Source organism: Plecotus auritus (assembly GCF_963455305.1).
Source record: "Plecotus auritus genome assembly, chromosome: 6".
In the NCBI taxonomy this organism is placed as follows: domain Eukaryota; kingdom Metazoa; phylum Chordata; class Mammalia; order Chiroptera; family Vespertilionidae; genus Plecotus; species Plecotus auritus.
In genome coordinates this window covers 171,358,640-171,480,535 of record NC_137773.1, presented here as the reverse complement: position 1 = coordinate 171,480,535, position 121,896 = coordinate 171,358,640, and the positions used below count along the sequence as shown (strand labels likewise).

The 121,896-nt window shown below is 48.3% G+C and overlaps 2 protein-coding genes across 13 annotated transcripts; both read left to right on the top strand.

The window, feature by feature from the left end:
* Positions 1–211: 211 nt before the first annotated feature.
* LOC308252256 (ectonucleoside triphosphate diphosphohydrolase 3-like) lies at positions 212–46,139 on the top strand. 8 transcript variants are annotated; one of them, XM_080676601.1, is made up of 15 exons: positions 222–314; positions 1,099–1,150; positions 4,185–4,312; positions 11,309–11,426; positions 20,922–21,072; positions 23,396–23,555; positions 24,467–24,700; positions 28,020–28,292; positions 28,470–28,580; positions 29,590–29,727; positions 43,493–43,594; positions 44,118–44,212; positions 45,344–45,443; positions 45,529–45,582; positions 45,791–46,139. In XM_080676601.1, the coding sequence occupies exons 2-15, from the start codon at positions 1,111–1,113 to the stop codon at positions 46,088–46,090; spliced, it is 2,004 nt and encodes a 667-aa protein (XP_080532727.1). In that variant the 5' UTR covers positions 222–314; positions 1,099–1,110; the 3' UTR covers positions 46,091–46,139. The 8 variants fall into 8 exon arrangements, 7 of the variants coding, with proteins under 7 accessions (XP_080532729.1, XP_080532727.1, XP_080532731.1 ...); XM_080676602.1 differs by lacking the exon at positions 222–314 and adding an exon at positions 874–896; XR_013961011.1 differs by lacking the exon at positions 44,118–44,212 and having other exon boundaries at positions 213–314.
* Positions 46,140–47,528: 1,389 nt separating this feature from the next.
* On the top strand, positions 47,529–69,482 carry ZNF621 (zinc finger protein 621). Of its 5 annotated transcripts, none has more exons than XM_080672719.1 (7): positions 47,529–47,617; positions 47,720–47,769; positions 58,912–58,997; positions 61,235–61,303; positions 62,921–63,047; positions 63,620–63,727; positions 65,341–69,482. In XM_080672719.1, the coding sequence occupies exons 4-7, from the start codon at positions 61,301–61,303 to the stop codon at positions 66,417–66,419; spliced, it is 1,317 nt and encodes a 438-aa protein (XP_080528845.1). In that variant the 5' UTR covers positions 47,529–47,617; positions 47,720–47,769; positions 58,912–58,997; positions 61,235–61,300; the 3' UTR covers positions 66,420–69,482. The 5 variants fall into 5 exon arrangements, with proteins under 5 accessions (XP_080528845.1, XP_080528846.1, XP_080528847.1 ...); XM_080672721.1 differs by lacking the exons at positions 47,529–47,617; positions 47,720–47,769 and adding exons at positions 49,665–49,740; positions 50,902–51,054; XM_080672720.1 differs by having other exon boundaries at positions 47,551–47,769.
* Positions 69,483–121,896: the final 52,414 nt, after the last annotated feature.

Sequence of the window (121,896 nt, the reverse complement as noted above, 5' to 3'; positions counted from 1 at the left end):
TTCCCAGTGTAGGCCCCGGGGCGATCAGGGTGCTCCCCCTCCCTTCCCCCCCCACCCTCACTCCCACTCCCCCCACCCCCACCCCCACCCCCAAGGCCTCGCCAGCCCCACTCCTTTCTACTTTGGTTCTGGTGATGGAGTGAGCTACAAGACCAAGGTGAAGCGGTGCTCAGCCTGGACCCGGCCAAGGGGGCGGTCCCGGCCGCGGCTGCCCCGCCCCGCCCCGCCTCCCGGCGCCTCCGCAGAATCCCGCACGCTGGCCGCCGGCTGCCACTGCGGCAGCTCCCGTCGCCTCCTCGGGTCGTCCCGCACAGGTGAGCACCGGGAACCCCGCGTCTGACCCGTGGAGGGAGGAGCGGGAAGCCTCGTAAGGTGAGAGCCGGGAGGGAAGGAGGCGTAATCGGATTGCGCAGAGGGCCGGAGCGGGGAGCGGAGGGACGCGAACGCCAACTCCTCGGCGGGCGGCTGCGGGGTGGTCCCTGCCCAGCCGGAGCGGTGGGCTCGCCTTTACCGAGCCGAGCGCCTCTGCGCGTCCGGAGATGCGCGGGGCGCTTAGATGCCTGTGACTGCGTGGGGATTGGGGCCTCCCCCCGGATCCTGGGGCGCTGGCTCCGCGGGGGGCCCCACATCCCCTCGCAACTGTTCCCAGCCCGGAGCTATCGATACCCCCTCTGGGTCTTGAAAGGACGACCCCAGGCTCGCGGGCCGCGACCACACAGAGAAACCGTGCTTGTGGCGTGTTTTGGAGAGATTTGTTCTGCCCTGGTGCTGCGGACAGGTGGAGAATTCTGCAGGAAAAGACAGACTTAGTTCTGATTTTTTTTTTTTTTCAATGTGAAAATTCAGCAAGCCCGTTTTAATCCTTTTCCTTGCATCTGGGGAGGTGACGCTGGAATGTAAGCCCCAGCTTTGGGTCTATCTCTGAAGTTGTAGGTTCACCGCCCGCCCCTCCCCACCCCCACCTTCACCCCGACCCCCTCCCCCGCCGTGAGGTTTTGACTGGGAGGATGTGGGTCTGTGTTTTAACAGTGTGCGAGGGTTTTGAACTTAAGCCAGGGGCCATGGAAACGTGACCATCCTGTGTTCTCTCGCCTGCAGCTGGGAGGAAATATGTTCACTGTGCTGACCCGCCAACCTTGCGAGCAAGCAGGTTAGTATCTCGGCGTGATTTTCTCAAATCGCATGAGAACCCCAGCATCCGCTCAGGTTTCTCATCCCCGTCCCCTGCACATGGCTGTGCATGCTCTTTAGCTTGATGCGCACAGTTGCTCACCGGCTCTCACCACAGGCATTCCTCACAGAAAAGTAATGCTTTTCATCCAAGCGACACAAAACAAGGGCTAACATGCATGTTCCGATGAAATGGTTTTTCCGGTTTGCATAATCCATTCATTTGGCCCTTGCGGTTTCCCTTACCCAACGGTGGGTAAGGCTTGCTTTAGAATAATGTCGATTTCGTGATGAACTTCAAAGTGCTTGGAGCTTTCCTCTAGTCCCATTCACGCGTTGTTGCTGGCACAGCGCCTACAGCATCCTCCAGCCCCCACCATGGTCAGCATTGTTCCTGTTGATGTTCCTGCAGGCACATGTGTGGAATTCACACACACACACACACACACACACACACACACACACACACTCACACACACTTCCAAGTCTGCCCCACCTGCCTGCCTCTGGAGCACTCTTTGCCCTTGCTCATATGAAAGCCCAGAAGCCTCTGGCCTCTCCTCTCCCAGGTCGGCACTTGATAATTACAGTGTGTGTCCCGCCCTCATGATAGCACAGCCCTAGGCCCTGTTCCCTACATGAATGAAACCTGGTCTAGTCCGTTTTGCTTCGTGATAGATTTTTTCTGCTGGGGCAAGTGTTTGCTTAAGGTAATCATAGCCTTTTACCCCAAATCTGCTGAAGTGCAGAGGACCGGGGAGGCTAGCGTGTGGCTGTGGTCAGGAGACTGCTTACCTATTACCCCGCCTCCCTCCTGTGGCCAGATGTTCTTCAGTTGTGCTCCACCTTTGGGTATTCTGGTCTTCCAAAAGGATATGATTGTAGGAGAGTGGGGCCAATGTATACCATTTTTTTAAAAAGGGAAATTGTATCTTAAGGAGCTGATTTACTTTGATCTCCAGGTTTTTCCCTTCACACTTTGAAAGGTTAACACAAATCCGGTAACATCACACCTACAGACTAACTTGTTACATACCTCCCACAGGACAAGTTTAACCTGGCAGATTAAACCTCCACCATGTCTTGTTAGGGGGGAAATCCCTTAAAATGACGCTGACAGGTGGTTTCTTTAAAAGTTGATACCAGAGTTTGCCTCTGTGGATAAACTGGTTCCTGGCGGTCTCCAGCATCAGAAAAGTGACCTAGGAGCTGAAGGTCATCCATGGTGGTTGGCCCCCTTCAGTTGCTGCTACAGAGGAGTCAGCAAAGAGTAACTGTGTGTCATTTTACACACACGGCACTCCTTCTGTGGAATAAATTCCCACGGGTGGGATTGCAAGTCAGATGGTATACCTACTTGCAATTATTGTCAGTAAATACTGACACTTTGCCTTCCATCGATGCTGTGTTAGTTTTCACTCCCAGTGACAAGGTAGAAGAATGAGGCTGTTAAGTGACCACCTTTGACGTTGGGAAATGTCTGCGGCAGCGTCTACACAGCAGGGGGATCAGATGGGGCAGAAATAAACTTTCATGAACCCACACTAGTTTGTTAAGACCTAATCTACTTGTAATCATTCAGTTAAGCAATATTAGTTTAAATTTAATAGACATAGTTCATTATGATACATTATGTATTATTATACAAGTAGAGGCCCGGTGCACAAAATTCATGCATGGGGGTGGGGGTCCCTCAGCCCAGCCTGCACCCTCTCACAATCCGGGACATCCCTCGCAATCCAGCACTGCTGGCTCCTAACTGCTCGCCTGCCTGCCTGCCTGCCTGCCTGATCACCCCTAACCGTTCGCCTGCCTGCCTGATCACCCCTAACCGCCTCTGCTTCAGCCCCTGCCAGAGTGGCTTTGTCCGGAAGGACGTCCGGAAAGACGTCCAGAAGGTCGTTCTGCTGTCCAGACTATTTAGCATATTACTCGTTTATTATTATAGATATGTATATACATTATATATTCTATAATACATGCAGTTATATAATGATCTTTACTTAGTGTCTATATATTTAAGAGTATTCATGTGCTTATTTATTTTTTGCTTTTAAATGGGTAGATTTTACATGTTATGATTAAAATACAAATCCCAGCAATTACATGATCCCTTTTGGACGAGACATGCGGATTGGGGTCTAGTTTGTCTTTGTTTGTGAAGATGTAGGGAGACCTAGTGCCTTCACTGTGGACACAGCAAGCATAAATGAGTTTGAGATCTTATTGGGAACCCAAATGCTTTAGAAATTTAGACGTGTTATCATTTGCTCTACAATAAGTCACCATGTAGTGAATCATTAATTATATCTGAAGTACCATATTAATTTCTTCTTATTTATCTGAGATTAATTTTAAATGAAATATTACCTGCTTTAATGGAAAACCCATATTTTTCTAATCTGCACTGAAACAAATGTTATTGTAAATCTTGTCAGGGACAACCAGTAATATGCATAACATACTTTGAGAAATACCAGAAAAGTAAACTATGTGTACCAAAAACTAATATAATACTGTATACAACATATATATGTATATATATATAATGTAAAATATATAAATATAATATATGTATAAGTATATTAAAAATGTATATATATAACTAATATGATGCTACATAAAACTAAATACCAGAAAACTAAACTATGCATACCGAAAACTAATATAATACTGTATACAACATATATATGTATATATATAATGTAAAATATATAAATATAATATATGTATAAGTATATTAAAAACATATATATATATATATAACTAATATGATGCTACCTAAAACTAAATACCAGAAAACTGAAACGATGCAAACACGGTTTAAGTCCACTCTTTGGAGGAAAGGTAAGTGGGTATTAGAGCCCAATTGCTTCTCCACCTTGAGCGTGTGGGTCTAAAGCCGGAAGTGACTTGTGCCCACGACTGTGCACCCAGCTCCTGGGTTCTGCAGAGAAGGCGAGTGTCCTGTTCCTGCTTTCCCCTCGTAAGTCTGCTGCGTCTTCCCGTTTCAGGCTTCAAGGCCCTCTCCCGCACTCCAGTCGTCATCGCCTTGGTGGTCTTGATTGTGAGTGTTGTGGTACTTGTGGCCATCACCCTCATCCAGATTCACCAGAAAGAGGTCCTCCTTCCAGGACTGAAGGTAAGCGTGAAGGGATTGGCATGGAAGGGAAGCAATGGGCTATGGTGTCACTTATTCTAGAGCCATGAGTTAGGAGAGAAGAAAAGCATTCTCCCCGCCTCCAGCTGGAGTCTGGGAAGACAGTGTGAGACCCAAGGGAGAAGGTGTGGACATGCTGGGTTTGTGATGTTTGAGGCTCCAGTTTGATCGTGGTGACATCTTTTCCAAGGACTGTGTGGTTTTGCTTTGGCCCCTGACTATTGGAATCAAAGCTAGACTTTGTGGCCAATAATAAATGGCTACCAAAGACTTACCAACTTGTCCGTTTCCCCAGAGCACACATCTCTCCCTGATCATGAGTGGAGACCAGGAGACCCAGGCTCCTCCTCTGGCCTGGCCTGGATGAACAAAAATTCAAGGACTTGAGAAGATCTCCTGGAACTGTATTTGGGCCTAGAAATGTGCCATGATCCCTCTAACTCTCCCCCCACCCCCGAAAAATTTCTCAGGACCTTACGCTCTGTTCCAGAGACCTCTCTCAGCCCTTGATAAATAAGTACATCTCAGATGGCCTCCTGGGTGACTTCTGGCAGGCTGAGAATCATGAATATCGCCCCAGCCTTGGTGTAAGGATGATGGGAGGTGATCCCACAAGGGACTGTCAAATGAAAGGCAGACAGAGTCATTGGGCCCTTCTGCCACGTGGGTAGAGGTCAGCAAACTTTCTGTAAAGGGCTAAATAGTACATATTTTAGGGTTTGAGGGCCATTTATAATCTCCGTTACACATACTCTCTTTTGTTTTTGTCCTCTTAACTCTTTAAACATGTCAAAACCACCTGGCCGGTGTGGCTCAGTGGTTGAACGTTAACCCATGAATCAAGAGGTCCCCGGTTCAATCCCTGCTCAGGGCACATGCCTGGGTTGCAGGCTCAGTCCCCGTTAGGGGGCATGCAGGAGGCTGCCAATCCATGTCTCTCTCTTATCAATGTTTCTATTCCTCTCCCTTCTTCTCTCTCTAAAATCAATAAAAACACACTTTAAAGAAAAAGAGTTAAAAATGTAAAAGCCCTTCTTAGCTGGAGAGACATAGGGGCCAAGTTCAACTGTGTTATTTGAATTTATGCATTCATTGGTTGCTTCTTGTATGTGCCCTGACCAGGGATCAAACCTTGGTGTATTGTGATGATGCTCAGACCAACTGAACTACCTGGCCAGGGCTATTTGAATCTCCTTTAGCATTTGCACTTGGCCTCACAAGTCCTTCTGCATCTTCCTACTGTTAGTGACTGCTCAACGGCTATATTTGAAGTAGAAGTTTTTAAAGATAAGAAACTACTATTGCCTTGGCTCGGGGTCTGCAGGAAGTGTAGTCAGAGCATGGACGTGGGGTCTGAACTGTCCCACCGCCTACAGTCAGCATACAGATGCATAAGGCTCTCTAACTGATGGAATTGCCCGGGGTGGGAAAAGGACAGGTGGATGGGGTGGGCAGGGCAAAAGCCTTCATCTGTAAAAGCGCCCCTCAGGCCCACAAAAGTGAGGCGTGGGCTGGTTAAGGCGGTTGCCAGCTGCTGGCTTCCACTCATTCTGTGAGGTCAGAGGTAAGTCTTCTGTTCAGCCTGAGGGACTTGAGGCGTTAGAAGACTGGAAGAGTGAACTGAAAAGTAGAGCCTGAGGCATACAGAGGCCACCACTGAAGGAGAGGGCCACCCATGTTAAATGTTACTGTCTCGGGTGGATCCCCCTAACCTAAGATCTGAGTGCAAGCAGGTCATCTGAGATGGCCCAGGAAGCACAGGGAGGGGATGGGGAAGTGAGACAGGAGGAAGGCAGCCACTGGAGGGCCTGTGACCCAGCAGGTTACCTTTTGGGCACCTGGGGCTCAGTCCTGCTGGGGATGCCTGGAAGTCAGTGCAGAACCCACTGCAGGGCTGTCCTCTACGGAGGGGGAGGGGCATATGGAACCCCTGCCTCCCAGCTATCCCTCTCTTGGGCGTATTTACACACCAACACCCATCACTCATCATCGGTTGAGAGTCTGCTCCCTGGGGAACATTAACTCTAGTGTTTCTGGCACATTATGCGCTCGGGTCGGCTCAGGCCACTAGAGCGAGTGTCTGCAGGCAGGTGGAAAGCGCGTGGTTGGCCATCACGGTGGTAAGGTCCGAGGAACCGTGGGCTGGAACCTCCGTGACTGTCCCATGTAGATACAATTATTATTACCCCCCTTTGCAGGGGAGGAAATAGAAGGACAGAAAGGGGAAATGGCGTCCCACAGTACACAAATGGAACGTAGCAGGACTGGTATAGAAGGAAGAAAAGAGTAGAGCATTGGCCTCAAGCAAGGATTTGGGAAGATGGGAAGACATACCCCCACTGATTAGCACGCAGTTCAAAGAGGGGCTTTTTAAAAAAAAACATGTTTTTTTAATTTGTTGATTTGGGAGACAGAGAGAGAAACATCAGTTCATTGTCCCACTTATTTATGCATTCGTTGGTTGATTCTTGTATGTGCCCTGACTGGGCTTTGGACCCAAAACCTTGGTGTATCAGGAAGATGCTCTCACCACCGGAGCCACCCAGCCAGGGCTCAGAGAGGGGCTTTTTAATCTCTGCAGAGTCTTGCTTCGGCCCCAGGCACAGTTGTCAGAAACAGGAAGTTGTGTAACTTTGGGATATTGGCTCAGAAGGGCCCTTCTGCCTCACCGGGCCCATTAACGTGAGAAAAGACACACGTTCTGGGCCAGCTGAGCCAGGAGGAGGAGGACAGGCTCGGAAGAGAACGTCCACATGCAGCTTTTCTCAGGGCGCCAGAGATCTTTCGTCTCCGCTGGGTGTGCTGGGGTGGGGGGATCGGGGGGGCAGGGTTGTTTATCTGGGTGTGCTGGGGTAGGGGAATGGGGGGGCAGGGTTGACTGAATATGAGGGCTTTTTCATTGTCAGGTTTATGTTGTCATACCTGGAGCCCTCTTTTCCTTTGTGCGTACCTGACAGTTGGTTAGGAGGGGCCAACTCCACCGTGGCCTGTTGGGGGCCGGAGGGGGGGGCAGGGAGGGGGAAGCTGGGATGCTCCTCACGACCCTGGTGAAAGGTCATGGTGTCTGGCAATTCAATCCCACCAGGGCTTTCCTAACCTTGGTTTACCTGAGTTTAAGAGCGGAACTAGTAAAACTTAGTTAAGGGTCAAAATGTCCCTAGTCCCCTTTTCACTGTTACTGGTCTGACCTGCTCTACCAGCTCAAAGTGTAAACATGGTGACATCACTGTTCCTTTCACTCAGCCCCCACTGGCTTTCGTATCAAATCCCAGATCTTCCTTCTGAGCCTTCATATCTCCACCTCCAATCAGCAACTGTCCCGAAGCCCTGGAGTTGCTCAGCCCCGTGTGATTGTGTGATCGATACCCCATGCCTCGCCCATGCAGCTGCATGATGTCACTGTTGAAGAGGGAGGGGCCTGCACAGTCTCAGGGTTTCCAGGGCGCGGCTTTTCTGCTGTGACACGTTGGGCCACTCTCCCTTGCTTGGCCATAACTCTCCGAAGCACAGCCCCTGGGCCCCTCTGCATCGAAACCATTCCTTCTAACCCCCATCAAGCTGGGGCCCGCAGCCTGGATCTCTCGTGCCTGTGGCCCACCTGCTCTGCCCCATGGAGAGTGAGAGCTGGATCATCGGTTTCTTCCTTTCCAGAAAGCCTGGGCTCCTTGTCCAACTTGGACCACCTCCTCTCCAGCCAGACCTGCATCCCACTTAACCAGGAGTTTGCTTTCGGGGACTTTTTGTCTGAACAGTCGGTCTGCCAGGCCGTCTCAGGCACCGATTGACTAAACAGGCCCCTGCTAGACTCAGTTTGCTGGGAACTCGATGGAAGCGTGGGGATTAGGAGTACAGGATTGAGAGTCTATGAGACCCGGGCTTGATCCCAGCTCCGTGACCTTCGGCAGTTACCCTGTGAGCCTGGGTTTCCCCATCTGTTTAATGGGAAAGATGGAAACACCTGCATTATAAACGCAGAGATACGAAAGCACTCGGTGCAGTGCCTGGCATGTAATAAGTACTAAATAAATATTTACTACTACTATTATTCTCTTACTAGAGGCCCAGTGCACGAAATTCATGCACGGGGCAGGGGGGGCGTTGGGGGGGAGTCCCTCAGCCCAGCCTGCACCTTCTCCAATCTGGGACCCCTTGAGGGATATCCGACCGCCCGTTTAGGCCCGATCCCACCAGGATCGGGCCTAAACGGGTGGTCGGACATCCCTCTCACAATCCAAGACTGCTGGCTCCCAACCGCTCGCCTGCCTCTGCCTGATTGCCCCTAACCACTTCTGCCTGCCAGCCTGATCACCTCCTAACCACTCCCTGCCAGCCTGATTGATGCCAAACTGCTCCCTGGCCAGCCCGATTGCCCCTAACTGCCCTCACCTGCCAGTCTGGTCACCCCCAACTGCCCACAACTGACCTACCCTGCAGGCCATCTTTGACCACATGGGGGCAGCCATCTTGTGTCTTGGAGTGATGGTCAATTTGCATATTACTCTTTTATATATAGGATAGTAACAGAATGGTGATGAGGATAGTAATACCGCTGCTACTACCGACAGTAAAGAAATCTGAGAAAGCTGAACTCACGACCTTCGCTTTTGCTCTTGCCAGAAGCTCACACAGTCCTTACGTTTTGGACCATGGGGTCCATGAGGAAGACTGTTCACCGTGGCTTAACCCACATCCCAGCCCTGTTTCTCTCTGAAGCTACGTTAGACAGAGGGCTCCTTACTCTTTCTCATCCCAACATCACCCACCTGGCTGAACTGAACGAAATTCATTCCCTCTCCCCTCCTCCATGGAACCACATTGAGGTCCACTGATCGAGGCAAATGAGCTCTGAAAACTGGTCAAAGACCCATTTTTCCACTTTTGAAAATGTCCGTGAACGGTGATGGGGGAGGTTCAGTGATACTAGAAGTAGCGCTGGGCCTCAAGGCTGACTGACCCCCGTCCCCACATCAGCAGGTGCCCTGGGGGTTGCCATCTCTCCGGGCTCACCAAGCTGAGTCTCTAGCTCCCCACCCCCTCCCCCACGCCCACCCCTACCCCGTAAGAACGGGATTCCAGCTGGATTCCACATGAGAATGGATGTGCTTCCTTCTCGCTGACCTAGGCCCAGCAGTCCTGGGCGCTATACACAGGCGAACGTGTGCTTTGTGAAGGGTTGGAACAGAGATTTGGGGAAAGGCAAGTACCCCCTAGAGGGAGTCACTGTTCCTTTATTCTCTCTCTCCATTTCACGGCGGGGGGGGGGGGGGCGGGGGGGGGGCACCAGGCATGGAAGGGCCCGTACAGGGGTGCTGATCAGCTCCACAGTGGGAGGGAGGAGAGAAAGCAAACACAATGTGGAGCTCAGACCTCCCGAGTGCCTGCTTTCCCTCTTGCCTTCGGGTTTCGACCAGCACGTTAATCTCTCCACGAGCCTCTGCCCATCTGCCTGGGACGGATGGTGAACAATGCCTCCCTTATTCGCCGCGGAAGGTGTCAGGTCAGGATCCTGATCAACATTCATCAGACTGAAGGGCTGAGATTAAGAGGCGGTCCAAGTTCAAATACCAGTGAACACAGGATGTTCTAACTCACGTCACGGAGAAGCTGGGATTTAGGAGCCAGAGCAGCCGTTTTTATTATTTGGTCCCATTTCAAATGAAGCAAAAATTCGCGTAGTAGGAAGTTGGAAACCTCCTACATGTCTGGAATCAGGGAATCGGTTCAATAAATTATTGTAAATCTCACAGCGGATGTGCGGAGGGTACTGAAAATGGCCATGTTGGCAGGGAGACATATTCATAATATCATTTTAAGTGAGAAAAAAGCATTGGAAAAGTCTATGTACAATATGTTCCTGGGTTGTTTTAAAGACATGTGTCTCGCCCTGGCCAGTGTGTCTCAGTAGGTTGGGTGTCATCCCAGGCACCAAAAGGTTGCTGGTTCGGTTCCCGGTCAGGGCGCATGTCCAGGTTGCAGGCTCGGTTCCCAGTAGGGGGCGTGCAAGAAGCAGCCGATGGGTGTTGTGCTTTCACATCGATGTTTCTCTTTCTCCTTTCTTCTCTCTCTAACAATCAATAGAAGTATCTTTTTAAAAAGAAAAAATATGGCCGAAACCGGTTTGGCTCAGTGGATAGAGCGTCGGCCTGCGGACTAAAGGGTCCCGGGTTCGATTTCGGTCAAGGGCATGTACCTTGGTTGCGGGCACATCCCCAGTAGGAGGTGTGCAGGAGGCAGCTGATTGATGTTTCTCTCTCATCGATGTTTCTAGCTCTCTATCCCTCTCCCTTCCTCTCTGTAAAATATCAATAAAAAATATATATTAAAAAAAATAAAAAATATGAATACTTTAATTGTGAGGGCTGATTCGGATATTCACGTGTCTCCCTTGTGCGAGCATCCACCTCTAGTTTCCTTTTGGTTGTTTATTCCAGGATGATAGGCCCGGAAGTGTGGAGCATAGAGGGCAGGAGGTGACTGACCGTTCATTTCCCTCTTGAGCCCCAGGTGGCTCTGTCCCCGACCTCAGAGGTCTGCATGAAGGGGACTCACGGGCCTGTCTTTGTAGCCAAGGTCCCTGAACACTACGTTTCAGCCTTGGCTGCGTAAGGAAGCAGTCACCAAGGGAGCTTTAACTGCTGATGCCCGGATCCACTCCCAGAGGTTCCGATTGAGTGGGTGTGGAGCACGGCCTTGGCATTGGGAGCTTCCAAAGCTCCCCAAGTGATTCTAATGTGTGGCCACGGCTGAGAACCGTGCCCTAGAACATCGGCCCTACCGCCCTCTGTCCCCTCCTCCCTCCACAGTCCAAGGGGACAGCATTGGTTTGGAGCAAATAGTTTTTTCTTCTCGGTCAGCCCTTACCTACGGGAAGCAGTGTGGGTTAAGCTCTTGAGGGTTTTCGGGGGCCCACTGGGGAAAGGAGTTTTCAGAGAAGCCCAGCCCATTTCTGACCCCTTTCCCCCACCCCCTGTTATTCAGTATGGAATCGTGCTCGATGCCGGGTCTTCCAGAACCACAGTCTACGTGTACCAGTGGCCAGCGGAGAAGGAGAACAATACCGGAGTGGTCAGCCAAACCTGCAAATGCAGTGTGAAAGGTAAGGCCCAGCGTGGGTCTGGGAGGCCCAGAGGGAAGCAAAGGGGGAGGCCTGTGTCCTTGAAGGCCGGGAGGGGTCCCCAGAAGCTGCCTGGACCGGGGGCCAGGAACCGATGAGATCTTATGCTAGTGCTGCTACTCATCCGTAACAGGGACCCTGAGTCAGTCACTGCCCTTCTCTGGGCCACCGTAGAGGCTTGCCCTGGCCGGTTTGGCTCAGTGGGTAGAGCGTCAGCCTATGGACTGAAGGGTCCCGGGTTCGATTCCAGCCAAGGGCACGTGTCTGGGTTGCAGGCTCGATCCCCAGTAGGGAGCGTGCAGTAGGCAGCCAATCAATGATTCTCTCTCATCATTGATGTTTCTATCTCTCTCTCCCTCTCCCTTCCTCTCTAAAATCAATAAAATATATTTTAAAAAAAAACAACATAGAGGCTTGCAAAGACCTTGTATGCATATATGCAGAACCCATGGACTCAGACAATAGGGTGGCAAACGCAGGGAGTGGGTGGGAGTGGGCTGGAGGGGACCAATGGGGGGGTGGGGAAGAGGACATGTGTAAAACTTTCAACAATAAAGAATTGTGAAAATAAATAAATAAGTGGAACAACAACAACAAAACCCACAGAGGCTGGGGGCAGGTGAAGAACTGTGAAGGGTCGGAGGCGTTACCTGCCGCTCTTTCATGGATGCTGGTGGGAGACGCAAGGTTCCTGGGTCACCAGTAAAGGGCAGTTTGTTATTGACAGCAATAGCAGTAGCCAGAGTATCAGCTCGTTTTCACATGCTGGTTCTCTGAGGATGATGCAAAGCGGGCCAGGCAGTATCTGCTCACACAGTGGGTTGTATTGCAGCAGAGAAACCTGAGATTAGGGAATCTGAAACATTTATAAAGGGCACGGAGCGTGCCTGCCTTTTGCTCTGGGGTGCAGCCTTTCTCTGTCTTCCGAGCCTGTTCGCTATGTAAACATCCTTGAAAAATAATCCAGAACAAAGGCAATCAGTGTTGTGCTCATAAAACATGCAGGAACAGGAGAGACAAGTTGTCTCCCAGCAGGGGTATGTGGGGGGGGGGGGGACGGGGAGGAGGGAGATGGGCAATACAGAACCAAGTGGGCCTGGCTCTGATCCAGTAAAGCTTTATGCATGCACCACGAGATTTTTTTTTAATATATTTTATTGATTTTTTTTTACAGAGAGGAAGGGAGAGGGACAGAGAGTTAGAAACATCGATGAGAGAGAAACATCGATCAGCTGCCTCCTGCACACTCCCCACAGGGTATGTGCCCGCAACCAAGGTACATGCCCTTGACCAGAATCAAACCTGGGACCCGTCAGTCCGCAGGCCGACGCTCTATCCACTGAGCCAAACCGGTTAGGGCCACCCTGAGATTTTGAATTTCATATTATTTTCACGAGTCACAAGGTACTCTTTATGCTTCTTTTAACTCCTCTGCCCACCATTTTAAAATGTAAAAGCTGCCCTGACCCGTGTGGCTCAGTTTGGGTGTTGTTCTGTGCACCGCGAGGTTTCTGGTTCAATTCCGGGTCAGGGCACATGCCCAGGTTGCGGGCTCCATCCCCAGTCGGGGGCGTGTGGGAGGCAGCCGATGGATGTTGTGCTCTCACATCGATGTTTCTCTCTTCTCCCTTCCTCTCTCTCTCAAAAATCAATAAACTATTTTAAAAAAAAAAAAGTTAAGCACTATTTTATCTTACAGGCTGCACACACACAAAAAAAGATGATGGACTTGATTTGGCCCATGAGCTGCCACATTATCAGCATCTTTAATGACCCTCCACACAACTCCCTGCCTCCCCGACATATCCTGAACTTTATAGTAACTGTTTCCTTGTTCTTCTATATACTTTTGTCCTAATGTATTTGGTTTTTCCTGGTTTTGAAAAATGGAATCGAACGCATATTTAGTTAAATAGAATCAAACATTTATTCCTCTGTAATTGGCTTTGTTCACTGACACTGGGTTTTAAGGTTCATCTATGTTGATATGAGTAGCAGTATTCAATCATTTTCCCCATTGATGGACATTTGTATTTCTCTGGTTATTGATAAGGTTGAGAATCTTTTTATGTATTTCTGACCACTTCTGTTTTCTGTGAAATGCCTGTTCATGTCTTTTGCTCATTTAAAAAAAATATATATTTTTATTGATTTCAGAGAGGAAGGGAGAGGGAGAGAGAGATAGAAATATCAATGATGAGAAGGAATCATTGATTGGCTGCCTCCTGCACGTTGGACCGAGCCAGCAACTCGGGCATGTGCCCTTGACCAGAATCGAACCTGGGGCCCTTCAGTCCGCAGGCTGACGCTCTATCCACTGAGCCAAACCGGCTAGGGCTTTTGCTCATTTTTCATATCCTGAATATGAATGCTTTTCTGCTGTTATTATGTTGTTGCAAATATCATCTCACAGGTTATGGTTTGTCGTTTTAGTTTCTTCATGATGTCTTTCGATGAATGGAAATTCTTCATTTTTATGGAGGTGCATTTATCAGTCTTCTCCTTTATGGGTTTCTCTTTGGGATTTTTTAAGACATTCTCCCCTATCCTGTAGTCCTAAAGATATTCTTCTATCAGACATTTTATAATTTTGCCTTCAGCAATGAAATCTTTAGTCTACACAGTCAAGCCCAGGTTGTGGGTGTGCATCTGTGTGAGCCTCTTTAAAAACCGGTCACTCTGACCTTTGAGGTGGCCTGGAGCTTCCCAATCAGTGTGTCCTGTCTGGGTTACAGATATACTCATAGGTTAGAGACTCCAGATCAGTCCTCCTGGCCCTAAGTATCTCCTTTAGTTCTCTCAATGAGCTGCTCAAGTATTAGAATGTCTTGGGGCATTGAACAAGTTGAGGGCAGCCGGGCCAGCATGGCTCAGTGGTTGAGCATCGACCTACAAACCAGGGCACATGCCCAGGTTGCGGGCTCCATCTCCATTGTAGGGTATGCAGGAGGCAGCCGATCAATGACTCTCTCTTATCATTGATGTTTCTATCTCTTTCTCCCTCTCCCTTCCTCTCTGAAATCAATAAAAAAAATTTTTTTTAAAAGAAAAAGTGGAGAGGCAGAATTAGCCTTTCTTAACAGTCTCTTCTTTTGAAGACCAGGGAGAATTCTGTTCACCTGCCCTGCCGTGGAGAGCATCCTGGCCTCGTCTACCCTGATGCATAGGTGTTCCAGTTAGGTTTCAGGTAGGGATACCAGGTAGTTCCTAGAGATCCATGCCTGTTGAAGGAGGGGGTAAGAAGAAGGATTAGACAGAAGAGCGATAAAGTGCAACGCAGGCCTGGCAAAGCTTCAGCCAATCAGAGTTTTCTTTGGACTGAAATGGCCTGGCGTGGCCGGGTAGCCATATCCTGTCACCTCCAGTCTTCGCATGTTGCCACCTTGGAAAGAACAAAGCGTTGAGCAAGGCAGCTCTCTATGGCTGAGGCAAACCCTGACGTTGCTGGCGGCGGGGACAATATGTCTTTATTGGAAGGGCGTCTGCGTGGCACCGCTCTGGGCTCATCACAATAAGAAAGTTGGATGTTTTCTGGGTGCTGCTTGTCCGCATGGCACAGGCAGCTGTATCCTTGCTCTGACCTGAGCCAGAAATCCCATCTCTGTTCTCCCAATCTCTGAGCTGCTCTTCCCCCCCTGGGCATGAAAGAGAGCACCAGGATGCTTGTTTAGAAAAGAGACACCACCCATTTCAAGAAGAGAGGAGAGTGGAGAATAGTGATTAAGACTTCCCCTCATCCCTGCTGTGTGAGCTCTGGAAAGGTATCGAACCTCTCTGCATCTTGACCCCCTCATCTCTCAGATACAAAGCATAACAATGGCAAAGCCTCCCCCGTAGGAAAGATTTGAAGATTAAGTGACATCATACATGTAAAGCAGGTAGCAAACGCCTGGCATACACTAAGCACTCAATACGTGTTAGCTGTTATTCACGGGGCATCACACTTTAGGTCTTCTGTGCCAGAGTTATAAGGTCTGTTCGACCCAGGAAAGCAATGTAGCCCAGTCAGCCCTGATGTCCCTCTGACATCACGTGTAGGGAGACGTGAGACTGTCATGGGAAGGAACACGGGCAGCCTCTTGGGTGGAGACCTTGGCCCACCCAGGGTGGGATTTAGGGGAGGAGCGGGGTCATGGAGCCACACCACCTCCATAAATGGATCGTCCCTCCTTTGATCACAGTAGCCTCAGTGACCCACATTTACCCTGAACGACCAAAGGACCACAAACGAAAGCTTAATTACAGAGCTGACTTTGGTTAAGTGTCACCCCCTCGAGGACATGTGGCTTCACGAGGATAATTTGGGTTTCTGGTTTCTCAATTGCAAATTTCCCCTGGGGCTCCCCCGTTTTAGGCAATCCGAGTGGATGTTGAATGCTTGCTTGCCCAGCTGTGTTGTTTCCCGAATGCTGGGCCCTCAGAAATTTATTTCTCAGGGGCTCCCTGGTGTGTGTCAGTCTAGGTTGCTGCTCTTTTCCGGGAGTTCACTGGGTGCTGGTCCCCGTGCTGGTGTGGAGCCCTTATTGGGGGGACTGGCTCCTTGACACCCCTCCTCTGTTTTGCTGTGGGCAGCGCTCATGCCTGCTGCTGCCTTCTCCCACAGGGACACTCATGTGTTTTCCCTTTACACCGGTGCTTCAAACCTCCTTAATCCCCACTGGAGCCTTCTCCTCTATGGAAACCCCTTCAAGAACTGGCCCAGTGACCAGCCACTACCGTGTTGACAGCACCCTTTGCTCAGACACGTGTGTCTTGTGCTGCTGTCCCACCTGGAGTAAGTTTTGTGTTGTCTGCCTGCCCCTCTGTCCCCAGATTGGAATACAGTTTTAACTCTGTTCTTGGGGTTGAGAATCCCAGTATCCCATGAGCCTATGAGCCCAATCTTGTTTCCCTCCAAGAGTCTTAAGGGACCTTATGTAAACAGGTGACATGTCCAAGTGTGAACATTCTAGCAAGGCTGCTAACCAGTCCCCATCCAGAGGCCAGCTCTAGCAGAATATAGTCTGTTTGCTGCAGCTGGGAGCAAACGAATCCCTTCCTGTAGAGTTGCATGCTGGTTTGAAAATCTCATTGATTGATTGATTCATTAGTTCATTCTTTTATTTAATAAACTAGAGGCCCGGTGCATGAAATTCATGCACGGGGGAGGGGTGCTCCCTCAGCCCGTCCTGCACCCTCTCCAATCTGGGACTCCTTGGGGGACATCCCTCTCCCAATCTGGGACCACTGGCTCCTAACCATTTGCCTGCCTGCTTGCCTGATCGCCCCTAACTGCCTCTGCCTGCTGACCTGATCACCCCCTAACTGCCCTCCCCTGCCAGTCTGATCACCCAACTGCCCTCCCCTGCTGGCCTGATTGCCCCCTAACTGCTCCCCGCTGCCGGCCTGATTGCCCCTAACCGCCTCTGCCTCGGCCCCTGCCACCGTGGCTTTGTCCGGAAGGACGTCCAGAAGATGTTCGGTCTAATTAGCATATTACCCTTTTATTAGTATAGGTGTTTACTGGGTACCTGCCATTTGCCAGTAACATTTCTTGAGACTGGGAATTCTAAAACAAACAAAATATACAGTCTCTGCTGTTACAGAACATACATTCTAATGAAGGAGATAGATAATAAACAGATATGTGATATGTCAGGGAGAAGTTGTGCGAAGAGAAATCAAGCCAGGCAGGTGGATAGAGAGTGATCATGCTATTGTAGACATGGTCTTCGGGGAAGAACAAAAACGGTGACCGTTAAGCAGAGACAAAAGTGGGACAAGAGAGTGAGCCATGCAAGTTTCTGCGGGAAGAACACGCTGAGCAAGCCAAGGGTAGGAGCTGCTCGGCATTTTCCAGGAAAAGCAAAGGGGCCAGGGTGGCTGGAGCAGAAGAGGAAGAGGAAGGGAGAGAGGAGACCAAAGCTGTAGCCAGGCCAGCCGTGGAGGCTTGAGATCCAGTAGGGCTCTGACTTCTACTCCAATGCAATTTCTGCGAAGTATATTGGAAAGCCACTAGGAGGGTCTGATCAGGGAACTAACATGCTATGACTTGTCATTTTAACGGATCCCTCTGTTGATACAGAACACGTAGTGACAGGCTAAGATTAGAAGCAGGGGAGAACAGTGTGGCTGACAGGTGGTGCTATGATGGTCTGGCGGACAGGTGCTTCTCAGCATGTGGGGATTTTCCCCCTCCCCCTGTTCCATCCACCCCCAGGGAACATTTGGTAATGTCTGGGGACATTTTTGATGGTCCCAGCTGGGGTTGGGGATGGTGCTGGCACCTAGTGGTAGGGGACAGAGATGCAGCCACACATCGCACAAGGCACATGACCGCCTCCACAAAGGAGTTATCTGGCCCAATGTGAGCAGTGCTGAGGTCAAGAAACTCTGGTCTGGAATGGCTCTGGGGGACGGGGTGAGGTGGGCTCAGATTGGAGAGCTGTTTGGACAGGAGAGCCAACAAGAATTAAGAATGGATTCAATGTGAGGCATCCGGGTTGATGGTGCCTGAGCATCAGTTCTGAGCTGGTAACTGCAGGTGACGGTACCATTTCCCTGGACTGCAGTCAGCTGGCGACGTGCAGGGATTGAGGAATTTGGTTTTGGTCACAAGAAGGTGGGTGGAGGGGCCTAAGTCAAGCTGGCAAACGTTTTCTGTGAAGAGTTAGGTGGTAAATACTCTCTACTTGTTGGCCACATTGTTTCTGACGTAACTATGTAACTACCACGTGAGCATGAAGCAGCCACAGCCAATAGGCAGACAAAAAATAAAGTATTTCAAGAAAGCTTTATTTCTGGACCCTGTACATGCCTAGTGGGATATTCCCCAAGGACAGAAAGAACTGTAAAAAAATCTTAGACTATTTTCAATAACGATACAGCTGGTGGTGGTGCGGTGTTGTCTACTGAGACTGTGTGTGGACTGTGAAATGAAGCAAATGAGTTGTTAAGGTGGAGTGCGAGCAAACAGGATTTGTGGCATAGAAAAAAGAAGATGGGGATAGAAAAATCAAAGCATTTCAGTAAAAACTTACAGTTTTGAATTAGAAGCACCAATAAGAATTCATGATGTATTTTTCTCTTGAAATAAAGTTTTCCCTAGGGCTGTCCTCTGAGAAAACTTACCGTGAGCACCGTAGCTTCCAAACTTTGGGTGCTAAATACCATTACTCAATAAAAGCAACCAGGGCTCCTTGGCCAAATGGCTGAGTCCAGATCTGGGGCAGGAAGTGTATAAGGTCATTAACACATCTTATCATGTCGGAAAGCAGAGAAAATCTCAGAGGACTCAGGGCCAACTGAAGAAGGCTCAGTCAGAATAGCTGCAATGAATTGAAACCCATCAAATAGGCCTTTATATGTTCCTAAGACACAAAATAAACAAACAAAATCCCTCTTTGACTAAGCGAGAAAGATATTGGAGATGCAGTCTGTATCTTTAAGCTGGTAAATAAAGGAACAGAATCAAGCACTTATCCTGTCTTCTCTGGACAGACGGTACTGTAGGGTAACCAAGTAGTGAATGATGGTGTAGCTCTTCTCCAATTACAGCATTTTAGGGAGAAAAATATCACCATTTTCAGGCCTTACTGGACTGATGGGTCTCAGCAGTGATCATTGGTGCCTGCACCTGAAAAGAAACAGCCAGACACTGGCGCCTCTTATTGGAAGTACGCCCGCATCCCTATGAATTCCTGTTTCTGATATAGTTCAAAACTGAATCCGAGAAAGCCTCGGCATTCAGTCACCAATTCCTAGGAAAAAAGGGGACCAAATAGCATGTTTTTTTTTTAATTTATTTTTTTAATTGTTTGAAGTATTACAAATAGTAGTACATATGTCTCATTTTTTTTCCCCCATTGACCTCCCCCCGGCCTCCCCTTCCCTCCAGTACATGCCTTTACCTGCCCCCCCCCCAGTGTCTTTTATCCATTGGTTATGCTTATATGCATGCATACAAGTCCTTCGGTTGATCTCTTACAGCACACTCCCCACACCCCGCAACCTCCTCTGCCTAATAGCATGTTAAATGAACCATGGGGATTCCATCAGCAACTTCTAGGCTGTGGGGAACTCAAGCCAAATTAAATTGAGAGGGGAAAAATTTTTGAATTACCAAGAAAAAATAGAGAAGCACAGCCTCTAGATTAAAAGAGACCTAAGGGCCCTAACCGGTTTGGCTCAGTGGATAGAGCATCGGCCTGTGGACTGAAAGGTCCCAGGTTCGATTCTGGTCAAGGGCATGTACCTTGGTTGCAGGCACATCCCCAGTAGGGGGTGTGTAGGAGGCAGCTGATCGATGTTTCTCTCTCATCGATGTTTCTAACTCTCTATCCCTCTCCCTTCTTCTCTGTAAAAAAATCAATAAAATACATAAATAAAAAATAAAAGAGACCTAAGAGATCTACCACCCAATGGCAATGGGTGGGATTTATTTGGACTCTAATTCAAATAAACTAGAAAGAGAGGGGTGGGGGCGAGGAAAAATATGACCAAAGAGGACATGTGAACCGTAACTGGATATTTGATGATGTTAAAGGACGATTTTAAGTTCTTACAGGTATGCTAGTGGGGTGGTGGTTATGCTTCTTTAAAAGAACTCTTGTCTTTAGTGATGTGTGCTGAAATATTTACAGGATGAAAAGATACCATCCATATCTGCGTTTGCTTCTGAGGAGAGAATGGGGGCGGGGGTGCAGGTGATCATGGTTGAAGCTGGGAGGTGGTGCACGGATTCACTGCATTATACTCCCTACTTTTATTTATGTTTGAAATTTCCAAAATGAGAACGTTTTTGGTAAAAATACATTTACTAAGGCAGCATACTATTGGCATAAGGGTAGACTGAGGCTCTCTAGAAGGTGAGGTCTGGGTGTATTTTTTAAAGTGAATTCATTGAGGTAGCATTGATTAATAACATTATGTAAATTTCAGATGTACACACATAATTTGATATCTGTGGACTCTTTGGGTCACCACCCAAAGTCATTTCCTTCCATTACCATATATTCGACCCCTTTACCAATTCAACAACTTTTTTTTTTTTAATATATTTTATTGATTTTTTTACAGAGAGGAAGAGAGAGGGATAGAGTTAGAAACATCAATGAGAGAGAAACATCAATCAGCTGCCTCCTGCACGCCCCCTACTGGGGATGGGCCCGCAACCAAGGTACATGCCCTTGACCGGAATCAAACCTGAGACCCTTCAGTCCGCAGGCTGACGCTCTATCCACTGAGCCAAACCGGTTAGGGCCAATTCAACAACTTTTGTAAGCAGGTTAACTCCCCCCCTGGCTCAGTTTTTCCACCTTTGTAATTCCCTCCTCCTATTCTGGGAGTTGACTCATCCCGGCACCTAGCACATCCACCTGTTTCCATCCCCCTGCTAAGACCTATTCATTTCCAAAGCTGACTGGTTTTTATTTGAAAGTTGTGCTGCTCTTGTTGGTTCCTGGGGATGCTAAGAAGTGCTGGCTGCTTGCTCTTTAGGCTCTGGGATCTCCAGCTATGGGAAAAACCCCCAAGATGCCCCCAAAGCCTTCGAGGATTGCATGCAAAAAGTCAAGGAGCAGATTCCGGCCCCCCTCCACGGATCCACGCACATTTACCTGGGCGCCACGGCGGGGATGCGCCTGCTGAGGTAAGGGCAGGAAGGGCACGAAGCAGCCCGTGTGACCCAAAATAGCCAGGAATGTGTTGGGCCTTGCCAAGAACGTAACTATTTCTGGGAGCAAATCCCAAAGGCAGAAGCCCATATTCTGCCATAAATATAGGCTTTAAAAGTTGGGAAACTTTTCGTCTTTATTTTAATACCCAGAAAGAAGCAGTTCTGAAATCGATGCCCTTGCCCTTGGCAATTCTAATGAGAACTCTGAGAAAGAGGACGGTGACCTGAAATCTGTGCATGGGGTTGACTCTAGTTTTTAGAAAAGTAGAAACTTTTTTGTTGTTGCTTTTTTAAAAAATATTTTTTTATTGATTTCAGAGAGGCAGGGAGAGGGAAAGATAGAAACATCAGTGATGAGAGAGAGAATCATTGATCAGCTGCCTCCGTACTGGGGATAGAGCCCGCAACCCAGGCATGTGCCCTGACCAGGAATCGAACCCTGACCTCCTGGTTCATAGGTCAGCGCTCAACCACTGAGCCACACCAGCTGGGCAAAAAGTAGAAACTGTTTTTGACAGCTGGTATGTTGACACCTGTGCACAACCAGCTCCACTAAGGGCCACCCATCGCTATGAGGCTTGTACCCATGTACAAAATGTCACGGAGATCTACTTCAAAATCATGAAATCTCTGCACCTCATCCCACCCCGTCAAAGCCTTTGGCGTTAGTATGGAACAAACACCTCATTTCATCCAACTAAGCAGTCCCTTCTAGATTTGCAGCCATGACTTAGCCCAGTTGCATTGTTTCTGAATGCCATTTATCTCTGTTTCTTCATTCTAGTATTTCATTGGCCTTGAAATAAAAGAAAAAAAATCGTTTTAAAACACAACAACATCAAACTCAAATCTATCTAGGGTAGAAGCTGCTCCACACTTTGAAAATAAGACTTCATCCCCAAACGATGACACTCATTCTCCTCCCAGCCCCCCTTGGCTGTGATCCCACTAAGGTCAGATCACATGGAGGCATGACGGAAACACAAAGGAACGAACAATCAGAGCCTCTTTAACATCACCATCAAAAAAGATCTTACTTGGATTGGGCCTTTTTCTTGCAGTTTTCCGGCCCCTGTTCCTGTTCCTGTGTCCTGGTTGACCAAGAGGAACATGGAATCTCCTGGAATTTGCCATGTTTTAAAACCACTGAGTTTACCTGAAATAGAAATGACACAGCAATTCCTTCCTTTCGCCTTTTCTTTCACATGCGAACAAAGAACCCAACGTTTACTTTGTTGCCTTTTCCCCCTCCCAGTCCTCTGAGTAAGAAATAACTACAAGGCTCTGTGATTTATAGCCCGTGACCAACACCATGGGCTAGAAAGGTCAAGGCCTGGGAGAAAAAGTGAATGAATGTTCCATTTGAATAAATTAAATATGAAACTTTCTGATGGCGATCCATTTCTCCTGAGCAACTAGCTGACGTTTTAGTTGCTAGAGAAGTCGAATATTTTTTTAAAATGAATGAGAATCGTCCTGGATGAGAACAGATGAAACCAGGGAAACGCTGACTTATTTTCCAAGCATCCATCGCTTGCTACTGCTTGTCGCGTTGTTTCTTCTTCTTGAGCCGAGAGTGAGCCCGTGGCCCTGGCTTTCTTAACGCGGGGATGAAAGGGAAAACAATGCCCCAGTCAGCTTCCTTCCAAAGCGTGAAATGGCAGCAGATGAATAGTATGATCACACCATGTCCTGGGTGACATCAAACTACTATGTTGCCACCCCTCCGAGGGCAGCACACTAATGGATTTCCATCCAGTGACGCCCCGAGGGTCATCATATCCCCCCTGGTGAAGCACTCCCAAAGAGCAAAGCAGGGACAGCTGGAAAGTCAACCCTCTTCCTCTCCCCGCCCCCTCCCAGGCTCCCCTTCCTTCTGGCTTGATGAGGGCTCCTTTTGACGGTGCCCCCAAGAGATGACTTATACCACTTCTGTGCCTTCACCCATCTCCTTTCCTCTGCTGGTCTGAGACAGAGCAGCGGTGATTAAACACAGGCTCTTTGGACGAGCTGGTGGCTGGAGGGTGGGACAGGAACAGGTAGGGAGGAGAGAACAAGGCTGCTTTTACCGGAATCTGTTTTCCTGCGTGGCAGGCTGACAGGTAACAAGTGCTCGCTGCGTCACTGTTACCCAGGAAGCCTCCGCTTGCAGAAGGGGTTGCCATGAGTTGCACACATCTGGGAAATGGTCCCTGTCAGCAGCGGGCGGGGCGGTTCCACCTGTTCCCCGGAGTGAGGTTATGTGAAGGCTCTGTTGTCTGGGCACTCAGCCTTGTGTGTTCTGTGCCTTGCATAGGTTGCAAAATGAAACAGCAGCTAATGAAGTCCTTGCAAGCATCCAAAACTACTTCGAGTCCCAGCCCTTTGATTTTAGGGGTGCTCAAATCATTTCTGGGCAAGAGGAAGGGATATATGGATGGATTACAGCCAACTATTTAATGGGAAATTTCCTGGAGGTGTGTGAAAACAAATGCATGGTTTCTAATCTTGCTATTTGATCCCTTCCCCTGTGGGTGGTAGCTTAAGCAGAGGTGCATGCCAACAGGGGCATCTGTCCTGTGTCATTCCTATTGTGCGATGCATTAGGGGAACACATGGGTCAATAGGTAAGAACAGACTCGATAGCTGGTGTAAAGCCTTGGATCATAAGCAGGACCAAATGCATGGGGGAGCGGGAATATCATCCCTTTACTAGCAAATAAAACGTTGGGGGAGGAGGTGAGAATCTAACCCTGGGCTATGGGTAATATGAAGGGCAGCTGGAGAATGACTCTCCTAAGCTGGTCCATAGCCATCTGGAATTTACAGAGCCTTCCGGCGGCCCGCTCCCCAGGTCCCTGTGTCCCCAGGTCTCCGTTACACGCCAGTCCCCACACGCCCTTCTTCTTTGGTGCAGAGGAAGGCTGATTCCAAGAGCCAATCACCATGTTACAGAGACCATACCCAGCCCAAGACCTATTCTGTTCCTCCTCAAATAGATTTTTACATTTTCAGTTCACTGCCAACAGTTAATATTGTGAAAATTTTGCATAAAAATTCATAGCTTCTCCTGACCCCACCCCCCAAGTGCTGGACTCACATTCCTGTGTGGTTACAACCAACTGGAACAGAGGGCAACCCCCCAGATTGCTGGAGTCCCCACCATTCCCTGTTGTCGACACCTAACCTCCTTTGCCCATTTCTGTTGCCTGCCCAGCTCCTGGAAGCATTTGAGTTCACCACCCCTGACATAAAGGAGAGGCTTGGCCCGGAACGCTTCCATACGTCCTCGTTCTTAGCAGTCAGAGAAGGGTCTTGGGTGGAGAACCCTGGGCAAACAGAAAGGGCGCCTTCGGCCTGTTTTCATGCTCTCTTCTCCCATGCGCAGAAGGACCTATGGCACATGTGGGTGCATCCAAATGGAGTGGAGACCACAGGTGCCCTGGATTTAGGCGGTGCCTCCACCCAAATATCCTTCGCGGTGGGAGAGAAGGTGGAGCTGAACACCAGTGACATCATAAAGGTGTCCCTGTACGGCTACGTGTACACACTCTACACACGCAGCTTCCAGTGCTACGGGCGAAACGAGGCTGAGAAGAGGTTTCTGGCCATCCTCCTTCAGGTACCTACCTGAGTGGGGGCGGCGGGGACCCCCCTTCCCTGGGGGTCTTAACTGAGGGAAGGGCGCCTTGCCTTCCGGGGTCCGTCCTTTCAACTCCAGTTTGAAGGTGGATGAAATCAACAGCATTTTCCGGTTTACTTGTGGGGGTCCAAGCACTCTCTCTCTTTCTCTTTCTCTCTCTCTCTCTCTCTCTCTCTCTCTCTCTCTCTCTCTCTCTCTCTTTCTCTCTATCTCTTTCTCTCTCTCTCTCCCCCTCCCTTGTTTACTTGTGGGGGTCCAAGCGCTCGCTCTCTCTCTTTCTCTCTCTCTCTCCCCCCCCCCCCGTTTACTTGTGGGGGTCCAAGCGCTCTCTCTCTCTCTCTCTCTCTCTCTCTCTCTCTCCCTCTCCCTCCCCCCTCCCTCCCTCTCCCCGGTTTACTTGTGGGGGTCCAAGCGCACGCTCTCTCTCTTTCTCTCTGTTGTGTTGGCCACTTCCAGTGTATTTGAGTCAGAATTCCAAGGAAATTCCAGAGCTCCAGACATTTTATAAATGATTCGAGTCCCGGGATCCCTTTATGGCTGGGGTGGGGATCGTCCGGCCCACAGGGCTATATAAGGCCTTGGAAATCATTTGGTCTGGCCCTGCCAAGGCATTAAGTCTCAGCCAACACGCCTCTTTCCAGGAGAAAAGCCCTGGAAAATCCTCCTTTCTCAACCTCCTGTTATTTCAGGCAAAGCTTAATGCTCCTTCCTCCAGCTCTGGCCCTGGCAGGGGGAGGGGGAGGGCGGGGGCGCCTGGGAACTCTGACAGAAGCGGGCAGGTGAAACCATCCTCCCAGGGTGAGTAGGGGTCAGGGAGTCTAACCTTTTAAAGTCAGCTGGCCCTGAGTATGCACCTGTCTGAGGTCTCATTTGCATATGAAAACACAAGTTTCCAGGTGTGAGTCCAGGACTGGGGGCAGCGGGGTGAGAGCCCAGCCTCTGCCTGTGGACAGTCATCTCACAGGGACCAGCCATCTCTCCAACTTGCCTGGTTACCTCAGGATGCTGAGAGGGTGGCTCTGCCCTGAGCCGTCTGACTCAGGTGAGGGAAAGCATCCAGGTGTGATGAGGATCACCCCAAATGCGTGCCCGGACCTGCCTGACCGGCACTTTCATGCGCCAAGTACATGCTAGCAAGCCCGACTGAGAAGGTTCACGCAGATTATGACATCATGCTCACGGGCTGAGTCTGCGTCTCATTTCCTCTTCTGTACTATAAGGGCCTGCACAGTGTGGTAAGAAGGACACCTGGGTAGATACTTGGCAATTATCCTCTTATTAACCAGTCCCCAGCCACCCCTAGCTCAGGTCTCACTCTGATAACCTGTTAGACATTAGGGACTCTTCCTTCCTTCCTTAGTCCCTTCCTTCGTTCCTTCCTTCCTTCCTCCCTCCCTCCTTCCCTTTCTCCCTTCCTTCCTTCCTTCCTCCTTCCTCCCTCCTTCCTTCCCTCCCTTCCTCCCTCCCTTCCTTCCTTCCTTCCTTCCTTCCTTCCTTCCTTCCTCCCTCCCTCCCTCCCTCCTTCCCTTTCTCCCTTCCTTCCTTCCTCCTTCCTCCCTCCCTCCTTCCCTCCCTTCCTCCCTTCCTTCCTTCCTTCCTTCCTTCCTTCCTTCCTCCCTCCCTCCTCCCTTTCTCCCTTCCTTCCTTCCTTCCTCCTTCCTCCCTCCCTCCTTCCCTCCCTTCCTCCCTCCCTTCCTTCCTTCCTTCTTTCCTTCCTTCCTTCCTTCCAGATCTTTTTCTTCTGTTTTTTAAGTAACACATGTTCAGTGTTTTACTTCAGTCAAGATTTTAGTGTAGGGAAAATAAGATGCTTTAGTGGCTTTGAAAGCAGAGTTCAAATCCTGCTCCTTTGAAAAGAGAACTCATAAACAGAACCAATTTAGGAATCCTATATAATAAAAGGCTAATATGCAAATCAACTGAACAGTGGAACGACCAGTTGCTATGATGCGCACCGACCACCAGGGGGCAGACACTCAATGCAGGAGCTGTCTCCTGGTGGTCAGTGTGCTCCCACAGGGGAGCGCTGCTCAGCCAGAAACCGGGCTCATGGCTGGAGAGTGCAGCGGCGGTGGGGGAGCCTTTCCTACCTCCATGGCAGCGCTAAGGATGTCCAACTGCGAGAGGGCACAGGCCGGGCTGAGGGGACCCCCCCGCAACCCCGAGTGCATGTATTTCGTGCACCGGGCCTCTAGTTTAGCGTAAGATAAAGGGAACATTGTTTCACCAGGACATTAAAGATTTGATAGTCATCTGGAAAAGATATAAAGTCAGCTTCCTACTACAATCTTTATCCAAATAAATTACAAATGGATCAAAGATCTATATGTAACAAGGATGTTTATTGTGGTGCCGTTTATAATGGCAAAATGACTGGAAAACACCTAAATTTTCATCTTGAGAGGATTTCTTAAATAAATTATAGTTTATTTGTACAGTGAAGTTCTATGCAGCTACTAAAAAGAAGAGGCTGGTGAGGCTCAGTTGGTTGAGCGTTGTCCCACGCACCAGGAGGTCACTGGTTGTATTCCCCGTCAGGACATATGCCGGGGTTGTGGGCTCCATCCCCTGGAGGGGCGTGCAGGAGGCAGCCGATCAATGTTTCTATCTCTCCCTCTTCCTTCCTCTCTTTGAAATCAATAAAAAAACAGTTGTTGTTTTTTTTAAAGAGGCTGCTCTACATGTACAATATATCAAAGACGGATTTTTAAGCAAGAAGCCCAATAGTGTGTAGAGTACTACCATTTATGATTTTAGTAAAAGGAAGAGGGAAGAAAAGAAAATGTATTCACATATGCACACAAGAAGTACAGACAAAATCTCTGGTAGAATACACCAAAACTGGCCATAGGGTCACTTCTAGGGAGGGGGTCAGGTGGGTGGCAATGAGGGGGACGGCAGCTAAATTTTCATAATTCATGTATTTGTCCCTTTGGAATTATTTTATTAGGTGGATAGATAATACTCCAGTCAAAATGGTTGATTAACCTCAGCCTGTCTTGTTTTCTCATCAAAATGGAGTTCATAAATCCTGCCTCACAGGCTTGCCGTGAGGGCTGGTTCTGGTCATGTGCGCGAGAGCCTAGCATTGCACCTGGTACAGGTAACTGTCCCCCAACTGCCACTTGAGTTATCTAGACAACCTGGGAGTTGCCTTCAAATACCCACTGACACAGAATGGCATTTTTTCCATTTCCCTCTTGGCATTAGCGTGTAGCAATAATAAGAGTTGGCAAAAGGGAAGTACTTGGTCCTCCACAAAAGAGTGATTTCTAATAGCTCACTCTTGTGCCTGCAGAATTCCACCACCAACACCAATGTCACCAACCCCTGTTACCCTCGGAATTACGTCACCACCTTCACCGCAGGCCATCTCTTCGACAGCCTGTGCACGGAGGATCTGAGGCCTGGAGGTTATGACCCCGATGACACCATCACTTTTGAAGGAACCGGGGACCCATTACTATGTCGGTTGAAGGTGGCTTCCCTCTTTGCCTTCAGAACTTGCCAGGACCAAGAAATCTGCTGCTTTGACGGGGTTTATCAGCCCCAAGTTAAAGGATCTTTTGTGGTAAGAGCAAAAACCACGGAAAGATTCCTGGGTTGTTTTTTTTTACCCATTGCATATTTATTTCTCACCTTTGTTTCTCTTCTGCTGACCTGTCTCCTGCTTTTATTACCTGCCCTAAACCCTCCATGGTCTGTCCCATTCTGAGTCATGATGCCCTTCCGTTCCGCTTCCTCCCAGGCCTTTGCGGGATTCTTCTACACGGCCAACGCGTTAAACCTCTCGGGCAGCTTTTCCCTGAGCGCCTTCAACTCAAGCACCTGGGATTTCTGCTCGCAGGACTGGAGTCAGGTCAGTGTGTGAAGAGAAAGGAGCCATAGCGGCACCAGCAGCAGAGCGGAGTCTATCCCATGGTGCGCATGAGTGTAGATGTTCTGATTTTCGCCCTATGCTGCTCTGCTTTTAACCCCCAAAATGGGGCTATCGGGGAGCCATACCTGCATCATGAACTAATGTTCTGACCACAGGCACAGTGGTTAGAACCGTGTTGGGCACATGATAAGCACCCTGTACACTTAGAGATTGTTCTTACATGATGTTGTTCTAGGGATATATTTTTAGTATTATATCATTCTATTCCTTAATGCAGGAGGCAGCCGATTGATGGTTCTTTCTCATTGATGTTTCTCTCTCTCCCTTTCTCTCTCTCTCTTTCTGTCAAATCAATTCTTAAAAAACATTAAAATTAAATTTTTTTTTTTTTTTTTTTAGCCCTAACCGGTTTGGCTCAGTGGATAGAGCGTCGGCCTGTGGACTGAAGGGTCCCGGGTTCGTTTCCGGTCAAGGGCATGTACCTTGGTTGCAGGTACATCCCCAGTAGGGGGTGTGTAGGAGGCAGCTGATCGATGTTTCTCTCTCATCGATGTTTCTAATTCTCTATCCCTCTCCCTTCCTCTCTGTAAAAAAATCAATAAAATATATTTTAAAGCCCTAACCGGTTTGGCTCAGTGGATAGAGCGTCGGCCTGCGGACTGAAGGGTCCCAGGTTCGATTCCAGTCAAGGGCATGTGCCTTGGTTGCGGGCACATCCCCAGTGGGGGGTGTGCAGGAGGCAGCTGATCGGTGTTTCTCTCTCATCAATGTTTCTAGCTCTCTATCCCTCTCCCTTCCTCTCTGCAAAAAATCAATAAAATATATTTAAAAAAATATATATATATATATTTTAAAAAAATTTTTTAAGTAAATATGAAATGCTGGGTGATACAATTTTTTCAGATAGTCCTATGGTCTTAAGGTGTTCCAAAATGTGCATTTAAAAACCTGCCTGCCCACCTTCCCTTCCCTGCTTTGACCTTCTCAGCTCCCGCTGCTGCTGCCCCGGTTTGATGAGGTGTATGCCCGCTCGTACTGCTTCTCGGCCCACTATATCTACCACTTGCTCGTGAGTGGGTACAAATTCACCGAGGACACCTGGCCCCGAATACATTTTAAAAAAGAGGTAAGCCAGAGCACAAATCTTTTCCTCCTCTTCCTCTCAAAATAGGTTTGCGGGTATGTGTGTGAAAGAAGAGCCTTTGATCCCCAGTGACCTCCCAGAAGGGATGATGAAGAATTGGGAAGGGGCCCTAACCGGTTTGGCTCAGTGGATAGAGCATCGGCCTGCGGACTGAAGGGTCCCAGGTTCAATTTCGGTCAAGGGCATGTAGCTGGGTTGCGGGCACATCCCCAGTAGGGGGCGTGCAGGAGGCAGCTGATTGATGTCTCTCTCTCATCGATGTTTCTAACTCTCTATCCCTCTCTCTTCCTCTTTGTAAAAAATCAATAAAATATATTTAAAAAAAAAAGAATTGGGAAGGGGAGTTTACCGCAGACCCTCCCCCTTGAACAAAGGATTGGAAGCCGAGGACCCGTGGGCTCTGAGTTCCTCCAGGGCAGGCCTTGTTTATCATCCTCAGATTCCTAGCATCCAGCACGTGGGCGAGAACCTGGAAGATGCTTAGTAAATGTTTGTTGAGTGAATGAGTAAATATGTTAAGGATTTCATCCTAACATATTTTCATTCTAAAAAGAAGCTTCCAATATAACAGTTTGTTTGTTTTAAAAAAAGAGGATGGTAACTTCCCTGGCTCATGTTACTTAGTTGGTTGAGTGTCATCCCCTGTACTGAGAGGTCACTGGTTCTATTCCTGGTCAGGGCACAAGCCCTGGTTATGGGCTCAGTCCCCAATAGGGGTCATGCAAGAGGCAGCCAAGGGATGGTTCTCTCATCAGTGTTTCTCTCTCCCTCTCCCTTCCTCTCTCTCTTTAAAATCAATTTACAAATTTTTTTAAAAAGAGGGTAGTAACTAATTGCTCTCCATTTATGCAGATGTCAGAGTAAGATACAGGCTTTAGAGCTTGAGGGATTAAATAGAATTTTCTCTTGGAATGAGCCTGAGGCACTGTGTTTACTGTCCGGAATGGGCCAAAGCTGAAACCTCAGCTGTTCCCAGGTGACTGAGCGGTGACGGGGCCTCGGACCTTGCTTTTGGGCAGAGGCAGCCTTGCTGACATGCCCATCCAGCACTACGTTCCCGGGTTCTGGGAGGCTTGTCTGGTTTCAGGAAGAGCCGGTGTAAAGCCTGAAGTATATCTGGAGTCAGTCTGTTCGGTCTTAGCTTTGGCTAATCAGATTAAACCAATCAACATCTGACATTAGGCCTGTGACTGTCTATTTTTACATAAATGAAATTGAATCATCTACAAGAAATGAGGATGTCTGGAAACATATGAGGATTGTTGTGGGCATGTCCTCTGCCGGCTTGATCTCATTATCAGGAAAGTCCATTATGAGAATGGAGAATCACTTCCCACTGAGTACCAGCTTGGATGCACACAGAGACCTAGGTGTCAAGTTCCTTTCCTTTATTCATAAAGAATTTTATATCCAGCCAAATTAGTATCCGAATGTGAGGGCCTAAAACAGACTGCAGGAGATCAGCCACACAAAGACTGCACATCAAAACTATATTTGGAGGAAGTAATGAAATAAGACTAGAAATAAATCCAGATGTTATAAAAACATATGACGTGAGAATAAATAATGTGGCTTCAAATGTATATTGAAAAGAAAAAGAAAACTAACACCAAATAAAAGAGTAAAAGAGAAGAATTCATCCATACACCAGAACAACCCAGAATTCAAGTATAGCTAATATTCAATGTGATGGGGATAGGATCAGGGGGTCATAGGATACAGGAACATAGGAGTGGCCTAAAATGCTAATTTTTTAAAGGGAACATGCACACACTCAATTTATAAGGCAAGAAAGGAAAAAAATAAATATAGGAAAACTAGAGGCCCGGTGCACGAGATTTGTGAACTTGGCGGGGCGGGGGGCGGTCCCTCAGCCTGGCCTGTCCCCTCTCACAGTCCGGGAGCCTTCAGGGGCAGTCAGACATCCTTAGTGCTGCTAGGAGGCGGGAGAGGCTCCCGCCACCACCGCTGTGCTCGCCAGCCATGAGCCCGGCTCAGGGCTTCTGGCTGAGTGGCACTCCCCCTGTGGGAGTGCACTGACCACCAGGGGACAGCTCCTGCATTGAGCGTCTGGTGGTCAGTGTGTGTCATAGCGACCGGTTGTTCCACCATTTGGTTGATTTGCATATTAGCCTTTTATTTATAGGAGAGCACCAATTAAAAATTTAAAAGTAAGATATTAGGAGTCCAAATATATCAACCATTACAATAATCATAAATGGACCAAACCTACCAGTTAAAAGACAGACATTGTCACACCTGATTTTTAAAAATCAAATATATGTAATTCATCAGAGAAACACTTTAAAGAAACACTTGGGCTTCACCCATCAGGATCTGGAAAAATTGAAAGTGAAAAAAAAAAGATGTTTTTTTTAAACTGTCAGGCAAACATCACCCAAAAGAAAACTGCTGTAGCTATTTAATATCTGAAAACAATAGTCTTTAAGATAAAGAACATCATTCAAGATAGAGAGGATTACAACATAATGACAAAAAGTTCAATTCATCATGAAGATTGCAAATTCAAAATACTTATCCATCTAATAAAACAACCTAAAATTGTGCAAACCAAAAATTGATTGAATTACCAGAAGAAATTGACAAAGCCTGTTTCTTAGAAACTGGCCCTTGGTTTAGCGAACACACATTACCTTCTTTCTTTAGCCGCAGACACTCTGTACAGCCGGCAACAATGTTTCACTGTTATCAGCTCTGCCCTCTTCCCACTTGGCCGTGACGAGGTTGTGTGGACTAGTTCTGGCTTTTCTCTGCAATGCTGGAGTTAGGGCGCTCGAGCCTTTGGGGGTCCCAGTGACTTAGATTCTAGCCCAGCCTCTGCAGTGTCTGAACTTGGGCAAGTCCTTTGACCTCCTTTCCGGTGGGTGTTCCGTGCCGGTGACAGTGGTGTGCCCCGGGTATGGCATTCCCACCTCAACCCCTGCCCTGAGAACTGAGCCATCTCCTCTACTTCACAGGTGGAAAATAGCAGCATAGCCTGGTCTCTTGGCTACATGCTCACCCTGACCAACCAGATCCCAGCCGAAATCCCCCTGATCCGCCTGCCCATGAAGCTACCTACCTTTATGAGCATCCTTGCCTTCTTCACGGGAGTGGCCTTGCTGTGCCTGGCATTCCTGGTGTACCTGTATGCGTTGTCTAGGAGCCAGAGGCGCTCCCAGCATGCCTTGGACCATGCAGTGGATTCCGAGTGAGCCGAGTGAGCAGCTGCAGGACCTCGAGGGCTGCCCAGGTCCAGCCTGGGTGGCACCAGACGATGCCAGTGAAATGCCCGTCTGCGGGAAACACCACCACAGTCAAATACTTAGGTCGTGCGCCTCTCAGATACTGATGTATGCCAAAGCACCTCTTGGGGAGTCCCTCAACTGTTCTGTACACACTGCTCCTCAGAGACCCCACCACCCAATGCTGCCGCCCTGGGGAACAGGAGAGACAGGCCCTCAAGGCCGGCTCTTTATTCCAGGGCCCCCGAGGAAGAGGAAGCAGAGATTATGACAGTTCAATGTTGAAGAATGGACCCCAGGGCACATTTTGCATCCTGTCCTCCCTTAGAAATGCCGTGTTCCTCCTGGCAGTCCCGCTAAGCATCTGACCCAATCAGATGTCTCATTGTATGGCTTCCGCCCACTGGTCCTTAACGGAGACTTTCCTTTAGCAATCCCATAAACATTGAGCTCCCTCAGGTTGGTAGAATATATGGGGCAGAAGACTGCTTTACACCCAAGAACAGTGGCCATAGCCAGCTTCTGTCATGCAGGCAGAACGCACAGCAAGTCTCCCAGAAAACAGCTGGCCATTCCCCAAGTGGGATTCCCTCCCGCTCAGGGCTCTGGTCCAGGGGTCCTCAAACTACGGCCTGCGGGCCACATGCGGCCCGCCGAGGACGTTTATCCGGCCCGCCGGGTGCCGCTGCCTGTCCTGCTTAGCAGCCGACTCGTCCCGGGCCCGCAGTGCGCATAGGAATTTGTTCAGTTTTTTTTTCAAACTATAGTCCGGCCCTCCAACGGTCTGAGGGACAGTGAACTGGCCCCCTGTTTAAAAAGTTTGAGGACCCCTGCTCTGGTCATTAGACGGCAGCCGGTGTCTGTATCATTATCCTCCCCTCCCCTTCACATTGCTCCTGTCACCCTATGAAACATTTACTCCTAGCGAGGGTATCATGTCCCACATCTTTTTGCCTTTAATAGGCTTTTGCTTTGGGCTCTCTTTCCAGAAATCGTTAGCATGGTGTGTACATTCTGTCCACCATTCCACAGATATGCTTGATGCTGCCACAAGGCATCCTAGTCTATGATTTGCTTACCCGTTACTTTCCTGGGTGGTAGACCTCACGGCATAGCGGCCATAGTTCTTGACTTTGGAGAAAGAAAAGAAAGCTGCAGGGACGTCTAACACCTAAATGGGGTGGGGGAGAGCTCCGGCATGTCCAATGGCTACAGACTGAAAATCAACATGATTTCAGATCGTCCTTTGGTAGCTCAATGTGGAATAAATGACGCGGATTTTATTTTGACTTGCAGCGTGTGTGTTTGTTACCTTGCACATGGTACTCTTTCTCCTAAGGCCCCAAGGTAATATTGATGAGAAGCTTTAAAAACTGAGAACATTTTCTTAAGAAAACTTGCCTAGTGAATTAAGAAAATTGTGCATTATTATCACTTTTATTTCAGGGAGTTCAAAGAGCTCCACTTTGGTAAACCTTTGGCTCCTGGAGATACTAGTAATTGTGTTGAACATTTCTTTACCTTATTTGACAGTCAAAGCTTCTGTGAGGCCACAGCCTGCCATTTAGATATTTTCCTTTCCCCCCCTTACCATTTAGATCTTGATTCCCACCCCGAATGGCTGCTCCCATCCCAAAATGCACCTTTGCTCACAGAGTTCTCCCTACCTAGACTGGGTCATCCTCCAATCCATCCAAATAATGCATATTTCTCGAGGCCCAATTTTAGCTCTACTTCTTTCACAAAGCTTTCCTTACACACACTATGGCCTATCTCCTGGATCACCTTTTAAAAACGAATTACATCATAAATTCTTGTATCATTATTCGTCTTTGTGTGTGCATATGGCTTGTTTCTAAAATAGACAGAAGGTACCCTAGCCAGTTTGGCTCAGTGGATAGAGCATGGGCCCGAGGACTGAAGGGTTTTGAGATTTTGAGATCTTGAATAAGGAAAGGGATTCTTAACACACATACACAAAGGCCTTAACCATAGGAGAATACTTGATATTTATTTTAATGTAATAAATAGTGATTACATTAAAATTAAGAATGTCTATTCATCAAAAACACCATTAAAAGAATGAAAAGACAAACCGCAGAGTGGAAGAAGGTATTTGCAACATATATGACTGATAAAGGACTAGTTTCTAAATTTAACATGAAGAATTCCTACAAATCAGTGGGGAAAAGGCAGATGATCCAATTTTTTCTAAATGGGCAAAAAACTTGAAAAGACACTGTACTAAAGGAGAAATCTAAATGTTCAATAAATATGAAAATGTGTTCAATGCCATTACATAGTTCAGGGCAACACATATCAAGACTTACAATGAGATAATACAATATGCCCATTGGTTTTGCAAAAATTAGAAAATCTGACCATGTAAATTAATGTGATCACTCTGAGAAACTGTGGTACTGTCTAAAAAGTTGAAGATATGCATACCTAATAACCTGGAAATCTAGTCCAAGGTATATACCTTAGAGAATATGTGTTCTAAGATATGTATGCATGTATACACCAGGATGCACACCTAAGAGTATTCTTACTGGCAACCAACATGCCCATCCCATAAAATGAAAGAATAAATAGGGATATATCTGTGCTAGAAAATACCATATGGTGTGAAAACAAAAGAACTACAAATATGTTCAATATGGATGGATCTTACAAACATAGGGTAAAAAGCAAGTATAATTTCATTTATGTAAAGTTCAAAAACTGGCAAAACTAAACACAGAAGATAAACTCTAAAGAAAAGCAAGAAAATTATTGCTCTTAAATTTGGGGGGAACAGAGATTGTGTCTGGAAAGGAATAAACAGATGTCTTAGTCTGCTAGGGCTGCCATAACAAAATATCAGAGACTGGATGGCTTAAACAACAGAAATGTAATTTTGCACAGTTCTGGAAGCTGGGACGTCGAAGATCAAGGTGCCAGCTGATTCAGTTCCTGGCGAGAACTCTCTGGCTTGTAGACAGCTGCCTTCTCCTGGAGTCCTCACAGGACCTTGTCTCTCTGCTTGTGCAGAAAGAGCGGGTGAGCTCTCTGGTATCTCTTTTTATAATGGTACTAATTCCATCATGATAGTGGGCACCCCCTCATGACCTCATCTAACCCTAATTACCTCCCCAAAGTCCCATATCCAAATACCACCACATTGGGGGTTCGGACTTCTAACATATGAATATCGGGGGCACACAAAAATTCATTCCATAATAACAGAACTTTTGGGGTGATGGTGATTGATATTCTATAACTAGGTAGTAATTACAGGCGTTCCCTTTTTTGAACCCTGTATGCACTTTCTGTATGTCCTATATAACATTTAAAAGATAAAATTATAGATCTGGGTTAACTCAAGAATTTGTTATTTGCTACCTCTATGATCGGCATAAAGTCTTTCAATCTCTGGGGCTAATATCTACTAGTACCTCATGTGATTGTTAGGAGAAATGTAGCACTTAGCCAGTGTCTGGCAGGGAGTATAGGCAATGAATAAGAGTTTTAAAAAGTATTTCTTTCATCCATTTACTCATTCATTCATTCATTCATTCATTCATTCATCATACATTCGCCAAAAGTCTACTCTATGCTAACACATGAGACATGAAGGCCCTCTGCTGGAACCATGGAGAAAATCTTTCCCAGGTTGGGTATTTTTTGTTTCAACCTCATTAATGATGCTAAAAATAAATATTAGTTCAAGATTATTTTTAACTAGAGGCCTGGTGCACGAAATTTGTGCACGGGGCGGGGGGGCGGTGTCCCTCAGCCCAGCCTGCATCCTCTCCAATCTGGGACCCCTCGAGGGATGTCCGACTGCCCGTTTGACATCCCTCTCACAATCCAGGACTGCTGGTTCCCAACTGCTCACCTGCCTGCCTTCCTGATTGCCCCTTACCGCTTCTGCCTGCCAGCCTGATCACCCCTAACCACTCCCCTGCCAGCCTGATTGATGCCTAACTGCTCCCCTGCCAGCCTGTTTTCCCCTAACTGCCCTCCCCTGCAGGCCTGGTCCCCCCCAACTGCTGTCCCCTGCAGGCCTGGTCCCCCCCAACTGCTGTCCCCTGCAGGCCTGGGTCCCCCCAACTGCCCTCCCCTGCAGGCCTGGTCACCCCTAAGTGCCCTCCCCTGCAGGCCTGGTCACCCCTAACTGCCCTCCCCTGCAGGCCTGGGTCCCTCCCAACTGCCTTTCCCTGCAGGCCTGGTCGCCCCCAACTTCCCTCCTCTGCCAGCGTGGTCATCCTAACTGCCCTCCCCTGCAGGCTTGATCACCCACAACTGCCCTCCCTTGCAGGCCTGGTCCCTCCCAACTGCCCTCCCCTGCTGGCCTGATCGCCCACAACTGCCCTCCCTTGCAGGCCTGGTTCCTCTCAACTGCCCTCCCCTGCTGGCCTGATTGCCCACAACTGCCCTCCCTTGCAGGCCTGGTTCCTCCCAACTGCCCTCCCCTGCTGGCCATCTTGTGGTGGCCATCTTGTGTCCACATGGAGGCAGGATCTTTGACCAAATGGGGGCAGCCATCTTGTGTGTTGGAGTGATGGTCAATCTGCATATTACTCTTTTATTAGATAGGATAGAGGCCTGGTGCATGGGTGGGGGCCAGCTGGTTTGCCCTGAAGGGTGTCCCGGATCAGGGTGGGGGTTCTCTTGGGGCGTGGGGCGGCCTGGGCAAGGGGCCTGTGGTGGTTTGCAGGCCGGCCACGCCCCCTGGTGACCCAAGTGGAGGCCCTGGTATCTGGGGTTTATTTATCTTCTATAACTGAAACTTTGTAGCCTGGAGCGGAGCCAAGCCTTCTGCTTGCTCCGTGGGGGCAGCCATTTCTATTGGGATTTATGTATCTTCTATAATTGAAACTTTGTAGCCTTAAGTGGAGGCCTGGGCTGGCCAGGGCTGCAGAAGCTTGGCTTCCTCCATTGCTGCGGGCAACCCTAGCCTCCTGCTCTTTCCAGCTCCATGGCTGCTGCCATTTCTGTTTGGATTTATGTATCTTCTATCATTGAAACTTTGTAGCCTTGAGTGGAGGCCTAGGCCAGCAAGGGCAGGCAGAAAGCTTGGCTTCCTCCATTGCCGGGGAAACCCAAGCCTCCCTCCTGCTCTCTGTGGCTGTAGCCATCTTGGTTGGGTTTATTTGCATATTCGCTCCTGATTGGCTAGTGGGCGTGGCTTGTGGGTGTAGCAGAGTGATGGTTAATTCGAATATTACTCTTCTTTAGGTAGGATTATTGGATAGGATATTATAAAATACTGAGACAATCAGAAATCTGAACATTTGCTACAAGCATTCCTGCTAATTTTTGTTCAGGTGAGATAATGGTCTTGTGAATTCCGCCCCCGCTCCCCGCCTCCCCGTAGTCCCCAAGAATCCTTACCATTTACATACTTGCTAAAAACTACTTCCAGATGAAATGATATATCTGGTACAGCCGTCAGGGTTTAACCAGAGAAAGAGAACCAGTAGGAGACAGATGTTAAGAGATTGTTTTTGCCATCAATTTCTTATGCAATTGTAGGGCCTGGCCAGGCAAGTCTGTAATCCCCAGGGCAGGCTGTTCAGAATGGCAGACTGAACTCTGGGCTTGAGCAACAGCTACTGCCCACAGGTGGAATTTGTTCTTTCTTGGGGAGCATTGGTTGGCTCTGCTCCTAAGGTCTTTCAGCTGATTTAGTCAGGCTCACTAAGGTGATAATTTCCCTTACTTAAAAATAACTGATGTGGGCTTTAATCACACCTACAAAATACCTTCCCAGCAACACCTTATAGAAAAATGAGTAACTGAAGATTGTAGCCTAGCCACATTGACACATAAAATTGACCATCACATCTATGAATTGATTCAAAATTATTTGTAAAGGAGGATGTGGATGGGACAAGACTAGCCAATCCTCCCAGTTGGGTGTCTCAGAAGGGGTGTAGCCGGCCTATCAGAGTTCTGCTTATGCTTGGTTTCTGATGTAAGAAGCTGCTAATGATTATCTTGCTCATTTCCCGACACACAGGCTTACTTAGAGTTACCTTGCCATTATCATAGAGCAGTGGTTCTCAACTTTCCTAATGCCGCGACCCTCTAATACAGTTCCTCATGACCCCCAACCATAAAATTATTTTCGTTGCTACTTCCTGTCATTTTGCTACTGTTATGAATCGTAATGTAAATATCTGATATGCAGGATGTCTCAGGCGACCCCTGTGAAAGGGTCGTTCGACCCCCAATGGGGTCGCGACCCACAGGTTGAGAACCGCTGTCATAGAGCTTCAGAGAAATCTGAAAACAGCCTGGGGCTGCCTGGGAAGGGATCTATAGATGCTTCCTCAAGGACGCTGTAGAGTGAGGAGCACGTTCTAGGAAAAGGGAGACCAACTATGTGAAAAGCTGTGAGACCTGTAGCTATTGCCAAATTGTTGTGCAGGGCCTTGAATGCCAGGCTGGGCAGTTTGGACTTGATTCTGTAGAACAGAGGATTAAAATGAACATTTGGAGGACTTTAAATAGGGTTGACTTAATCAGACGATGAACTTTAGAAAAATCATTTTGTAACTGGAGAATCCGAAAGTGTTTGCCAAAGTGTGTTCAGTGAATCACTGGGGAGCTTGTTTTTGTTGTTGTTTGTCTGTTTTTTAAATATATTTTTATTGCTTTCAGAGAAGGGAGGAGAGATTAGAAACATCAGTGAGAGAGAATCATTGATCAGCCGCCTCCTGCACACCCCAGACTGGGAATGCAGCCCACAACCTGGGCATGTGCCCTCACCAGGAATCTAACCATGACCTCCTGGTTCATAGGTCGATGCTCAACCACTGAGCCACACCTGCCAGGTGGGGGAGCTTTATTTTTAAATGATTCTTGCCCCTCCTCAGACCAGCAAATCAGACTCTCTGGTGTTAAAGACAGAAAATTCCATTTTAAACGTTGTTTTTGTGTGTGCGTTTTTAAGCTACCATTTATTTGGGGAAAATAAATGTACCAGCCCTAAAGGTAAAGCTATGAATTTCCACAAGCTGAACATACTCGGGTAACCAACACGCAGAGGAAACTGGCCACCAGCAGCTCAGAAGTCTCTCTTCACCTCCAGCCGCCCCTGCCTACTCCAAGGGTAAACACGTTCATTCACTTCTAACAACCAAAGATTAGTTTGCCTGTTTTGAACTTTACAGAAGTGAAATCACACGGCATACACTCTATGTGTCGGACTTACTTCACTGTTATGTGTGAATGCATCCATGTTCCGCGTAGATGCTGCTGACTCCATTATAAAGACTTCCACGATTTATCCATTCTCTTGTTTATGGGCCTTTGGATAGTTTCCGGTTTGGGGCTCTTACCACAACCAGACTGCTAGCATGTTCTTATTCATGTCTTTTGCTTTGTTAATTATAAAGCAGGATACCAAGGCCTAAAGACTCAATCATTCGCTACCCACTTATTGAGCCCCTTAGGAGGCATTGTGCTAAGAAAAGAAGATGGTCAAGGTCCTGCCCTCATAGAACTTAATTTTTATTTTTTTTAAAATATACTTTATTGATTTTTTACAGAGAGAAAGGGAGAGGGATAGAGAGTTAGAAACATCAATGAGAGAGAAACATCGATCAGCTGCCTCCTGCACACCCCCTACTGGGGATGTGCCTGCAACCAAGGTACATGCCCTTGACTGGAATCGAACCTGGGACCTTTCAGTCCGCAGGCCGATGCTCTATCCACTGAGCCAAACCAGTTAGGGCCATAGAACTTACTTTAGTTGGTGCAAAACTACAGCTAAATGGACAGAAAAAAGGAGTCAAACAATTGTGGTAAGAACTCTGAGGAAAACAAAAAGCTGATCTAGTAAAGGGACAAGGGGACGGACCTTTTTTATGTGGCAATCATGCAATGAGAATGAACAAAAGGAAGAGCATTCTTGGCACGGGAAATACCATGTCCAAGTCATGGAGAAGGGGAGCGCTTGTCCTGTTCAAGAAGACCAGTGTGGCTGAAGCACAGTGAAGGGGAATAAGGGATTTGCGTGTAGGAGCCTATGATGCAGGCCGGAATAAGCAGTTATTCTAAATAGTGTAGAAAGTCATTGAAATGTTTTAAACAGAAAGATGTGATTTTATTTATTGATTTAAATTTTATTGATTTTTGGAGAGGAGAGGGAGAGCAACATCGATGTGAGAGCACAACTTAGATGGGCTGCCTCCTGCACACCCCCTTCCAGGGATCCAAGTGAACTAGCGAATCAAACCAGGGGCAACCCTTCAGTGCCCCGGCCGGCACCCACCCAAATGAGCCACACTTGCCAGGGCATGATTTGTTTTTTAAAAAGATCCCTCTGACTTCTGAGCAGAGAATAGATTAAATGGATCAGTGGAAAAGCAGATCACTTTAGAAGGCTGCTTAGAACAGTCCCAGGAATAGATGCTGGCATAGATCTTAAGAGGAAACGACTGAAATAGATTTGGGAATGGTCAGCAAAATAATCACAATCTTAATCAAGTCATGAATAGTAATACTGCCATAGTAACACTGACAAGAGATATCCTGCATGTGTTCTGATATGCTGCCATCAAGGGCACAGCATTTCTACCAAAAAGGCATAATCTGAGTGTAATCGTGAGGAAAACGATAACAAATCCATATCGAGACATTCTACAAAACAACTAACCTGTATTTAAAAATGCCAAAATGGCCCTAGCCGGCTTGGCTCAGTGGATAGAGCGTCAGCCTGTGGACTGAAGGGTCCCAGGTTCAATTCCAGCCAAGGGCACATGCCTGGTTTCAGGCTCAATCCCCAGTAGGGGGCGTGCAAGAGGCAGCCAATCAATGATTCTCTCTCATCATTGATGTTTCTCTCTCTCTCTCTCTCCTCCCTTTCTCTCTGAAATCAATAAAGAAATATATTTAAAAAAATATAAAAAAATTGTCAAAATGTCAGTATTACAAAAGATAAAAGCTTAGGAACTGTAACAGATTAAAAACAAAACAAAAAAACAAAACTAGACATGTTAACTAAACACAACTTGTTTAGATTGTGGACGAGAAAAAAATTTTTTAAAAAAAATATATTTTATTGATTTTTTACAGAGAGGAAGGGGGAGGGATAGAGAGCTAGAAACATCAATCAGCTGCCTCTTGCACACCTCCTACTGGGGATGTGACCGCAAGCAAGGTACGTGCCCTTGACCGGAATCGAACCTGGGACCTTTCAGTCCGCAGGCCCACGATGCTCTATCCACTGAGCCAAACCGGTTAGGGACAGAAAAAAATTTTTTTTGCATTTACTCTAACAACTGTAAATGGGACAATCGATAACATTTAAATAGGACTGCAAATTAAAGAACAGACTATTCGTATTATTTTCCTGATTTTGATAATCTTATTATGTAAGATATGTCTTTGTTTTTAGAAAATAACACATTTAATAGTGTAGCGATAAAGAATCATCACGTCTGCAATTTTCTCTCAAATCGTTCAGAAAATGCAAACATAAAATGTTAATATTTAGCATTTAGGGGAATTACCTGTATTAGCTTTGCAACTTTTCTGTCAGTCTGAATTACTTTAAAATAAAACGTTAACAAAATTACTGGAGTCACTCAGGGATAGAAAAAAAATACCTAGCACTAAACCATGAGTAACAACGTTTAGACAGAAATCAGAAGAAGGGTGAGTAGTGGAAAGAAAGATGGAAGAATGTTAAAAAAAAGTCAAATGGAATGTAGACAAAGTTACCCTGGAGTCAAAGCTTCTGTACTCTTCACTCTAAACTACTAAGAGAGGACCTTCCCTTCCGCCACACGAGCGCCGGATCACCAAAGGCGAGCTCATTGCAGGCTTTAGTGAAAAATCGCCCAGGCTCAGGCCGGCTCCGCCATGTTTTCCCAGTGAGCATGCGCGCGAGTACGCACGCACGCCCCAGCTGTAACCAATCAGTGCCCACGTAGGCGTTCCGTTCAGCGCAAGGGGCGGGGCGGCTTTCTACACATGCGCACGGTCGGGAAGGCCTTGTTCCTTCTCGCCGAGCGCCGCCAACATGGTGAGTATCAGTGTTGCGGGCTCCGGCGTCTGGCAGCCATGCAGCTGCAACACCGCCTGGGCGGGGGCGCGGAATGGCGCCCAGCGGGCTCTACGTAGCGCATGGTGAGGGTTCCCGGGCGAATGGAGCACGTAGTTTGCGGGCTTCCCGTGCCCGCGGTCGATGAGCGCGTGGAGGGCCCGGCAGGCCCGGCGCGCCTGGGCCACGCGTGCGCGCAGCCGCCGCCAGAGCTGGAGGGCCGGCGGCCTGGCGGGGCTGGGACTGGCGGGCGGGGCCGTGGAAGTCGGCGAGACCCCGGCTTTTGCCGCCGTCCCCGCCTCTGCGAATTTCGCTTATCCAGGTCGATCGGTGGCACTTGGGGGTGTTTCCCTCTACGTTCTTTTTCGCTGTACTGAGCCTCTCTGCCTTTAAACTGCAGGACCTTATAAATGTGGAAAAAATTTTAAATTAGTTTCGCTTTCCTCCCCCCGGCCCATTTTAGGTGTTCAGGCGCTTCGTGGAGGTTGGCCGGGTGGCCTACGTCTCCTTTGGGCCTCATGCCGGGAAGCTGGTCGCGATCGTAGATGTTATCGATCAGAACAGGGTAAGTGTAAGGAAAGTGTCACAACTTGACATGGCAGTGGATGGTATGCTGTAATGATCCCAGCGGCCCCCGGAGGTAGGAGTCTGTGGGTGGGTGATGGCTTTATTTTAGTTTGGGTGTTTGGGGGTTTGAGTATTATCTCTGCCGCGTAAACTAGCCAGAACCTTTAAGTATGAGCAAAACATTGGTGAGGTTTAAATGAGCTACTATATACGTATAAAGCGAGTTTAGAACAAGCCAGGCATGTAGAAAGCCCTCGTTTGCTATTGTCAGTATTGAGAACCACAAACTTAAGGGATTGACCAGAGGCTGTGAATGAACATTTAAAGTTGTTTGTTGGGAAGGTAAGGATTGAAGACTTGAAATTGTCAAGTAAATTATATGTAGTTAGGTAATAGGCTGAACTACTGCTAATAATTTAATCATTTAAAAAGGCATTTAAATAGTAGGGATTGGGTTGTACAGACTATCCTATTGAATGCTGTTAGGTTTTGCACTGAGGTCTTGATCTTATGTATTCTAGGCTTTGGTTGATGGACCTTGCACTCAAGTAAGGAGACAGGCTATGCCTTTCAAATGCATGCAGCTCACTGACTTCATCCTTAAGTTCCCACACAGGTAAAATCCACCTCCCAGCTTTGTTTATGCTAGAGCAGCGGTGGCCACCCTTTCGGACATCACGGACCACCGGTTGGCGACCACTGTGCTAGAGAACATTTTCTTGGTTTAATTTTTAAAAAAAGTTTTTGTTGTTTGACTAGTTTTCCCTTGAGAATATAGTGAACAGTGTTGAAGAATGGAAGCAATTCAGAAGAATTTCCAGTGTAGTAGACAGGCATGGTTTCCCTTTAAATGTGCTGTGATCTGGTAGTCCTCTGGCTTTGCTGTATGCAGATTTGCCATCCTCTTTTGTTTGTACCTCTCAGAATTTACACAACAAAGACCTTTTTTTAGGAATTCAGGTTTCCTGTTCATATTTTAATCACTTTTAGTTCCAAAACAAAAATAACGAATTCTTGTCTCTTCCAGTATTCTAGTTACCCTTAGTTGAATGTTTCCGAAGTATTTAACTGCCCTAGCTAGTTTTGCTCAGTGGTAAGAGTGTTGGCCTGCTGACGGAAGGGTCTTGGGTTCAATTCCCAGTCAAGTGTATGGACCTGAGTTGCATGCTCGATCCCTGGCCCCAGTAGGGGCAAGTACGGGAGGCAACCACATCAATGTTTCTCTACCACCCACCCCTCCCCTCCAGTCTCTCTTTAAAAAAATCAATGGGAAAAATATCCTCGGGTGAGGATTTTTAAAAAATGTAACATGCATCATTTCGTGACAGCTGCTGAAGTGGTTCTATTCCCAGCTACTTACAAGGAATTGAGAAAATCATTAATTCTTGACATGCTTGATGTAGACTATGGACGTTAACTGCTATGTTGCTGTACAGTTATCTCAACTGCATTGACAGGGTGTAGTGGGACACCTACTGTAACTAACAGTTTACTTTAAACTGTGCTGCATTTATTGTGTGTTTGAGATTGTAAGACATCCAGAGATGTGGTGTGCCAGGTGGTATTTGTTCTCTAGAGACAGCTAGAGCCAGAAGTACAACAAATGGAAGGGCACTTCTGGGATTATTTTGCTTATGCTGTTTAACCTGAGGGGGTATCAGTTCTGCTTTTCAGAGGGCGAAAGCTGCCCTTGGGTTTGTGTTGCTTCAAAGCTGGTTTCTTCATCTCTGGTCTTGACTCTCTCTAGTGCCCGCCAGAAGTATGTTCGACAAGCCTGGGAGAAGGCAGATATCAATACAAAATGGGCAGCCACCAGGTGGGCCAAGAAGATTGAAGCCAGAGAAAAGGTAATAACTTACAGGCATTTGAATTCTGACCTTTCTTGGAGGGTTGGAATGTGGTATAAGAGGTTTGTGTTTTGCTTTTTTACAGAAAGCCAAGATGACAGATTTTGATCGTTACAAAGTAATGAAGGCAAAGAAAATGGTAAGTTTTTAAAATTAGTACAGGATTATGTTTTAACCCTAAACTTGTTTATATGGTAATTCTGTTTGCCCAAGCTTAGTAGAGCAAAGTTGATTGATTATATGAGGGTCTAAGACATTAGGGTTTTCTCTTATACATCATACATACATATATGACACTTGTTTTTGTATGCATATGTTGTAAATATACTTACATTGAAATTTTTCAGAGGAACCGAATAATCAAGCTTGAAGTTAGGAAGCTTCAAAAGGCAGCTCTCCTGAAAGCTTCTCCCAAAAAAGCACCTGCTGCTAAAGGTGCGCCTGCAGCTGCAGCAGCAGCAGCAGCAGCTGCTGCAAAGGTTCCAGCAAAAAAAGTGACCACTGCAGGCAAGAAGGCTCCAGCCCAGAAGGTTCCCGCCCAGAAACCTGCAGGCCAGAAGGCAGCGCCTCCAAAAGCTCAAAAGGGTCCGAAAGCCCCAGCCCAGAAAGCACCTGCTGCTCCCAAGGCATCTGGCAAGAAAGCATGAGAACACGAGGGGCTACTATAAACGTATAATAAAGGTTCTTTTTAACACACCGGCTCGTCTGCTTACTGTGGGTGAAAGTGCTGCTCCGCAGGGATTGCGAAGTATATTGTTAGTAGGATGGTTGATGTCATTGTTCGAAAATCAGTTCCTTTGTCTCGTTCCACCTGGTTTCAGATAGTGTAAAGCCATCACACTAAGTGGTAACTAGTTAATGTTCTCATGGGAAATGATAATTAGAACATCAGGTGATTTTTTTTTTCTTGTACAAATATATTTCCCATATAAACACAAAATTCTAGCAGCTTTGGATGCTTGAGGGTTTAGTAAGTAATATATATATAAGTTCTAGTTGCCTATAATTTTTAACCAAAAGCTAATTGCCTGAACCTGATTGGGAAATGGGTAAAATCATTTTGGCTTGGTATTAATAGTCAAGTGATACTAGTGTAATAGCTTCTGTGTTAAAGGAAATGCAGGCAGTTTCGGGTTACCTGTTCTTGTGTGAGGGTTTGGGGGGTGGGAGGGGTGCCACATAATGTAGTCATTTATGTGTGCCATGAGATGAAAAAGGTTGAAAATCGCTGGTCTAAACCAACCAGGTGGTGGTAGTGCCATTTAGTAGGCCTAAGTAAGCGATCTTACTGGTTTCTTGGTTTTACTGCTCTTGGATTCATTTTCTGGTTTTCCCTTACTGCATCCTCTAGTATTTCTTCCAGTTAGGCTTCATGAGTGATAGACTTTCTTACTTGTCTGTATTATTTTGTCCTTATATGAACTATTTCTTATAGCATTTCTCATAGTAAATATGGGTTTTATTCTCCACACCAACCAGTTCAATTCTGACACGTGACTACCAAGATTAACATCAGACCCACAGGTTTAGAGGTCTGTTCCCACTTAAGATGCAATCACAAGTCCCAGGCCTTTTGAGTGACCAGCAATAAGTTGGACTGCCTCCGGAGGCTTGATAATTTACTGGAACAGCTCATCACAGAATTCCTTACTGTTAACAGTTTATTATAAAGGTTAAAACTCTTAACAGCTCTTCTCGCGTCCAAGCCTCCAGCTGCGGGCGGCCGCAGCCACAGAACCCAGGCAGCTCTGGCACACAATGGTCCTCTCGAAGGGTTCCTGGCAGAGCAAACGCCAGAGAACCCTGGGTAAATCACACGATTGTAACTTATGTGACTCGAGCTGGGCGGCCGACATCCCCGGAGGATGGCCCTGTAGGACCCGAGCCTGGGGCCGGCAACTCTGTCCGCGAGTAGGGACAGGTCTCAGCAGCTGGGATAGGGAACCATAGAGACGAGCGGCTTCCCAGGTTTCTAGAGAGGAAACGGTGCACGAACTTCCGGCTGAGCCAGCCGCGCTTCCCTAGAGAGGACCTAGGTCGCGTTCCCACGCTTCCACTGCGCCTGCGCCGCGCGGGTTAGCCCTCAGGTCAAGTCGGGGTTCGCATCCCGGGCTGGCTAACAGCTTTGTTTACCCGGGGCGGAGTGCCGGGTTTTTAAGCTCTTTGCCTTTGGGGTGAGGAGGTGGCGGGAGGAATGGGGCCCGAGGGGAACAGAACACATTCGCAGGGTGCGAGGCAGCATTAATTTTACCTGTGCCTCCTTATTTTCTCCTCAGTCACTTCTCAGAACCTGGAGGGCGGTTTGGTCCAGGCCTCTTGGCACCAGGTGAGCCAGCATCCTCTCAGCCTCTCTTGATCCCCATCCTTTTGATGTGTCGATGTAAGAAGCGTTCAAACCTGTTATGAGTTTATTCAAGCCAAACTGATGACAATTGGCAGGAAGCAGAACCTCAACAGATTGAGAAAATGCCCTGGAAAATGGTAGTTTTGCATCTTATTTTATACATTACAGCCAAAAGAGAAGACGTAAGTGGGCTACTTGAAATCCATTGGTGATAGATTAGTGAGGCAGCAGAAAGCAAAGGGTATGTGTGTGTGTAATTGGATAAAAGGTAAATGATAGACACATACTTCTTTTACGTAGGTGGGTACAAGATAGTTAAGGTGTATGTTTAAAATGATAACTATGAGGGGATTTGCTGTCTCTACTCCGGTGCCTGCACTTTGAGGAGTCCAGAAAAAGAGTAATTACTTTGTTATTGCAAAGGCATGTTTTTCTGGTATGTTATCTTAGATGCAAAAAGACAAGAGACAGCCTTAATTAAGGTGAGGATTGTCCTTTGTTAGGGAAAAATGCCTTAGGCATGACTACCCCATAAACTGCTTTTAGTTAAAAAATTTTAATTTAAAACCATCCCTATGTGGTTACTCTGGGTCAGTGGTCAGCAAACTCATTAGTCAACAGAGCCAAATATCAACAGTACCACGATTGAAATTTCTTTGGAGAGCCAAATTTTTTAAACTTGAACTTCTAACGCCACTTCTTCAAAATAGACTTGCCCAGGCTGTGGTATTTTGTGGAAGAGCCACACTCAAGGGGCCAAAGAGCCGCATGTGGCTCTCGAGCCGCGGTTTGCCGACCACGGCTCTAGGTCTCTGAGTTTGTAAGGCTGCCTTGCAGGCCTCCCCTGAGCTTGTCAGGTTTAGTATTTGGGGGAAAAAAGTGAGTATGGAGGGATTGATTGGGATAGATTTGGTATTGAGGCTGAAAAGTAGAAATTAACTGAAAAGTGGAAATTGCAGCACTGCGTACAGTGAAGACCCCTTTCACCCCATCCACAAGATTGTTATCCTTGGAGAACACAATTTGAATAATTATTTTGTAGATCCCATTGGGTTTTCTACATAGACATGCCATCTGTGAATAAAGAGTTTTATTTTTTTTCTTTCAAGTCTGGGTGCCTTTATTTATTTTTCTTGCCTAATTGCACTGGCTGGAACCTTCTGTTCAGTATTGAGAAGTGGTGAGAGCAGCTGTCATTGTTGCTGCTCTTTCTGCGTTCCGTGTTTTTTCTGTTTCATTTTGAATATATATTTTTTTTTATTGATTTTTTACAGAAAGGAAGGGAGAGGGATAGAGAGCTAGAAACATCGATGAGAGAGAAACATCGATCAGCTGCCTCCTGCACACCTCCCACTGGAGATGTGCCCGCAACCAAGGTACATGCCCTTGACCGGAATCGAACCCGGGACCCTTCAGTCCACAGGCCGACACTCTATCCACTGAGCCAAACCGGTTTCGGCTTTCTGTTTCATTTTGTATTGCTCTGCCTTACATGCACTACTCCCCGCTACCCCCAACCCCTGCAATTTCTGATTTGCCGTTAATCCCATGACGTATATTTTTCATCTCAGACATTGGAGTTTTCATATCTAGAAGTTTGATTTAAAGATCTTTAAAGAAATATATCTTGTATCTGTTTAACTTTTAAACATATGGTATATGTTTATAATTATTTTAATGTCCTCTGTTGTGAATGCCAGACATTGTTCCCTTCAGTCCTTTCAAAGGATCCTTTCTCCGGCTTTGGGTCCTTTACGTACAGCCATGCCTTGATCAGTACTCTGTTAAATTTTCTAGGGGAACTGTCTGCAGGTGAGTTGTATTCTTTCCCTGTTCAGCTCTTTGCTTTTCTGTTCTATAAATTTTAGCTGTCTTGATCCCCTCAGACTCTACATGACCTGGCTCTGTCTCAGTTTCCACTCCTTGCATTATAGCCTGGAAACTTCTGGCGTGGTAAGCTGGGGGAATCGTGGGGCTTACCTCTTTGTTTCCCACGTCTCAGGAATTGTCTTTCATTGCTTGATAACCAATTTCTTAAAAACTGTTGGTTTATGTAATTTTGTCTTATGGAGGTTCAGGCAGGGGGTTAATCAGATCATTGAATCCCTGCAGATGAGAAATGGAAGTTGTCCCTTAGCATTTTGAAAAACATTTCCCTTTACATTTGCCATGTAATGTCTTGCCATCTTGACTCTCCAGTCTTCATGTATGTGTTGTTTTTCCTTCTCCAAAGCCTATAGGATCTTTTTTTAAAAAAATATATTTTGTTGATTTTTTACAGAGAGGAAGGGAGAGGGATAGAGAGCTAGAAACATCGATGAGAGAGAAACATCGATCAGCTGCCTCCTGGACACTCCCTACTGGGTATGTGCCCGCAACCAAGGTACATGCCCCTGACCAGAATCGAACCCAGGACCCTTGAGTCCGCAGGCCGACGCTCCATCCACTGAGCCAAACCAGTTAGGGCCTTTAGGATCTTTTCATGTTCTCATTTTTCTGAGACTTCTCAATGCTGTGCCTTTGTATAGATGTTTTTCATTCATTGTCCTAAATAATTTGTGGGCCCTCCCTCCTCCCTGGTGCTTTTAAACAGAGAGAATATTTTACCAAAATATCCTGAGCTCATCCTTGGTCCTGTGGTGTGAATTGATCTTTTGGTTTACTTCCCCCTCTGCCAGCAGTTAAGATTCAGCTTTCTCTGCTTTTCTAATTTAGGTACCATCCATCCTGTATTTTCTGCCTCTTAACATTTTGTTAATACCTCCTCTTGGGCCATGATGTTACTATCATTTTAGTGGGATCAAGGAGGAAGTGGAGATCAGTACAAAAGTGCTGTGTGTGGGCTGTGTTTATACCGATGCCCCTGTGCATGTGCACACAAGGTCCAGGTAGGGGGAAGGAGCCAGGGGGACCGACAGCTACACAGAGCGGGGCATGGCAGAGTCAGCGCAGAGATCCACAGGGGATGACCACAGAGGGGTGCAGTGATGAGGGCAGTGCTGGCTGAGGGCTGGCCCCTGAGGTGGGGGCGGGTGCTGGCCAGCCGTCCTTGATTATACCACCTGACCCAGTGGGCCTCTGCCCCTGTACTTAGGCTCCACTGCCCTCACACAGGTATGAGCAGGAACCTGTGGTTTCAGGAGCCAGTGACCTTTGAGGACGTGGCCGTGTACTTCACTCAGAATGAATGGGACATCCTGGACCCTGTGCAGAGGGCCCTGTACAGGGAGGTGATGCTGGAGAACTATGCAAATGTGGCTTTCATGGGTAAGACATTTCTTCTCCCTGTTTTGTCTGCCTCTACCCTTTCGGCATCTTGTCCTCTTTCTTCCTTAGACGTTGTGGGTCTCTAAAAACCCTCCTGGGCAGTTGCTCTAAAGGCTGAGCTCCCCAGAAGCTACTGGATGGGGAGAACCCTGGGTTCCCAGGTTTTGAAATCTGCTGTCCCTCCAGCCCTGGGAGGGGCTCTGCCCTAAGCACGGTGGGAAATGAAGGTTTCTTGGGAGCTCAGCAGAGCCCCTGTGTGTCCCTGTCCTCCAAGGTCCCTGAAGAAGATCTGGGACTCCTCACGAGTGAGGGGTTATCCCAGGACTCCTCCCCCTTGTTCTCCAGTCCGGGAGTTCTTCCTCTCACCGAGGGCCTCTGCCCATCACTTCCCTCTGTCTGCCCTTTTAGCCATCCCAGTCACTTGCGGGAAAGCTCTTGGTCTTTTGCTCTAGTGAACAACCTTTTTTTTTTTTTTGGCGCCCGAACAGGGACATGAAAGAACAGTGTTTTCTGTCTCCCCGTCTTCATGCTCTTTATGGGAAGGCTGCCTGGCCTCACCTGCCTCTTCCCCCACGGAGTCTTCCTTTCACTGGGGTGGGGGGGGGGGGTCTGCTCCGTGGTGATCTTTGGTGCCGTTTTCTGCACAGACTGGAAAATATCCACACACTCGGCAATTTAGATCCACCTGCCCCTGTGTCCCCTGCAGCACACGTCTTCTGTTTGCAACATCAGGGGCTGACGGCTGTGTTTTCTTTTTGGGGTGTCAGGCTGTGAGACCAGAACTGAGAAGGAAAAATCCACTCCAAAGGAACACATTGCCAAGGAATCAGAGTCCCAGAGACTGACACTGGCAGGGCTGCCAGGGAATGTTCCCCAGGACCTTGATCTTGGGAGCAGCCCAGGGCAGCAGCACAGCCACTGGGTAGTTACGAAGACAGAGTCAGAGAGGAGAAATTTCATTGATGGGTCATTCCAGTATCACGAGGCCCAGGCTATTGAGAGTGGGGAGAAGTGTGAGAAACTAGGAAAAAACATTAGCGTCAACACACCCCTCACTGCGAATCAGCCAGTGCCTGGTGGTCAGATATCTTATGAATGTAGAAAATGTGACAGATATTTCAGTCGAATGGCTGACTTCCACCGACATCAGAGATGTCACACTGGTGAAACGTCTTTTGAATGCAAAGAATGTGGGAAAGACTCCAGATGTAACTCATATAACTCATTACTTACTCGGCATCAGGTAGTTCACACTGGAAAGAAACGGTTTAAATGTAAAGAGTGTGGGAAAGGTGTAAGTTCAGACACAGCCTTGAGTCAGCACCAGAGAATCCACACTGGAGAGAAGCCCTATGAGGGGAAGGAGAGCAGCAAGGCCTTCAGTAGCAGCTCCACCCTCCTCCAGCACCAGAGGTTCCCCGCTGGGAAAAACTCTATGAGTGTAAAGAGCGTGGGAAGCAATTGAGCTCCAACACAGCCTTGACTCGGCACCAGCGCATTCACACCGGGGAGAAACCTTTTGAATGTAAGGAGTGTGGGAAGGCATTTGTTCAGAAATTCACCCTGGTTCAGCACGAGCGAGTGCACTCTGGTGAGAGACCTTACGAGTGTAAGGTGTGTGGGAAAACCTTTAGCTGGTGCGGAAGGTTCTTTCTACATAAGAAACTACACATGCAGAAGGCATCTGTCCCAGAGGAGGACTAGCCACAGCTGGGCTCACTGCCTCTCCTGGTGTCTCAGTGTCATCACTGTTCTCCCTGGACTGTGCTCTGCCGGGGTTCTTGTCCCAGCATTACAAAGGGTTCAGCAATCTGGAGAAAGGAGTTGCGCGTCGATTCAATAAGGAGTCCAAGGACGAAAGATAATTTTGAAAGGTACTGGGTGGGGGTCAGAGGAGCTTCAGCTAAGGGAGCTAAAGACTACCCCTTGACTCAGGAGTCCGTGCTTTTATTAACACAATTTGTCCTAAGGCAGTGGTCGGCAAACCACGGCTCGTGAGCCACATGCGGCTGCCGCGGTTTACCGCTCTGTTGACTAATGAGTTTGCCGACCACTGTCCTAAGACAAGGTGGAGATAATACACTTCAGGGTAGGGTTTACAGAAGCATTGTCAGGTTAGGGAATAGCCTACAGCTGTTCAGGTGTTTGGCCAACAGGAGGCAATAACATGCAGATTAAGATGCTCTGAGCTGTCTGGCAGTAGACAATCCTATTCAGGTTTGGGGGAGATGCTTTTTAGCCGTCCCAGATGATTCAGCCCTGCTGACATGCTGGAATTGGCTTCCGGCAGTGCTCATTCTTTTTTTTAAATCCTCACCTAAGGATATGTGTATTGATTTTAGAGGGAGAGGGGAAGAGAGAGAGAGAGAGAGAGAGAAACAGCGATGTGAGAGAAACAGTGATCAACTGGGATTTAACCCACAACCTAGTTATGTGCCCTGACTGGGATTGAAGCCATAACCTTTTGGTGTATGGGACCATGTTCCAACCAACTGAGCCACTGGCCAGGGCTGGACTGTACTGCAGTAATTCTTAACTGTATGCCTCTGTTCCTACAGCTCTGCGTAACTGGAATGCCCACTTCTCTCCCTGTCCCAGTAAGATGTTTAATTCAGACTCCCGGCTTCCCCAAATTCTCTGAGCACTTGTTTCCCCAACATGTACTTTCTTTACAGTTAGAAAAGACAAAAGAACCAGCCTCAAAACTTACAAACTTGAAAGGAATGTAAGTTTCTAGACTGGAAGGCTATACTTAGTGTCCAGTAAGACGGATTAGAGTACCAGGTTTGAAGAGGAGATCCTCAAAAGTATCTAGAGAGAGAAAACAAAAGATCAGGGATAAAAAAATGCCATCCCATTTCTCAACAGTAACCTTGAAAGTTAGATGACTATGGTGCATGCCTTCAAAATTTCAAGGGAAAATGATTTCGCCCAGATTTAAAGACATTTCAGACCCTTTAAATCTTAAAACTTTTATTTCCCATGTATCCTTCCTCAGAGGTGCAACGTTAAGGGGTAAACCAGAAAGATGAAGATATATGGATACCTTATTATAATCTGCAATTGGAAGTCTCCCAAACTCACCAACAGAGGGGCCTTGTCCATTGGAGCCATCTGCATCTAGGACATTCTACTAGAGTTCAAACTTTCAGAGACCTCAGGTGCAGCCCCACCCACACTACTTATGACTCTGAATTTACTCTTGACTACTCAATTGCTGTCTGTGCCTTAGCAAAAGTTGGGGTGTATGTACCCTGAATCAGATGCAAGATGCTATCTGTCTTAAATTTATCCATCTCATTGCTGTTCCAAGTGACCTCACAGCAGGGAACATTTTTTAGCAACTTCATCTAGTTTTTTTTTTTTTTTTTTTTTTTTTTCAGTCAGGGTATTAGCTACCACTTTTGCAGGCAGCTTGACAGCCCACTGCAGGAAGCAGAGGGTTAAGTTACAGAAACTCGATGTTAATTTATCTGTAAAATAGGGATGACAATCTACCTCATAATTCTGTGTTGAGGATGAGCTGCATTAATCCATGTAGAGGTGCTTAGCACAGTGACTGGAGTTTAATAAAAATGTTATTTATTAGAATGTGATTGATACGTTTTGACTTAATGTGTACACCAGTGAAACAATCACCACAAGGTAATAAACAGCCAACCCCCCAAAATTTTGCTTATGCTCTTGGCTCCCCACAGGCAAGCACTGATGTGCTTTCTGTCACTTTGCCTTCATTTTTCTCTTCTAGGATTTTATATGAATGTTGTCACACTATGTACTTTGCTCCGGTCCAGTGTCTTTCACTTGGCATGATGATTTTGCGGTTCACCCATGTTGCATACATCAGTGGTCCATTCCTTTTTATTTCTGAGTAGCATTGCACTATGGATACATCACAGTCTGTCCATTCACCTCTTGATGGCCATTTGGGTTGTTTCTAGTTTCTGGCTGTTACATATAAAACTGCCGTGAACATTTGTGTTCAAGTATTTGTAAGTGTATATGCTTTTATTTATCCTGGTAAATGCCAGGAGTGGAATAGCCAGGTCATAGATAGGTGTATATTTAGGTTTTTAAGAATCCTCAGAATTGTTCTACAGAGTTGTGGCATTTACATTCCCACCATTGTGTGAGGGTTCCACTTCTAATACATCTTTGCCTACACTTGATATTTCATTCATTTTAATTTTAACTATTCTGATAAGTATATGACACTATCTTATTGAGGTTTTAATTTGCATTTCCCTGATGACTAATGATATTGAGCATATTGTCATGAGTTTACTTACCTTCCATTATGTCTTCTTTGGTAAAGTGTTTGTATTTTCTGCCCATGTTTTAATTGGGTTTTCTTTTTATTGATATTTAAGCGGTCTTTATATACCAGGGGTCCTCAAACTTTCTAAACAGGGGGCCAGTTCACTGTCCCTCAGACCGTTGGAGGGCCGGACTATAGTTAAAAAAAAAACTATGAACAAATTCCTATGCGCACTGCGGGCCTGGGACGAGTCGGCTGCTAAGCAGGACAGGCAGCGGCACCCGGCGGGCCGGATAAATGTCCTTGGCGGGCCACATGTGGCCTGCGGCTGTAGTTTGAGGACCCCTGTTATATACTATTGACACAAGTCCTCTTTCATAGATGTGATTTCCAAATATTTTCTCCCTGCTTGTGGTTTGTCTTTTCATTCTCTTAACCGTAGCTTTTGAAGAGCAGAAGATTTCAATATGGATTAGGTCCAATTTTTCAGTTCTTTTATGTATTGTGCTTTTAGTATCATATGTAAGAAATATTTGCCTTACCCAAGTTTATAAAGGCTTTTTCCTATTTTTCCTTCCTGTTTTTATAGTTTAAAATTTTACATTTAGATCTATCATCGGTTTTGAATTAAATTTTGTATAGGGTGTGAGATATGGACTTACGTTCTTCCCTCCTTCTCTTTTTAAATGGATCACGTATTGTAGCACCATTTTTTGAAAGCATGGTTCCTTCTGTTCTGAATTGCCTCTGCACCATTGTTACAAATCAGTTGTCCATGTCTGTGTGGGCCCAGCACTAGATTCTGTTTTGTTGCATTGATCTCTTTGTCCATTACGATGCCATTAACACACTGCCCTAATTGAAGCCATGCAGTGTCAGTCATCCTACTGTGGTTTCTGCCCAAGTTGTTTAGGCCATTCTAGGTCCTTTGCGTTTCCATGTGAATTTTAGAATCATTTTGTCTCTTTCTACAAAACACATCCTAGGATTTTGTATTGAATCTATAGATCAACTTTGGAACAACACTCATTGTAGATAGAGTCTTTTGACTCATGAACATTATAAATGTATTCATTTATTTAGACCTTAATTGCTTTTAGCAGTGTTTTATAACTTTACTGTTTAGATCTTTTACATGTTTTCTCAGATTTATGTCTAAATATTTTATATTTTTGATGCTCTAATAAATAGTAAATTACTAATTTTCATTGATGGTATGCAGAAATAGAATTTTTGTATTTTGATCTTTTAGCCTGCAACCTTGCACAACTCAATTAGTTCTAGTAACATTTGTAGATTCCATAGGCTTTTGTAACATTGACAAAGCCTTTTACATCTTTCTTTCCAATTTTGGATGTACTTTCTTTTTCTTGACTTATTGCATGGGCTAGTGCAGGGGTGGGCAAACTTTTTGACTCGAGGGCCACAATGGGTTCTTAAACTGGACCGGAGGGCCGGAACAAAAGCATGGATGGAGTGTTTGTGTGAACTAATATAAATTCAAAGTAAAGGAGTGGAGGGGTGAGCAAGAGAACCCTCCGCTCTTTCGGCTCCGCGGGCCGGATAGAACAGCCAAACGGGCCGGATCTGGCCCGCGGGCCGTAGTTTGCCCACGGCTGGGCTAGTGGCTGGGGTAGTGTGTTTTTAGGGAGAGCCAATCTCTCTGGCATTGGCCAGGTGAGGGACACCCAGCTCCAGACTGTAATTTTGCTGATCCAGGAGTAGATTCCTTGACAGCTGCAAAGACTAAAGTTTCCCGTCTCTCCTGATTCACCGTGCCATGCAGCTGCCTCTAGGTCAGTGCTCCTGGCACTCAGTCCCTCTGGTGAAGCTGTTCTGGGGAAGAGCAGGACTAAGCCATTTAAATATAGGGCATGTCCTGTATACACAGGATGCCTGGCAACCTTAGTCACCATTATTTTGGTTGTTAAATGGATCTGCCCCAAAGGTCCCTCACAGGTGTAGGTCCTAGGAAGGGGGGGTGGTGGGGCGGGCAGGTGGATCCAGAGACATAGAAGCATAGGACAGACTGACGAGTTTCAGAGGGAAGGTGGGTGGGTAGAGATTAAGCAAAGAACTTATATGCATATATGCATAGCCCGTGAACACAGACAATAGTGTGGCGAAGGCCTGGGAGGGGGTGCGGGGGATTAATGGGGGGAAAAAGAGGCACATCTGTAATACTTTCAACAATAAAGGTAAATTAAAAAGTAAAAAGTCAGGTGGAAACCATGGTTTTCCTAAGGGCTGCCCAGCCTAGGACCCAAGCAGGATCCTTGGCTTAGGCACCTAAGAGATGACACAACAGGAGCCATCCTCCCTACACCTGCACAGCCCACGTGACCCACGCAGTAGCGGCGGCCGACAGCCGCTGGGGCAGTCCGTTACCTGTGGCCCCACCTGGGCCTAGAGGCCGAGGTCTGAGCGGAGCGAGGTTGTATCCGTGCGTTGACGCCCCTGTCCCAAGTCTGTAACAAGGGTCCCAGCTGGCAGGGGCCTCACCCCCACCAGCGACGGCGCAGGCAGGGACCCGCCCCCGCTCCCGCCCCCAACCCCAACCCCACCCCCACCCCCACCCCCACCCCCACCCCCACCCCCACCCCTTCCGCAGCCGGCCCAGTCACGTGGGGACGGGCGCGGGGACCACCGAGATGGGCGGCCTCCGGCGGCCTAGAGGGGCGCTGAGCGCACGCGCTCGCTTCCGCATCGGCTTTTAGCCGCCAGCTTTTCGCGGTTCGGAGCGGAAGGGTGTGCGTTCCAGCGAGTTCTCCGTGCCAGGTCCGCCCGGTGCCGGCCTCCTCACTTTCCCTGGCGCCCCGTCCGCGCCCCCGCCCCCACCCCCGAGCTCGGTCCTTTTGGTGGCTGCGCGGCCTCCAGAGCCCGGGTCAGCCCCTGCCCACCGCAGCGTGCTCCTCTTTTCTGCCCCAAAGAACTTGGCCCAACAGCCTCCCGCGCCCGCTGCTGAGTTTCTGTGTTGGGCGTCTCGGCCAGCATTACCCACTAGAACACTTTTATTCTTTTTTAAAAATATATATTTTATTGATTTTTTACAGAGAAGAAGGGAGAGGGATAGAGAGTTAGAAACATGGATGAGAGAGAAACATGGATCAGCTGCCTTCTGCACACTCCCCACTGGGGAAGTGCCCGCAAGCAAGGTACATGCCTTTGACCGGAATTGAACCTGGGACCCTTCAGTCCGCATGCTGACGCTCTATCCACTGAGCCAAACCGGTCAGGGCAACACTTTTATTCTTTTTCCGCAGCCACCCATCCCTGTCCCGCCTTTCCACAGGCACCTTTTTTGGGTCAATGGCATGGTCCCTGTAAGAGCTTTGTTAGGTGTTTAGGTTACTCTAGGGGCCCGGCTCCTCTGGGATCTCAGCCGCCCGGTGTGCATGGCTCAGCAGCCCTGGGACTGAGCGGCAGGTGCGGGACTGCCCTGAGGTCCAGGCGGAGCACTTGGTGAGGAGGTGGGGCGAGCAGCCAGAGGGCGCTGAGCGAGCCTCCCACCAGTGCTGGGCATGAGCCTGGAAGGGCCACAGGCGGCTGTGGGCGATGCAGGACTGAGCTCCCGGCACTCATGGCTCTTCTTCTCTTAGCTTCTAAGGTTCTTGCTTTTCCAAACCCAGAAGACAGTGCCCGAAGCCAGGGGACACCAGCCATGCTCCAAACAACTTGGCCTCAGGTGAGCTGAGCTTCCTTTCAGTCTTTTAAAAAGCACATCAGCGCCGGGCTGGCGTGGGCCTTCTGAACCAGGAGGTCAGGTTCCAGGAGGTCACGGTTGGATTCCCGATTAAGGCCCTGCCCCGGTTGTGGACTGGATCCCTGGTGAGGGACGAGCAGGAGACAGCCGGTCAATGATTCTCTCTCATCATTGATGTTTCTGCCTCTCTGTCCCTCTCCCTTCCTCTCTGAAATCACTACTAATTAATTAATTAATTATTTATTTTTTTTATTTTTTATTAAGGTATTATATGTGTACATATCTTACCATTGCTACAAATTAATTTTTTTAAAAATCACCTTAGCTCTCAGTTGATCAGAAAGGACCAAGAAGGCCTAATGTGGCCAGGCTCTGGTTTTCTCTTTGAGTCTGTCCCCAGGGCGATGGCCGTAAATACCAGGTGGAGGAAAGGAGAGTTTTGTGTCTAGAGAGGGATGAATTTGGATGTGTAGGTTTAAGTGTAAAAGCCTAGAAATTCTCCTTCACTATGGAAGTCTAGAAGATGTTCTACAGAGAAAAGGCACCTGCTGAGATCAGAGAAATTCTTCATCGAAGGGCAATCTCTCCAGACATATCCCAGAGAGACCAGCATTGTTTTTCCCATATGCACTTTCTAAATGCTGGGTGCATAGTACTGAATAATGCAGACAAGTTCCCTTTTCTCATTAGCCAATTAGACAGACTGCAAACAGATACACAAGTTAATACCATAATTACATGTTGCGAAAGCACAATGCTTCTCAAGAGCGTGGTCCACTGGCAGTGTGGGCGTCACTTGGGAGCTCATTAGAATTGCAGAGTCTTGGGTCCCGTCCTAGATTCAATAAAACGGGGGAGGAGGATAGCGGGGCCAGAAATCTGCTGTAAACGCCCTTCAGGTGATTATATAGACCTTCTCAAGTTTGAGACACCTCAAAGAAGCTACCTCTGCAGGGGAGGGAGGCCTCCTAGAGGTAGGACTTCCTGTCAAGGATGCGATAGAAACAGTCTTGGGAACTGCTGAAGAGAGGACTTTTCAGAGACAAGGACAGCAAATGCAAAGCCCCTGAAGTGGGGGGTGGGGGGGGGGTGGGGGAGAGCTGGGTGTACTTTAGAAACGGGGAAGTCAGAGAAAGTTGTTCAGTGTGAGATGGAAGAAGTAGGCACGTGTCCTGTAGGTCGCTATGAAGACGGTTTCTACTCTGGGTTCACTGGGAAAGCACTAAAGAATTTTAAAAAGGGGAGGTGACATGGTTAGATTTATCTATTTAAAAGATTTTCCATAGTGGTGAGTTATTTGTGGAAGGGTATTGGTCAGTTGCATATTGTAGATCAGGTAAGAGATTAAGTATTGTCTTTTTTTGTTTGTAATTAGACTTCATTTTTTAGAGAAGTTTTCGTTTCATAGCAAAATTGAGCAGCAAAAGCAGATCCCATGTCCTTCTGCCTCCAAACATGCATAGCCTTCCCCATTATTTTGTCACCCATCAGAGTGGTACGTTAGTTACAACTGATGAACCTACATTGACACATCATAATCACCCAGAGCCCATAGTTTGCATTCACTTTTTTTTGTTATTTTTTAAAATATATTTTTATTGATTTCAGAAAGGAAGGGAGAGAGAGAGAAAGACAGAAACATCATTGATGAGAGAGAATCATTGATTGGCTGCCTCCTGCAAGCCCCCTACTGGGGATGGAGCCCGTCACCCGGGCATATGCCCTGACCGGGAATCGAACTGTGACCTCCTGGTTCATAGGTTGATATTTAACCATTTGGCCACACCTGCTGAGCAGGTTCATTCTTGGTGTTGTACGTTTTATGGGTTACAAATGTATGTGACATGTATCCACCACTATAGCATCATACAGAGTGTTTTCATAGTCCTAAAAATTCTTTGGGCTCTACTTATTCATCCCTCCCTCCCTCCCTAGAAACCATTGATCTTTTCAACTATTTACCTTGTTTTGCCTTTTTCAGAATGCCGAATTGTTGGAAGTACGTTGTATAGGCTTTTCAGATTGGTGTCGTTCACTTAGTCATGTTCATTTAAGGTTGCTCTGTGACTTTTCATGGGTTGATTTTATTTTACTGTTGAATAATATTCCATCGTCTGGACGCACCACAGTTTGTTTAGACATTTACCTACTAAGGACATCGTGGTGGCTTCCAAGTTTGGGCCATTCTGAGTAAAGCTGCTGTAAACTTGTGTGTGCAGGTTTTTGTGTGGACATAACCCTTCGGCTGGTTTGGGAAGACACCAAGGACGTGATTGCTGGAGCACATGGTAAGAGTATGTTTAGTTTTGTAAGAAACTGCCAGACTGCCTTCATAGCGGCTGTACCATTTTGCATTACCACCAGCGACGAGCGAGAGTTCCTCTTCCCCTCTTCACCAGCATTTGGCTGTCAGAGTTCTGTTCTCGATTTGGCTATTCTGATAGGTGTGTATCTCATTGTTTTAATTTGCATTTCCCGGATGACATATGATTAGTAAACATCTTATCATGTACTTATTTGCCTTCTGTATGTCGTCTTCTTTTTTAAAAAAAATATATTTTATTGATTTTTTCACAGAGAGGAAGGGAGAGGGATAGAGAGTTAGAAACATCGATGAGAAACATCGATCAGCTGCCTCCTGCACACCTCCCACTGGGGATGTGCCCGCAACCAAGGTAAATGCCCTTGACTGGAATCGAACCTGGAACCCTTCAGTCTGCAGGCCAACGCTCTATCCACTGAGCCAAACCGGTTAGGGCTGTGTGTCTTCTTCTTCTTCTTCTTCTTCTTTTTTTTTTTTTTAGTATTTTTATTGATTTAAGAGAGGAAGGGAGAGAGAGATAGAAACATAAATGGATCTGTGCCCAGAGACAGGGCACTGCCAACCTTGTTTGAATACAGGTGGTTCAGAGAAGAGACTGGAGCAGGCAGATTGTGGGTTTTCTTCACCAGAGCTAGCTTTTTGATAAAGTAAGAAGGTATGAAAAGAAATTTGCAAAATTCTGGAAAAACTTTTTTTTAAAAAATATTTTTATTGATTCCAGATAGGAAGGGAGAGGGAGAGAGAGATAGAAACATCAATGATGAGAGAGAATCATTGATCGGCTGCCTCCTGCACACCCCCTACTGGGGATTGAGCCTGCAACCCCAAGCATGTGTCCTTGACCGGAATCGAACCTGGGACCCTTTAGTGCACAGGCCGATGCTCTATCTATCCACTGAGCCAAACCAGCTAGGGCTGGAAAATTTTTTGAGGATTGGCTCCTCTGCAGATGGAGCTGTGCGTGCATACTTTATTTTTATTATTCTTTTTAATGTTAATCTTTTAAAAAATATTTTTATTGATTTCAGAGAGGAAGGGAGAGGGACAGAGATAGAAACAACAATGATGAGAGAGAATCACTAATCGGCTGCCTCCTGTACGCCCCCTTTGGGGGATTGAGCCCACAACCTGAACATATGCCCTTGACCAGAATCGAACCCGGGACCCTTCAGTCCGCAGACTGATGCACTATCCACTGAGCCAAACCATCGAGGGCTGTGCGTGTGTACTTTAGATGGGCGGAGACGGGGTGAGTGGCAGCTACCTGCAGTGGTTAGTGTATAGAAATACCAGATTATGGAGTACTTGAGATAGGAGGTGCCAGAGGGACAGATCCTTAGGGGTTGATGCGGTCACCAGGCAGAGAGCCCCAGATGCCAGGCTATGAGATTAGGATGACTCAGAACAGAGCTGAGCAGATGGGAGCGTGTTGGGGTTCCATGTTTGAAGTGGAACCACTGGCTGAAGGCGATCTTCTTGATAGAGCAGACCTTCCACAGGGCTCAGCGTTGGGGGACCCTGCAGTTCAGGCTGCCTCCTTCTGCCCTTCACTCAGAGCTTGAGCAGGAACCTGTTGTTTCAGGAGTCCGTGACCTTTGAGGACGTGGCTGTGTACTTCACCCAGAATCAATGGGCCAGCCTGGACCCCGTGCAGAGGGCCCTGTACAGGGAGGTGATGCTGGAGAACTATGCGAATGTGGCCGCCCTGGGTAGGTCTCTCTCAGTGGCTCTTCGTGATAGTTTGACATCTTTCTCAGATATTTGGGGGGATTCTAGTAGCCCTTGGGTTGGATGACTCCAGGGGGGAGTTCTGCAGTCCCAGCCTCTGGAGATGCTGGGTGGGGAGATCCCCGGAACCCCTTGGTTTTGAAACTAGACTTCCTTACATCTCAGGGAAGAGCGAGGTTCTGGGCACTGAGTGGAAGGACTTCCCGGTGCCCTCGGTGACCTGTTCCTCCATCCTTCCATTGTCCTGGGGTTGTGGGTCCTCCTCTCTGAGGAGGAGTCTCCCAGGCTCTCAGTGCATATATCCTTCCTGAGGGGTTTTCCTCTCTGATAAGTCAGGGGAAGGTTGAAATTTCCTTGGAGAATGGTTGTCCCCCTGTCATTCCCCTGGACCACTTTAGAGTCCATCCTCAGAACCCTTGGCTGGCTCACGTGGTCTCCTAGGGGGTCCATTTCTCTCCCCTCCCAACTAGCCCGTTAGGAACTGGGCCAAGAGAGATCTCAGGAAGAGGTCCGGACGTCTCCCTCAACTTGTCTGTCTTTTTTCTTACTGAAGTAGCATCTCCAGCCCCCAAGCCGGATCTGATCTCCCAGCTGGAGAGAGGGAGCGCACCCTGGGGCCCCGATCCTTGGGAAGCAGAGGTTTTGCGAGGCATCTGTCCAGGTGAGTAAGAGAATATAGCAGTTTCTGGTTTGGCCTTCCCGGTTTACTGGAAATGTTTCTTCTGCAGCAGAAGACAAAGCTCCCTGTTGTCCATAAGGCAGGTGCACTCTGACCTCCACTGAGTTCCAGCCCCGAGGTCAGAGAGACCAGTCCCCGGAGTGCTTGTGCACACTGTCTGCACACACACGTGGCTGTGCTCCTGCAGAAAACTGTGGCCCAGGAGCTCCTGAACCACTTCCTTTCTCACCAGTGGAAATATTTAATTTCATGCCAGTTTTCATGACAGAGGAGTAGGGTTTCTGCCATATTTTAAGGAAAATTTGATTCTGTGGGTCAAACTGATTTCTTTGTGCCACAGCTATGAATTTTATTTTAATTTGCCTTTTTTGGTGCAGTTTAAAGATTCCTATGCCATAATATTTGGGTTTGCATTGTATTGTCCTATATGGGGTTGCATAGGAGAAGGCAAGGAATATTCCCCCCACCACGGCACCCAGCACATACGCACAGCCTCTCATTTCCCCGAGATGGCTTCCCAGTCCTGGGACCTTTTCATTACTTGGTTTTCTTTCCTTTCGAATGAAGGTTTCAGGCCCCACTTCTCACACCTACTGTGATTTTGTAACTAATGGTTCGTTTAGCAACGATGCCACTGTGGCCTACAGCTCTCCAACTTCTGTTCCAGCTGACTTTTTGGAGGAATCTTTTATCTCAGGATATTACGTGGAACATTTAAAAATGGCATTATTAGGCCATTATTTAGAATTTAGAATTCGGGTGGTTTCCTGGCCTATAGGGGGTGCATTATGATCTGTTGTTTGCTCACTTGTGTTCCCAGCCTGCTCTGCCTCGTCTTTTTTTAATCCTCACCCAAGGATATTTTTCCATTGATTTTTAAAATATTTTTAATGATTTCAGAGAGGAATGGAGAGGGGAGAGACAGATAGAAACATCAATGATGAGAGAGAATCATTGACTGGCTGCCTCCTGCATGCCCTCTAATGGGGATCAAGCCCGCAACTCTGGCATGTGCCCTTGACTGGAATTGAACCTGGGATCCTTTAGTCCATAGGCTGACGCTCTATCCACTGAGCCAGACCAGCAAAGGCCCGTTGATTTTTAGGTAGTGGAAGTAAGAGGGAAAGACAGAGAGAAATGTTGATGTGAGAGAAACACATTGGTTGGTTGCCTCCTCCACGAGCCCCGACTAGGACCCAGGCCAGGGAGGAGCCTGCAGCTCAGGCATGTGCCCTTGACCGGAATCAAACCAGGAATCCTTCGGTCCTCAGGCCGATGCTCTATCCACTGAGCCAAACTGGCTAGGGCTCCCTCCCATTCTTAAAGTTCTCATTCTGCCCATTTTACCTGCCTTTGTGCCCCCAACTCCAGCCTTCCTTACGGGAGGCACTTCCTGTTTCCAATGTCATTACTTTTTCAGTTGTATGTTATTACAGCACTTCCCTTTTTCTCTCTTGTCCTCCTTAATGGATGCTTATAGCCATTTCATGGGTATATTTTTTAAAAATTGCATCCTACAAGAGAGAATTAGGACCACTGGATTCTGCTTTCTGTCCAGCTCAGTAATTTGGAGTGCTCATGGTTGCTTTGGTCAGGTGACGAGTCCTGGATCAAGGATGAAGAGCCTGCTGTAAAGCAGGAAGCCTCCGGAGAAACAGAGCGGCTCAGAGTGCCGGGAGGTGGCCTCAGAAATGTTTCTCAGCACCTTGATTTTAAAAGCAAGGCCACGTGGCCAACTTTCAGCCTGAATCCGAATCTGATACTTCGAGGGGGAATGAAGTTCTATGAGTGCAAAGAATGTGGGAAAATCTTCAGGTACAACTCAAGGCTCATTCGGCATCAGATGAGCCACACCGGGGAGAAGCCCTTCAAATGTAAGGAATGTAGCAAAGCTTTCAAGTCCAGCTATGACTGTATTATACACGAGAAGAATCACATTGGGGCAGGGCCCTATGAATGCAAGGAGTGTGGCAAAGGTTTGAGTTCCAACACCGCCTTGACTCAGCATCAGAGGATCCACACGGGGGAGAAGCCCTACAAATGCAAGGAGTGCGGCAAGGCCTTCCGCAGGAATGCAGCCTGCCTTCAGCATCAGCGATTACACACGGGGGAGAAACTCTATGAGTGCAAGGAATGCTGGAAGGCCTTTGGTTGTAGGTCAGTTTTCATTGTCCACCAGAGAATTCATACTGGGGAGAAGCCCTACCAGTGTAAGGAGTGTGGCAAGGCGTTCACGCAGAAGATAGCCTCCATTCAGCACCAGAGAGTTCATACGGGAGAGAGGCCTTACGAGTGTAAGGTGTGTGGGAAAGCCTTCAAATGGTACGGCAGTTTTGTTCAGCATCAGAAATTGCACCCCGTGGAGAAAAAGCCCGTCCTGACGAGTCCCCAGTGCGCCTCTTCAGCCTTGTCGCCGGGTCCTCTCCAGAGCCCATGCGTGGCTCCCGCTGTGGCCACACCCTCACTGACCTTGCCGCAGGCTGTGCTTCTTCCTACCTCTGGGCCTTTGTTCATGCTGCTGCCCACATCTGGAATGCCTTCGCCACCTGTCCAAATAGTGCAAGTCTTCCAGGCCCTTGCTCCCATCGTCAAGCCTTCCCCAGTTCATCTCTCCTCTCGTGAGCTTTATCTTGCCACGCCTGCGGCTCTCATGCCCAGCAAATCTTCAACCTAATTTGAGTTTCATTTGTATTTTTTTCCTCACCTTACATGTGGTTCAACTGTTTCAGCACACACTGCATTGTAATCTATCTATATATTTAAAGATTGTCTTTACATAATATGTCTCTTTTCTTTTGGGGATGGAAATACTTGATCTTTGCCTTGGCCCCTTTCTGGCCTGAATAGTAATGGCTGTATCTGTATTGTGGGGGTGCTGGTCGGACACTGGAGTGTTAGAGAAGTTTGGGAGAGAGCACATCCCTGTGTTAGGCCATTAGAGAGAAGCCACCTGAGAGAAATGGAGGAGAGTAGAGAATTGTAATACATTTGCAACAACAGACTTTAGAAATGAATGCAGATTGTTTAGAATAGTGCGAGATGGTGTAGTAATGCAGTTGAAGTTGCATTGTCCTCGGCTCGGATCATTGAGGATCTCATACACCTGTGCCAAAGCTCGTGTGAAATGACCAGTTTGATTTTCTGCCTTCCCCCAAACCAGTGTCCATTGTGGAGAGACCGAGAAGCAGGCTGGCAGAGACCTCCAAGGAGCGTCAGCAGACCTGACTTTAAAGTGTTAACTGTTCCTTAGAGACAAAGCTATTCTAAGATAAAGTGGTGCTTCCCTAACACTAGTGAGATTCATGACAGTTGATGCCACATTGGTGGGTCCATTAAACAAACCCACTCATTCATTCTCTTAAAAATATTGGGTGTCGGCTGTGTGCCAGGCACTGTCGGAAAACCAGGGAAAAATATGGTGGAGGTCTTCACCCTCTTGAATCTTACAGTTATTTGGGAAGACAGTGGGACAGATACTTTAACAAATTATTTAAATGTGACGGAAATGTGTGGGGTGTTGTGCGAGAATCCAGGAAAAAGGAGGGCCTGAGGGAAAAGCAAAGGTCCTGAGGTAGGAAGAGCTCATCTCAGATACTAAGAGAAATCCAATGTGGCGGGGGTAGTAAGTGAGGGATGGAGAAAACAGTATAACACAGAGTCGTTTTACTAGCACAACTCGCTTACTCGTTACACAGATTCTTCAAGGTCCACCCTAAAGCAAATAACTGGCCCAAATATTTTACCCAACCATTTTATTTTGAAATTGTTAAACCTGTAGAAAAGTTGAAAGAATGGTACAATGAATACCTGTATACCTTCCCTATAGATTAAATAACTTAACATTATTTTCACATTTGCATTTTCTATCTTCATACGTATGTATGTATAGTTTCCTAACTCATTCCAAAGTAAGTTGCAGGGATCAGACACTTCCCCCCTGACTTCTTCAGCTGTATCTCCTGAGAATTTAAGGCAATCCTCCCACATAATCACAAAAGCATTCTCACACCCAAGAAAATGTACCACAATGTGGGGGTACCATCTAATTTACAGTCCATTAAAAAATCTCTCCTGATTTCCTCCGTACCTTTTCTAAAGCTGATTTTTTTCCCCAATCCAAGCTCCAATGAAGGTTTTCCATGGATTTGGTTGTTACATCTTTTCTAGAACAGTCCCCTGATTAAAAACAAAAGGAGCCCTAACCCCGTGGTTGGCAAACTGCGGCTCGCGAGCCACATGCGGCTCTTTGGCCCCTTGAGTGTGGCTCTTCCACAAAATACCACAGCCTGGGCGAGTCTATTTTGAAGAAGTGGTGTTAGAAGAAGTTTAAGTTTAAAAAATTTGGCTCTCAAAAGAAATTTCAATCATTGTACTGTTGATATTTGGCTCTGTTGACTAATGAGTTTGCCGACCACTGTCCTGACCAGTTTGGCTCAGTGGATAGAGTGTCGGCCTGCGGACTGAAGGGTCCCAGGTTCAATTCCGGTCAAGGGCATGTATCTTCATTGCGGCACATCCCCAGTAGGGAGTGTGCAGGAGGCAGCTGATTGATGTTTCTGTCTCATTGATGTTTCGAACTATCCCTCTCCCTTCCTCTCTGTAAAAAATCAATAAAATATATATTAAAAAACAAAAAACAAAATGATACTGACTTTTTAAAAGTTGTTTTACATATACTGAGGTATATTATATGATTCACCTGTTTCAGGCATACAATTCAATTATTTCTTTAGTAACATTAAACGTGACCATAAATCAGTTTAATATTTTCATCCAGTAAGGTCCCTCCTGCCCAAGCAACCATTAATCTACTTTCTGTCTCCATAAATCTTTTTTTTAATGAACAGTTCCTATTTCTTATTTTAAAAAGTTTTTAAATTGATTTCAGAGAGGAAGGAAGAAGGAGAAAGAGATAGAAACATTGATAAGAATCATTGTTTGGCCCTGGCTGGTTTGGCTTAGTGGATAGAGCGTTGGCCTGTGGACTGAGGGGTCCCAGGTTCGATTCCAGTCAAGGGCATGTACCTTGGTTGCGGGCACATCCCCAGTGGGGGGTGTGCAGGAGGCAGCTGATCGATGTTTCTCTCTCATCGATGTTTCTAACTCTCCCTCTCCCTCTCTGTAAAAAAATCAAAATATATTTAAAAAAAAAATCATTGATCGGCTGCCTTCTGTACGCCCTCTACTGGGGGTTGAACCAGCAACCTAGGCATGTGCCCTGACCGTGCCGGTGACCTGGTTCATAGGTTGATGCTTAACCACTGAGCAACACTGTCTGGACAACAGTTTCTATTTTTAAAAAGTGCTTTTGGGCTTTCTAGCACAATATGATGTCCATGCTTAGCTGGTACTTCCCAGCCCTAGCCCTGGAATCAACCATTTCTCCAAGCAGTCCTGATGTGGGACATGATATTTAGAAACCAAGACTGGGGACCAGATGTCTTATGGTATCTTGAACATGGATGGCCCGAGGCTGGGATTTGTACATGTTCGCTAGTTCAGGCCTGGGGGGCTGTTGGACATTCACCTGGCTTTCATGTGAAAACGCAAAGTGAATGATCAGATGGATCTCTGTGATCTTGGTGCTAAAATATGACAATCGAGGCATTGATTTTTGGTTCTTATTTGAACTTGTAGCCATTATGGTTTGTGTATGTGTGTGTAAGAAAAGAGTAAATAATCTGTGATTGGCTGCCATGTCTAATTCATTCGATTTCCAAATAACTGACAAGAGTGTCTGACATGTTGAAGGCTTTCAGTAAGTGCTTTTTAAATAAATTACCAAAGCATCTTTGTATAAATAGTTATTGCCTTCATCATAATTCATATATACCTCGCCTCCTCAAATAATTCAATTTGTTTTCTATTGAGATGTAGTTTAATGTCACCAGAAGGCTAAGCAGTAAATAAATAGAGATTCATGAGCTATAAATTGTAAAACAGGCCTCATTATGTATTAAAATACATCGTAATATCTGTGGATCCTAGTTTGTTTATAAATTGAAGAAATTATTGTCATAATTATAGGATTACAGCAAAAGTGATCTTAAAACAATAAGTGAATATTGGTAGATAAATGTTTGTCACTAGCAGAAGGGAAGTGAACAATGTGAGCAGCAGTAAGTTTAATCCTTCTTTGTTAGTGCAGAAAGGGGCAAAATTCAGCATTGTTCATAAACTTTTACCTGTGCCTAGATTTTAAGCAAGTGGCATTAAAATATATATATATATTTATATTGATTTCAGAGAGGGAGAGATAGAAACATCAATGATGAGAGAGAATCATTGATTGGCTGCTTCCTGCATGCCCCACACGGGACTGACCCCACAACGGGGCATGTGCCCTGACCAGGAATTGAACCGTGACTTCCTGGTTCATAGGTCGACACTCAACCACTGAGCCACACCAGCCAAGCGAGAAAGTGGCATTTCTAAGAAAGAATGAAATTGTCGTCTCAGAGAGCACAGCAAGCATTAGCCATGGAAGCAAAGGGAAAGGAAAAAGATGGTTGGCGTTATTTCAGTTCTAGCTGGATGCATATATACCCCGCCTCCTCAAATAGTTCAATTTGTTTCTATTGAGATTGACTTGAGAGGTCTTCTGACCTTTCTGGGATGCTAGTAATCCAGAGAGGGGATTGAGCCCTGTTCAGGTCTCCACCCTCATTTTCATCCTATTTGACAAAAGATTCACACAGTCCCCAATTGTTAAGTTTCCACGTTTGGTCCTCCTCCTCCTCCGCCTCCTCTTCCTCCTCCTCCTCTACCCTATCTAGCTAGCTGTCTAGCTATCTCTAAATACTTCCATGGGTATATCCACGAACAAGAATCTTTTCTTAAGAAATGTAACTTTAATATAGTTATCAAATTCATGAAATTTAACACCGATTTACTACTATTTCCTACTTTATATTCAAATTTTGCCAACTATCCCATTAGTGTTGTTTACAGCTATTTGTATTTCTAATCCAGGGTCACAGATTACATTTAGTTCTCATGTCTTTCTAGGGCCCTTTGATTTAGAACACGTCCTCGGCTTGCCTTTGTCTTTCATGACTTCGACTTTACCTAATTTGGGTTTGTCTAATGTTTCCTCATTATTAGGTTCAGATTATGCATTTTGGTCACAATGTCCCAGAAGGGATAATGTGTCCTCCTCAGTACATCTTACCTGGAAGCATACCTTGTGGGTTGATTTCATTGTTGAAAATAAGGACATTGACCATTTGGTGAAGGTGGTGTTGATCAGATTTTCCACTGTCAAATTACTCTTTTTCCTTTTGTGGGAGGTATTTTGAGTTTATGTAAATATACTCCTTAGCAAACTCTCACCTAGTCTTGCCTGAGTCATACCCTAAATTTTAAATGGAGATGGTATGGATCCATCAGCAGCATCTGTGAAGCAGAAGACAGCACCTGGATCAAGTTTCATGATTCTATTAAATTATCTTTGGCAGGTGAAATGGCTGCAGAGTGCCAGCATGCTTCACACTCTTTATTCAGTAGACTGGCAGTCCAGCCAACCAGGTGAGAGCTGCCAGATATTTTTAAACAGAGCTATAAACAACACCAGGGGAAGACAGAATAAATTCAGGCTGAGCCTGGGGCCTCCGAGTCCTCAGGTGATGGTTCTCCTGTGACTCAGGGCCAGGTTGACCCTGTGGGTGATCCACCACTATTCTTAGGACTGGGAAGACCCTTCATCCCTCTGTTGAGTTCCTGAATATTTATTTTCAAATTCTACTTAGTTTCTAAAGCTGAAGTCGTTTCCTAGGGAGAAGCTTCACCTCTCCCCCACTCCCCCCCACCCTGCCTTCTTTTTTTTGGAAATATTTTATTTATTTCAGAGAGGAAGGGAGAGGGGGAGAGAGAGAGATTCATCAATGATGTGAGAGAATAATTGATCAGCTGCCTCCTGCATGCCCCACACTGGGGATCGAGCCCACAACCCGGGCATGTGCTCTGACCAGGAATCAAACCGTGACCTCCTGGTTTGCAGATTGTCGTTCAGCCACTGAGCCCCACCGGCTGGGCAAGATTCACCTCTTCATGAAGAATCCTTGGACGTATAAGGAACCCGTACTGGTCATATCCACCTGCCCCTCCAGCACCAGGCAGTGAAGGGCCGAGGGTCCCTGGCTTCACCAGCTCAGCGGGGCTTGGGCTTCCTCTGTCTCCCTGCATATGGTGCATTTATTCCTCTCAAAAGTGAACCTTTGCTTTATATTTGTTGGTCCTGTGCGGTATGGTTCCTCAACATACACAGCATAATGAAAAATGGTGCTTCCCGCAGAAGATCCCGAACGGGGTGATTTGTCAGTGACAAAGTCCTGCTGGGCTTTTCTAAGTAGTTGTGGCTGCGGATGGAGTTATTCTCACAGCTAAACAGCAGTGCAGTTATTCATTTAGTCACCAGCAGAGAGAATCAATGCCTGCGGGCTTGTACAAAGATTCAAGTTCAAGGAGAGTCTTCATTGCGTTAGCCGTCAAGAAAGCTGGTGGCCAGCAGACGTGTTCCTCAAGTTAAGAAAAGAACTGCTATGATGGTAAGAGGCCAAGCCTAGTTTTTACCGAAATAGAATTAATATCCAATGAGATGCACATATCTTGAGCATGTGATGAGTTTTGACCATTATATACACTGTGTACCATCACCAAAATAAGAGAGAGAACATTTCAAACATCCAGAGAGTTCCAGTCAACACCCAGCACCCAGAGGTGGGGACCGTTCTGGTTCCCATCGCCCTCTTTCCTTGCAATCTGGCCACTGTTCTAACTTGTAGCTCAAAAGATTGGTTGTGCCTGTTTTTGATCTTCATATAAGGGGAACCATGCAGTATATACTCTTTTTGGGGTCTAGTTTCTGGACTCAGTATTTTTGTGTGAGATTCATCCATGTAGTTGTCACGTTTTAGAAATTGCCATGTGATATTCCCCAATATTATCTTGAAGCAAATTGCAGACATCATATCACTCCATCCATAAATATTCAGTAGGCAACTCTAAAAGATAGGTAGTCTAAAAAGACCCTACAGCCCAGTCCGTGTGGCTCAGTGGTTGAGCATTGACCTATGACCCATGAGGTCACAGTTCGATTCCCAGTCAGGGCACATGCCCAGTGTGGGACGTGCAGAAGGCAGCCAATCAATGATATTCTCTCGTCATTGGTGTTTCTATTTCTCACTCTCCCTTCCTTTCTGAAGTCAATAGAAAATATTTTTTTTAAAAAAATAAAAAGACCCTACATTGTCACATTGAAAAGAAATCAGCACAAAGGCTCTGACGTATTTCTGGTCCTCTGTCTGGTGGCAATGTTGGGGGTTGTGGCCCAGGTTGGGACAGGAACATGAGGGCCTGAGGGCCTGACTATGGCAGAGGGTTGCAGAGGGGGAGGAAAGCATTTTGAAACACGCAGTGAGGTGCTGGGAGGTGGGGAGGCACGGTGAAGGAGGGACTGGGAGGAGGCTGTCATCCTGCGGTCCAGGTTGAGCCAGGAACACTGGGGCCTTGGGGCTTGCTAAATGTATATGGAATAAATGAGGGACCCTGGAGGGCATCAGGGACCATGGGTGGCAAATAACCATTTTCTATTCTTTCTGCTTTTTTTCTGGGATTCCCAGCCACTGAGCGTATACCTTAAGAAGCATTTATTCTGAGGTGTGTTTATTATGCTTAAAGATTCAACTAGCCTGCCTTAGGACACATATTATCTCTCAATCCCAAATACCTTTTCTTTTCTTTGTTTAAAATGGCTCTTTATTCACACACCCACCCCTTCTTTTCGTTGGAATTTAATTTTGACTAGAAGAGATTGGTCTCATTCCCAGGTTATTTGGAATCGGCCTGTATACTGTCTTCTCTTGTTCATTAAACATTTCTTTCCATTTCAGTTTTCTCTTTCAAAAATGCTGTGTATCGGCCAAGCCAACATGCAAATCCGGCGCAGCACGTTCCATGTCCTTGGGATGCTTCCCCACGCTGGCCCGCATTTCGCAGCCCTCCTGCTGTTCCCTGCCTGTGTGTCCTTTTAGTCCGTCGATAGCTTTCATTGTGATCTCCCCTTCGCATCTGGCCCTTCAGGCTGGGCTGTGGTTCTGCACTGTGGCTGGGCCGTTCAGGGACTGGACTCTTTTCAGCCCCCACCGAAGGCTGTCTTTCTGCAGCATGAAGATGAGCTTAGGACGTCTTTCTTATGGTTCCTTGAATGACATATTCTGCTTTGGGTGCCAAAGCCCATACCAACATGAAGTGCTATCTGTGTTCTGTATTGAATAATAATAATAATAATAGAAAAAGCACACACTTTTAGCACCACCTTTGAACATAGTCCTCTCCATTGGCAACATATTATCTTTCAACAATACTCAAAAAGGTCTATAGATTATATTGTGTTATATTCTAACATGTTTTTGTTCTAACATTTTTTAATTTGCTATTATATATTGTATCATTTCCCCTCTCAACAGAAAAGAGTATTTAAAAATTAGAATTGTTCTAGTTGATGGCCAGAATAAGTTTTCTTTTTTAAAATATATTTTTATTGATTTCAGAGAGGAAGGAAGAGAGAATCATCAATCTGCTGCCTCCTACACACCCCTTACTGAGGATCAAGCCTGCAACCCAGGCATGTGCCCCAACTGGGAATCGAACCATGACCTTCTGGTTCATAGGTCGACGCCCAACCATGGTTTTCTTCAAGCTAAAAATATAACTACTATGATAGCAAGAGACTAGACCTAGTTTTTATCCTACTATCTAATAAAAGAGTAATATGCAAATTGACCGTACATCTGCTACACTCACAAGCCACGCCCACCAGCCAATCAGGAAACGAGTATGCAAATTAACCCAACCAAGATGGCTGCGGGCACAGAGCGAGCAGGAGGCTTGGGTTTCCCTGCAATGGAGGAAGCCAAGCTTTCTGCACACCCTGGCAGACCCAGGCCTCCACTCAAGGCTACAAAGTTTCAATTATAGAAGATAAATAAATCCCTGATACCAGGGCCTCCGCTTGGGTCACCGGGGGGCATGGCCGGCCTGCAAACCACCACAGGACCCTCGCCAAAGCTGCCCCCCACCCCAAGGGAACCACCACCCTGATCCGGGACACCCTTCAGGGCAAACCAGCTGGCCCCCACCAATGCACCAGGCCTCTATCCTATCTAATAAAAGAGTAATATGCAGATTGACCATCACTCCAACACACAAGATGGCTGCCCCCATGTGGACACAAGATGGCCACCACAAGATGGCCAGCAGGGGAGGGACCAGGCCTGCAAGAGAGGGCAGTTGGGGGCGATCAAGCCTGCAGGGGAGGGCAGTTAAGGGTGACCAGGCCAGCAGAGGAGGGAAGTTGGGGGCGACCGGGCCTGCAGGGAAGGGCAGTTGGGGGGGACCAGGCCTGCAGGGGAGGGCAGTTAGGGGGGACCAGGCCTGCAGGGGAGGGCAGTTAGGGGTGACCAGGCCTGCAGAGGAGGGAAGTTGGGGGTGACCGGGCCTGCAGGGAAGGGCAGTTGGGGGGGACTGGGCCTGCAGGGGAGGGCAGTTAGGGGTGACCAGGCCTGCAGGGGAGGGCAGTTAGGGGTTACCAGGCCTGCAGGGGAGGGCAGTTAGGGGCAAACAGGCTGGCAGGGGAGCAGTTAGGCATCAATCAGGCTGTCAGGGGAATTGTTAGGGGGTGATCAGGCTGGCAGGCAGAAGCGGTGAGGGGCAATCAGGAAGGCAGGCAGGTGAGCAGTTGGGAGCCAGCAGTCCTGGATTGTGAGAGGGATGTCTGGCTGCCCGTTTAGGCCCGATCCTACCAGTGGACATCCCTCGAGGGGTCCCAGATTGAAGAGGGTGCAGGCTGGGCTGAGGGACACACACCCCCGTGCATGAATTTTGTGCACTGGGCCTCTAGTTGAAATATAATTAGCATACAGTGAAATGCACATAGCCCAGTCACTTGATGAGTTTTGACAATTATATATGCCCATCCCATGTACCATCATCAAAACAAGGTATAGAATATTTTTATCATGGTAGAATGTTCTTTCCTGTCCCCTTCAGTCAATACCCACCACCCAGAGCCAGCCACTATGCTGATTTCTATCACCATAACTTAGTTTTGCCTGTTTTTGAATATTGCATAAATCTTATCTAATAAAGAGGGAATATGCTAATTGACCCTCATGCTGTCGCAAAAGATGGCAGCGCCCACAGCCAATAAGGAGGGAATATGCTAATTGACTGCCACACCCTCAAAGATGGTGGCACCCACAGCCAATAAGGAGGGAATATGCAATTGACTGCCCCACCCTCAAAGATGGCGGTGCCCACAGCCACAAGATGGTGGCACCCAATCCCATCAGCCCCGCCAGGGTGACAGGTGCGTGGCAAGACTGGGCCTGCCCCCAGGTGGGCCCAGCCGCTTCGTGCGCCTGCCTCCAGAGTCCCCCAGTCTCCTCAGTCCCCAGCCGCCCAGGCCTGGCCCGAGGTGCAGGCAAGCCTCAGATGGCAGCTGCCCAGCTGCCCATGGCCACCCAAGGCTCAGGTAACCAGGGCCAGCCAAGGCTTGCGCTGCCGGCAGTGTCAGCAGCAGAGGTGTGGTGGGGGCGTCGCCTTCCCCTGATCGCCGGGTCGCCTCCTGCCCCTGAGGGCTCCCGGACTGTGAGAGGGGGCAGGCCAGGCTGAGGGACCCCCCTCCCCAGTGCATGAATTTTCATGCATGGGGCCTCTAGTACATTACGAATGCTTTTGTGTCTGGGTTTTTTTCTTAAATATATCTTTATTGATTTCAGAGAGGAATGGAGAGGGAGAGAGATAGAAACATCAATGATGAGAATCATTGATTGGCTGCCCCCTGCATGCCCCATACTGGGGATCAAGCCCACAACCAGGGCATGTGCCCTTGACTGGAATCGAACCTGGGACCCTTCAGTGTGCAGGCTGATGCTCTAGCCCAGCCTTGGGCAAACTACGGCCCGCGGGCCGGATCCGGCTGTTCTATCCGGTTCTCTTGCTCTCCCCTCCGCTCCTTTACTTTGAATTTATATTAGTTCACACAAACATTCCATCCATGCTTTTGTTCCGGCCCTCCGGTCCAGTTTAAGAACCCATTGTGGCCCTCAAGTCAAAAAGTTTGCCCACCCCTGCTCTAGCCACTGAGCCAGACCGGCTAGGGCTGTGTTTGTTTTTTTTTCACACTATCATGTTTGTAAGATCCACTCATGCTGTGTGTATCTCTAGTCCATTCCCTTTTATAGCTGAATGTTTTGTTGTATATCCACACAATTTGTTTACCCATTCATCTGTTGATGGGCACTGGGGTTATTTTTAGTTTTGGACTATTTTGAACAAAGTTGCTATGAACATTCGTGTACGAGCCTTTGCACGAGTGTGGCAGAAGACTGTAAGATGGGACCAGTGATCCCCGCTCCTGACGTTCATGCCATTGCATAACCTCTTTCCCTTGAGTGTGGGCAGGACCCATGACTTGTTTCTGACCCATGGATTACAGAGGTAATGGGATGTCGCTCCTGTCTTGCTAGCGCACTCTACTGACCTTCTTGCAGGCTATGATGAAACAAGCTGTCCACTGGATAGGCCCTCATGGCAAGGAACAGAGAGTAGCCTCTGTCCAATAGCCATCAAATAACTGATACCCTAGGTTGAGGGCCTTCAAGGAACCAAGTCCTGCCAACAACCATGTGACCTCAGAAGTGGTTCCTTCCCCAGTCAAGCCTCAGATGAGACCTCCACCCTCGCTGACACCTTGATGGCAGTCTTGTGTGAGATACTGAGGCAGGGGACCAGCTAAGCCATGCCCAGACTCTGGACTCACAGAAGCTGTGAGATAAGCAATACATGCATTGCCAGCTGCCAAGTCTGAGGTATGTTGCATAGCAACGGATAACAAATACAGTGGGCTGTGTTTTTATTTCTCTTGGATAACTATCTGTGAATGGAATGACTAGATGATAGTAGGTACACATTTAACTTTTGAAGAATCTGCGAAGCTATTTTTCAAGCCGTTGCATATTTTTACTTTCCCATGAGCCGTACGTGAGAGTTCGCTGGCTCCACATCCTCGACAATATTTTGTGTTGCCAGTCTTTTTGATTTTCCATTCTCATGGGCATGAAATGATATCTTACTGTGGTTTTTAATTTGCATTTGCTTGACTAATGAATGACTCGTTGATGTTTCTATCTCTCTCTCCCTCTCCATTCCTCTCTTAAATCAATAAAACAATATATATTTTTAAAAGAAAATGCACACTTGGGTGCTATACCCAACATGTGCCACTAGATGGAGCTCGGATGCAGGCATACAGGGCATTGAGGATTTTGCAGTGGCTGCACCTGCAAGGGTGAGTGAATGTGCTGGTGTCTCTAACAGAAACGATGATGGAGGCAGGGAGGATTGGACACCTTCAAGATGACAATCTCCACTTGGGGGGCTGCCAAGATCTGTCTCGGTCCATTCACAAGCCCAGGGCTGAATGTCCTTGGCCTCATAAGGACTGTAGGCCCTGACACTAGCAGGCAACCAGAAATAGGAGGGTGGGGTCCCATCCTTGCCCTAGCTGCATTTACCTACAGGGAGCCACAGGCAGCTGGATTTGAACACTGGACAGATCCCCTCCTCCACACATGTAAATACAACCCTGAACCTACAAGCCCCCAACATGCATGGTGCAAAATGGCAAGGAGTGTTTCTAGATTTTCTGAGGGGGAAATTCTGGATGGCCTCATCAGACGTAGTCTCCTTTCCTGATGTTCTGTCCATTGGGAAATCCTGTGGATGGCAAGCAAGTCTCTTGGCCCTTGGGGACCTCGGTTTTCTTCTCTGCGATGTGGGGATAATTACAGCTTGCGCCTCCTAGGGCCCCTGTGAGCATCAGGTGAAAGAACAGAAGAACCAAGGGAGCTTCGCCAACTCTAAAGTGCTCTCTATGCTCATGGTCTCTCTATGGTATTTGCTCCTCTTCCTACTCCTGGAGAGCATGCATCACAAGCCAGGCACAGCTGTCATAGCTTCATCACCCAGACCACCCCCCCCCCCCCCGTAAGGCGGTGCTTCTGTAACCCCAGCAGGCTAGTTAGTAGCAGAGGGCCACCTCAAACCCAGGCTGTGGCTTTAAAACGTACCACTCACCACTACTACCCCAGATGGCCTCTCCTGCTCCAAGTCAAGTTGCTGCGATGCCAAAGCCACGTGTCTTATTTCCCACATTTTCATTTACTTCCAGATGAAGGCTTAAGAGTCGCGTCCCCTGCGGTTCTCGCTTCTGTTTGTGCACACCTGCAGCCTCAAGGCCCTCCCTGGGCCCAGCCGTTCTTCACCCGCGAGATGGAGCAGGGGATAGGAGGAGGGTGGAGGGCAGAGCTGGAAAAGCAGGATGGGGGTGCCCTGCTCTCTGTATGTCCTGCTGTGGCGAGGCTCAAACAGGCGAGGGGGCCCCCCCAGCCCCAGGCGCCATTAAGCTTCTGTTAGGGACAAAAACACTTCCAGGGTATATTTGTCACTGACCTGTCCAGGCCGTTGACTGGAGTCACCCTGGGCCTGCAGACTCAGGAAATACAAGACATTTTCCCTCATGTGGGCAGCCTCTGCGCCACCTCAGAGCTGGTACCTCCCACCTGGGGCCAGTGAGGCGGCCTGTAATGGCCCCTCCCTCCCTCCCTCCCTGGGGTCTGAGAGCCCCCCAGGTCAAGGGCTTCTAGGAGAGGAGGCAGGGTCTGTGCCAGGTGGGCGTTGGACCTGGTACCTTTCCAGGTTTTGTTATTTCATGGAGGGATGCCTGTTTAACAAGGCTCCTGGGTAGCGTTTGACACTTAAATTCGTTAAGAAAGGAGGGTGTGCGCAGAGGAGCGTAGGAGATGTGTTTTGTAAAGGCTTCTGGCTCCATCGCCGACTGAAAGGGAGGAAGCCAGCTAGACAGAGAGGGCGCCGGCTGTGAAGGCCCCCTTTGTCCTCAGATTCTGGGATCAGTGACCCAGTGGTATTCATTTGTCTTCATTACAGTGGAAGTGGCTGATACAGTATGCAACCACCCTTCGATTTCTCACAGGAACTGTGAACGAGGCTGCTCTCGGCCACCTTCTCCGGACAGCAGTTCCGGGAGCACAGGGAGCTGGCCGGCCGCCGTGGCAGATTCTCTCCCCAGGCCCCAGCTGAAGGGTCCAGTGCCTTCGGCCACCTCTTCCCGGAGGAGCTGGCTCTAGCGGGTCAGACAGGCGGGGGTGGCCCTGGAACCGTGGCTCAGGGACCGCCCCCTGGGTGGCCGCTCCCCCTTGGGCCAGCTCCACTGAATGACCCAGTGGGCTCCTCTCCCTGCCGCCTGGGGCCCGCGGGGGGGCGCAGGGCCGGAAGGACACCTCTTCCCCCAGGACGATCCCAAAGGCAATGATTTCATCCCGCGGCCCGACCCCAAGTCCCAGTTTCCAACGCAGAGAGCGCGGTCCGCGAACACAGGCGCAGTCAGGTCCAGGTGCGGAGCGATCGGGGAATCCGCCCACAGTTGCTAAGTGTTTCCGGTCGGTCTCCACGCAGGAAGGTGAGCCCGAGGTCAAGGGCCTGCGTGATGACGTAGCCGTGGCGGACCGCGCAGGTGCGAGGTGTGGTGGCTCAGGGCGGGGCCGCAGCCTGTGCGGAAACGGGAGGAAATGGAAGAGCCATCTGTGCGGGCGTGACGCGATGGGGACAAGTCGGAGTCAGGCAAGTGATGGAGGGACAGACGGGCTCCCAGGAGAGGAGCGGCCTGTGCGAACGCCTGGAGGTGGGAGCCAGCGCGCATGCGCTGGGCTGGGCAGGCATCTTTGCCTGGGGGTTTGCGGTGGGGGTGGGGTTGGGGGTGGGGGTCGGGGGTCGGAGCCCTGTGGAAAGATGGGGTCGGAGAGGTGAGTGGGCCACTTCGGGAGGATTCAGAAAAGGAAGGAATAGTCTAGCCAGTTTGGCTCAGTGGGTAGAGCATCGGCCCGTGCACTGAAGGGTCCCGGGTTCGATTCCGGACAGAGGGCACTTACCTCCGTTGCAGGCTTGCTCCCGGCCCTGGTTGGGGCTTGTGCAGGAAGCAACCAATCAAGGTATCTCTCTCACATTGATGTTTCTCTCTCTGTCTCCCCACTCCCTTCCACTCTCTCTAAAAATCAGTGGAGCCCGGCCATCATGGCTCGGTGGTTGAGCATGGACCCTATGAACAAGGAGGTTACAGTTCAATTCCCGGTCAGGACACATGCCCGGGTTGCAGGGTCGATCCCCAGTAGGGGGCGTGCAGGAGGCAACCGATCCATCATTGATTCTCTCTCATCATTGATGTTCCTCTCTCTTTCCCTCTCCCTTCCTCTCTCTGAAATCAATAAAAACATAATTACAAAAATAAAATAAAAATCAATAGCAAAGTATCCTCTGGTGAGGATTAACAAAAAACAGAAAGAAAAGGAGGGAATACCCAAGGGTCCAGGACAGTCTTAAATCGCCAGCACAGGCCGAAAGCCACAGGCTCTGCGGGGCGTCTGGTCTTGTCCCCGCGCCGGTGGGGAGCAGGCAGGCCAGCCAGAGGCCGCAGAGCAGGCTGGGCTGCTGGAGCGGAGGGGCCAGAGGTCCTTTCACGCCAGATTAGACATGAATCACTCGGAGGGTCCTGCCACGCCCGGCGCATTCTAGAGGTCACAGATCCCCAGAGTCTGGCATTAGAATTTGTAGCTGCCGCTGGTCCAGTGGGAAGTCCCAGGGGGTCAGGGGTCATGTCAGCATCCTGTTTACAGTCGGCCCCGTGTGAGGGCAGCCGAGGCAGGGGAAGACATGCAGGGCTGTCAGGAGATCCCAGAGGCCAGAGGGTGGCCTGGATGCTCCTTGCTCTGCCGCAGCCCTGCTTGGTGTGTGGGAATCCAGGAGCCTGTCCCTCTGGCCTCACAGCAGGCGTAACATCCCCAATCCTGGGCCACCCCCAGTGTGAGAACACTGGGGTGTAGGCCCCCGCCTGGCCCTGTGGACCTCGAGGGCAGGGCAGCCTCCTCTGATCTGGTCCAGTTTGTGTGACGGAACTCACTTGATTTTCCCTAAGGAGGGAATCCCAGCACAGTTCATAGGGTCCTAGAAGAGGCATTGGTGTCAAATGCCAATGCCAAATAAACAGGCGCATCCCCTGGGCATCGCGCTCAACTTGTTGGGACCTGTGGTTTCTCATCTATAAAGAGGGTCAGCCTCCCCTTGCAGGGTTAAATATTGACTGAGACGAGGCCCAGTTCGGTTCTTCCAGCCACAGTCGGTCGGTCGGTGGGCACCATGCAGGGGACCACTCGCCTGCCTCTCTGGTTCAGCCCAGGGACCCCAGCCTGGGCTGGCTTTCCGGCCGCTCTGCAGCTTGTGGCCTGCAGGGGGCAGCAACGAGACGCTCGGCCCAGGCTGCCTGCCTGCCTGCCTTGCTCGCAGTCTGGGATAGAAAGTTCTCTGCGTCAGTGAATGCAGTTTGGGTGGATTTGTTTTCAAATGGGTGATGTTTGAGATTCCTTTCTGAAAGCCCTCCACATCTGGCATTCAAAGAAAACCACCCGTCTAGACGCTCAGGCCGATAGCAGCTTGTCTGAAATTCAGGCCCCTTTCCCTGCCTCCCTGCTCCCGCCGCCCTCCCTCCTTCTCTTCGTGTGACCTTTTATCTCAGCGGGAGCTCCGACTAGAAAGAGGATTCTGGAAATGTGGTGTGTTTCTCATTAAGTTTCTGCAGCATAGCAGTCACGTGACAAAGCCCCCCCTCCCACTTCTCCTTTCTTTATCGAGCGTATCTACAATAACTCCTGCTGCTGAGGTTTTATTTCATCTGAGATGATTGGAGACTGAAGTCTTGTTGATAGGGAGATTTTAAAAAATCTGTTTCTAGCGTGCTGGTGGTATGTTTGGTTCCTTTTTCCTTGACATTGAAGTGGTCAAACAGAATTCCGAATGGAAGCAATCCTGGGGGGGGGGGGGGGCGCACAATGTCCCCTTGCTCTTCTCTTTCCAAACCTGAAAATTTCCTTCTCTCAAACTTGAGGCTGTGCCCTGGGAGATTTTAAGGATGGAGGCTGCTGAGTGGGCCCTCAGGCAGCCCTGGCGGCTGCAGGGAGCCTGGTGGCCCGAGGAGGGTCATTGCTGTGAGCCAGCTGCTCCCTTCCCTGCAGGTGTGAGAGGCTGTCGTCAGGGCCCAGGGGTCCATGGCAACGGAGGAGAAAGCGAGGAGGGTCCTGACAGCTGCCTCTCCGCCTTTGCCTTCTCCCCAGGCCCTCCTGCCTCTGTGAAATGTAAAGCCGCAGGTCCAAGTCTGTTCAGCTGGTGTCTCAAAACAGGCCCACAGCTTCCAGCCTAAAGCAAAGAGCACGAATCAGGTCACACCTGTGCGGGTGAGCACTGCAGGCGAGGAGTCTCTCCCTAGCCATTGCTCGGCCACCGGCCATCTCTTCATCTCTTCCCTCAGCCTCACCTTGGCCTTGGTGGTGGGAGTGGCCGGCCTTTCATTTTCCTCTGAGCAGTAGGGGGCTGGATCTCTCAGGGCAGCATCGTAGGGCCGTTGTGGGGCCCTGCCCCGTGCCGCACGGCTCAGAGGTGACCCACAGGCAGGCATGCTGATGGCTGTCTCCATGCCTGGGTGTCTGCGAACGTTTGCCCCTCCCTTCTCCCCCTGACGCATCATGTCACCCTCTATTGCCAGCATTCTAGAAGCCTTTAGGATTCAGCCCCACCCACTGAACAACAGAATGCAAACAAGGAGTGGGTGTCCGTTTCCAGTCCTATTGCCACTAACTCCTATGGGACCTGGGCGAGTCTGCTCCGCGTCCCCCCCCCCTCCCCCACCGTGCTTGTCCTCATCTTTAGAATCCAGCTTGGATCTGAGGTTCACTCAACTCTCAGCTCAAACTGCCTGTAGCAGGGGCCAGCAAGCTATTGTCCACAGCGGCCTGTTTGTCTACATCAAGTTTTATTGGCACACAGCCCCGCCATCGCGGACACACTGCCTGTGGCTGCCTGTGGCTGCCTCTGTCCGCACCTGCAACAGCAGAATTGAGTGGTTGTGACAGGGACCGACTGCACGGCCCACGGAGCCCCAGGTTTTACCACCTGGTTCTCCACAGAGTTTGCCGACCTCTGCTCCGTGGCTCAGTCTCATTTATTTTCCCTGGACTGAGGCGGAGTTGCTCCCAGAGCCCCTGTAATTTTACTCTGCGGTGACGGGACACTTGGATGAGGCCGAGGAGGCTTTCCAGGATCCCAGCCAGAGAGCCGGTGAAGGACTCTGTGTTAGTCCGCTCGGCCACCATAGCAAATATCACAGACGGCGTGGTTTAAACAATAGACACTTACTTTCTCCCAGTTCTGGAGGCTGGAAGTCCATGGTCATGCTAGCGAATTCTGTCTCTCTCTGGGTCCATAGGCAGCTGCCATTTCACTGTGGCCTGACATGGCCTCTTCTTGGTGTGTGTGTGTGTGTGTGTGTGTGTGTGTGTGTGTGTGTGTGTGGAGAGCGAGAGTGAGAGCGAGAGCGAGAGCGAGAGCGAGAGCGAGAGAGAGAGAGAGAGAGAGAGAGAGAGATATACCGAGTTGATGGTGTGCTGGCTCTCTGGTGCTCTTTTTACAAGGACACTAATTCTGCTAATTCTGTTGGATTAGGGCCTCACCCTTATAACCTTGTTTAACCTTAATTATTTCCTTATAGGTCCCATCTCCAAATACAGTCACATTGGAGTTGGGATTTCACCATATGAATTTGTGGGGAGGCAGGGGTAGAAACACAATTCAGTCCATAACAGAACCTTACTCCTTTTCTCGGGAGACTTTCTCATTATGCCAACAGGACAGATGGGGAAACTAAGGCAGTGTGTGTGTGTGTGTGTGTGTGTGTGTGTGTGTGTTTGTGTGTGTGGTCAGATGCTTGCCCTGAGCCTTAGGACTGTTTCCCCAGAAGCAAACCCTGAGATGAGGACTTACGTGCAAGTGATGCATGGAAGATGTGCTTCGTGGGGAACTGGTCCGGGAGTCAGGCAGAGGCAAGGTGAGAGCTCCGGTGAGTCCTCGCAGGTCAGTCACTGGCTAAGGGCTGCCCTGGGGGGACATTAAGTCCCAGGCATTTCCATCTCTGCAGGTGTGGGCAAAGCAGCTCTAGTGGCCTGAGCGCAGTCCCTCACCGGGAGCCGCAAGATCACACAGGAGCCAGCATGGGGTGGGCCACACAGCAACTGTAAAAGGGACAGGGGGGCATCTGGGCAGGGCACTGGCTGCGGGACTACATCCCGCAAAGGAAAGCCCGAGTCAAAATGCACACAAAGCGTGCCCAGGACCAATCTGGCAGAATGGAATTGGGCACTTCTGCAGGAATGTACCAAGTCCTCTGAGGAAGGGACTAAACCTTTTGCATTCGTGCATTCCCAGACCTGGCACATAGTAGGTGCTCAGTTAGGCTGGAGGGCTGCTTGGAGAGTGGATGAGTGATGCTAGGGGAGGGGTTGGTGTGATGGGCGACAGACTGGGATCAGACGCAGAGGGCCAGCCCACCCCAGGCCTCTCCTCACAGCTGGGACACCTGCACACACCTGACCTCCAGGAAGGTTTAGAGTTTGAGCGTTTGCCCCCAAAAAGGACTGTTCTGAGTCTGGGTTTCAAAGACTTTCTTTGCCACACAGAGCGATGGCCTTTGCTCTGGGGTGGGGTGAAGGAGGGGGGCACTGAAGTGTTGGGGGTGGGGTGGTGGGAGCAGAGGACTCGAATCTGGCCAGAGTGGGATTTTGTTTCTAATTCATTGTTTTCACACGTCTCAGAACAAATAGAACGGTGGCTGATTTCACCCGCTCTTTGTCATATCGCCCGGACCGTTTTTTTTTCCTTTGGGAGAATTGAACTGAAAAACTATTAGAAATAATGAGAGTTCAGTAAGGCAGCCCGTCATGAAACAAATGTACAAAAATCAATAGCTTTCCTATTTCCAACAGTAACCACTGAGAGGAAAAAAAAATAATGGAAAAGAAAGATCTCGTTCACAATAGAAACAAAAGATATTTATCACCTCCAAGCCACGTTCTGGGAGAAGACACACAGGCGACACCCTCCTCCCTCTGTCCCAGGCATCCCTCTGTGATGGAATAGAGAGCTGTTGTGACTATGGTTGGAGGCTTGGTCCCCACCCGCAGACCTCTGCCGCAGGGCAGGACGGTTGGGAACCAGCACTCCCCCACCTGGGCTCTGGGCTCTCTCGGTGGGAGTTCTTTTTTGCCTCCTCCGGGGCATGTTGAAGATACAAGCTCATGACAGCTGCTCTGGGACGCGGCCAAGGGGCTGCTGGGCCTGCGGGTTGCCCGTTGTGGTTGCTGTGGGTGGTCACCCGCGCCCGGACAGGGCTGGGCTGCAGGCCTTCGGCTGGAGCAGGGAGCCAGAGGATGTGGCTGTCTCCTGGAGCCCGGCTGGCTCTAGAGGGCTCAGGGTTGACCACTCTGGGGTGTCCCGATGGACAAGCTGGCTGCCAGTGTGAGTGCTGGGCACAGAAGATACCATCAGCAGGCGTTTCTCCGGTAACCCGGATGCTTCCATGTCTAGGATGGGATTAAGTCAAGGAAGAAATCCAGGGCTTTTATTTTTTTAAACAGATGGGTGACGAGAGAGACTCATTGATCAGCTGCCTCCTGCACTCCCTCTACTGGGCATCAAGCCAGAAAACTGGGCATGTGCCCTGACCAGGAATTGAACCACGACCTCCTGGTTCATAGGTCGACACTCAACCACTGAGCCACACCGGCTGGGCCCAGGGCTTTCTTTTAAATCTCAGGGATATTCTAGGATCACCTCTAATTTGGGTGGAAGTATCACATACATTAGGCAGGTCAGGATGTCTTTTCTTTGCCGATGGTAGAAAGCCTAGTACCCCTCACAAAATGAAATAAAAATACAGAACAAAACGGCAGTATCCCAGCCATTTCTCTCTGCACAGGGCACACCAGCTTGTCTGCCCACTGCCAGCCCCCATGGTTGCCTAAGGAGCTTGCTTTGCCTATTCTCATGGCAGTCGAGGAATGAAGGGGTACCCATTGCCCCCCAGGCCCAGCAGACAGTGACAGGCAGGAGAAGTGGGTCAGTGCCCCAGCTTCCTTGCCCCTCAGGCAGGTTGGCTCTGACATGTGTGCCCCAAACAGTCTCCTGGAGTTCCTAGCGGGACTGAGCCCAAGTTGGCCTTTAGCCGTTACCTGCTCAGGAATGCACCTTGTCTTCCTGGTCTCACCCCTTCTCCTACTGGATTTCCTGGCATCACGTCTCAAATAAACTCTTTGCAAATGAGTGTTTTAGGGCCGTGGTCAGCAAACCGCGGCTCACGAGCCACATGCGGCTCTTTGGCCCCTTGAGTGTGGCTCTTCCACAAAATAGTACGGCCTGGGCGAGTCTATTTTGAAGAAGTGGCGTTAGAAGAAGTTTTAAGTTTAAAAAATTTGTCTCTCAAATTTCAATCATTGTACTGTTGATATTTGGCTCTGTTGACTAATGAGTTTGCTGACCACTGTTTTAGGGGAAACCTCTGCAGAGAGAGAGAGAGAGAGATTTAGCCCCATATAACTGGAGTCCAGGCATAGATTTGGCTTCAGGTAGGGTTGGACCCAGAGACTCAAATAATATTAGGACTTCATTTCTCTCTTCACATCACTTGGTTCTGCTTTCTTTTGAGTCAGAAATTCTCAGTGCAGTGGCTTCCAGCAGTTCCGGGCTGCTAACTCTCCCAACTAAAGCACCGTGGCAGAATAAAAGAACTTTTTGCCAGTAGTTCCATGAAAATCGTAGAGTTGCAAATCACCGTCCCGGCTTGCACGCCTCCGCGCCATCCCCGAGGCCAGGTGGATGGAATGGTCTGATTGGCCAGTCCCAAGCCTTGGGCCTGTGGTTCTCTTTCAGGTCCTCTTCTGCACACTCCCATTCGGCGTCCCCACCCACTCCATTGCACACCCTGCAGGGGCCGGAAGCAGGGATGGGGACTTGTGTTCTGGAGGTAGACGAGGGCAGGTGCTTGCCCGTGTGCACATGCTGGTGTCTAGTTGTAGAAGGGAGGGGCCTTGAACTCACCTGAACCTCTAGAATCGGATCCCTTGCTGACCTTCAGGTGACATTGGTGAACATTTTCAGTGTCTGTGGGTAAGCCAGACCACTCTTTCCCCCCACGTTATGAGGTACAAGGAAAAGGTACATCCCAGCTGAAGTATCGCATCCCTTTGCTTTTCAGACTAGTGATTTCGGTAGAAGACAGCAATCTTTGAGGAGAAAATCAAAGGTGGGGAGGGAACTAATACCTGGAGCGTGGCCACTGTGAGCCAGACATCATCTTCACGCCGTAGGCTGTGATCCATTTAACATCAACCGGGCGCTGCTCCCCTTAACCTGGGAGATGTTACCCCAGGTGCCGAAAAAGGCAAGACAGGGGCTTGGCGCCTGGGCTGTTGGACCCTCGGCTACTGTGTTCCCACTCTCCTAGATGCTCACCCTTGGAGAGGGGTGTTGGGAGAGGGAAGTCTGATCTGTGGGTTCTGTGGCTAAGAGAAACTCTCTTGCCCCTGGTCTGAGTCCTGTGATATTGGAAAGGAACAACTTTAAGCAAGTGGGGCATCATCGTACGTGGTGTTAAGAATTAGAAGCAACCCATCGATGCTTATGAAACCACAGAAAGCTTAATAGCCGAGAGGAAGCAGATTGCTCAGATCCAGGCCTGAGGAACTTGTCATCTATGTCATCCACCGTGCAGGCAGGAGGGACAGAGGACGGCGTGGCCCCCGAGAGCAAGGACTCTGCCTGCACCGTGATGAATTTGTCCCCGGAGCCCAGCACAGTGCCTGACACACAGTGGTGCCCAGCATGTACGTGGTGAGTGAATGAACAAGTGGACACACGTTGGTGGCTTTTTAAAAACAACAATACTGTTTTCCAAATGTCTTCCCAGGACAACAAACACATTATTTCTGATGGTTGCATAACAGTTCCTCATAGTTCAATTTATTTAACTCTTTATTAACAGCTCAAAATTGTTTTGATATATATAACTCCTTAATGCCCTATTTTTGAACAGTTGGGTAGTTTACATTTTAAGGGGGTATTTTTGTGGATTATTGTTTAAGATAAGTGAGCCACCGGATAAGAGTTGAACATCGTTGCTTGATGTTTACTTCCGCCCTCCTGTTCGGTGCATCTTTGGTGACTCTCTGGAGAGGACCAGCATTTTATCTCTGGGCCTGTGGCGCCGCGTCTCAGTTTCTCTCCTGCTCTGCTTTCTCCCACCCCCGCAACCTCCTTAGTGCCTCACGCAGGATCTGGATTCCAAAAATACTTGTGGAATTAGTGTTGGCAAGCGTGTGGGAGACCCAGACCGCGCAGACCGTTGGTGGGAGTGTTAATTGGTGCAGCCGCTGGGAAGGCAGTTTGGCAGCATCTGTGAAAGTGTAGCATGTGCAGACCCTGTGACTCAGCCGTCACACCGCTCCGTGTCTCCGCGGGAGGAACTTGTGCATGTGCAGACGGTCACTGCAGCACGGATCAGAGCAGTGAGACTGGAAACCACGCAAGTGTCTATCGATGTGGGGGACGCTGGAGACTCCGGAGGAATTCTATGCTGTGCGAAGGTCAAGGAGAATGAACTAGACCAGGGGCTAAACATCGGGTCCTGTGGCTCAAATCCAGGCCAGCAGACGTCTTTTATTAACATTGCACAGTGTTTTTGCCACATATAATCTGCAACTATTTGAGTACAGTTGATTCTTTTTCTCTTGTTAATCTTCACCTGAGGGTATTTTTTTCCATTGACTTTTAGAGAGAGTAGAGGGGGGGAGGGAAGGAGAGAGAGAGAGAGAGAGAAACATCGATGTGAAGGAAGAAGACATATCGATTGGTTGTCTCCCGCATGTGCCTCAACTGGGCCAATGGAACCCGCAACCCCATGTACATGCCCTTGACTGGGAATCGAACCCAAGACCCTTTGGAGGGTAAACCGATGCTCTATCCACTGGCCACACAGACCAGTACCGAGTACAGTTGATTCTGCCTAAGGTAGTTCTGTTCGGTCAAGTCACTTCAAACACTGAATCAGCAAATACTGAGCCATTGCTCCCTGGGTGAGGATCCTGCAAGGCTCCAGCCCCAGTGCCATCAGCCAGTAAACACATGACTTGGTTTCATGTGTTTTTGTTTAAAGACACCTTATCTAATACACGTTACTGATTCATTAACGTTGAACTCACGCCCCAAGGGCATATGGGAAAGGCCTCAGGCCAGGAGAGCAAGTGAGAGGGGCGACAGCCTGCCCGCGTGCCAGGCGCTGCCGTTTGCACAGCAGCTGAGGTCGGGGCGCTCTCCTCCCCATCATATTATTTTGCAATGTCTGCCGATTGGGCAGAGGCACCGTTGAGTCCCGGGGAACCGGCAGCTGGGAGAAGGACTGAGGGCGCTGTGCAGGGGGGCCCATTTCTTCCGTGCTCATGAAGTCTGCCCACTGTGGAAAGAGCGGCAGCCAACGGGCTCCGAAAACCCTGTTAGGAATCCCCTTCAGTGTGCGCCCCTGCAGGGGAACAGGGGCGTCTTCCGAAAAATAATTTAAAAAATGGTCTCCCAAGCCCACAATGGAAGGAGGAGGCACTGATGGGCTTGACGCCCCACGTTTGGGTCTTACCCCCTCCCCCCTCCCCCCATCCAACATCAAAACGCACTAGAGGGGGTAGTGTGGTGAATGGAGGAAGGAGAGGGAAGGAAGGAGAAAGTGGCTGTGCCCACCTCCCAGAGGGGCCACTGCCCTTCTCAGGGGAAAGAAACTGATGTGAAGAAGGCAAGAGCAACAGTTTGGCACCAGGACAGAGGTTTGAGGGCCTGGGTTCAAATCCAGGTCCTACTGCTTACCAGCCATGCGAACGGAGGCCAGTCCTCTGGCCTGGAGCCTTGGCTTCCTCACGTGGGCAATGAGAAGAAGAACGACCTCATAGAGCCGTTGGCAGGTTAAGACCTGTATGTGAAGGATCTGCGCATAGTAGGTCTTCATAAATGCTAGTTGCAGCTCTTTTCATTTTTTTAAAATATATTTTATTGACTTTTTACAGAGAGGAAGGGAGAGGGAAAGAGAGTTAGAAACATCTATGAGAGAGAAACATCAGTCAGCTGCCTCCTGCACACCCCCCACTGGGGATGTGCCCGCAACCAAGGTACATGCCCTTGACCGGAATCGAACCTGGGACCCTTGAGTCCGCAGGCTGATGCTCTATCCATTGAGCCAAACCGGCTAGGGCTGTTTTCATTTTTATCGTACACCTGATTGCGGCCTTGCGCCGGAGGCCAGTGGACAGCCATCTGCGTTTCCTGTGAGGGCCGTGGGGAAGGGAGACAAGAAGAAAAAGGCAGGGCTGAGAGCAGAGGTCTTGGCGCCTGCGCATTGGCCCGATCCCTTAAAAAGTCAGCTTCTTGATAAGCCATGGCCTGAGTACTGGGGAAACCCGACTAGCCCTGGGGACAGGTGTGTTTTGTTCCCTGACACGCAGCCACCTTGCTCACGAGAGGAAGCTGAGCGCGGGGCAGCCTTATTGATCTGACCTCTGCATATCTGGGTCCTGGGTGTAACTGGATGGGGCCTCAGTGTCTCTCGCACAGGACCCTCCCTCTGGACAGGGCACTGCGCCCCTAGCGATGCTGCTCCGAGAGACTTCAATGGCCTTCTCAGGACACACATCTCTGAGGTTACTCAGGGTGTGGGTGTGCGTGTGACCTAAATCAGATTAGTAGATCTAATTTAGTAGGAGATCCCCCCCCCAAAAAAAAAAACCCCACACAAAACACAACAAAAAAAGAAGGAAAGGCAATAATAACTTTAAGAAGAGATTTCTCTCTCTCTCTCTCTCTCTCTCTCTCTCTCTCTCTCTCTCCCTCCCTCCCTCTCTCCCTCTCTCCCTCTCTCCCTCTCTCTCCTCTCTCTCTCTCTCTCTCTCTCTCTCTCTTTCTCTCTCTCTCTCTCTCTCTCCATCTCTCCATCTCCCTCAGTCTCTGTTGTTTTGGTAAAATCTCGGCCTTTCTGTACTCTCCATGAAGGTTATAACGGTCATTTTCCATCATAGGATGGCGTTGTTTTGATGGATGAGCTGCCCAGGGTGAGAGCATAGCAGGGAGTACTGGCAAAGTCAATGGGTTTGACCACAGTTGGCCTGAGCTTGAGTCCTGGCCCCGAGCTCTGGGGCCGTGTGACCCGGAGGGAATGACTCACCTGCTTTGAGCCTCAGTGTCCTCCATGTGTCAGTGACCTTGCTCTGCTCACTTTTCATATGTGCCTCCCTTTTCTGCAATATTTATGTTCTGTTGAAACGGGAATTGTGATACGTCTTGAAGGTGAATAAAAAGCAAACATCAATTTTGAAATGTTAGGTGATTATTTGTAATCATACCTTGGAATGTCTGGCTCACGTTGGGATGTCAGGGAAAAGGCCAACCATTTCCTGAGGTTTTACATTGGGCAAGATTGAGAGGAACTGAAGATTTTGGAATAAGGAAAGACAAATGAATATCGCTCCTTTTTAATGTCTAGAATCAGAGCATTAAAAGAATAAAGATATCACACTCGCTGGAGTGTAGACCATGGCCATAGGTCATTCTTGCCAGTCCTGGAAATACCAACCTGACCCAAACCTTGCTCTTCTATGTGGGGTGGCCAGTACTTCAGTCTGCGCAGGGCTAGCTTTACTCTACAAGTCCTAGGGCTGTCCTAGGCTGTGCAGAGCCCGCTGTTTGAGATTCCTTCCCAGGAGGTGGGCTCGTGGGGAGACTGGGGGAGTTTCATAGTGTTTCCTCTTGGACTGTGTCTCCCAGTAGCCTGCGCCTGCTTTGAGAGCCGTGGGGATGGAATGTTTAATGGGAATGGGAGGGTGCTGGACACGAACTCTTGGGTTGAATCTATGGTAAAATGTATGAATGGCCAGGACCTTAGGAACTCTGAGTTGGGCAAATACCAGTGACTGTGACGGTCCCAGTCACCCCATAAATCTCAGCATATATGATGGAACAACCCCCAGGGAGGGGAGAAAGCAGAGGTTCTTGGCTGCTAGTCGGCTTGTCCAAAGCCTTCTTCAAAAAGCCTTCAATGTGTTGTTGTTGGTATGGGGGCTCTTGACCCCGGAGGACATGCCCTAGTTTCCCCATCATAGCTCCTTGCCTTTGGGGTCATCTGTCAGAAGGGGAACAAAATAAGTGTAATAGAAGTACTTTGTCAACAATGGCCTTTATGCAACTTTAAGCTGTTGTAACAATTATCATTACATGGATCTTCAGTGGAGTGCTTTTATTCAGCTCAAATGGAGTGTAGAGAACCCTCCCCATGACAGTTGGATGCAAGTTCTTGTCACAGTTCCAAGAAGGAAATTCTCCCAGGAATGTACTTTATGGAATATTTGCCCGATGATGCCTTTTTCCTCTCAGTGTTTACTGGGGAAGCCCTGGGAGCAGTATTATCCCCTAGACACCTTAATGTGGGTAATATCCAACCTCTTACTCCGTTTAGCAAGGCAAGCAACGTTGGTAGTTTGCTTGCTGCGTGGTGGGTGTGACACTGCATCATCTTTACTCAGCCCTGCGAGTTTAGAACAAGATGAAATTTCAGTTCCTGGCAAAATGGAAGATTAGAGGTTCTAAAACGCTTCTAATTGCCAATAATGGAAAATGCTAGATAAAACCTAAGAAACAGAATTGTAAATGCATGGATGACCTGACAGGAAAATGAAGGGAGTCTTCAGAGACCAGGGAGGAGGAGGGGGTGGGGGCGACTGCAGGTGTGAGTGAGCACCTGCGGCCACAGCAATGAAGGGAGACAGGACACCGGGGCCTTTCTAACCACTCCCTACCTGTGTCTCAAATTGCAATTCTTTGTTGTTCCCGAATAAACCCACTTTGCTGGGAAAATATCTGGCGGTCTATTTTAGGTCAACAGTGTTTATCGTTGTAAAAGTAGCCACAAGAACCCTGGATGGAGATACAGCTTTCAGAGCCAAAAGCCTGGGAAGACCTGATGTCATTTGTAAATTGCTGGATGGATTGCTCGGTCTGTTTCATAAAATCCTTACTCCCGCCCGGCCGGTATGTCTCAGTGGTTGAGCGTCAACCTATGAACCAAGAGGTCATGGTTAGATTCCCGGACAGGGCACATGCCAGGGTTGCTGGCTCAACCCCCAGTAGGGGGCATGCCAGAGGCAGCTGATCCATGATTCTTTTTCATCACCGACGTTTCTATCTCCCTTTGCCTTCCTCTCTGAAATAAATAAAAATATTTTTTAAAAAATCCTTGCTTCCTTCTGGGTGCCTCAGCACTCGCCCAGAGGGAATCATTAATCAGCCCTATTGCCTTAATTAAAACTCTCCAATATTTCATTGGAGATTAATATCTGTTTGCAAAGAGCTGGAGTTTCAATTGTCAGGGGCAATGAGCTCAAACTCTGAGTCACAGCCACTCTACATTCCATCAGCACTTCCAGGGCAGAACAATGCATAGGATGACTTTGGAGGTCTTATGGGGTGCTTTATGCATGTGGAATAATTATTACTCCTAAACACCACCCCTAACTTCCATTCTACCACTATCACTAAATGATAGCAGCTACTATCATTACAACACACCAGGCACTGTGCAAAGTTCTTTGTATGCATTATCTCACTTACTCTTCACAACCATCCTATGAGCTAAGAGTTATCCCTATTTCACAGTTGTAAGAGTTGAAATTTCAAAAGGTTAAGTAACATGCCCAGTAGCAGAGCTAGTGAACGTCCTAGCTGGGGTTAGAACACAATTTGAGTCCGTGTTGTTAACTACTGCCCTCCAAGATGCCCAGGTTTCATTATGCTTCTCTCACCTTTGGGTCCCTATGCCATTCCCATAGGGCAGTGGTCGGCAAACTGTGGCTCGCGAGCCACATGCAGCTCGTGAGCCGTGGTTTGCCGCTCTGTTGACTAATGAGTTTGCCGACCACTGCCATAGGGTAATGAAAGGTAATTGGTAAAGAGATTGTATCTTTTGGGATGTTTTCTTCAGGAACTATCTGAGCACGTGTCTCTACCTGGCTTAAACAATCAGGAAGTATGTCACCCCACATTCCTGAACAACGTGCTGGAGGAAGGTGGGTATCACCACAGTGGCTCTAGCATTCAGTGTGGGTGGGGCCAGGAAAGGTGTCCCCAGGTCATGACACTTGAGCTGAGGCTGAAGGTGAATGGGAGTTAACCAGAGGGGTTGGCTAGAGGCAGTGGGGACAGTCAGGGAGAAGGTGATGAGTGCTATAGAACTGGGCCAGACTCTGCCTGGTTGGATGTGGCCCTGGGGACACCAGGGAAGCAGGGAAAGGTGAATGGAGGCAGATCATACAGAGCCTTGTATATCATGCTAAGGATTTGGAACGTACCCTTTGTGGTGGCATGGAAATCCACAATCCCCTAAGCTACTTGGTGGAAATGGATCAGAGAGGGAAAGACTGACACTGAGACCAAGCAGGAGACAGTTGGAATTCAGGAGGCATCAAAGATGGAGGGGAAAGGAAATGGACATATTTGGGGGTGATTTAGAAAATCATATCAACAGTCTTCTTGATCAATTCAATAGAGGGGTGACAAAGAAAGTTCTGAGGGTGTCCCCAGGTCTCTAGCTTGAGTGAGTGGTTGGGGCCACTCAGAGAGATGGGGAAGGCAGGAAGAACCAACTAAAGGATGCTCTACACTCAGCTCTACAATGAGAGACATAAAAGAAAACAATTGAAGCGACATACCTACTCCAAAATGGGAAGACCCACTATGTGTAGGTGTCAATAATTCCCATATTATTGTTGAGTTGCAATTCTGTTAGCTCTATGTCAATATTTTTTTTTAGTCAAGATGATACATATCCATGGATGACAGTAATCCCCTATAACTGTCTTTAACTATATTTTTAATATAGGTCTTTTAATTGAGGTAATATATGTTTTTGGTTAAAAAAATCAAATTATAGCCCTAGCTGGATAGCTCAGTTGGTTAGAGCATCGTCCCCATACTGCAAGGTGGTGGGTTTGATCCCAGGTCAGTGCACACACAGGGAGCAACCAATGAATGCACAGATAAGTGGAAGAAAATTCAATGATTTTTGGTTTAAAAATTTTTTTAAAAAAAGTATTTTTATTGATTTCAGAGAGGAAGGGAGAGGAATAGAGAGATAGAAACATCAATGATGAGAGAGAATCATGGATCAGCTGCCTCCTGCACGCCCCCTACTGGGGATTGAGCCTGCAACCTGGGCATGTGCCCTGACCGGCAGTGGAACCGGTGACTTCTTGGTTCATGGGTTGACAACTCAACTACTGAGCCACCCAGCTGGGCTCTTTCTAAAAAATTGTTTGCTTTCATTGTCTCCTTCAGTCCAAAATCTCAGGGAAGGTGTAAGTTCTCTGAAATCTCACCCCTAACCCACAGCTCCCACCCTCGGTTCCTGTTTGAGTTGATTGCCTGTCTCTTCAAGGCCTCCCCCACCCTCCCTGCTCACTCTCAGGTTTCTACTCCCTTTGAGGGTGGAAGGTGTTCACATCCTAGAGATTCCTAAGAAAGCACAGATGGGAGGTAATTTTTCTCACTTCTACATCACTAAAAATGACGTGATTCTCCTCCGATGGCTTTAACTTTCATTGATCATCCCTGCGTGAATCACATTTCACTCAGGGCTGCAAACTGGTAGATTTTCTAATTTCTTCATTCCTTCCACATTGACTGGCTAGAATTCTTCTGTAAAGAAGTTCTTCTTTATTTATTTTTAAAAATAATCTACTAGGTGTAAACTATTATTCCTAAGCAGCAGAGAATTGCTTAATTCTTCCCTTCTGTTAATTTTCAGGGTAAGGAGTTGGTACAGGTGTCCCAGGTCAGGTTTTTTTTTTGTTTGTTGCTTGTTTTCTTAATCGTCAGTTGAACATATTTTAGAAATAGAAAGCAAAAAGAGCCGGGCTGCCCTTGAATGGGGCTGATGCATAAGCCATCCACTGTGATCTGCGGATTTCTTCCTGCCTGGGAGTCAGGACAGGAGGATCCTGCACCAAATGGATTCAAACCCCAAGCCTTGCCTTCAGGACAGGTGGAGGGAGAGGCAGACTGCCTCCCGGGAAAGCCGCCCGCCTCTCCTGTGGCATTGCCCAGAGAATATATATCCTGGGCACCAGCTTGACCCACTGCCATTCGGGGGGTTTAAAATTTTATGCTCCAGATGTTTCTAGAATAATTGCTGCACCTGCCTTAGCACAGCCCCCCTCAACGCCCCCGCACTCCCCCGAAGCCCCGTCTCAGGTGGGACTGTGTAAAGGATTCTAAATGACTCTCTGGTCCTATTTGGCTAACCTGTGGTGTTACAGGGAGTCCCCTGGGTTTGGAGTTCACTGGAGCTTTGCTGTGGAAAGGAGAAAAAGAGGACATTTAAAATGTTTTGTGATCCTCTCATCTCTTGGACTCAAGTTTGCAATTTCTGGTTCAGAGGAACTCAAGCATGAGCATTCTGCCTTGCTTGCCCCAGGGATCAAACAACCCAGAGTGGCCTCCTTCCCTGGTGGGGGTGCACATCTCTACACCTTGTCCTGCTCCCCCAGGGATGTAGATTTCTCTCCTCTCTCAACACAGATCTGGGCCCTCTGCTGTGTTCGGACCCTGGGCTGGGCCCTCTGCTGTGTTCGGACCCTGGCTGGGCCCGGAGCTGTGGGGCTGGGATGCAGATGGTGTGGTCACATCCCAGGGCGGAGGGTCATTTCCACACTTCCCCAGAGAGCCTCTGTGGGCGAGACACAACTGCTCACCAGAAGTTTTCTTACCAGGAAAACGATGAGGGGGAACTGGGGAGCGCCTGCTCACTAAGTGTCTTGCACGGCCTGGGCACGGATGAGGCTGTTGATAGAGAAATACCAGCTTCTCCCAGCCACACCCCCACAGGCCATTCTGAGATCCCACGCCTCCGTGTAAATGGAGTGAGCGTGGGGATCAGGCGCCACGCTTCTTGGGGAAGCAGACGGGAAGCCCAGTGCTCCCAGCAGGGATGCGCCGTGCCCTCAGGATTGGGAAGATGTTGGGAGTAGACACTTTACCCAGGATCCCGTCCTGGGCGTGAGGCACCGGAAAGGCAGCGCTCACGGCTCCCCTGGCTGCCCCTTACTTTGCCACGTTTTCCCTTTCACACTGGAATCGATTTATTCCTGTATCCCTTATACTTGAATATTGTAAAAAAAAAAAAAAAAAAAATTCAAAACTACAGAGAAAGTCCAAATGCTCCTATCCCATGGAGCGAACCACGTTCATAGCTGGATTTACAGTCGTTCCGACGTCAGCAGTGAATATGTAGACATGTCAATGACTTAAATTGTAGGGTTAGCCCGGAATCTCTTTTATTCTGTTCTCTCTCGCTATGTACATACTTCCATTTCTCCTGTGTTGGGCTAACCCTGCATCACCAGCATCTTCGCAGGTCTGCCCATCTCCACGTGGAATTCTGTGGTCTGGAGTTTTGGGTCCTCCTCCCTCCTCCGCTGGTCTAAGGACCTGAGGTCACACCTGCAGCGGGGCTTCCTTGTGGGGTTCTTGCTGACTTCTTACCCCAACATGCTTCCCTAAGAAGACGATCGGGACCGGTGTATCTGTGTTTAGCAAATGTTTTCCTCTCCCCCAGTACAAACCAGGGTGGACATTCAAAGAGAAAGTGCACGCCCCACAGCACAGCGCCAAGACCCTGACGTGTGTTTTGGGCTCTCCACAGTCACGAGCCGCTTCCTCTCCTGTTCTCTCCCAAAGAAGAAAAGACTGCAGAGCTCGGAGCCTGTGTCTGCTCCTCTGCTCTGGCCTCCTTTTTTTTTCTTCCTCATTTCATCTTGGACTGGAGTCTGACGGATACAGGAAAGTGCCCACATCTGATATTTATAGCATCACATAGATGAGGTGATCACCATCCATGTGTCTACCGCCCACCCCGGTCAAAGTGCCGGACATCCCAGCACCCCGCTGCTCTCTGCTCTGGGCTTCCTCTTCCACTGGCCCATGTTGCCGAAGGTCTGGCCGCCTGTCAGGCCACCGGTCCCAAGAAGCGCACAGCTGGGCCACTGCATCCCCTACCCCAGATGTTGCTTCCCAACACTCCCCAGCCCTCCCCAGGACTTTCTCAAACAAGTCACCACCCTGGAGGAAATGGCCTTTTTCCTTCAGCTTCTTGGTTCTTCCCAAGTCCAATTTCCTGCATCCCCACTTCAGCGTGGACCCAGATCCAGACCAGAGCTCCAGGCAGGCTCCCCCTCACCCTACCCCTCACCCCACCCGCACAGTCTGGCCACAGTCCAGAAAGGGTTAAATTCGGGAGAGCACTGGCTCCCGCAGTTAATCCGGGATTCTCAGCACTGATCTTTGTGCCTGTCATTTGCATTTCTCTCCTTTGTGCGGGCTTTTCTTCCTCCCTTTCCCCTGGCCCCTGCGCCCGCATTAGCATACCGAGCCGGCTGCAGGGGGCCCCCTGCTGTGTGCCAGCCTGCGCAATCTGCAGGCGCCATCAATTTTTCAGCACTTTTCTCATTTCTCATTACAGTCAGGCCCAAGCGGCTCCCCGCTCCACAGCCTCCCCAGCCGTCCTGCCGGCAAGCAGGCGAGCAGGGGCTGTCACGTCCCTCCCCGGCCCTCCCCAGCATGCACTTGCTTGTTGAGGCTCCCACCATAATTAATCATAGTACAGTATTAATCCTGGCCAAGCCTGTCTGCCTGAATAATTATGTCAACACGCTCGGGTGGCTGGCCCCATAGAAACCTTACCAACCTTGAGCACTGGATGGAATCCCTGCACCCAGGACTGGCATGGGGCCCGGGCTTCCCCGCAGTGCGCCCACATGCATGCGCGCACATATGTGCACATGGGCCTGCTCACACACACTTACAGGCACACACTTGGCACGAAGCCAGGAGGAGCAGCATGGTGGAACTCTCGGTAAACAGCATTTCTCTTCAAACCAGGAAACATGGCTGCCCCAATGAAGTTATCTTTAGGAACCAAAGTGGGTGGTTGTCATAGCGATGTGTGCATTATTAAGGGAGTGTTGTTCATCCCCGCCGCTGCTCGGTAATCTTATAATGAGGCTGGCTCATTATCAAGTTGAGGAGAAGTTGGCTTTTGCTCTCCTCTCTGCTGTGGGCCTGGGGTCCAGTGGGGTCCCAAGCTTCAGCTCCAAGCTGGATCACTGACTCCCAGCATGCATCTGTTATTTGGTTACTCTCTCCTCCTTCCCTGCCCTTCTGGGGAGGCGAGGGGGGAGGGGAGGCAGATACAGGAGGATGGCGCTGGGCAGGGCTCATGCTGCCTTTGCCCACTCTAAGTCTGCCACAGCCTGCGAGTCACTGAGTGCCTGAGCACTGTGTGGGCCCAGGCCGCTGGGGCCTGTGTCAATTACAGTTCCAGATGGGCCTGCAAACCCTCACTTCCTCTCTTTCCTCGGCACCTGTTTCTCTTGCCCAGTCTGCGCCTGGAGAAACCAAGCTACAGGACCAAATGGTAGCTTTGCATCGTGACCACCATTTCACGGGGACTTCTTTATTTCCCAGGGGTCAGTACAATCCTGTGAGCCCCCGAGACACATTGAAAGTCCACCATCAGGTCTGGGCATCTGGCGACTCACTTGAGGACCAGATGTCCGGTTAATTGTAAATCCGTTTGGAGATGGTTGGCCATTCCTTTCATTGTCTCTCTCTGCTTGGGTTTTTTATACATTGCTGCGAAGGTCCTTGGGGCTCAAGTTTGGATTTCATACAGCCTGTGCTTTTCATCCTCCCCTTTCTCTTTAAACGAAGGTGTTTCTGATTTTGCTCACTGTTCGGGTCAGGGGAGCATCAACTACAAAGGGAACGGAGAAAGCAAACAAGGCAACCGCTGCTGAGTGTGCCGTCCCGTGGGATGGTGGCCGTGGGCCCGAGTGGTGGTCAGGGAAAGGAGATGGCATGTGGTTTTACTATTGTGCTTCGTGTCATGGTGAGCAGGGGAGTAGCCCATGGCACACAGAGGGTCCCCGAACTGCCCACCCCCAACCCGGATCCTCCAGAGCCCTGGGCAGCCTGCACTGCATCCCAGGGGTGGGCTAGCATTTGTGATAGGTTTTCTCAGCACAGTCCAATGACCGGAGACTGGCCTGGGACTGATTAGAAGCACAGATTTGAGAGTCCCCTGACCCGTGGTCGGCAAACTGCGGCTCGCGAGCCACATGTGGCTCTTTGGCCCCTTGAGTGTGGCTCTTCCACAAAATACCACGGCCTGGGTGAGTCTTATTTTGAAGAAGTGGCGTTAGATGAAGTTAAAGTTTAAAAAATTTGGCTCTCAAAAGAAATTGCAATCGTTGTACTGTTGATGTTTGGCTCTGTTGACGAATGAGTTTGCCGACCACTGCCCCTGACCAATTGGAGCAGGCATTTTCAATGAGTTCCTCCGGTAAAGAAAATGCACGTAGATTTTTTTGGTAAGCCTCTTTTTTTTTAATTTTTAAAAATATATTTTATTGATTTTTTACAGAGAGGAAGGGAGAGGAATAGAGAGCTAGAAACATCGATGAGAGAGAAACATCAATTAGCTGCCTCCTGCACACCTCCTACTGGGGATGTGCCCGCAACCAAGGTACATGCCCTTGACCGGAATCGAACCTGGGACCTTTCAGTCTGCAGGCTGACGCTCTATCACTGAGCCAAACCGGCCAGGGCAGGCCTCTTTAATTTTTTAAAAAATATGTTTTTATTGATTTTCTAGAAAGAGGAAAGGAGAAGGGAGAGAGAGATAGAAACATCAATGAGAGAGAATTATGGATTGGCTGCCTCCTGCACTCCCACCACCAGGGATTGTGCCCTGACCAGGACTGTAACCCATGACCTCTTGGTTCATGGGATGATGCTTAAATAACTGAGCCACACTGGCTGAGCTCTTTGTTTAATTTAATAGTGTTTCTCCCCCCACCCCAAAGCAATATAGGAATATAGTGAAGAAATAGTTCCTAGTTTTCAGGCTCAGTCCTTAGGAGCTCCTACCTTGTCATTTTTAAAAAGTGTCTTTCCTGAGATGTTCTTTGCATTATCTATAACAATAAAAGCATAATATGCAAATCGACTGAACAGCTGAACAGCAGAATGACTGTCCGGACGACCATGCTATGACACGCACTGGCGCCAGGCCAGCCAAGGCAGGTGCGATGTGATTGGTTGTAGTGGTGGGGGGGGCGCCATTGCCTCATGATTGCTACGCAGAGGGAGGCCCAAGCCACCAGCCGGGGTGGAGGGGGGGAGGGACAGGGTAATCAATGGTGGGGGGTCTCTGCGGTCGCCCTGCAGAGGTAGGCCCAGGCTACCTGGCCAGCAGCACTGTGGTGGGTGGGCGGGGCCTCCCTCTGCCCTCTATGGGGCGATCGATCACGAGGCTCCCGGACTAGACTGTGAGAGGGTGCAGGCTGGGCTGAGGGGACCCTCCCCCCCCCAGTACATGAATTTCGTGCGCCGGGCCTCTAGTTTATATATAAATTCCTTTACATCCACACATGGCAGCAGCATCCTAAGTGCACTGTTCTGTCACTGGCGTCCTTCACTACGCAGTATGTCTTGGCTGTGGTTTCATATCAGTATATTGAGATCTTCCTCATTTTTGAAAATGGCCGCACATAACATTTTGTAAGGGATGTAGCATGTTTCATGGGTTTTGAAGACAGCTGGCGTCTGCCCCTAATCGGGCACCTTTCTCTCCTCTGACTTTAAAATCTGGTCTCATAAACCTGCAACAACACCTGGGAAAAGGGAGGCAGTTGATTTTGTTAAAGCCCTACTTTTAACCAGAAGGTAGCCTGTCTTGATTTGGGTTCCCCAGAGGCAGACCCTGAGACCAGGGTTCCAGTGTGGGTGGATTATCTGGGAGGTGATTACAGGGGATCCCTGGAGGAGAGAGGGGATGAGCTGGACGATGCAGGCCCCTGAGTGCAATTCTACGTTGACTAGTCCTGCCGTACAAATGCCGTGGGCGGTGTGCTCCATTATGGTCCTCCAGTTTGGGTGGTGGTCAGGTGTGTGAACATGTCACTTGCACCTTCATACTTCCTAATTAGTACCACAAACGATGGGAATTCCAGTCGTTATCATCAGCATGGCTTTAATTTGAGCTTGGAGGCAAGACCCAGGGTTCGGTAGATGAAATTGTGGGCTCTGCATCCTTCACCTTGCCCTCTATCTTCACCCTTGCTGTGGCCCCATTGCAGGTGGGATGAAGTCCCCACCTCTTGACTTTGGGCTCAACCGTGGGACTTCTTTGGGCCAGAAATATCTGGGCAGTGATAAAAGGCCAGTTCTAACCTGAGCCTTAAGAGCCCTCATATGATTTTGATTCTTCTCTTGTGTTCAGAGACCATCATCTAGGTATCAGAGTCCCTCTTAGCTATGGGCCCTGGAATGAATACGCCGTGGAGTAGAGATGAGCCAAACCTCAGTGAGAGCCAAAACGAGATGCATCCAAAGCTTGAGATAGAGCTGCCCAGCCAAACCCTTCCTGGTCCAGCCAACCCTCAGCTGACCCACAGACACAAGTGAAAATGCGTGATCGTTATAAAGGTTAAGCGGCATTATTGCAGCAACAGTTAACTGATACCTTCGTCTTCTGATAGAATGCCTCCGTATATTGACCTTGGACACCAGACATGGCAAGGGCACAGGAAGCACCCCAGCAGAGAGGCCACTCTCTTTTTGACTCGAGGGCTGGGAGAAAGTGTGTGACTCAATTAAGATACAATGAAGAGCCTCCTCCATGGTCTCCCTTTTATCTACTGTCCTCATTATCCCGCTTCCTTCTCTTTTCACCGTGGGAATGGTGCGGCGTTTGCATGCTGATGAGCGTGTCTGCGGCCCAGCTTCTGAACTAGAGATGTCTGGGTAATTAATTTGGATTTAAGCTTCTCTAGCCAGCCCTTGATAGACCTACAACTGAGTGCATGGGAAGGTCTTGATTTCTCCTGGGCATTTTTGGGGGTACATAGAGGTCAAGAGTCATTTGGTACCTGTCTATTTAAAGTCAGTCTCAAAGTGAGTTTTGAAAAATGTATGAAAATGTACAGTTGTTTCAAGTGACTTAGCTTCCTCCTGGGAACCCCTATAACCCCCTTAATACTATGAATTGTGGGTTTTGTTTTTTTTTTTTTTTTTTTTTTTCATTTCATCTCTACAATTTGGTTATAGAGCAAGTCTCCCTCGTGAGAGTATAAGGTATTTCCTAGGCATGAGGCTTGACTGGAGCTCAGGCGGAATATGGGCCATGACACAAGGCCTCCACTGAAGGAAGGGATGAGCAGGTAGAAATAAAAATGTGAATTGGGAAGATAAGTGAGGAGTTAACTCAAGAAATAATAGCCCCAGGTTTACATGGCAGTTTCTGGGTGTACAATGTGCTTTCCAACTTTCCATATTTCTTGACCTTCTCTCTACCTCCTCTTAAATCTCCTCTAAGGCCTAGTCTTTCTACATCTCATCAGGGTCAAATGAAGCCACTCGTGTTCTTTAAGTCCTGCAGTGCTTACCACAATGGTTTTCAAAATGTTTGCTGTGTCCCACAGTAAGAAATAAAATTTGCATCAGTTTCTAACACACATGCACAGACATATACTTTTAGAGGTGAAGGGATAGGAGGAGGGAGGTTCACAGGGCCTGCTAACTCCCCAACTCAATTTAAATCTCACCTGCATCACTTCCCTCCCTCCGTCTTCAGACCCAGTTCCTCCGGGATGTTATCCCTGGTCGGAGAGAAGTCAAGCATCCTTTTACGTAACTGTGTCCTTCCGTCACGCCCCCTTTGTCGGTGTTTTGTGGGCTCACACTGACTGGTTGTTGATAGTCTCTGTGACTTGAGTCCAAAGGTTAGACTTTGTTATAGGGTGCATGTCTAGGTCCTTAAAGTGCCCCGTGGGAACCGCCTGATGGAGGCTGACCTTTTCCACCCCCGACTCAGCTTTCACTGTGGAGTCTACCCCCAGCCTCCTGCTGCTGGGCGGGCAGCCCAGTTGAGCAGAACACAGGAGCGATGAGTGCTGCCACTTTCTGGGATGTCTGCTTCCGGGGGCCCCACATCATCCGCCTCACCAAACAGCTGAGCACAGGCTGTTCCGGGCGCTCCTTTTCTGCCATGTGCGTCCCGCCCAGCACGTCCCTGCTCAGGTGGACATCCTGGGGGTTTGAGGAGCAGACTCTTGCAGGAATCCCAGATCTTGACCACTGACTCTTGGAGCCTTATCATTTGGCTTTGAGGTGGGGACAGCACTCACACCGTTGGGAGGAATCACATTTCTCAGATCCAGCCCTGCCTTCCAGTTGGTGGCTCTGCCGTGGGTCCCAACTTCTGGAGCAGCAGGAAAAGTCTCCTCCAGCACCAATACAAATAAAACGACTTTCTTAGGGCTGGGCAGTGGGTCCTCCATAAATATTCTCCTCCCAGTGTCGCTGATGGAACATGCACCAGGGTGGGTGACCTGAGGACATCGGATTTAATGCATACAGGGGCGTTCAGAGAGAGGGAAAGGAAAGGGCATGTGTATTTCTGGCTCCTAGTGCAGAGCCTCGATTCACTGAAAGAATGAAAAATGAGCTGATACAGGAACCTCTGCAGCAGGAAGCAAATGCATAGAGGTGCTGAGGTTCAGCGTCAGTCTCTGGCACTTGCGGGGACCATGGGTGGTGGCCTTAGCCTGGTCTTCCGTGGCCAGCGGTTCCCCATCTTGGGCACCAGGTGGCTGTCACCCCACTGGCCTCTTTTCTGTAAAATGTGGCCAGACCCCAGGCCCTCACCATGCACCCCGCTTCCAGAGGCTGCCAGGCCCCTTCCCCTTCCGTTCCTTCCTTCCTTGTTCCATCAGTGTATTTCTGTATCTGCTACAAAGGTCAGGAAAACAAATCAATGAGGAGAAGGACCCGATAATCCTGAGACCTGATTCCAGGATGGGTGGTGGGGAGGGAAGCTGCTCAATACAATGAAAGAGAATTTAAAAATTCCCTGAACAAGGCACAGCGTGGGGTCGGGATCAAAGGGCCAGGCAGCTCATCTTCCTGTGCAGGTGCTGGAGGCTCTGAGGTGGGGGAGCAACGGCCTTGGGCCTCCGCCCCCTCCTCACCTGCCTCCCAACAGACACACATACACACATATGCGCATGAACCATGCAGGAGTGCGCGCGCGCACACACACACACACACACACACACACACACACACACACAAGAACCATGCAAGAGCACCCACACACGCACAGGCACAGGCACACTCCTTGGCCTGACTGCTCAGGAAAGATCTGATGATGACTTCCAGAGTCTGGATGGCAGAGGGGAGAAGATATCGGCAGGGCACATATATCCCTGCTGTGCGCCCACTTCCAAAGGCTTTCTCAAGGTCCCATCGATAGGAGAGACATAAAATTCCCGTCTGAAGACCAGACAAGCAAATGGGTAGTGACTGAGGACCAGGATGTCCCAAGTACCACCTGGCTTTTTCCGAATCGACCTTGGAAAAAGGTGAGAAAATACAAACCCATCAGTCAGCACACTCGTCCACCTCCACCCGGGGCCTGATTGAGCCCTCTCAGCACTCCCCCTGAAGCACCCACTGTGTCCAGTACTCCTCCACCAGCCCACCTGGGATGCATTATCATTCTTCATCACTAGTCTGTGCCATGCTATTCTGAGAGGGCCGATCATAAAGCAGATCAGGGACCGATGGCCTGAGCTCCTGTCCAGCCGTCACCCCTTATTGACGTGTGACCTTGGACAAATCGCTTAACCTCAGTTTCCTCATGTGTGAAATGGGGATAATAAATGTACTCCCTACTTTGCACAATGGCTCTTCAAATAGTGAAGGGCAGGCTTTTCTCCTTCTGGTTCACTGGGCTCTGTCATTTTCACGGTTCTTTATATAACATAACTTCCAAAAATCCAAAGATGTTTTGAGCAAGAACACCATCGGCAGAATAAGGATAGAAGTTCTCTACTTTGGGAATCTTATTTGAATGTATATGTTCTGGCATGTTTGCTTCATATTGTGCTTATTGTACACAGATGTAGAAAATATGAAGACCTCAGATATACATATTTGGAGAAGGTCACATATGTGCATGTCCATGTTTGACTGTGTGTGTGATTATTTTCCTGTTTGTTTCCAAATAGTTTTGAGGTGGTTTCCCGATTAAAGCAGAATAGAAGAGGAGTTATTTAATAATAAAGGTAAATAATAGAATAAAGATTATGGGAAGGATTCAGAAGTCTATACTTTAAGATTTCTGAGTTGAACGGACTAAACATGTGCAGGAAATTTGGCTTGTTTCTTGAAAGTTAAGGTTCTAAAACAAACCCTTCTGGTTACCTTGTTTTTGTTTTGACAAAAATGGTTTTATTTCCGGACTATTTCTTGCTTGCAGTAAGTCAGAGAAATGGCAGCTTAATCCAGGAAGATGAGAAATTTAAATCGATTTAGGAGTTGGCAGCCAAAAGCATGTTGATTTGTGGCTTCTTTTCACCTATTTTTTCTTTGTTTTTCTCTTATTCATGCAACAAAAACAAATCCTATATTTGTAAGCTGCTTCCCACCTTATTCCTCTAACAATTCTGTGTATGGAATAAACATTATTCTTCCCATAAACTGAGCCCCAGAGAGTTGAGTGACATGTCCATGGTATGGATATACCACAATTTATTTATCTACTAGAGGCCCAATGCACGAAGATTCGTGCAAGAATGGGCCTTCCTTCCCCTGGCTGCCAGCACCGCCTTCGCTCTGGCCCGGAGCCGCCTTTCTGCCTTCCCACGCTGCCCAGAGGCCTGCAGCTGCTGGGGCAAGCGTCCTGCCCCGCCTCTGGCCACTCGGCACCTGTGTATGCAAATTAACCTGCCATCTTTGTTGGGTTAATTTGCATACTCTTGATTGGCTGGTGGGCATAGTGAAGGTATGGTCAATTTGCATGTTTCTCTTTTATTAGTGTAGATTCTTTTATTGATGGACATTTCAGCTCTTTCCATGTAGGATTTGTGTAAATAAGGCTATTGTGAACATTCTTGTTTAGGTCTCTTTATGGATTTATGTTTTCATTTCTCTTGAGTAAATAAATACCTAGAGGTGGACTAGCCAGGTCGTAGAAGAAGTGAACGTTGAAGTTTATTAGAAAGCCAAACAGTGTTCCATGGGATTTACCAGTTTGCACTCCCACAAGAGGTGGTGTCCGAGAGCCTCAGTTTCTCCATGTTCGCACCAATCCTTGGTGTTGTCAGTCTTGGCTTTTGGCTGTTCTGCGAGCCTGTAAGAGTGTCTCATTGTGGTTTTAACTTGCATTTCCTGAGGACCAATGACCTTGAACACCGTTTCATATGTGATCTGGCCGTTTGAATCCCTTTCTCCAGCCAGAAGGAATGAACCATTCACAACAGATTAATCTCAAACACATTATGTGGAGTTCAAGAAGCCAGACACAAAAGGGAACGTACCGTGATTCCATGTTTATGAAAGAACAGATAAAAATGGAAATACAGTGCTAGAGGTCACAATAATGGTTGCCAAGGGAGCTGGGGTGGGGGTATTGACTGGAAAGGGGCAGGGGAGCTGTCTCTGTGGGTAATGGAAATGTTGTTTATCTTGATCTGGGTAGAGATTTTACAGGATTTCTTTCCTCTTGTTCTATGAGCTCAGTTTGGCCCTTTCCCAGAACACCTCTGTGTGCTCAGCTGGGGCCACTGGCTGCCATGGCCTGATTCACTAGCCCAAAACGGCACTGGAGAAGGGAGGCTGGGAAACCACTGAGCCACATTCTGTCTCCTCCCATGTTAATAGCTTTTGCTTCATCGTACAACTAATCAAAGCCACTTGGTTCAGTTGTTCATTTTGTGCATTGCACAGAAGTACCTGGGGTGAGTAGGCACTGACGTTTAAGCTGTGGATCCTGGCTGTGGGCCCCGGCTGTGCCAGTCCAGAGCAGATGCCTTTTCCTAATCATCCGCCAGGAGGGGATAATTTTGTAGAAAATCGTTCTTTAAGCTCACAGTGGCATAGTGGCTAACACTGGGTCATGCAAAGCTGACGGTGAGCAAAGCCTTTGTTGGTACTGCTTGGCTATTGTGAAGGTTGCTGCAGCGAACATAGGAGTGCAAATGTCTTTTGAGATCCTGCTTTCAATTCTCTTGGATAAATACACAGATCATACGGTAGTTCGCTCTCTTAACATTTTTGAGGAGCTTCCATACTGTTTTCTATGACAGCACCTTGTGGGAGGTAGATATTATTAATGCACATGGGAACTCCCATTGCACTGACCAGCTAGACACACTACCCTATTGCTTGTTAACTAGGGATGGGTACGAACCTCTGACCTTTATGGAGCATCAGCAGTTAAGGCATGTCAGTCTCTCACCTTAGAACTGGCCAAGCAGCTCCAGCATTCTCTTGGTATGGGAACATTCCTATTAACCCTTAGAATCTCTGTTCCCCAGCACTTCCCACCATCTGGCCTGGGAGCTGGAAATCTAGGGAGGTAGTGGGAGGCTGGCAGCCCTCTCCCAGGTGATGTGGGGAACTGAGCAGCGAGAGAAGGAATAGAGGCCCCGTGGGATAAAGTCACTCAGTTAATGCTTCTGATCAGGCCCATGGCAGAGCCAAGAATTGAATTTTAGATGATCAGGTGGTACAAGTCTCATAGCAACTGACCTCACGCTGCATTGTGAGATGTTTGTATCAAAATAAAGATTTTGGTGACGTCATGTGAGTCCGAGCGTACCAGGCTTAAAGAGAAATGGCCCTGCTTCCCAAATGGGTGTATGTTATTAATACCAGGTTGGCCTGGGCAGGTGTTAGCAAAGAAGGGCCATGACTCTAGGTAGACAGTGGGAGCAGGGGGACTTACTGAGGATCTCCTGCTCCTCAGACTGGGAGCTCTTGGAGACTTGGGTGGGCTAGAGCTGACTGACAGCATAAAACTGGGGGGTCCTTGGATCCAAAAAGCAGGTTGATGTTCACACAGGAGGAAAGGACCCTGGAGTGGGGTGGTGATGAAGACTGGGAACTTGGGCTAGAACAGATGCTTGACTCGCAAGGTGAAGTGACAAGCAGCTGTCAAGAATAAAGGCAGGCATGGGGATGACCTTTGAAAGACCCATGAGCCTCGTGGCAGAGGGGAACAGACTCCTACTGAAGGACCTACCATAGTGCTTTGTGTCCAGTGGGCCCTCAGCATATGTTGGTTCCCCCAGAGATGCTGAGTAATAAAAATAGAATGAATCTAAATAGCCACAGGCCAATTCTAGGAGAAGATTTGTACAAGGAGTAGAGGGACTTTTGCAGTAAGGTGGCTAATGGCTTCTTTGTTATAGAAAGTTGTGGGCACCCTGCGTGGAGCAGGGGTGGGGAGGCTCACATGTCCTCTCCGTGCTGTTTGGTATCTGATTTTCCCCTTAGTGAACCACGAATCACCTTTTTGGGACCCCCATGGTTCCAAGCCCCCCAATTTGAGCACCACTAGATTACTAGCCAATCATCTCTAAGGCCAATTCTAACTCTGATTTGTATTAGCAAATTTATCATCACTAAGGGAAAGTTTTGAGGGAAAGGTATTTGCCCAACACCTACAAGGAACAAGACGCTTTCTTGTCATTACCTCATTGAATCCCCATGACAATCCTGCTACTACTCCCATTAAAAACCAGGAAAACGGGTCAAGAGAGGTTAAAGGACTCTCCCAGAGTCACACAGATGGTGAGTGCCGTAGCCAGCTGCCAGTGTTGGTGTCACTGATGGGAAAGCCCATGCACTTTTTGGTGTTTTTTTGTTTTTTTAATTCTCACCCAAGAATTTTTTTTAAAAATAAATCTTTATTGTCCAGATTATTACAGTTGTTCCTCTTTTTCCCCCCCATAGCTCCCCTCCACCCGGTTCCCACCCCACCCCATGCCCTTCCTCCCCCGCCCCCGCCCGCACTGTCCTCATCCATAGGTGTATGATTTTTGTCCAGTCTCTTCCCACACCCGCTCCCCACACCCCTTTCCCCCTGAGAATTGTCAGTCCACTCCCTTTCTACGCCCCTGATTCTATTATATTCACCAGTTTATTCTGTTCCTCAGATTTTTAGGTTCACTTGTTGATAGATATGTATTTGTTGTTCATAATTTTTATCTTTACCTTTTTCTTCTTCTTCCTCTTCTTAAAGAATACCCTTCAGCATTTCATATAATACTGGTTTGGTGGTGATGAACTCCTTTAGCTTTTTCTTATCTGTGAAGCTCTTTATCTGACCTTCAATTCTGAATGATAGCTTTGCTGGGTAGAGTAATCTTGGTTGTAGGTTCTTGCTATTCATCACCCTGTATATTTCTTGCCACCCCCTTCTGGCCTGCATAGTTTCTGTTGAGAAATCAGCTGACAATCGTATGGGTACTCCCTTGTAGGTAACTAACTGTTTTTCTCTTGCTGCTTTTAATATTCTCTCTTTGTCTTTTGCTCTTGGCATTTTAATTATGATGTGTCTTGGTGTGGTCCTCTTTAGATTCCTCTTTTTGGGGTTCTCTGCACCTCCTGGACTTGTAAGTCTATTGCTTTCACCAGGTGGGGCAAGTTTTCTGTCATTATTTCTTCAAATAGGTTTTCAGTGTCTTGCTCTCTCTCTTTTTCTGGCACCCCCATAATTTGGATGTTGGTATGCTTTAAGTTGTCCCAGAGGCTCCTTACACTATCTTCATATTTTTGGATTCCTTTTTCTTTTTGCTTTTCCAGTTGGGTGTTTTTTGCTTCTTTGTATTCCAAATCTTTGACTTGATTCTTGCAATCCTCTAGTCTGCTGTTGGATCTCTATATATTATTTTTCATTTCAGTCAGTGTATGCTTAATTTCTAGTTGGTCCTTTTTCATATCCTCGAGGGTCTCACTAAATTTATCGGCTTTTTCTAGAAAATTCTTGAAAAGCCTTATAACTGTGGTTTTGAACTCTATATCCAGTCGTTTGCTTTCCTCCATTTCTTTCATTTGTGATCTGTTTCTTTGTCTCCGCATTTTGGCTGCTTCTCTGAGTTGATAGAGTGGCTTTGTGTGCTAGGTGTCCTATAGGGCCCAGTGGCTCAGCCTCTCCAGGTACCTGAGGTGGACATTCTTGGTGCACCTCTTTGTGGGCTGTGTGCACAGTCTTGTTGTAGTTAAGCCTTGATTGTTGTTGGTATCACTGGGAGGAATTGACCTCCAGGCCAATTGGCTGTGAGGATCAGCTGTGTCTACGATGGGAGAACTTCTGTGCTGGAGACACCATTATGAGACAAAACTTGCTTCAGTGGGGCTTTGGTGCTCACTGAGTCTGCCCCCTGAGTGTGTCCCTTATGGATCTGAGGAGTTGTAATCTGGATTGTCCCATTCTGACCCCTGGGTACACTGGCTCTTGGATCTCCAAGGAGGTGCTAATTTAGCCTCTGCCTGAGGCCACCCAGCAGGAGCTACAGAGAGATCTGCAGATTCCTCTTCTTTGTTCGGGTTTTGGAGGTGCCCAGATGAGGCCCAGCTGTGAAGCAATGCAAGCTGCTATGGGGCCTTGGGCCTTCTTTTGGATGTTCTGGGTCTCTCTGACTCAGCTGAAGTTTGTTAGTTAATTTTAGATTTCAAAGGACCAGGCCATTCATATGCAAAAGCCTCTGCACACAGCTGGGGTGGGGCAGGATCTCAGGGCGGAGCAAACAGCAATGGCTTCCTGTCAGCTCTGTCCTGAGAGGCCCCCGGGTCTCAGTGTCCCTTGGTAATCGCTGTAAGCACCTCTGAGAGAAAGCCGCCCTTGAGTTCCGCCTGCTGCCAGACAGTCCAGTTTCTCCCTGTATGAGTTTGGGTCCCCAGAGTCTCACCCGGAACTGGAGTTCAGAGCAGTCGGGAGCTTGTGTCTCCCTCCCACTTGAAAAAGCCAGCCGTGTCCTCAGTTGCCAGCCCTCTCTGTGTGTGCCTCCGTACCTCTGCCTTTACTTCCGCACCTCCTCTGAGTCTTAGTGTGCTTTTCTCTTTCCTTCTAGTTGTAGAAGTTTCACTCAGCCAGTCTTCCTGTGGTTCTGGATGATGTCTGTTTTGTCTTTTAGTTGTAGTTTTGAAGTGGTTGTGCAAGGCAGCAAGTTCAGGTGTTTACCTATGCCGCCATCTTGGTTTCTCCAAGAATATTTTTTCCATTGATTTTTATTTTATTTTTTATTTTTTTAAAAAATATATTTTATTGATTTTTTTACAGAGAGGAAGGGAGAGGGATAGAGAGTTAGAAACATCGATGAGAGAAAAACATCGATTAACCGCCTCCTGCACATACCCTACTGGGGATGTGCCCGCAACCAAGGTACATGCCCCTGACCGGAATTGAACCTGGGACCCTTCAGTCCACAGGCTGACGCTCTATCCACTGAGCCAAACCGGTTTTGGCTCCATTGATTTTTAGAGTGTGAAAGGGGAGGGAGGGAAAAGGGGACGGGAGAAAAGAGAAAGAGAGAGAAAGAAACATCAATGTGAGAGAGAGACATAGATTGGTTGCCTCTCTCACCCTTGGGGCTGGGGGATTGCTGCAACCCAGGTACATGCCCTTGACTGGGAATCGAACCCGTGACCCTTTGGTGCTTGGGTGGACACTCTAACCACTTAGCAACACTGGCCAGCAACATGTGCACTTTTTTTCATGCCGCTAGCTGGCATGAGATTATCTACTTTCTTGGACGCTGTGAGGTTAGTCCTATAGAGGTGAGTCCTTACTCCCTCTCAGTCAGAGTCTCTCCCTCTCCCTCTCCGCCTCTCTCTCTCTCTCTCTCTCTCTCTCTCTCTCTCTCTCTCTCTCTCTCTCTCTCTCCTTCTCTCTCCCTCTCTCTGCCAGTAATGCCACACTGGGCCTGGGGCAGTAGGGGCACAAGGAAACCTCGCCCTGCCCCTCCTCTCCTCACCTTCTTCCCTAGAATTGCTGGCAATGTTCGGAGCCTTTCTTAGTTCTGACTGTCAGCGTTTCTGCCATCACACGGTATCAGCCCCAGGTCTCCCTGGGACAGAGTGCTGATTGGAATCCTCCAGAAGCCCACTTATCAAGCGTCCCACAGCAGAGAGGCCCGGCTCTCCGGAAACAGGGCTCTTTCCATCAGCCTGAGATGGAATTAACCTCCCAGAGGACCCTGGGCAGCCTTTATGCACCAATCACACTTGGTTCCACATTGAGTTTCCATGGGCTTTATTTTATTTTTCCTCCAAACCTTGTGGCTGCCGCATTAGGCACCAGCTCCACAAGTTGCTTAGAAACTGCTTTGCGTCAGCGGCTCATCCAGGTCCCCATGTGCAGGCAGAGTGATAAGCACCACCATTTATTTTTTAAAATGCAGACATATAATTAAGCAAACCGTTCTGATGTCTGCAAAGTCCAGCTGGCAACGGACAGCCAGTGAGAAAGGCCTCAAGGTGAAACAGAGCTGGGATTTCAATGAGAAGATGAATAAGTAAGACCCCCATTCACTCCTCTCTCTGTAAATGTAGGGTCAGTGCCAATTTTAGGTGACTTACTTTTTTTTTTCTCAACCCAGTTTCTCTCTGGCCCCGCCCAATCCTTTAGAACTAAAGCTGTTTATTAAAGGGAGACACTTCCAATCCACTTCTAACTATTCTGAACAAGAAAAAGGAAGAACAAAGAGAGGGTGCAGATGGCAGTGGACCCTCCCTTATTCAAGGCCACGAGGTTTGTGGAGATGACCCCACCCCCTCCAGGGAGCAGATACTCCTCTCAGGCCTGGCCAGGGGGAACGGTTCAGGACTGGACACGTGACCCAGGAGAGTCAGTCCTGGGACTTGTGTGGAACTCTGGGGAAGGTGGCTTTTTATTTTTTTATTTTTCTGCTGGTTCTGCTGGTGGTCAGCTCTGTCATCAAGTGGAGAAGACCTATCTGCTGAGAATGAAGGTAAAATACAGTAAAGTTAAGACGTGGAGAGCACATTGGTGGGGCTACTGGACCAGCCTTTTCAGTTAAATGAGTCCATACATTTCCTCTCTCCTCCTTTGTTAAGCCAGTTTGATTTGAGCTTTTGTCATTCGCAGCCAAAATAGTCGGGGGACGCAATTATGTCGATCTCTCACTCCTTCCACCAGAGATCTGTTTCCCACCTTCTAGAGAGGGCCAGGACAGAAGGACTTTGCTCTGTGGTGGTCCCTTAAGGTCTTGATACCTACTGATGCCAAGCATTTCTTCTCCGTAGAGACAGTGGGTGAAGGGGAAGTGGGCATGTGCTCAACAACTCGGAGCAGGGGAAAGACGTCTCAGAACTCCCCTGGAAGTCAGCAGAAATGTGTCTTACGGTGCAGCGATGTGGTGGCTGGGGGGGCATCACACATGGGCTCTAACTGCAAAGGCTTGGAGAAGGGGCGATAGGATGCACGTGTAATAAAGCTGAAGACAAGCCCAAGTGCAAGGCCTGGTGGGAGACTAAATGGTCGGTCAGGGTTATAGGAGTTCAGACAGGGGACAGAGGCAGGTTTCCTAAAGCTGGGGGGAGAGTGGTCAGTGGAGGGGAAGGCCGGAAGGTGGTGTCCACAAGATTGCCCAGGCCTTTAAAGCCGATCCTCCATTCCTGGGTGAGAAGGTCCTCCTATAAATGACCTCCATTTCCGTCCCGCTCTCCTCCCTTCCCCCCTCCCCTCCCCTCCCCTCCCCTCCCCCTCTCCTCTCCTTCTCCTTGTCTTCTCCTTCTCTTTCTCCATCCCCCAAAACTCTCATGGAGCAAGGGCTAGGAGGGAGGGTGTGGCCCTGGGGATCATTGCTGCCTGCTCCTCCACCTCTGGAAGTCCAGCACGGGATGACTGGGCTTGGAATTACATCAGGGCAGAAGTAGGTTAGACTGAAGGAAGAACCAAGTAGGACTCCTGAAAGGGCCTTCGTTGGTTGCCAAGGCAACATACTGACTCTTTCCCAGGAGGAATTTTAAAATAGGCCACACATTCCTTTTTATGGGAGGTTGGGAGTCTGGCCCAGAACGATGATGTGACCTGCAAAGGACTCAGCATGAGAGGTCAAATTCTGTCAAATCAAAGACTTCATTTATAGAAATCTGTACAAAAGGACAGTGTTCTGTCATTGGCTGGGCTACTCTCATGGGCGGCCTGTCTGTGCAGCCTGGGAAGCAGATGTGACGGTCCAAGGGATGGAGGGGCCTGTGTGGTTAGAGTTTCCTGACATGCCCCCTCTGGGGGTTTAAGAACATGAGTGTCACCGGGTGCATCCATTCGTCCTTCATAGCAGGTATGGGTGACTCTTTATGGCTCTCATTCCAGTGGTAAAATGGGATCCCCATCTTCTCCTTAGGGCCTGGGATCCAGGTTTGACTCTCCGATCTACCTCTTACTCACCAGGAGATGCAGTCAAGCTACTGAAACTTTGAGAGCCTCGGTCTTCATGTGCAAAAATTGGGGAGCAGGAAGTGCCGGGCAGAGGAAAGATGAAATACTGCAGAGAGCCCTGGCCAGGTGGCTCAGTTTGTTGGAGTGTCATCCTATACACTGAAAGGTTGTGGGTTCAATTCGTGGTCAGGGCACATACCTAGGTTGGGGGTTCAATCTCCAGTTGAGGCATGTGTGAGAGGCAGCTGATTGATGTTTCTCTGTCCCCCTTCCTCTCTCTCTGAAATCAATGAAAACATATCCTCAGGTGAGGATTAAAAAAAAAAAGAAAAAGAAATATTGCAGAGAGATGACCCAGCTCTATATGTGGCACAGGGCAGACATCAGCTTCCTTTGTAAGTTCAGTGTCTTCATCTCTTTTAGAGAGAATTGCTGAATTTAGGGTCACACCTCTTGAGAATCTGGTCCTAGCTCGGGTGTCCCTTAGGCAACGATGCCTTCCCTGGAGCCCCACTTCATGCAAATCTCACCTCACATTCTCTCCTTTATTCTCCTTTCTAATTGGTGTTTATATGTTTATGATCATTTGACGAACCTCTGCATCTGTGGTAAGAACGGGAAGGCAGGGACCTTGTCTATGTTCCCTGTGGTCTCCCCAGTGCCTGCACACGGTAAGGGTTCCGTAAGTATTTGTTGAACGAACAAATGAAAGATCAGAAACCCTGCTTGGTCGTTGCATATGTCTTTGCTTAATAAGACACAGGGGAAATGAAAATATCGCCGTCTATAATAAATGTAATTTCTCTGGGAGGAAAAATCTTTGCAAATACAAGCCCACGTGATGTATGTAAATAATTAAACAAGCGCATGGTGGTGGAAAAGTGAATAATTCCTAGAGTTACATGGTCGGTTGAATTTTGCTTTTGTTTGCTCTAGTTTAATGCAGCAGCCTTCAGAATCTGCATCTGTTGCTTCCACCTGCTAAATTTCATGGACGAGAGCACATTTGTGTTGCTTTAGGTACTTGGCAGAGATAGTTCAGCTCCAAACCTATTCCTGATGGTTGCTCCTCAGATACCTGTTGATGTGTTTCTCTCTTCCCTTGCATCCTCCTCCTTGTGCTTCCCTGGGTCTGGGCACAGGAAGAGCTACATCAGAGCCTCAGTGCATGCACATGTGTGCACACAGGCAGGCATGCATGTGTAAGCACCTGGCAAGGCACTGGACAGACCAGGCCATCTCCTGTGGAGATGAGTGCTGGAATCGGAGTCAGGTGGGTCAAGAAAACAAAACACGGTTGGTCACTGGAACTGCCCTTGTGCCATTAAACAGGTGGCACACTAAGACAAAGTCTGAGCGAACGAGGAAACATTGACGAGAGAATTAGGAGATGGGCGATTCTGTCTTCTATACTGGGCCACATGGAGGCTCAACGTAAGTGAGGGGTCTACCATCCAGAGGGGATGCATCTCTGCTCTGTGCTCTTGGCCTTGGTGCCCATCAGAGCTGTGAGATCTGAGCTGTAGTTCCCCATCTCTCAGTGGGGAATAGAGGCTCTCTGGCTGCCACAGGGTTAGTCATGACACTCAAGTGATGGATGTGTACGACAGAGCTGCGGAAACTGTGGTTCCGAGCTGGGGCTCTGGACTCGAACTGTATGGGTTTGATTCCTGGCTCCATATTTTCTTAACTTTGTGACTTTGGGCAGGTATTTAACTTTTTGACAAAACCTCAGTTTCTTTAGCTATAAAATGGGGAAGACAATAACAGAGTTGTTGTGAGGGTTATGGATAGTGTAGGTAAAACATTTAGTACAGTGAATGGCGCAAATTACTCAAAATAACGTTAAATGATCTGGGTGCGTCAGTAAGCATGATTTATTCTTCTAATCTGCATTCTTCCTGGCCTCATAACTCTCTTCATGGCAAAATGATATTTATAGGCCATCAGAAAATTCCTAGTTTTTGTCACACTTACTCCTTTGATCAACTCTTCTTGATAAAAGACTGCCCTAGGACAGCCTTGGTGTATTTCAAGTGAAGGCTTTTGCTTTGAAAGTCATTAACTCAAACATGAAATAAACTCATAACCCAAAAGAATGATAAATTCATAAACAAATGCTCCCTCCCTCTTTTAAGCTGTTTTCCAATTTGGCTAAACCAAGTGCCGTTTATACAGCACAGAGGAACATTGAGAGCCAGCAGTTTCTGGCACATCTGCTGATTTAGACAGATGGACTTTATAGATGGGTGTCCATGGTGGATGATCTCACTGCTGTTATGATTCTGAGGGCCATGCCATTTTCTGAGGAGCTATAACCTCAGGTTCTTCATTGAAGACTATCTTTTTATCTTCAGAATTTAACAGTGTGCTCAAAGGATGGTAGGTCCGCAGTAAACACGAATGAGCAAATGAATGAATGAATGAACCAATGGAGAGTATTAGTTTTCATTCTACTGTTGGCTTTACTTTGCAGGTCATTACTTCCTCTGGCCAAGAGCTGGCTTTATCTAATAGCCAGTATGTACTGAGTGCTTACTGCGTGAAGGCCCAGTGCTCAGGGCTGGTGGGCATATAGGGGCACCGATGCTCTATATCAGGGGTGGGCAAACTTTTTGACTCGAGGGCCACAATGGGTTCTTAAACTGGATCGGAGGGCCGGAACAAAAGCATTGATGGAGTGTTTGTGTGAACTAATATAAATTCAAAGTAAAGGAGCGGAGGGAAGAGCAAGAGAACCCTCCGCTCTTTCAGCTCCGCGGGCCGGATAGAACAGCCAAACGGGCCGGATCCGGCCCGCAGGCCGTAGTTTGCCCACGGCTGCTCTATATTGTTTATTTAATTTTCAATTGGAGAACGTTTTCATCTGGCAGGGATTGAAACGTCACAAGCCGTTTGGCTCTGTAACAACTTTGCTCCAGAATCCTTACCGACTTTCGAAAGTGCAGCTTTGAGTATTTTCTGCCTGTTATGATTCAGGTATGAAAATCAGCACCAAAAAGGAATGAGAATAAAACACAGGAAGCCTGATCAATAACCTAGGTATAGCCTAACCTCAGCCTACCCCACTACTGTCAGACATCTCACGTCATTGGTGAGGAGGGGGACAGGAGGGAAGTCAGTGACAAGCCTGGTGCTCCAAGGACGGGCCCAGTTCCAGTGGCCTCTGCCCTTACCCTGCACCCTAGCCCCACCTCCTGCTCTGACGTTGTCAACAGTTAAATGCAGCCCTGCTCAGTCCTTTTGAAGGCAATGACCCACTCGGCTTTAGAGAGCAGACACAAGGGTGTGCTCAACTGCCAACTGACTTCCACCCTTGGCTACCCAGCAGGATTTGTAAAGCAGATCCGAGCACACACGTTGTAGTGTGACCTTGTGCATTGGAAGCCTGAAGTGAGAACCCTGCCTTCATAGTCGTAACTATTATGCTTTCCGTAAGGATATGCTTTATTTTATTATTTATTCATTCTTATTATTTATTTGTTTATTCTTATTGTCCGTAGGCTAGAAAGCATGCATGGCTGTATAGCATCTAATAGAGTGCCTGGCACGTAGTAGGTGCATATAGTAGTTGTTGAATTCGTGAGCATGGACGTGTCAGACATGTTTTACAGCTATGTCCCCTCAGTCATTTCAATAGGCATCACTGTCACATCAGTTTTCCACCCTACCACTCATCCTGAACTGTCTGGTTGATTATTTATTTTCCAGTCCAAGTGCAGGTCTTTACTTTCACCCATGTTGACCTTTTTCTTGTTAGATTTACTATATTTCCAGTTACTGGGGTTCCGTTGGGTGCTGATCCTTTCACCTTACTCTTGCTGCTCCACCCAGCTTCACATTCCCCACAATTTTCTTCAGGACATCGTCTCTGTCCTCATCCAAGGCATGGGCACAGTTCTTAACTGGGAGTGAAGTTAAGAACCTGGGCAGGAATCGTGGGACCGGGGGCACTGCTTCCCTTTATCTCAGAACCTCTTGGAAGTCTTGGATAGCAAGGAACAGAAAACTGCTCAAACTAGCTTCAGGAAAGGAGGATTTATTTTAAGCACTGTGGGAAATTTCATGCACTCTGGTTTCTCTCTGCCATTTGGGTCCTCATAGTTTTCTGTGTCTGCTCTAGTGACCGCTGCATTTGCCAGGCTGTGCAGACTTGCATTTCTGCTTATTCACTGGGGTTTACTGAGCCATCATGACTGCCCTCAAGGACTTCCCGCAGACTCCAAGGCCACTGGCCTTCCAGGTCAGCTCCCTGTGTTCACGGACCCTTTGGACTGACCCAGTTTGGTACAAGTATCCACATCTGTTTCAACCATCTGTGGCCAAAGGCAAAATCATACTGTATAGTGAGCTGCCTCTTCAAGATTGTGAGTGAGACAGTTTCTCTTTACTGGGATAGAATAGAGAAGAAAATGACTGTATGTATCTAGAATTCTTCCATAGGCCAAAATGCCTCCATAGTGAAGAGGGCAATAATGGTGTTGATTTTGGAGACATTAGCATTAGCACTTCTAGGTGGGTCTGCCATATGGTTTCCCACAGGAGACAGAGCCTGGTCCATCCAAATGTCTGTTGGAAGCCTACTTTTATTGGGAAGGCATTTATTTATTCACTGGAGGCCCAGTACACGAAATTCGTGCATGGGGGAGGGGGAGGTGTCCCTCAGTCCAGCCTGCACCCTCTCCAATCTGGGACCCCTTGAGGGATGTCCGGCTTCCCGTTTAGGCCCGATCCCAGTGGGATCGGGCCTAAACGGGCAGTCGGACATCTCTCTCTCAATCCAGGACTGCTGGCTCCCAACTGCTCGCCTGCTTGCCTTCCTGATTGCCCCTAACCGCTTCTGCCTGCCAGCCTGATCACCCCCTAACCACACCCCTGCCAGCCTGATTTATGCCTAACTGCTCCCCTGCCAGCCTCTTTGCCCCTAACTGCCCTCCCCTGCTGGCCTGGTCACCCCTAACAGCCCTCCCCTGCAGGCCTGGTCACCTCTAACTGCCCTCCCCTGCAGGCCTGGTTCCCCCGCAACTGCTCTCCCCTGCAGGTCTGGGTCCCCCCCAACTGCTCTTCCCTGCAGACCCAGTCACCCCCAACTTCCCTACTCTGCCGGCCGGGTCACCACTAACTGCCCTCCTCTTCAGGCTTGATTGCCCCCAACTGCCCTTCCTTGGAGGCCTGGTCCCTCCCAACTGCCCTCCCCTGCTGGCCTGATCGCCCACAACTGCCCTCCCTTGCAGGCCTGGTTCCTCCCAACTGCCCTCCTCTGCTGGCCATCTTGTGGTGGCCATCTTGTGTCCACATGGGGGCAGGACCTTTGACCACATGGGGGCAGCCATCTTGTGTGTTGGAGTGATGGTCAATCTGCATATTACTCTTTTATTAGATAGGATAGAGGCCTGGTGCATGGGTGGGGGCCAGCTGGTTTGCCCTGAAAGGTGTCCCGGATCAGGGTGGGGGTTCCCTTGGGGCGTGGGGTGGCCTGGGCAAGGGGCCTGTGGTGGTTTGCAGGCCGGCCACACCCCCCGGCAACCCAGGCCCTGGAATCTGGGATTTATTTATCTTCTACAATTGAAACTTTGTAGCCTGGAATGGAGCCAAGCCTTCTGCTCCCTCCATGGTGGCAGCCATTTCTGTTGGGATTTATGTATCTTCTATAACTGAAACTTTGTAGCCTTAAGTGAAGGCCAAAGCAGGCCAAGGCTGCAGAAGCTTGGCTTCCACCATTGCAGGCAACCCTAGCCTCCTGCTCTCTCCAGCTCCGTGGCTGCTGCCATTTCTGTTGGGCTTTATTTATCTTCTATAATTGAAA

Excerpts from the sequence above, each read along its gene's own strand:
- LOC308252256 (XM_080676601.1), top strand. The coding sequence starts at position 1,111 with ATGTTCACTGTGCTGACCCGCCAACCTTGCGAGCAAGCAG. Across the intron at positions 4,313-11,308 it reads TCCTCCTTCCAGGACTGAAG|TATGGAATCGTGCTCGATGC; the intron begins GTAAGCGTGAAG and ends CCTGTTATTCAG. Across the intron at positions 45,444-45,528 it reads AGATTGAAGCCAGAGAAAAG|AAAGCCAAGATGACAGATTT; the intron begins GTAATAACTTAC and ends GCTTTTTTACAG.
- ZNF621 (XM_080672719.1), top strand. Across the intron at positions 63,048-63,619 it reads TGCGAATGTGGCCGCCCTGG|TAGCATCTCCAGCCCCCAAG; the intron begins GTAGGTCTCTCT and ends TTCTTACTGAAG. Across the intron at positions 63,728-65,340 it reads TTTGCGAGGCATCTGTCCAG|GTGACGAGTCCTGGATCAAG; the intron begins GTGAGTAAGAGA and ends TGCTTTGGTCAG.